The sequence below is a fragment of the Melanaphis sacchari genome, unplaced genomic scaffold (genome assembly GCF_002803265.2).
Source record: "Melanaphis sacchari strain LSU unplaced genomic scaffold, SCAv2.0 Contig178_pilon_pilon, whole genome shotgun sequence".
NCBI lineage: Eukaryota > Metazoa > Arthropoda > Insecta > Hemiptera > Aphididae > Melanaphis > Melanaphis sacchari.
The window spans coordinates 418,140-545,965 of record NW_020270843.1 but is presented as its reverse complement, the minus strand read 5'-3'; the positions used below and the strand labels follow the sequence as shown (position 1 = coordinate 545,965).

General features: G+C 26.3%; 11 protein-coding genes across 17 annotated transcripts in view; 7 read left to right on the top strand and 4 right to left on the bottom strand.

Moving 5' to 3' along the window:
• The window catches only part of LOC112592529 (T-complex protein 1 subunit delta), a 9,904-nt gene extending 6,103 nt beyond the window's left edge, over window positions 1–3,801 (bottom strand). For both annotated transcript variants that reach the window (XM_025336612.1, XM_025336611.1), the window contains exons 1-5: window positions 3,558–3,801; window positions 3,109–3,161; window positions 2,572–2,661; window positions 1,666–2,013; window positions 1,442–1,603 (exon numbers count right to left, since the gene is read on the bottom strand). In XM_025336612.1, coding sequence (XP_025192397.1) covers window positions 1,442–1,603; window positions 1,666–2,013; window positions 2,572–2,661; window positions 3,109–3,161; window positions 3,558–3,663 — 759 coding nt within the window. In that variant the 5' untranslated portion in view covers window positions 3,664–3,801. The remainder of the gene's footprint in view (window positions 1–1,441; window positions 1,604–1,665; window positions 2,014–2,571; window positions 2,662–3,108; window positions 3,162–3,557) is intronic.
• An 8,713-nt stretch (window positions 3,802–12,514) lies between these two features.
• On the top strand, window positions 12,515–21,177 carry LOC112592530 (proton-coupled amino acid transporter-like protein CG1139). 2 transcript variants are annotated; one of them, XM_025336614.1, is made up of 10 exons: window positions 12,515–12,829; window positions 12,946–13,023; window positions 16,917–17,008; window positions 17,317–17,469; window positions 18,116–18,266; window positions 18,350–18,556; window positions 18,615–18,890; window positions 18,974–19,155; window positions 20,385–20,557; window positions 20,813–21,177. In XM_025336614.1, exons 1-10 carry the CDS (start codon window positions 12,824–12,826, stop codon window positions 21,058–21,060), a joined length of 1,566 nt encoding a protein of 521 aa, XP_025192399.1. In that variant the 5' UTR covers window positions 12,515–12,823; the 3' UTR covers window positions 21,061–21,177. The 2 variants fall into 2 exon arrangements, with proteins under 2 accessions (XP_025192399.1, XP_025192400.1); XM_025336615.1 differs by lacking the exons at window positions 12,515–12,829; window positions 12,946–13,023 and adding an exon at window positions 16,601–16,619.
• Window positions 21,178–23,490: 2,313 nt separating this feature from the next.
• On the bottom strand, window positions 23,491–29,925 carry LOC112592541 (DET1 homolog). Of its 2 annotated transcripts, none has more exons than XM_025336632.1 (6): window positions 28,774–29,733; window positions 28,567–28,716; window positions 26,661–26,794; window positions 26,392–26,598; window positions 26,028–26,310; window positions 23,491–23,562 (listed from the first exon to the last, which is right to left on the bottom strand). In XM_025336632.1, the coding sequence occupies exons 1-5, from the start codon at window positions 29,731–29,733 to the stop codon at window positions 26,115–26,117; spliced, it is 1,647 nt and encodes a 548-aa protein (XP_025192417.1). In that variant the 3' UTR covers window positions 23,491–23,562; window positions 26,028–26,114. The 2 variants fall into 2 exon arrangements, with proteins under 2 accessions (XP_025192417.1, XP_025192416.1); XM_025336631.1 differs by lacking the exon at window positions 23,491–23,562 and adding an exon at window positions 24,553–24,682 and having other exon boundaries at window positions 28,774–29,925.
• Window positions 29,926–30,107: 182 nt separating this feature from the next.
• On the top strand, window positions 30,108–37,610 carry LOC112592505. The gene is made up of 14 exons (XM_025336578.1): window positions 30,108–30,549; window positions 30,680–30,743; window positions 30,842–30,895; window positions 32,268–34,793; window positions 34,863–35,041; window positions 35,107–35,175; window positions 35,256–35,475; window positions 35,549–35,707; window positions 35,771–35,923; window positions 36,194–36,364; window positions 36,428–36,587; window positions 36,855–37,123; window positions 37,208–37,344; window positions 37,433–37,610. Exons 4-14 carry the CDS (start codon window positions 32,280–32,282, stop codon window positions 37,590–37,592), a joined length of 4,191 nt encoding a protein of 1,396 aa, XP_025192363.1. The 5' UTR covers window positions 30,108–30,549; window positions 30,680–30,743; window positions 30,842–30,895; window positions 32,268–32,279; the 3' UTR covers window positions 37,593–37,610.
• Window positions 30,904–32,120, top strand: LOC112592506 (serine--tRNA ligase, mitochondrial). The gene has a single exon (XM_025336579.1). It carries the CDS (start codon window positions 30,928–30,930, stop codon window positions 32,080–32,082), a length of 1,155 nt encoding a protein of 384 aa, XP_025192364.1. The 5' UTR covers window positions 30,904–30,927; the 3' UTR covers window positions 32,083–32,120.
• A 1,824-nt stretch (window positions 37,611–39,434) lies between the features above and the next one.
• LOC112592538 (ketosamine-3-kinase-like) lies at window positions 39,435–41,199 on the top strand. The gene is made up of 6 exons (XM_025336625.1): window positions 39,435–39,903; window positions 39,990–40,292; window positions 40,359–40,436; window positions 40,504–40,636; window positions 40,845–41,019; window positions 41,101–41,199. Exons 1-6 carry the CDS (start codon window positions 39,760–39,762, stop codon window positions 41,168–41,170), a joined length of 903 nt encoding a protein of 300 aa, XP_025192410.1. The 5' UTR covers window positions 39,435–39,759; the 3' UTR covers window positions 41,171–41,199.
• A 7,483-nt stretch (window positions 41,200–48,682) lies between these two features.
• On the top strand, window positions 48,683–85,820 carry LOC112592540 (protein numb-like). Of its 3 annotated transcripts, none has more exons than XM_025336629.1 (9): window positions 48,683–49,161; window positions 82,619–82,798; window positions 83,308–83,379; window positions 83,448–83,525; window positions 83,586–83,726; window positions 83,788–84,013; window positions 84,154–84,432; window positions 84,499–84,666; window positions 85,144–85,820. In XM_025336629.1, exons 2-9 carry the CDS (start codon window positions 82,640–82,642, stop codon window positions 85,644–85,646), a joined length of 1,626 nt encoding a protein of 541 aa, XP_025192414.1. In that variant the 5' UTR covers window positions 48,683–49,161; window positions 82,619–82,639; the 3' UTR covers window positions 85,647–85,820. The 3 variants fall into 3 exon arrangements, with proteins under 3 accessions (XP_025192414.1, XP_025192415.1, XP_025192413.1); XM_025336630.1 differs by having other exon boundaries at window positions 48,683–49,177; XM_025336628.1 differs by lacking the exon at window positions 48,683–49,161 and adding an exon at window positions 61,170–61,735.
• Window positions 85,821–89,589: 3,769 nt separating this feature from the next.
• LOC112592533 (numb-like protein) lies at window positions 89,590–92,230 on the top strand. Its single transcript, XM_025336618.1, has 5 exons — window positions 89,590–89,867; window positions 90,604–90,741; window positions 90,868–91,029; window positions 91,823–91,963; window positions 92,049–92,230. The coding sequence occupies exons 2-5, from the start codon at window positions 90,631–90,633 to the stop codon at window positions 92,157–92,159; spliced, it is 525 nt and encodes a 174-aa protein (XP_025192403.1). The 5' UTR covers window positions 89,590–89,867; window positions 90,604–90,630; the 3' UTR covers window positions 92,160–92,230.
• A 2,627-nt stretch (window positions 92,231–94,857) lies between these two features.
• LOC112592507 (PAX3- and PAX7-binding protein 1) lies at window positions 94,858–101,001 on the top strand. Of its 2 annotated transcripts, none has more exons than XM_025336582.1 (15): window positions 94,858–95,215; window positions 95,282–95,448; window positions 95,516–95,660; window positions 96,120–96,225; window positions 96,294–96,448; window positions 96,531–96,810; window positions 96,870–97,059; window positions 97,612–97,729; window positions 97,788–97,973; window positions 98,077–98,276; window positions 99,892–100,042; window positions 100,109–100,304; window positions 100,361–100,565; window positions 100,630–100,754; window positions 100,848–101,001. In XM_025336582.1, the coding sequence occupies exons 1-15, from the start codon at window positions 95,035–95,037 to the stop codon at window positions 100,885–100,887; spliced, it is 2,445 nt and encodes an 814-aa protein (XP_025192367.1). In that variant the 5' UTR covers window positions 94,858–95,034; the 3' UTR covers window positions 100,888–101,001. The 2 variants fall into 2 exon arrangements, with proteins under 2 accessions (XP_025192367.1, XP_025192366.1); XM_025336581.1 differs by having other exon boundaries at window positions 95,035–95,215; window positions 97,612–97,732.
• A 10,204-nt stretch (window positions 101,002–111,205) lies between these two features.
• Window positions 111,206–118,221, bottom strand: LOC112592523 (dynein heavy chain 1, axonemal). The gene is given in 14 exon segments (XM_025336606.1): window positions 111,206–111,358; window positions 111,487–111,619; window positions 112,096–112,465; window positions 112,585–112,713; window positions 112,796–113,003; window positions 113,104–113,451; window positions 113,537–113,906; window positions 113,987–114,246; window positions 114,645–114,860; window positions 114,942–115,115; window positions 115,181–115,396; window positions 115,653–115,793; window positions 117,114–117,258; window positions 117,725–118,221. Coding segments are annotated over 14 exon segments (3,360 nt in total).
• Window positions 118,222–121,713: 3,492 nt separating this feature from the next.
• On the bottom strand, window positions 121,714–122,742 carry LOC112592522. Its single transcript, XM_025336605.1, has one exon. It carries the CDS (start codon window positions 122,740–122,742, stop codon window positions 121,714–121,716), a length of 1,029 nt encoding a protein of 342 aa, XP_025192390.1.
• Window positions 122,743–127,826: the final 5,084 nt, after the last annotated feature.

The window sequence follows — 127,826 nt, the reverse complement described above, 5'->3', positions numbered from 1 at the left end:
CATCAGATTAAATTTAAATTAGAATCATAATTTTCATATGTCCCTATCTAGCTTAATGTCATCATATGTCACAGATATCATTATTAAACCTTAAATATTCATTAGCTTCTTTTAGACATTAAATAACTAAATATTTAACTTTTTAATATTCAGATAAAAAGCACAAATCATTCGACAAGTGTCGTAATTAGGTGTCCTAAGGCTTGTATGTCATCAATAATGATATTTTGTTAACAGTATTATTTATACATCTTTTTAAATTATTTTAGACTTTCAGAAAGAATTTTATACTCAATCATCTGTAATATTTTTAATATTGATATAGTTATCTACTAATTAATAATACATACCTAATTTCTAAGAAGATATTCTGAGTTGTAATTTTAATAGAATAGGATAATAAATAATTTTCCAATAGCGATTTTAGTTATTTTGTTATTATTCAAGGTTAGTCACAATATCAATTAAAAATAATTAAAATTTCTATTTATTTTGTATACAACAAAATAATTCAAAACACTTCAGTTTTTTTTAAGTTTTTTAATTTTAAATTTTTTTTTATATATTTTCAATATTATGCATATTTATTAAAAGAGTAAGAATTAACAATAAATGTATGATATAAAATAAAATTAATAAATTATATTGTACATAATATGTTTTCATTAAAAATAGTTCTAACATATTGTACATCTTAAAAAGAAAAACAGATCACCTAGTTATTTAAAAATTTAATTAATTGACTTCATACAGTTTGTAATATTTACAAATATTGAAGTTTTAATTTCAAAACTTCACTCCCTGAATAAAAGTTGTGCTTATGTATTATTGATTATATGAAATTGTTATCAGAACTCAAATAAGGAATTGAATATTACATTTTCAAGCTTTAAAATTAAAGCCAAAGTTTATAGAAAACATAAAAGCTCAAAATTTTTTTTCATGTCTAGAAAACGCTTATTTAAATATTTAGTTATTACAAAATAAATAATGAGGAACTTGTTAGTATGTTCAGTGTTGACATAAAAAATATGCCTGACCACCTTTTATCATGGTGGCTACACCACTTTTTATAACTAAAAAAAAGAGTTAACAATAATTCACTCAAATAAAAATATTGATATATTGTTAAATTAATAAATTTTAAAATAATGAAAGTTGTTTAAAACCTAATCTAACTAAATTCTATTATAATTTAAGAAACAGTATAATATATTTTTATTTTATTAAACGGATCAAAAATAAAATTTTCTCAAATCAAAACTCAAAATAAATAAAATAGTTATTAAAAGTGTCAAATATATATTATACACTGTCTCATGTAAATATAGCAGTCCATTGATTTTTATTCTAATCATATTGTTCCACCACATAATCATGTATATGATGCAAAGGTATAAAATATAAACAGTTACGTTATTATGTATGATATGTTACTTACATCAGTTTTAGGAGGCGATATACAAAATTGGATAAGTCCTATTTTGGCCTTCTCAATTTTTCTTGGACCATTTACATTTGAAGATTTTTGTGTAAACACTAAACCATCAATTAATTTGGTATCTTCAACAGTTCCTCCTAATTTTTTGATAACTTTTATATCCTAAATAAAATAAACATATTAACAAAAAGTTAATTTATTTAAAAAATTATATCTATTTATACTTTGAGATCCACGTTTGTATCTTTTGCAGGATCTACAACTTTTAGAACTGCATCAACAGCTAAAGGAGCTAATAATGACGATTGTTGAGAAACCACCTTGGAATTTAAAGCAGTTGAAGCACTTTTAACTAAACTTTCTCTATCAGTTAAAAGTATTGGAGTAGCCATATTTTTAATTATCTCAATAGACTTAGTTGCAGCTTTTTGAAATCCATCTGAAATTCCAGTAGGATGAATACCTTTTTGTAAAAGTTTTTCAGAAGCTTCCAATAAAGCTCCAGCTATAACAACCACACTAGTTGTACCATCTCCTGCTTCAACATCTTGGGCATTAGACAATTCAACTAACTAAACATAAAAACTCAACAAATTAGTATAAAATACCAATACCTATTATTAATATTAAATACATACAAATTATATTTATATTTTTTTTAAACTTTTAATAAATTAATAAAAATTCTTAAAAATATGATAATTATTAGTACTATTAATAATTTAATAATCAAAATGTTAAAAAATATTTTATTAACCATAAAAGTTATTGATTAACAATAGAAAATTTGAAAATTCGTCAGTTTTAAATTGTTGATATTTTTTGATAAAAAAATAAAAAAATTATAGAAATTAGTTTATTTAAGTAATGTAAAAGACTATTTGAATTAAATTAGTGGAAAACTATATATACTAATAATACCAGTTTAACTTAACCTAATTAACCAAAAAATTTAAGTTATAACTTTTTAAGTAAACCATTTAATTTCAGTGAAAAAGTTAATCAGTTGAAGTGAAGTTTTATAAAGATGATTTCATTACCCATACTAGCTACCTAAATAATATAATAACAATAATAATATAAAAAATTTAAATGTATAGATACAATTTTTAACTAAAATACTTAATTACCATTTTTGCTGCTGGGTGTATAACATTCATTTGTTTCAGAATTGTAGCACCGTCATTTGTTATAGCTACTTCACCATTTGCCGATTGAATCTAAAGATAAAATAAAATTATAGAATTAAAAATATATTAAGTAAAAATTAAATTGAAACTTAAATAAAATTCTATTTATTAGATTGTACTTATTAGTTAATGATTATTCTTATATGATCATTTAACTTAAAAATAATATTGTAACAGTATGTGCATAAATGCATTATGTATATAGTATATACTCATGTGTAGTATACAAATTACAGTAATTGATAAAAACAATTGTTTTAATTTATACTATTCATTTACACAAGACCATAGGACCATAAGTAGACATTTTGATAGATAAGTATTATAAAAATAGAAGATGTACAGGTACTTTAATCAAATTAAAGTTTAAATGTTATAAAAAATATTTTATCAATATTTTAATTTGTAAAATTGTTAAATTGTTAATACTGTTTACTTAAATATAATTATTTAATTAAGTAGATAACATATATTTACCATTTTATCCATTCCTTTTGGACCCAAACTTGTACGGATAGCATCAGCGACAGCTAGAAACAAATATAACATATTCATCATTAACTAATAATATAGACACATTTTAAAATAAATAAATCTAACTATAGAGGTAGATCTCATAAATTTGAGTTTAAAAATTATAATACAAAAATAGTTTGTTCAATATCAACAAGACCTTAAAATCACATTAATTAAAATATTAAATTTTTAAATTTATAGATACAGTTACTATCTTAACTGAAATAACAAACTGAAAAATGGGTAATTGGAAAACATCAAAATCATCTTTTTTTTCTATTAATTAACATAAAAATAATTGTTTAAATACAATATTCAATATTTGAATTAGTGTATTATATAAAACTCAATTAGATATTTCGAAATAAACAAAACTAAATAATAATAATTGTTGTATATTTCGTTCAAACCTTTAGCGGCCGAGATGTTGCTTTTTCTTATTTCGGCTGGTTTACTTTTGTCTTTATAGGCGTTAGTCGCCTGTTTGGAATCACCAGATCCCGAAAACGCAACCATAGTGAAGTTTTAGAACGTTATTCAACGGATTAAAATGGATAAAAACTTAAGAATCGTGAGAATCTAAATATTTTGTCGGTATACTGAATAGACATATAAGTATATAGCAAATTGCATTAACAAAAAAGATTGAAGTAGATAATCATGAGTTACGAATGTACGATATTTTATGGTTACAGTCTTACTAATAATAATGAAGTTAGCTACGAAATAGTCTTATGTTAACAGGTCACTAGATGTCGCTGTAAAACCATAGTTTTTATTGTAGCTTTATATAATAGTCTTGTGGTTCTATAATCTATAGTGATAATAAACTAACAGAACCTTATCACTGTTATTGGCTAATGGGCAACGAGTAACGACTATTTTTCTAAGATTCTATCGAATACCGATGTCCGATTGTACATTTTGTTTTTCACTTTTCATTATTATTTTGTTAATCACTATATGAGAACCGAACTGTTTTCACATTGTTAAACCCTCATGCAGCATCATCTATTAAAACAAAGACACAATATATACAGCTTTGAATAATCAACAAGCGACCATAATCTGCTTTCCTCAGCGAATGCTGGTATGTATATGCAGGCCACAAATCCCCTAAGGCTGAACAATAACGTTACACGATTTTTGGAGGATTCACGGAACATGCCCCGAGTTTTTCTACTTACAATTTGTGGATGTTGACAACATTCATAAAACTGTGTCAGATTTCTTCACAGACTAGCCGAAGACAGTCATCTTAGACATCTTGTTCAACCATCCTTTTCACGGACTGACATCCGCCCGCCACTCTAGATGCATAATATTCTTGGCTAATCAGATATTGCCCTCAACAACTTGGCGAACTCTTTCTCTACAGATTATACCTAACCTAACTTGTTGTAACTGCCGTTAATTTACTTTTAAAATTAATACAATTTATAGGTATAATATTATGAAGAAAAAAAAAAAAAAATGTTTTTTAACCTAAGTCGTAGTTGTTATAGTAGCCCATAGCCATAATTACAAATCATAGCTCTGTTATAAAATATTTTATAACAAGTAACTATAACTATTATTATAGTTTATATTGTTTATAATATTAGATATAAAGCAAAAACGCCCTATATGACATACCACATACAAAATTATCACATAAAATATCATAACCCAACATCATCCTAGTTTGAAAGTAAAAACAAAATATTCTAAAATGTATTCCAAATATTGTTTATAATTAGTACTCGAAACTTATTGCATTAAAAATCATAAAAATGTCCAAACATTTTAATAAAAATCTGTAAAATCTTTAAAAAATTATATTTATATAGTTAGAAGTAATCATCGAGCCTTAAAGATTTTGAAAAATTAAAAACAATTTTTTTATTTTTACTGTTTATATTATTGTATATTAATTTACCTTGGAAATCACATTAAATAATAAAAGATTTTTTGATACTTTAGAACTTATAAGTATAACTGTTAGAAGTAAATATATTGTATACAGTATATTTTTGTACATTTAAACAAATGATTAAAATTTAAAAGAACACTTTATCACACGTGTGTCTCTGTCTTGCATACGTACAACATAGTAAAAACCATTTCACGCAGACAAGAACCACTCGGACTGTAATTCAAATTAAGCAATCAAATTTTCACACTATTCTAGAAAATTATAAAGATTAAATACCTGGGTATACACCTTAATTTCTGTCTGAATTGAAAACATCACGTCCTCTAAAAGAAATTATATTTTTAAGTTTTATAAGCTAGTTAGAAAATGCTTTTAACTAAAGACCTAGTAAACAAACATCTTCTATAGCCTATAGGTATAAATACAGTGATATAAATTGAATGACTTCGATCTTCTATTAATTTTCTTTACTTGTTGAGTTAATAAGGATGTGGACAAATAAGTTTCAATTTCCTTATTTTAATCTTCCAATTATGTAAACCTAGCATTAACATTTTTCAGGTAGGAATTTGAAATAAAAGTCAAATTGTTAAAATAATGAAACAAAACATGAACACATTAACAATTAAGTTAAAAATGTATTAAATAAATGAGCAATCTATTGTATTAAAACCATTTATAATTTGATCCTAAGAACTTAATTATAATATAAAAATTATTTTTTTTTGAAAACAAAAATAGTAATGAAAAATATTATAATTTATTATTTTGTGCAATGCAATTTAACCTCTTTGGTTTACATTAAACAACTGAATATAAAAGAGATAAGAAAATAACTATTTTTTATAGGTGATAGAAATTTAAAAAAATAATTGTGTAACTCATGATTTTTTTACCAAGATATTGCCGTCACAAAAGTAAAGACTTCACTATTAAATTTAGAATCTATCCTAAAATATGGAAAAATTAGAAATACTAGTATATTAATAAAAATTACAGAAAAAATAATATTAATAATCTTAAGTATTAGAAATTAAATTGAAGAAATGTTAAAAAATAGTCTTCTTTCTATTTAAATATGTATTGTTTAATGTAAAAACTTGATTGACTTTGTGATTTTTGACTTTTGTGAATATTGAAAAATCCTAAAATTTTAAATTGTAAGTGGCATTGAATTTTTAGAAATTGGAAAAATAGAAAATGGTTGAAAATGTTGAATATTTAAAACTTCGTGAATAAGTGATAATTGGATTTAAAGTTGAACCTAAAGTAACAACAATTAGAGAAAACAACTCTTTTATTTATTTATCATCATTCATAAATTAACAAAAAAAAAAAAAAAATGTTTAAATATATTATCAATTATACTATCTTTCAAATAGATTAGTAACTAATTTAAGAAGTAATACTTTTAAAAGATAATAAATGACTCATTGGGTATTTTAATATTTCATAAAAAATATTTAAATAATAGGTATTTACTAATTAGTAATTACTATCTAATTGTAATAACTTCAAAGCTATTTAAAACTTACTCTAATTTGTTATAACATTTATTAGAACTTAAAGAAAATACATTACAAAGTAGTTGAATTAATCTTATGTGGTAAATCTTGTATAGTAAATATATGCTTGTTCTAGATTGTTTTCTTTTGTATATGCTTCTGCCACACTGATTAACTCTTGTCCTGATTGGTAATATCTATAACAAAATCAAATTATTGTATTTCATATTATACTGTATTATATAGTTAATTTATTATATACAGATATACTGCAAAATTGTACTTTCTAGCTGCTATATTTGTGTTTAACTTGATTCTTCGATTTAATATCATCAATGTCTTTATCCTTTTTTTCTGGTGGTTCTATATCATTAATACCAATAAGATTATGACTCATATTTGATTTATATATTAGTATATTACAATCAAATTAAACTTTGTATGAAATGTTTAACTATCAAGAAATATATCAAACTGTATAAATATTAAATAATAAAAATGACGATATGAGATTTGAATACTAGTGCTAATATGGAGTATTTTTTAACATATAATTAAAACACAAATAACAACTTACTACGGATTAAGATGTTATAAATAATAATAATTTGTTTATAGAATAATTTTGAAATTAATTTATGCAGAAAATAATTATTGTAGAAGCCCTAACAAAATACCTAGATGAAAAAATATCAAATGATTTATAATATCATTTATTTTATATCATAATATTTTTTATTTAATACCTATTACAATAATATTTTAAATTATAACATTATACCATTTTTTATTTTATAAATTTTAAGAATATTAAAAAAAAAAATTGAATAGAATACAAAAATTTTTTAAGATATCAAATGTGTATAAATCATTAATTAACGAAAAAATAAAATATTAATTTATCATAATGTAAATATTGAAATATATAATAGATTTCAAGCGGCCTCACTGCTTTGTAATGGTTGTGTTCAATTACTTCAATTTGAGTATTAACCTAAATTGATGCATACGAAAAACGATTCTGATTCTGGGTCCAACTGCTTTAAGGATATATTTTTATAATTTATTTATATTACTAGGCAAGATTACAATATTGTTTATACCTATTAAGTATTATATAGTTATTTGGTTGGTTCGGTTTAATTATTAAAACATTATATTATTAATAATAATAATATTACCTATGTTATTATGTTAACATGTTAACATGTAAATATAGACTATAGTCAATACCATCTACGACGTAGGGTTTCGTTAATAGATTCATTGTTGTACAAATATTTTAAAATTACTTGACTTAATATTTAAAAAAATAACAATATGAGTATATAATATAATATTATTTTCATTGTTTTTAAATATTTTTTAGAAAAATGTTTAAGCCTTAGATTTAAAACTCAAAATTTTTTGAAAATTAATTTGAACTTCAAACGCAATTAAAAAAATATTGTTTTAATTTTCGATAAATGTATATTGCTATGAATAGTGAATACTATGATAAAAGTACCTATAACTTATAGGTTATGCTTATGACTTATGAGGAATACATTATGTTATATTTTCATACATTTTAACCAAGAAAAAAATATATACTAACGCATGTATATAAAGTAGAAAAAAAATCAAAAAAAATCATAAATAGAAAATTTAAATTAATTTTCCAATTAAAACAAAACAACAATATCGAATTTCTTAAAAACTGATATAAAGTAAATATTCCAGTGCTTTCGTAATTAATTTTTAATTTTACCAAATAATTTTTAAAAGTAATGAGAAATTTTCTTTTTCATCTACGCTAACAAAAATAATTTTTGTACTTTTTTTTACAATAGCATTATTTATAAATGTATATACCTAACTTTTATAAAAAATAAAAAATAATTCTAGATTTTCGATCAACATTTTGTTAATCCACGTGTGGATCCTACGTAAGCGTGTCAACAAGAGATAAAATTTTCAATTTTCATACAAAACATTTTTAATTATTATTTATGAAAAAAAAAACTAAAATTTTCAAATTTATATAAAGTTTAAATAGCCCAAAAAGTTAATAGTCAAAATTTAAATATGTAATGCTTTGTTAAACAATGCCTTTTTTTATTGTATTAAAAAACATAATTAAAATCTATATGTATGTTTATACAATAGGTCATTTTTAAAATAGATTAAATTTAGATAAATTACTGAGTAGAAGGTACTCGGTAGTACCACACTACCACCAGTACCATCTGACCAACAGGCTATACCTAAGCATGAAAATGTTATAGACATAGATAGGTTAGGTAGGTACTTATCAATAAAAATAAAAGATACTATTATAGCATGTACTTATGCATAATATAGTACTGTACTACTGTGTATAATGCATAGACCTAGTGTAAGGTCTATGGTATAATAAGGAAATATAGGTAGATCCCTAGTATGTTCTCAGTAGGTAATAAATAAACCAATCATATCCGATATGCCACTAAATCATGTTTTAATGTTTACCACTTTCTTGCCATTCAGCGATAATTTATTAAATGTTAAGTGATTGTTCATGAAACTCGGTATTAAATTTTAATATTGTACAAAACAGGACCCAAATAAGTAATAATTAAAATAATTAATAACATTATATGATGGTTTATATGTTGACGAATTAACTTTGAACACAGGATAATGATGTTTTTATTTGTTTATGATATAGGAAGCTGGATGACTTTTAAATGCATTGTTTATTATACACTATAACTTATAAAGTTATAAATATTATAATACAAATAAACCGTTAATTTTGTTGTTCACAAATTACTTTGGAGATTTTTCTTTTTAAAAATTATACATTTGAATCAAGGCCGTACGAAGAGAGGGAAGTTTAATTTCTCTCTTCCTGAATTTTTTTCTCATTATACAAACTTTGAAATTTAACATCATTTTTTTATTATTAATGTAATATTAATAATATAATACTATAACTCAAACCATTTCAATATAGGGCCATAGGAGCAGGTGTAGCGTGGTGTTTAGGCGCAGTCATTGAATAATGCTATAATATGATCATTATTGCCAAAGCATAATAATAAAAAAAAAAATACAATATAATATTAATACGGTATAGATTAAATTTCCTAATCAATATTAATCTTTTAACGAAATACAGGTAGAGATCTATGTAAAAGGGTCTTAAATAATAATAATCTTGAAATCTTTGTTACACTCATTCTAAAGTATATTATAATTTAATAATCGCATTTATTAAAATAACATAACTTTCTTTTCAAAAAAAAAAAATTAAAAACTATTTGTTAAACGCTATTGCTGAAGATAGACTAATCGATTTAGCATTATTTAGTTAGTGTACATAAAAATATTCACGTCGATTCTGAGAAAGTAATCAATCGTTTTCCTAAAGAAAAAAATAGAACTTTAGAATTTGTGCTGTAAAATTGAATTTTATTTTATGTATTATGCGTATTTAAATAATTATTTACAAACTTTATTAATGTAAATATGTGTTGGTGGTAGGTTATAGGTGCTTAATATAAATATATGATTAATTACTTTAAAGTTTAAACATTTAAAAATTGTTCGTTATTTTATACATCAACCGGTAATCATTTATTAAGATTTATATACTCCCTTAAAAAAAAAAAAAAATTGTTGGTAGGTCCTTGATAGTTGATTTTAATGTTTAAATTACTGCTAATAATAAATTTATGTTAAAGTCAAATGTGTTAAAGAAAAATTATAATAAAAATAATAAGTGTATTTAAGTGAAAAAAGTCTTATAATTATTCAATGTGCACTGGTCACCTTATTCACAACAGCATTAACAAAGAAGTCATTGCCAAGAGAAGAAAGGTAATGTAATGATTTATAATTGATCTAAAGGTGTATAGTCAATAACCTCTGATATATATAATACCCCTTCATTTCCAATATCCTTTTTAAATCATTACATAATATTATCTATTAGTTATTACTGCCTATATTACCTATATTCTATAATAAATAACATTAAACAATTAAGAAGATTTAAGATGTATCTATGTATAAGCTATAATATAGGTAGTATTTTTTTTTTTTAATAAAAATATAATAGAAAAAAATTGACAAACTACTCGACCCAGTCTTCCAATTTCAAGCTATTCTATAATACCAGCTCAAATCCGCCCAATTATAAAATTTTTCAAATGAATCAGGATAATTTTAATAATATAATTGATTTTGTGAAATATGTTTTACTTACCTAACAGTAATATAAATAAATATAATTTATTGAACAGAAAAAACAATTTGTTGTAACAATTTTATTTTGTTAAGCAGTTTTTGCTCATATTTAAATATATATTAAGTACATAAATATACATTAATACATTTGAAATTATTAGGTACTATTTACTAATATAAATACAATGTGAAGTTTCCGATCGTCTGGGAATTCTTTACAATTCACGCATTTCTAAAAACATTGATCTTGTTCAGTGGTGTATTTAGGCTTTTTTCATTGGGGGGGGGGGGGGATATGACTTTATAAATGAAGATATCAAAGATATCAATGAGAATAATGTACAACATATCATAATATTTTAATTCTTGCAAATTTAATCAATTATTGAAAAAAAAAAATATATACATATTAATAATTTTTTAAATATTATGACTATAAATATTTGTGTATACAGCTTATCCCAGATTTATTCCTTTGATCCTCCTCCCCCCCCACCCATAAATATGCCATTGGTCTTGTTGTGTATCTACCCTGTATTTGTACATCCACTTTCCAGTTTCGAATTCTTTAATTCTTAAAAGTTACTTTATTTGTATCGATCGAGGTCGGATATTGGAGTTTAGGGTGAAACAATTTTACAATTTTACAATTTTATTTGGTTGTTAACGTTTTTTCCAGGTTCTCGTAACGAGGTCACGAGGATAAACCGTTTGCATTGTCTGCTTTGTTAATTTTCTACTTTAAGTAATTATAAACTACCAATCCAAATTAAACTTGTACATAAATTCAAACATCTTGACATCTAACCACTGGAAGTAGCTGATAGCTTAGTCATAATTGTTGTCATAAATAGTTATTTAGTTGTTTTTTATAAACAATTTATGGGGTTTAAAGAGAAATTAGTCATTAAGCAATATATTTTTTTTTAGAAATAAAATTGATACGTTAAATCTGTAGCCTGTAAACAGATTATTCAATTATTGGTATATATTATAGTCATTCAATTTTGCTCGCGATTCGTTCAGAATACTATAATTTCGAAAGTTACTATTGTTGTTAATTTATAAATTTATTAATAGTAAAATATTTTATATTATTTTAACTAATATCAAAACACAACCGATAATAGGTTCTAGCATGTATGATGTAAGTTAAGTAGGTTACGAAACTTATATACCTATTATAACTAGTAACTTGTATGCGTATTATTTCATCATATATTATTAATTGCTACTCATATAATATAATAAATTAATACTTGTATGTTATTGTTTATTTTATATGTACAGAATATTTTAACATTATATAATAAATATTAAAACCTTAGCCTAACATGAATATTTTATTTACTCATATGTAATTAAAATGTATTCATGATTCGTGATATAAAATGTTCTGATTTGATAACTTCAATGAGTAATGACCTACATAACTAAATAAATATTAAAAAAAGTTATTATACAAAAGAAAGTATCTATTTACTATGAGAAGAGGCGTTTTATCATGTGTGTGGATTACACTTACATTTTAGAATACTGAATAGTTTTAATAATTCGCCATCAATCATAAAACACGATTTGTTTGTAGACATAAACATACGCAAGGAAAAATTCAATATCGAATATCGATTATTCTTTTTTTTCAATATAATGCAATAAATATTATTCATTTGAAAATAATATTATCATTTATTATGGATTTTTGCCAAACAGCTGAGTCTTTTTGCACGTATAGATAATAAATATGATGAGATAATGGAATTGGCAGCATAAACTATTTTCCATTTGGTAATACGGGAATGAGAGATAATTGGTGTCTAATACTGTCTATTGTGTGTGCGTTGTTGTAAATTGAGTAATATCTTTCAAGTTTTTTTTTTATCAGTATTCAGTACTCAATCATACTTTTGATCGTGCTGTATACTTTTACGAATACTGGCAATTAATTCGATAACTACGAAAATGTTAAAAATCACTGATGGAATAGAAAACATTAATAATTGAATTATTCCAACATTTTTTGAAACAATTTGATTCTATCAATATGACTGTAAGTACTATTACAATATGGTATTTGTTTATAATGACATTACATTACATTGACACATAAATATACATAATTATTGGTAACTAATTGGTTATTTACATTTGTATTATTGTATGTAGACTGAGATCAATGGAGACTTCAACATTAATGATGGACATATCAAAGTCCAAACAGCAAAACCAGGGCAAACAAGTTTTGTGAGTACCTAGTTAATGATTTTAAATTAATTATGAACTAATTATTATAGATTGTTATGAAAATTAATTGATAACCTAACCTACTATTATTACCTAAATTATAATTACAATCACCAAACAATTGAAGCAAAATGTTCATTTATAAGAATAAATATTTTCAATCTAAACATTAATCATTTGTGTATAATATATATTATATTTATTATAGGTACTATAAAACTTACAGTAAATTAATGTTCATAATACTGTATAATAATTCTAAAAACTCCTCGTATTTTCAAATGATCCTGGTATTGTAAATCAAAACTCGTTCACATTGCATGTTATTTTTTATAAATATTTAGTTTTTTCAGTTTATAACGATTACATTTTGACTAATAAGCAATATTAATTACACAAATTCTACAAACTGTATTATATGTTACCTAGTTAAAACACAGATAAGGGGATTATTATAGTAGTGGGATAAAGGTTAGGTTATTACCTTTATGTATGTAATAGGTAAAAAAAAAAAAAAAAGATTATGAAACAAATTTTAACAAATTATTTTATTAACTAATAAATTTGTGCTCTGTTCTTTTAATTAATATATTATCATTATTTTTTAACATAATCATAATATATCATTGATTATAAAACACGTTCTCATGGTTATATAAAATTTATTCACAATTTTATTTGTATAAAATAATTGCATTTAATTCCTGTTTGTCTTTTAAATTATTTCTAATGTGTAATAGTATTCATTTTTTTTTCAATATAATTTAGTTAGTACTATGGGATGTCAAAAATTAAAAAAATTGTAATACTTTTCTCAGTAACTAAGAAAATAACAAAATAGTGGGAAAACTGTTATATATATATATATATATATATACATATGTGAAATATCCATAGACTTTAGGTCTTGAAAATTTACTTAAAAACTTAATTAAATGTTTGTCTAAGTCAAAAAAATTAAAAATATAATGAGTACAAGGTTTGGCAGAATTTGTTCGTATAAATCAATATAAAATATCAAAAAAAACATAGGCATAATACTTTTTATAACATTTGAAGATCAAGTTTTGATAAAATTATATATTTAAACAAAAAATAAATAAATTGTATTGAGTTTGTATATTCAATTTAAAGATTGATAATATTACAATAAGTAATGGGCTGTAGGTATTCTATCATTTTTTTTTTTTTTTTTAATAATTGCTATTAAGTGTTTATGGTTATAATGTAATGCATTTTTTTCTCATTTAATTTTTTTTTCTGTTAACACTTAAGCTTTAATTAAGGTAATTAATATTTTTGCTTTTGTCAAATTAAATTTATATATTTTTAATCTTTAATTTATTCGACATATGTTCACATATATCACAAATTAAATTACACATTTCATAATCAGTATGTTTATCAATTATATTAAGGTCACAGGAATGAGAAGTTGAAAAATAATCATATTGATATTAATCAAAAGTTAATAGGTAGCTTAAATTTTTGTTTAAAAATGTATGATAATCATAGTTAGAATTGTAAATAAATTTTAAATATTAGAATTCAAAATTATTTAATTTATAGAAAACAAGATACATTTTTAGATTTTGTTGAGATTTAATAATTACAATGTAATTTTAATTTTTATAGTTCATTATAAAAATATTAAAAATTAAATTAAATAATACAACTAAATTATTTTACTTTATTATTATTTTACAGAGATATTTAAAAAAAAACAACTTAGTAAAGAGTTATATACTTGACAAGAAATATACGTAATTTATTAATTTTTATGCTGAACATAGACTCTGGTTACCTTACTAGTAATCTCATTTACAATCTAAAATGTATTGAATTAGTTTTAAAATTATATTAAATTGATTATAATAAGTATGAATATAAATATTTGATTCTTTTCATTATTTAAAATTTTAAATAGTTGACGGAATATATTCATAGTAGTTTGAATTTAATTATTAAATTAACAACTTTTTACAATACTTATTATTTTTACAGATAAATTTATTTAATCAGATATTTATTTATTTATTTTTTTTTTGAGTTTTGGTTAATAATTTTAAATTTTAATCAGTATTTTCAAGTTTTTTAAATTACTTTTATTAGTTATTTATTTTGTTACATATTAAACTTCTATGTAATATTAATGATCAAAAATTCATAAAAAATAAACTATATATTGTCATAAATCTTACTTATGCATATAAAACATAATTATGTTATAGATGTTTAAGTTTATCACATAAATTATTAAATTTAAATTTAGGATACATTGTTTTATAATTTATATTATATCACAATATAATAATACATCTCATCCAAATACATTTGATCTTAACAGAATAATTTGAAAATGTTAGGCTTTCTGATATTTGACATTGCTTATGACAAAAATTCAGCATATTACTTTAAAAACTATTATTTAACTGACAATGACATGGTAGTTATTATTCCAGCTACAATAAATATAATCTAACTAGGAGCTAAAACATTGTTATTAATAAAACAGGTAAATTAATACTAGAAATCTAGAAATCTGCATTTTTAAGACTTATTTTGAAAATAATAAAATTTAACAGTTATTCAAAGGAAAAAATTCTGAAAAATCGTTAGTTATTTTGATTTCATAGAATTTGTATAACACATGACTATTCTGCATTAATTTTTAATAAACAATTAAATTTCAATACCTATATTTCTTTGGAAAGTATAAAATGGATTAAATTACTTAAGTATGAAAAATATTTTAAAATTGTAAGAATGTAAAATAAACATTTTGCCATTTTATTCTACATTTATGAATCTAATTTCTATAAGTGAGCTATGCATTAGTGTAAAAAAACATTAAGGTTCTAGATTCTAATAATAATTTATCTGATTTATAAAACTGTGTCAACTTAGTAACTATAATACTTAAGATAAGAAAATATATAACAATTATTAATATATATAAAATTTAAAATTTGATGTAAAATTTTATTGTTTTAATAGTAAAATATACCTAGAAAGAAATAAAATTAATACAATGTAACTAAAGAAATATGTCATATTCCTATAACCTCTAAATTTAAGATTTAAATTTGCTTATATCATTAATTTTATATTTATGTTAACTAAAACTGACAGGCCATCAATTAATTGTACATTTTCTATTAGTTTTATTGTTTAATTTATACACATTTTTTGGTTGATATAAAATTTGAATTACATTAAGTTTTGCTAAAATCATTTATAAATTCTTATAGTTATGATTTGTATTATATATATATTTGTATGTGTGTTTATTGTTTATATATTAATTTTAATCTTTTTCATTGGGTAAACATTTATGTAAATTATTATTAATTTAAATATTATGTATTCATTATTAGTTTTTTCTGCATTATTCCCTTACGTCATATAGTATGTGATTATGATAACAAATAGGAGTAGGAATGTATAAACATTTATTTCATCAAGTACAAAAATATAATCTGTATTCAAATTACAACAGTCAAACTATTAACACTACTTCAATTTAATTTAAATCTTAAATTTATGATTTTAATATTTTAAAAATCTATATTTTTTTTTAATAATAAATATACAAAGTAAGTTAAGTTGGTTTTTATTGAGTTTTTTAAACATGGTTTAAGAATTAATCTAATCATATTTTTTATGAATTGGGGTGAATACACAAAATAAAATTATTATACTATTATAAATTAAAAAAAAAAAAAAAAAAAAAAATTATCACTTCACATAATTAAATATTTAGTCTTAAAAATCCATGCAAAGAATAATTTACTATTAATTTGTATATATTTTTTGATTTTTAAATTATTTTTTTAGAATACTTTTAAATTCAAAAATAGTATTTTATTAAATGCATATATATTACATTTTAGGCAAATTGTGATAAAATGACTATTAAAACTACTAGAGTTAATGAAGACAAACCACTATTAACTGGTACAGCTACACTCTACAACGAAAATGGGTAAGTTGAAATTAATATAGTATAATAAATATTAAATTTATTACAGACAGATTAAAAATTGCACTATTATTAAATTTATTGTAAAAAAAGGATATCTATCTTTTTAGATGTTTTTATTTATTTTAAAGGAAAACGATATTCTTTAAGTATAGTCTTACATACAAAATCCTTAACATACAATTAAACATTTTCAATTTTTAATTTTACAGAATAAAGTATATTAATTTAATTTATCATGTATGTAAAAAAAAAAAAATTAAATGACTAATTATTATTATTTAAAATAAATACCTTTATTGATATTACAGAAGTAATTTCCTCTCTTCAACTCCTAGAATATTACCTAATACAAACATTTCTAGTGGTCCAGTGAGTGAATCATTGGAAAAAAATAGCGTTAATAGTGGATTAACATCAGATTATAATCCATTACTAAACCGACAATTAGAAAACCCTACATCGTAAGTTTTTCAACATTTAATTTTATATTATTAATTTTTATGTGTAGTATAAATTTTTAAATTTTATGTTTATTATTTTTGACAAACAAAATATTCTTTTAAAATAAGTAATGAAAGAATGACTGGATGTTATGGTCTAAGGTATTTGTATTAAGTTATTTATCAAATGTAAACAATAAAATAAAAAATAATACACAATTTTTTATCTTTTAATCACGTGAACTAAGACTTGTAATTCACGTGTTATTTAATAATTTTACAATATTTTTGTGAAGGTTTGATATAAATTTCTTATCATAAAGTGTACAAGGTTTAATTATTTGAATAGGTAGAAAAAATTCCAATATGTACCCAAAAGTTATCAATAAATATTTATCTTAACTATTTATTGTTTATATTTGATAGGCTAATTAAGTTTATATTAATATGTGCCAATTATTATTTATCAAAAACAAATTATCTTAATTTTAAATCAAAATCACTAAATATAATATACATATTATATATAATTTGTATTATAATTTATTTTATCCTAAATTAACAATCAATATAATATTATTAGTACTAAAATTTATATTTTATTGCATTACATAAATGTATTTTGTTAGTTTGTTTTGAATATTAATTTTATTTTTATTTTACTTAGGAATTTTGATACCATGATACATTTATTAAAGGGAAATATTGGTACTGGAATTTTAGCTATGCCTGATGCGTTCAGAAATTCAGGATGGGTTGTAGGTTTAATATGTACTTCACTTTTGGGAGCTATTTGCACACATTGTATGCATATGTTGGTATGAATATATAAAACTAATTTTAATAGTTAATTATAATAAATTTTATTTATGGTAACAAGTTGATTGTCATTTATGTTTAGGTACGGTGTTCTCATGAGTTGTGTGTCAGAACACAAAGACCATCTCTTTCATTTCCTAATGTCGCAGAAATGGCTTTTGAATATGGCCCGCCCAAATTACAAAAATATTCATCAGTTGCCAGTAAATTTATTAATACTTTCTTAGTTATGACTCAACTGGGCTTTTGTTGCGTGTACTTTTTGTTTGTAGCCACTAATTTACAAGAAGTAAATAATTTAAAAAAAATTTAAAAACTGATTAACTAAAACTGTTAAATATTTTTAGGTGATAACTCATTACTTTTCTATAAAAATGTCTGTTCAGTCATATTTGCTTATATTATTGGTGCCAATGATATTTTTGAATTGTGTGAAGAGTCTAAAGTATCTAACTCCGGCATCTTTTTTAGCAACCATATTGACTGTGATTGGATTAGGAATTACTTTTTTCTACTTACTTCAAGGGCTTCCAAAGACATTAAATGTCAAAGCTTTTTCATCTTGGCAACAATTACCCCTTTATTTTGGAACTGCAGTATATGCATTTGAGGGCATTGGAATGGTATATTATATTTTTAAATCTACAAACAAGATAAATTTAACAGTACATTACACCTATATTTTATGTACTTATTTTATGAATAGGTTTTACCATTAGAAAATAATATGAAAAATCCTGAATCTTTTGGTGGAATGACTGGTGTTTTAAATACTGGAATGGTTATTGTAACCATCTTATATACATCAATTGGATTTTTTGGATATTTGCGATACGGAGAAGCTGTTAAATTAGGAAGTATTACATTGAATCTTCCTGCTGAAGATTTGTAAGTAAAACATAAATTCAAATTATTTTATAGTTTTCAAAAGTAAAATTATTACTTAAATTATTATAATAGTTATTTTCATTTATTAAGTAAATCATTACTTCAATGTTATGATGGATTAGAAAATAATCATCCTTATTCTAATTTCTACTTTAGTAATTTGTCAATCATATTTCAGAAATAAAATTTATTAGAATATTGTGAATATTTAGTTTTGTTAATAATAAATATTTAAAAGTCAATTAAACAATATTTATAGTAACTTAAAGGTTATTTACAATATTTATATAATTTCATGGTTTTTAAATATATTCATTGTACATAAAATTTAAATTTACAGTTTGTACTTATGAGCTAAGATATAATCAATTGTTAAAATGTAAAACATCATATACCTAGAATTATCTGTTTTAACATTTTAAACTTTGTGCTTTAATCAATGATAAACTAATGTAAAAATAGTAAACTCTTAAGATGTATAAATTTAAAATACTTAAACATATGAATTAAAAACAGTAAGGCTTAAGTAATCTTTTTTTGTACTTTGTCTAGTTAGAAATTTAAAGTTTTCTTTTTAGATTTACTAATTTTAATAATAGTACATTGACTGACAATAACGCAAGTACTTAAACTTATTTAATTGCTGTTCATATTACTGAAAATATAAAATGCATAAATAACTAACCTATATGTATACCTCATTATACTAATTAAAAAATATTGTTTAATGATCTTGATAAGACTATTGAACTATTTAGCATGTTGTAATAAGTATTTTAATCAGCACAAATTATAAAATAAAATACTACTTTTTTTGTATTTTATCAAAATAAGAAAATGTTGATAGTAAACAGATTAAAAATTTGTGGTTTTAAAATAAAAATATATTATTTAAAAAATAAAAAATAAAAATAAAATAGCACTATATTAACTTGTTTTAGCAAGTTCTTTTAATGTATGCTAGGTATACATTTCATATTTTAAATTTAAGTTATAATTTATGATAATATTTATCTTGTGATCTCATTTTTTGTTAATTAGTTATGCTATTGGGCTCATTTAGTCTATTTATATAATTATTTATTATTATTTTTTGTAGAATCTAAAACCCAGTTAACAAATATCATAAGAGTATTAAATGTTCAAATTATTTTTAAAGTTTTTAATACATTTAAAAAAAACATATAATAATTATTATTTTTAAAGATTTATTAATAAAAATGTTTCAGATTAGCTCAATGTGTCCGGGTAGCAATGGCATTTTCAATATTTTTGTCTTATGGTCTTCAATTCTATGTTCCAATTGGTATTATATGGCCTGCTTTAAAAGGATATTTCCACTCACAGTCTAGTCAACGTAATGCTGAATTGAGTATCAGAGTGTTTCTCGTCACACTAACATGTAAATATCATGTTTAATATACTTTTACTATAATTATGTTCATAATCTATACTCTGTATAATGAGAGAATACGCCAAGGCCAAACAAATCAATGCTTCTGCACATCCCCATATAACAGATTCATAGTGTAACCCGGGTGTCATACAGGGATACACAGAATCAATGTATTGTCTCACTTGACAAAGTTTATATAGTTTTAGTACAAATGTATTATTTACTAAATACTAAAAGCATTTTTTTTTTTGTGTATTATAGTTGCTTTAGCTGCTGCCATTCCAAACCTATCAGCAATCATTTCATTAGTTGGATCATTTAGCAGTTCAGCATTAGCTTTAATATTTCCACCTATTATTGAAATTATGACATTTTGGGATCATTGCTCTGGCAAAGAGTTTACGCTGATGTTGATTAAAGATATTATTATTATTATAATCGGTTTTCTTGGATTTGGTTTTGGATCGTATGCTAGTTTATGGAATATTATTGAACCCGTAAGCAGTTAATTTAGCATTGGGTATAAAAATGCTTCAAATATCCACCAGTATTTCAATTATTGATCTTGATAATTTATTGTCTTCCTAAATCAATTATAATTTTAATTTTTTTTTTTTAATTATATGAAGTAGGTAATTGTGTTTTTAAAGTATTTGTTAAAAAATCCAAAAATGATCATTATTTTCAAATTTTTTTTATTTGAAATGACAACTGTATAATATTAAACTTTATCTTTATGATAATTTATTTAACATCAAAGTTTGCTAGTATCAAAATGTATTTTAAATGGTATTAGTTATCATCTACTATTATATTTTTAAAACTTATTTTAAAATTAAGATTTCTGAAAATGTATCAACAATTGAGTTCATAGATACATTTTCAGTTCTTAAAATTGTTTACTTTGTTTTTATGCCTGTTTGGTTTTAGTTAAACTATTAAACTATTAAACCATTATAACTAAAATTTTTACCTTGAACGATATAATCTCACGTTTTTAACCACCTATGAATATGTGATTATTAGTTTTAATAACTATTGTTAAATGTTGATTTTTTTAAGACTAGGAAGAAATCATAAGAAATACATTCCTATGAATCCAAATATCTATTGCTTGATTATAATATGTTTTAATTAATATTAATACTGATATTTTATATAATTATTGAAATGTTATAATTTAACTGAATTTTTATTATTGTATTAATAAAAATAATAATATATAATATGATGAAATTTGAATCACTAATTCAGTAAACTATCAAAAATAAAGACAAAAAGAACAAATTAAACATTTAAATATCAAATATTTAGAGAACATAATTTTAACTAATGTAATGAATATTTTAAGATTTTAAGTTCAACAAATTGGAGATTATATTATTCAAATCTATGATAAATTAATGTATACTAAATAAGCTATGTGTATCTTATAATATAATTAACATAATATTTCATATTTTATTAATTTATTTATTGTTATATTCAACATTCTAGTGTTCAATACATTTTATTTTATATCTTCGTTACTCTGTCCTAAACTTTAAATATTTACCATAACATTATTAGTATAGCATATAATTTATTTTATTACTTATACTATTATGATACATTATATACAAATTATACGTATACATTATATACCTAGTTTATATTTAAGACTTACAAAAATATTATTATCATTAATATATTATTATGAATATTATTAAACTTTATTCAAAACAATTTTGTCTTTCATGTTAATTGTATTATTGGATAATAAGAAATTCATGACAATAAATTTGCAACTAAGACTTCTTTTACTTCATAATTTATTATTATTTTTATAATTTCAAAATAATAAATAACTGTTGGTTGAAAAATAATAAAACTTAAGACAATCAACAGTTATTACTTATTATAATCCAGGTTTTAATGATTGGTATCTAATGTCTACTTTTTGTTAAATACTCTTTTATACATTAAAGAGTTGGTGAATTTGTATTATAATTTAATTGCATAGATGCGATGAATCTATAATAATATAATATAAAAACAAAGTAGCGTAAAACAAATGGGTATCAAATGGTTAATAAACAATACGATATAAAATTTCCAATATTTTGGGATATATATCAAAAGTCTCTAACTCACATGTAATTAAAGTCACAACTACACATGAAATTTAAATTTATGGAAGTAAATGAATTTATTTCATGTGCATTTCTTTATTAATACGTGTGAAATTTTATTTTTAATGCATTTAGTATATTCCAATGGTTTCTAATTTCTACAAAGCTATTATTGATAATCATTTATTTATTTTAAACCTGAAACTTTTGCTTCACCCATAATGTATTTTTATAATAGTAGTGCTTTTGAAACAATTAGTTTTAAAATAGTAGGTACAAATATTTTTAGCTCTTATAGCAATTATTAACATTCCCAAATATTTTTTAATATTAAATTATAATGTAATATATTTAATAAATATTATATTTTAAGTAAATATCTGTGATTTACTAATTGATTACCTGTGAATAAAAAATCTGTGTTCAAATCCAAGAACTCAATATATAAATAGGCCTCAGAAAAAGTTTTATTTTATTTTTACAAGTAAAATCTAGTAAACAACTCACATAAATTATAATTTAAATGTATGATAGGTATAAGTATTAAATAATAATAATAAAAAAAAAAAATAAACATTCAGTCTTATCACAATTTGGTTTTAATGGCAACAGTTTTATTATAATAAATTGATAAATAAATTAATGTTAATAATAAAATGTAATACTGTCAATTCAAGTATAGAACATTTTAGAATATTTGTATCAATGCCATATAGTTATTTACAAATTGAATTACAATGTTTAAATAAGTTACATACCTAAAATATAATTTTTGTACAATAGTAAATTTTTATTTAAAGTTTTTTTGCAGTAAAATTATTAGATATTTTGTGTATCTTTTTTAAAAATTTATTTTGTTGCCATTTTCTTCATTTACTTGATATTTGTAGGATTCTTAATCTGAAAAATTTTGAATATTTTGTAAAATTTATTATTTAAAAAAACAAAACTTCATCAACTAATATAATATAATATGGCTCATACATAAATATAAATTATTGTTATGTTACACTTATAACTTTTTTACACCAAAAAAAACATATTTTAAAAGCAATTTCAAAATAAATATAAATAACATATATTTTTTGAAATTACTATTGAAGTAATTTATTTTACTAATATTATGATAGGTTAAAATTTAATTCTTGCTAAAAACATTGCATTTATTATATTATTATTATTATAATATATATTTATACAATATTATGAATATATAATTAAAACCTATATTAATTTTTGAAATAATACCATTTTACCATAAAACAATGTAAGTAGGTTTATGGTATAAACAGGAAAAAATAAAATAAATTCATGAATTAAATATCTTAAAATTAACCTATATATTTTGAAAATATTATTGTACATAGTAAAATTTATAACATATTATGTAGAAGTTTGAGTTTCCACAAATATTTTCAAATTATAAGAAAAAATAGTGAACATTGTTATTAATTATTTAAATATATGATTTCATCCAAATTTGGGTTCAAATGTCTAAAAAAACATACTTCTGTTTATATAATTTTTAGTTTCAGTTTAATATACCAATAATTAGTCATGTATTACATTTTCAAGGTTTTTAATCAAGCAAACATTTTTTTATTCACAATTTAAAAAAAAAATTATCAACAATTTTAATTTTTTATAAATAGCTTAAAAACTTTCAAAATATTTAAAAAATTATATTATGTATAAAATATTATAACAAATACTTGAAAATATCAAGTAACTGCAGTTATTTGTTTTTAAATTATAACTGTATTTATAAGTAACAAATATAAAAATTAAATATTTAAAGTAACAATTAAACAAAGTATATTACCACTTGAATAACTTAGATTTTGTTTGATTTACTGCGAGTTATCTCTCTTTTCTAACTTTTTTTCTGTATTTTTTTTTTATCTAAGTTCTCAACAATTCACTAGTTTTCTTAATGTTTTCTATTAGTTATTGACTTTATCTTTACATTTAAAAGAACACTTTAATCCCTTTGTTTTGACTTTTGCTGATGAATAAAAATCTAAAGCAATAAAATCACATAAAATTACATACAATTGTTATTAATATTAAAATCAAAATCATATTATAAATATAGTGGTGTTATGATTAAGCTTGTAAACTTTCTTGGTTTTAAGTTTTCCAAAATTGTCCAAATTTAGGTATACCACCATACTGGTTAGTACTTTTTTGTTTAGATTATAAATAAATTATAAAACAGTATTATATTTTAATAGATGATTAAAATTGACTGATTAAAATTATATAAAAAAAAAAAACCATGATAAATTCCTTTAGTTTAATCATTATAGAACTTAACCTTTTTATACTATAGAACAAAATTAAGTATAGTTATTTTATAATTTGTATTTATCAGGGTAATTATTTTTCTTTATTATTAGTGAATTGGATACTTTATTTATAATGTATAGTAAATTTGTCTTGTGCTACTATAAAATATGATGCTGTCCACACCTGTCTACCACCAGAAATGCAGCACTTAAATGATCTTAAAAAATAGCTAAATCTAACTAAAACTTTATTTATGGCATATTAACAGGCATACCATGCTAAAAATTTTCTGAAGAAATAAAAAACACAATTTTAAAATATATCTATTCACAGATTCAGGTAACAATCAAGGAAATAGTATATGAAATGTTGCAAAGAAATATTTTATTCGCTTATTATAAAATATTTTTTAAGGAAACAAATGGAAATTGTTAAGTAAGGTAAGAATTATCATGATTTATCATTGTTTTTACTCAAGTGTTTAAACCAATTAATATTCCTACCTAATTGAAATTAATATACAAGAATAAATTTAATTAGTAAAAAGATATAATTGAATTACAGAATAGTTACAATTTTTTTGGAAACTGGTAAAATTGAAGGCTTTCACTCCATTTATTTGATTTATTGTTAGCCATTCACGTCCTTGAAATATTTTAAATGTTTATTGTTTATTAATATAATGAATCAATAAAATATATAATTTTATGATAGTGATAAATAATAACTCTCACATGCTGACATATTTGATAAACTATTTGAATTTATATTTGATATGTATAATATTAAATTTTACATAATCAAATATTCCTAGATATTATTTTTTTTCTAAGTGAAAAACTGAATGACTGTGATTGAAATATGATATTTAGTGCATTTTTTTTATACATAGCGATTTGTATAACATAACTTATACAACCTCTCAACTTTCTACAGCAAAATTTTACAGTTAATAAAGTGTACAAAAATCACTGCATACATTATGATATGTACAATTTCAAACCTGGTACGTAACATATGCAAACTAAAATTATTCAAAATACAAAGAGATTTTCCACTCTTCTTGTTTTATTTACTTTTATAAATGAGCTCTGCTTATAAAATGTTGTATTATAAGATTCAAACGATCATCTTGTTGAATTGAAGTGATGTTCATATTTTCATTACTCAGGTAAATACACCTTTCGTATATGAAAATTAACAATATATTCCAAGTTATCTCTCTGTACACTAATAGCAAAAGGATCTGTAGGATGGAATGTAAATGCAACCAGTCTTCTACGGTCTTGCGTTGGTCTATGTCTTGATACACTGGTATATAGACAAAAACTTAATGTTCCCAATTCTCTTGAATAGAATCTTGTTAACATACAAACAAATAAATACTTAATTTGAACTATATAAATTAAGAGAAAAAAAGGGAAAATGATTTGATCTTACCTTATTGGATATTCACCAACAACTTTAGGTCTTTCCATTGGTGACACCCACTTTTCATCATAACTATAAAGTGAAGTATCTAAATATGGAGAGCAGGAAAATGATTGTGCTGCTATTGGCAATTGTCCTAATATTCGTTTGTTCGCCTCCATTGTACCACCAAATCTAGCATTTAGCATTGTATTTTTAAATTTTTCATGAGATTCCCTAAAATGTAACATTTTTATAAATATAAAGTAAATATATCGTTGAACAATAAATTAATATACCGTGAATGTATATTATTTGATGGTGAACAAGGCATAAATCCATCTGGGTTTAAATAGGGATTACGAAAAGTATCACAAAAATATTCATATCCATGTAATAAATCGCTAGATGTATTTTCATAAACATTTAATACCTAGATACAAAAATACAAATGAATTATCATTATGATTAGTTAATTGTATATAGGTAGTATTCAAAAGTAATTTGTTATGATATATATGTGGCATACTATGCATCCCAATATAGCTTGGGGGCATATATTACTTAAATAAAGAATGAACTGTCATTTAAGTTCAGAAATATTATCACAAGGAGGTTGAAAAATTAACAGCAAAGAAACATGTTATAGTAGCATTTTACTTATTTAAGTATCATAAATATTGAGAGAAATCAAACTACTGACATTGTTCTAGACAAAATATTGAAAACATTTGCTAATATGGGTAGAAAATTATATTTAACACTTTAAATCGTAAGTGCCCCTAACGGCTATATGAGTCATAATTGTAGCAGCCCAAAGATATGAACTCTAGTTGCACCACTATATAATAACAAATTGAATGTTTGGTTTTATGATTGATTGAAAACATAAATAATTTAATATAATATATTTGATATAGTGAGAGAATAGTAAGTGTGATTATTTTATTCAAAAACATAGATTTTATCAGTATACTAAAACTTTATCTAATCATATATACAATTTTTACACGGCTAATAGTTATTGTTAACTCAAAAAAAGCATTAATTTTTATTGTATATGATTGTTAATTTCATTCAGATTTAGTTTTTTTATGAACATATAAATATATTAATTGTTACTTAAAAACTAACACATTTATAATAATTAAAAATGATAATTATATCATACAGTAAATAAAGAGTAATGATGTAATCTTTTAGTAACTAACTGTTGAACTAGGTACTTAAAGCAACTTTTAAGAAAATTGCTCTAGATAAATTTTCAATAATTATTATTTTTTATAAAATGTTGTTTAAATAAAGTTTACTATATTATTATTTTAAACTATGATTTTAGAAATGCTCAAAATTTTATTTGTATGCAATTCTTAACATCCTGATTACTATGTTATGTAATAAAATTTATCACCAAATTAATTACAGTTATAATTTTTTAAAGTAAAATCGTTCAAAATTAGGTGGCTGAAAATTTAAATGTATTTTACAGAACAAATAAAGTATAGTAATCAATAAGGTGCGAAAGGTTATGAAATTGCATGTTATTTTCTATTCATCAAATTTAATGCTAACCTAGACACAAATTTGATTCACAATGTTCTCTTCTTCTTTCATGTCAGTCAGAGCATAATTCCATAAGATTAGTATCACTAATTTAAAGCCATGTTTGATGCAAATTGTCACAATTTGGGAATATTGTAGAAGTTGTATCATTGTTCAAATTTCATAGTATTTGAAGTTAGATAATCTATTGAATCAAATGACATAATTTTATTTTCATATTATATTAATAAGTACCTAATATATTAATATTATTTTCTAGTTAAAATATTATAATAATTGATATTAAGGAAGTGTGCAATGATCAAATATGTAATGTTAAGAATTGTTCCAATCAAACAATTAAAATATCTATATTGATATAAAGGTAAAATTGAAAAGTATGGTCTAAAAACACTAAAGTAGCTTAAAATATATATTTTCTAGTAAGAAAAAAAACTTTCCACCCCTAATATATACTACAGTAAGTATAATATTTTGTATTATAAATTTGTTTAAATTTTATTTAACATAATTCAATCAGTATATATTTATCACAAATTAAAATACGCATGTTTTATACTTATATTATTGATTAAGTATACTCAATACTTTAAACTATATTTAAAACTATAAGGTTATTACTCAAATCTAAATTAAATTTACCGTAGCTGTAGTCATATTGTAAATCATGAAAAATGATGCTTGAGTACTTGGTTCCTGAATTTTAGCTGTGACCACTTCTTCTGATGCATATCTGATAAGCATATTGTCTACATCTAATAACTGAATTTTCCACATTCGTAATGACATAAACTGCAAAACATTATCAATTATTTTGATATAATCTTAATTACATACTGTTTAGCTTACTTGATCATAAAATTGATAAAATCTCCTAAGAGGGTATTGTGTTCCAGCTTTTTCAGATTCACGTTCGGCTTTTTTATATAAAAACACCATTAGCTTGTTTTTTAATCCATTGGTAAAAGTTTCATTATGAGCTTTATAATCTTCTGCAATCATATCTGTGTGCACTGATGAAATGAATGCAAAATCGTTTTCAAAACAAAATCGACCGATTTTTTTTAACAAACAGAAACGGTTTTGGATAAGGTTGTAAACATGAATAATTTGATGTTGAATAGATAAAACAGCAAGTACATCTTTTAACAGGTAAACACCTTGGTTATGAGATAAAGATATTTTATCAGCCTTAAAATGTAAGCGGTGACTAACAGCTCCTTTTTTTATGTTAATTAAGTGTATAGTATAATTTTCTAAAGGCAATAATAAATTAGGACTCACGGATTCATTATTAGTGAAAACATCATCATAATCAAGAATAACATTATGAGGAATGGGTCCAACAGAACCCAAAATAGCATAGGAACTATTTTCGGTGAATAGACTACATTCTCTATTTAATTGTTCTCCTTCTGCTGCTACTAATATCCGAAACTTCAGTTGAAAAAGACTTTCAAATATTCGCTTACGAACAACATCACCATCATTGTTTTGACCAATACAATTTCCTTCATAATTTTTCAGCAACTTTGCTGCCATTGAACATCCTAAATAAGCATACACTTCAATATACAATTGGTCTTGAGAAAAAGCTATGAAATGGCGGCCATCAGGAGTGAATTTTCTTAAAAAGCATGGAGGCTTCTCAACGTTTATAACTGTACAATTAGGATATAAAACTTTGTATGTAGTTTTGACACAATTCATACGTGTTTTAATGCCGTTTATTTCCCGATCGTACAAAGCACGAAGTATAGTATTACGATTTACCTTTTTTTTACTAATAATTTCGTTTTCTGTATTCATTTTATTTATTCTATACGGACCCAAGTATTTTAAAAGGGATTTAAAACATCATGTTTGATTATGAATTTTTATAGGTACACGAACACTCAAAGAACAATATCGAATAAATAGTATGTAACAATGAATCATAACAATGAATCAAATCAGTACTTATAATTAATATTATAAAGAAAAAATTAACACAAATTATTAATTTATATTAACAAGTAAGTAAATTGTAAAGGTACTAAAAGTTTATTGTAGTAAAACTATATAATAAGTAATTAATAATTATATAATAATAATATTTACTTATGTCACTAAAAACACCAAAACGTAAGTAATAAATATCATAGGTACACTATACAGTAAACTACAGTACTTATGTGATAAGCATGTATAAAGATAATAATATCATGTCAGTGTATTTATTATGGTACAACGAGTGAGAACCAAGATAAATGAATAGTCCCATGGTATAAATTGATGATATGGTGGTGGTATTTACACAGAATATTCTGTAGTGTTTACTTATACTTTACTGAGAGTCTGAGACACATTTTTTCAACAAGTTTAGGAGGCAAGATCATATATCATTGACTAAAATAACGTTATTTTTTATTGTAATATTTAATATAAAAATATTATTTTATTCATTTTTTGTCGTCCAGTTGCACTGAAATCATGAACCAAGTACCGTGTACCAACACAGAAACTACTATATAGTTCAACTGTTCAACACGTGTGGTCCAATAAAGTTGTTACACACTTGTAATGGTTCATATTTGATAAGAAAAATTTACCAAAGTTTAAATGTTCAATTCGTAAAGCAAAGAAGTAAATAATATTAACGTCTATACTCTTAACTCTATATTATAATAAAAAATAATTTATGGGAATGATGATAAAAAAATATTTTGGTTTCATTATTCAATAATAAATAAATTAATAATATTATTTTTGATAGTTCAAAAATGTAACAAAATGAATCTCCAATATTTAAAGAATAATAGTTTCTAATAACTCAAACAGTAAGTGTGTTAACTTCTAATATTTAAAAAAAAAATACAATTACTACAGATCCAGATTTAGATGTTATTTATTATTGACATTTGTATTTATTTTATAGGACATTCTAATATATATTCATCAACGTATGTGTGGATTTGTCTATTGAATATAGGTGAGTAAATTTATGAGAAATCCCTAAATATTATGTTACGTTTTTTACAAAATATGTATTCAAAGAAAATGAATTTTCATAAGCAATTCATGAAGTTTTATTCTTCTTGGCAAAACAACTTATCAAGCTCTGTACAAACCTTCAAGAAAACTATGCCAAATTTGGAAAACAAATTTGAAAGCATTTCCAAAAAAACTCACCCTCATTTAGAACATATCCAAGGTGATTTTGAAGTAGTAAAATCTGTTGGTCAAAAACCAGTATTTAAATTCAAACCATTACCATTAAATATGTTGAGTAAGGTCAAATATTGTCTTAAAACTGATAATTTAACAAATTATTGTGGTGATCGCAGTTATTATTTTATTGGTCCATTAGCCAAAATTGAACATGCCCTTGTTCAGTACACATTAGTAAAATTAATAAAAAAAGGTTTCAAATTAGTTTCAGTTCCAGATATATTGCCAGATGAATTAATTGAAAGATGTGGAATGGATACAGCTGGAGAAAGAAATCAAGTTTACACACTTCATAATAATTATTATGGCAATAAATGGTGCTTATCTGGAACTTCTGAAATGGCTTTAGCTGGATCTTTAATGAATAAAAATTTATCTAAAGATAAACTCCCTCTAAAATTGTGTTCAGTTAGTCGTTGTTATAGAGCTGAAGTATCCAGCATTGCTGAGGAAAAAGGAATTTTTAGAGTGCACCAATTCACAAAAGTTGAAATGTTTGGAGCATGTTTACCTGAAGAATCAGAAAATATGGCTCTTTATTTTCGAAATATTCAAGAAGACTTATTACAACCATTTAATTTACATTATCGTGTATTAGATATGGCCAAACACGAACTTGGAACACAGGCATATCGTAAATATGATATTGAGGCATGGATGCCAGGTAATAATAAATATGGAGAGATTTCAAGTTGTAGTGACTGTACAAATTATCAATCTGAACGACTGGGTATTCATTCAAATGGAACTTTTTTACATACTGTAAATGGAACAGCATGTGCAGTTCCCAGATTAATTATTGCTCTTGCTGAAACTCATCAAACAGTTGATGGATCACTAACATTACCTGAGAAACTTAATGATTATGTAATAGAACAAAATTTATTTAAAAGTAGATTTAATTTTCCTAAGTTTACTCCTGTACAAGCACATCGATATAAAATGTAAAATGTATGTTTATGCATAATAATTAATACTAATGATATAACCATAAAGTTATTATTGTATAAATATTTTAGTTGTGCATATACTAAACAATGTAAATTAGTTATTTAAAAATATAAATTATAATTATATTTAAATCTATTTTTTTTTTTTTTTTATATTAATCTAATCAATATTGAATTTTACAGCTATTATAAAACATGGAAGAAATCACTATGATACGATCAATGTTGGATATATTAAATAGTAATCATTCTAAAAAAAAAAAAGCCATTATAGAAGCCTTGCCTATACTATTAGATACCTATGATGTATATGAAGAAATTGATGTTTATAACTTGATTATGACTAATGCAAAAAACTTGTGTTTTCAAGTTTTTGATCCTCAGTTGGAAAGTTTAGCATGGAAAGATTCAGATGTATCATTAGATGATTTAAAATCCTTGTTAGTTTATTTCATTAATATAATTGAAAAAAAAAATAGTGCTGATGTTATTCAGTTATTCCAATATAGTATAGAATTAACAAATACAGTTAATTTCAAAAATTGTTCCATTGAAAGAATAAGAAATATTGGATTTTGTATGCAGAACATATTTATGCCAGGTAATGGTAAAATGGACGATAACACACAACTTAATAATTTAAGAAATACATTAATAAATATACTCAATGAACCATACTTAAATAAAAATAAGTTAGATGCTGTAATAATGTTATTAAACAATATTGTGTCAACTAATTATATACCTATTTTATGGAAACATATTAAATCTATAATTAAAACTCATCCGAATCGTGTAATGAATTTACTATTCAACATGCAATCTTTATTCTTTGATTCTTCATGTATTGGTATTATTTTGAATGATGATGATTTTTGGAGTCTAACATGTAACTTATTGACTTGTGAAAATAATGTTATTAGAACTTATAATAATGTTATACTTAAATTATCATCTTCCCAATTATTAAGCGAAAAAGTCAATTACTTCCCAAATGAAAGTAAAGAACAGTATGTGAAAGTATGGAACAATTATATGGTTGTAATGGAAACTCTGGAAAATACTCAACAACATTTAACTTTACCAATTCTAAGTACTGCTAAAAACCTTGCATTAAACAAAACTGACGATGATTATGATAATTACAAATTACCTTTAAAATGGATTACAGCTATGTATTGTAAAATGTCTAAACACAGTTCCAAATATGTTGTATTAGCAAGTATAGACATCATCACAAATATGCCAATAATATCATTAAAAACTAATGAACAATTACTATTGTCATTTGTGAATTCATTGAACAACGTGTTTTTGTACAAAATGTCAAGTGAAATTTTTTTAAGTCAACCTCAATTGGAAATTATATTGTCATCGTGGTTTAAGAAACTTATGATGTCCAATGATGGTCAAGATGTATTTGACATATTTTTATTGTATCTGCCAACTATTAAATGGTCAATTGTACCTTTAACATATTTGACAAAATCATTAGCCAATATTTCACCAAATTGTCCACTAGGATTTAATATCATTAATCATGTACTTAAAATAAAGTCTGTCGTTGAAAAAATGCCAAATACTTATTTGAAAACGACTGTGTTATCATTTTTATTTACATTTACTTGTAAATTTACTGTTAACTTTAATATTGAATTTAGTTATAATTTATTTGATTGCATAACTGTATATCAAAATAAAACAAAATCTTGGAAATATATGATTAATTTATTTAAAAAAATAAACAATATTGAATATTTAAATTATTTAGACATGCAATTATCACAGCACATAAATGAAAAGAATAAAATGTATCCAACATCTATTGGATTATTAGTTTTATCAAATATTTTCAATAATTCTACTAATTCTTCAATTAGCATTAAAAAGTTGGATGAAATTTGTTGTAAAACAGTAGATATGTCAGATTTATTAGAATTTTTAGAATGCTTATTAGAAGTTGAAGATCACTTTGGCAGATATGACACTTCTGTTAGTCAAATATTGAGTATACATATTTGGCCAATTATAACACAATGGGTTGAAAAATGTTTTCAGACATTAGAAGAAAATCATTGTGATGATCAAATTATTTGTCGCTTTCTAGACAAAGTTTTATCCTCAAATCGAATAGTAAATAATTCAAACTCTATGAATATTTGGCTTAATAAGTGTTATTCTATTCTTACCAAACACTCTGGCAATTATTCTATTTTAGCAATTTATAGCTGGATTGGTAAATATGCAACAAAATATTCTTACGAAGATACATTAAAAAATGATTGGCTATCTTTCACTAAGTATTTTATTGATTCGGGATTTTTTTCCATTAAAAATCAAGGTTTTTATCGTACAAAAAAACCAGGAATGCATCAAATTCCTCAATTGGATATAATTAATACATTTTTCCAGCATTCTACAGTACCCAAAGAACAATTGTTAGGTATTCTTGAATGGTTAATGGATAAAACTTTGGAACGTCATGATTTATATTGGAGTATATATTTTTCAACTGCTAAATCATTTTTATGTAAATTTCCTATTCAAGAGTGTTCTCAGTTAATAATACAATTCATCCAAAATTGTTGGGACTTTCTAGTTGATTGTCGAGTATCTTGTTTTCCTAATACTACCAAAAGTTTTATTAAAATGGCTTTTCATTACAATTTATTACTAGAAGAAAAATATAAAATATTTGTTAAAAATGAGGTAAATAATTTATTAAATATATTAAACATATTATAATATCAGAGATAATAAAGATATTTTATTTTACAGATTATCCAAAATCTTTTAACTGAGAAATATCGTTATAAATTTAGTGTTTGTTTCTCATTACTTCTTCTTCAATTTTTAAAGGAAAATCAATCAATTAACATTTTAGAATTGAATTTTTTAATGTCTGAATTTTTTGCTAAATGTTTATTATTCAGTATTGATCGATATGGTGCTATCAAGTATGTTTTATAATTAATAATAATTAATATTATTGACACTTGTTTTAAATTATTCATTGTTTTAGAATTGAATGGGACACGCTTGAATATGTACGAACATTGAATGATTCATTTCCATTAATCAATGATATTTCGTAAGTTTTTTAACTAATCGTTACAAAATTATATATTATAATTTATAAGTGGTTTATATTATTATTATTATTATTTTCAGAATTGAGTGTTTGCCTGATGATAAATATTTACGTTTTAATATAATTAAATATTTGTACAAACTAAATTCCAGTATGTTATGGAAAAATGTTTTAAGTATAACTATTAAAACAGAGTTATCTTTAAAAGATAGAAAATTTTTTCATAATTCAAAAGCATACCGCATAAAACAACGAGTAGTACAAATTTTGCTTATTATTGCTTGTGACAAAGAACATGAGGTATTAATTAATTATTCAAAAATATATAATAACAATTAATAATTTATTTATTTTTTTAAATTTTATTTTTTAGTCATTCATATTCAATGAAAATATTTATAAATGGTCATTATCAAGTTTAAAAGAAGTTTCACACATATACAGTGTCGCATATCAATTAATATGGTTATTGGTTTTAATAATGTATAATAGATGTCAATGTTTTTTTGACTTTTGGAATGACTTCAAAAATGTAATTATATATATTATAAGAAAAATAAAGTACCTATGATTAATATTTGAATACTATATGTAGGCTCAAGAAAATCATAACTATATGTGCAGCTTTATATCCATAGTTTATCACTTACACAAAATAAAGAATAGCAAACAATTTGAAATTGAAGCTAAAAAGAATCTTTTACCTTTATGCTTTTCAAATGGCTATAAAATACGATTTTATGCTCAGGTAAATATATTATAAAACCATTTATAATTTAAATATATATAATTTTTATTATGTAGAAATTATGTTTATTAATTCACAAAATAAAGGTTTATCTAATTATTGTTCTTTTTATTGTATTATAAAATAGTTTTGTAGTTGTATATTGAAGTAGTGGATAGAGATTTTATCTATACTTGATCTATCCACTCTAACTTTGTTACATAAAATTTAGTTAACTTTAAGTTATTAAGTTAGTATTTATATTAATCTTACTATTATTTTGTGTTTTAGTCAATAATGTTCAGATTATGTTCTAATAATCCTGAGGAAAACGAATGGTCATTATTATGTGAATCAGTAGGAAATATAATAAATCAAAATGAACAAACTAAAAAGTATGAAAATCCATTTGATGATTTTTTCTATCAAGAATTAGATATGATAAATTGTTTGTCTTTGAAAGTTAGTAAGCTTTGTTTTATTCTTTATTAATTAATATAAAATTAATGAACTTTTGGTGTTTAGAATATATGTATAGAAGTACCTAGATTATTAAATATAGTTCATGAAGAATGTTTCCCAATGAAATGGTTAAATGATTTCTCTGAGACCATGAAAGTCAATGATAAATATGATTTATCACTCTGTGCAGTCTCATCTTTTATTGAGAAAAATACTTCCCCAGGTGTGTACAAGTTATACATTTCTGTTTTTTGATAAAAGTTTTTAACAATGAAAAATGTAGTAATTAAACTAATCAAATGATGTTCAGTTTAAACTATAAATATATTTAAATTTGTTTTCTTTGATTTGAGAAGAACCAAATTGAAGGTTCATCAATTTTTAAAAAAACCGATAATCTTTGATATTTTAGTGATTGAATGTTTTTGGGTTTTTTGTTTCAAAATATATATTTATATTAAATTTTTATAAGCTATTTATTATTTTTTAGCATCATCGAATGAAATTATTGTCTTAGACAATGCTCAAAATGCTCAAAGGAAGTATATTCCATCTCAACCATTAGATGAATATACATCTAAATCAATGTTAATAGTTGTTGCATCTTTGATAGATAAAGTAACTAATTTAGGTGGTTTAGCTAGAACTTGCCAAGTATTTGGAGCCTCCACTTTAGTTGTTGATAATTTGTCATGTATAGAAAAAAAAGAATTTACAGCATTAAGTATGACTGCAGAAAAACATCAATACATTATTGAGGTATTTTGAAAAAATAAATAATTTATAATATTGTAAATATTATTATAATTGTATTAATTTAAAAAATATATATACTTATATTAGGTTAGAGTTAAAAACCTAAAATCATATTTACAAAAAAAGAAAATTGAAGGATATCAGGTTGTGGCTGCGGAACAAACAGTAGACAGTATTAAATTGCATGATATCAAATTGCCATTTAAATGTGTTCTACTTCTAGGGTAAGTACTTTTTAATTTTGTGGTCATTTTTTTATATAATTTTATAATTTTTGAAATATCATAAACATATTTTTAATTTTATTTCTAGCAATGAAACCTCTGGTATTCCACATGATTTGTTAAGCACCATGGACATATGTGTTGAAATAGAGCAATTGGGTATTGTTAGATCATTAAATGTGCACGTTGCTGGTTCATTATTTATTTGGGAATACACCAAACAACATTGTTTAAAATTGTCTAACTGATATTATTATTTCATCAAGAAATTGATCATCATAAAAATAATTAATAAATAAATATTTACATTTGAAGATTTTGTTCATTTTTTTTTTTCAATTATTTTAAAAATTACTAGGAATTTAAATTAAGTTTAGTACTATCGGTTATCACGACTACTTTTCTTTACATGGTGTAATTTAAAAAATGGATTCAATATTATTAAAACTATTATAAAATTAATATTAAAAATTAATAATTTACTCTAGAAGAAAAATGTTTAGCTATACAATTTAAAATGCCTATAAATGGATTATCGTGCTTTTGACACCACATGATTTCAACTAAATAACTGTTTGGTAATAAATTAATTAATATATTGTTAATACTTTTTGTAGTGTAGTACAGTGTAGTTTGTTAAATGTATAATTCATTAAGTTTTACAAGTAAAATTTTTAATTTTATTCCTAGTTTTTTAAAGTTTTTGTACATTTTTTAATAATTTTTATTTTATTTTACATTTTTTATATTACATAAACAAAGATATCTGTGATAACCGATAAGTACCTTCAATATAAAAATCAATTTTTTATCAGAAACACACTTGATGTTGAAAATCAATGTATTTTTATTATTTTATAAGTTGACAACTGACACAAAAATCATATTTGAAATCAACACATATATTCATCGCTCAACTTAAAATTTATAAAATTATTAGATATAAGATTTATTAGTAAAATCTATGTAGGTACAAAAAGATCAATAATTGTAGCACGGTCATTGGTCAGGCTGCAGTAGCAATATTATTATACAAGTATAAATAAATTGGTCTAAGCCTTAAGCCTAAGTTGTAAAAACAAAAATTAGAGAAAATAAAATTTAGATTCTAAGCAATGTGAGGAATATATGGATTTAAAAAAAAAAAAAAATGTAATATCAAGGTAACTGATTGAAATGGTGAGGTCTTAGATTAGGTATATACTAATATACTATCATCTATCACATTGTATTATACGATCTAAAGGTGAAGTCCGACATTTATCTATTTTATTTTATAATTATTAGTTACATGTTTATGTTTATTGACTTTAGCCTTATAGATGTATGTATTTAAGATCACATTCCTCACGATAAATCTAATTTTTTAATCTATTATAACTTGTAACAAATGACAATTCCCTTGTAAAAGGAAAACTATATTATAGTAAGTTCCCATTTATATATGTGTGTGTGTTTGTTAAAAATGTTAGTAAAATAGAAATGTATTTTAGTTCGTGGTCTACGTTATAGTCTATACTATGACTTAAATAGATCTATTTAGTTAGAGTAGGTACCTACCACAGTACCTAACTCCACAATCCCTACATCGTGAAAAATACTATAGTTGGGAGCAGAGCATATTTTAAGAATTCTTTACTAAGTTGCACTATCACAATCTCTATAAGTCATAAGAACTAGTTCAAACACTTACCTCGCATAGCTATGATTTTTATATAAGGGGGGCAAGGGGGCAGTTGATAATCTTTTTTATTTTTTGCTCTTACCATTTAATAGTAAAACTTATCATAACCACCCATGTCGGGTATCTTTTATGTTTTCTACTTGTGACATGAAGTACGAGGCACATTCATTAATCTCTAGGTGACACTTGTGCCACCTACTTTATGTGTTAAAATATGCTATGGTTGGGAGTTAGCGACCACGGAGTACATGATATATACCTATCAACTTACGTATAGTCGTAACTCGTTCAGGCCTATAGCACGGAATGACTGAATTAACATCAAACACATCGACATTAAAAACCAAGTGTTCATGATTATTGATTAATAAATGTATATATATTATATAAACTTTCTAAGTCTATGAGATGACATATTGATATTATTCGTGTTAAGTGTTAACTGTTAAAAATCATGTTGAAAAAATAAGAATAATCACGATAAGATTATTTTTATCTTTTATCAAAATTCTATCAGTTACTTGAGAGCTTCAGACGAGAGTGACGAGACTCAGTCTCGAGCGTGGTCGGGTGGACTTATAAAGAAATATATTATTTTGTTTATGGTCTCGTGTCTATAGTGTCTATATAGTATATAATATATTCTGTTGTTCGGTTTCAACTTTAATCTGTGACTTTATCATTTTTATTTATCTATTTACTGATTTCTAACAAAATTTAAATATATTAAAATGGAAAATGCATTAGAAAATATTTTTAACACCAGCATAAAAAAGTTGGATATACGTATAAATGAAGGCTGCATTAATAATAGTTCAGTTTATCAAACAGAAGATAATAAATTATTATTTGTGAAAGATAATTCAAAACCAGGGGTATATTTTTTTAGTATCTATTTTTAATTTATACTTTGAAAAACTTTTTTTCCTTCTATTTCTAATAAATATATTATTAATTACAGTCAGATAAGATGTTCAATGGTGAATTAGAAGGCCTTAAAGCAATATGTAGTACAAATACTATTTCAGCTCCTTATCCTATTGCCACTGGCTGTACAAATAGTGGTCAACATTTTATTGTTATGGACTATTGGAAAATGAGTTCTTTAAATATGAAATGTACATCAGAATTAGGCAGTCAATTAGCAGAAATGCATTTGTTTAATTTAAAAGAGGGTCAACCACATATAAACAAATTTGGCTTTCATGTTGAAACGTGTTGTGGATTTTTACCTCAAAATAATACATGGACTGATGATTGGATTGTATAAAAATTAATATTTTTATTTTGTTTATAAATGTGTTTAATACTATGTAGACATACTTTTCAGACATTCTACACGGAAAATCGTTTAAATTATCAATTACAGTTGCTACAATCAAAGTCAGGAAACAATTTAAAAAAAAAAGTAACTTTTAAGAATTATAAACATATTATTTTAAATTAATAGTACTAACTTATATTCTTTTAAATAGAAAGTCATTGAAAATTATTGGCCTCAACTGAAACATAGAATTCCCAAATTCTTTGAAGGAATAGAAATTAAGCCTTCATTACTTCACGGGGACTTATGGCCAGGAAATACTGCTCAATCAAATTCAAAACCAGGTTAAAAATTTAATAATCGGTAACCATATACCTATACTCTGGCTCATAAGAGAAGATTATCAAGTTTCTACCACATACATTCTTAGACTTGTCACTTCCATCAATACGTGTATGCATAAATCTTTTCTTGTGGAATGGAATGTAGTACCTACCTACTAATTTAATGAATGTCTACACACTACATTACTAATATGATGAATGTTTATAGTTATTTTTGATCCTGCTACATTTTATGGGCATCATGAATATGATATTGCTTCTATTTCATTATTTGGAGGTATTTCTGAAGATTTTTATACAGCATATTTTAAAAAAATACCAAAATCTAATGGGTTTGAAAATAGAAAGTTATTATATCATTTGTTCCATTATTTAAATCATTGGTATGAATATATAATATATTATTAATTATTAAATGTTATGAATAAATCAATATTTTTCTATAATTTATTATTTTTGTTTAGGAATCATTTTGGAGGAAGTTATGTTGACTTAACAATAGACACTTTTGAATCATTACTTAATTTTTATTAGTTATTAATAGTTTGATATTTTTATAAAGTCTTGTGAAATATATTTTTTTATAAAACAATAATCAATTAATAATAATTAAATAAATTAAAACACATTACATATGAAAATATTTTAGAAAGCATATTCTATTTCCTTGTATTTTATAACATTTTTAAGAAAAAAATAATGTGTTAAATATTTTTAATGTTATTATTGTTATTTAAGATTATTATTTTAATTTTATTATTGGTATTATATTAATGTATAAGAAAAAAAAACCACAGGCCATTATCAAATAATTTTGAAAAAAGGTCAGCAATAAGAGTTATTTAAAACAAGTTGAGCTCAGAAATCAGAATAATTTTCTTAAACTAATGATCTATTATTACTTTTAAACTCAATATTACAATAAAACACTTTAGCTGAGGTTATTGAATATTGATACAATAATATAAAGGCAATATTTAGCTATAACCTATTCATCATGTTATATTAATATTTTTAATAAAGTGACATCATGAGTTATAATAAATATAGTTTTATCATATATTTTAAAATATCTATCAATATAAGTCATATACAAAATATCTTTACTCCCCACCTTTTTTCTTTAATGATGCAATCATTCAAAATTAAATTTTTTTGAATTTTTAAGTATATGTAAAGACTATTTGTGTTTTCAAATCATTGACATTTTTTGTACTACTTAAGGAATGTCCTGTGGAGATAATTCTGATTTTAAAATAAGAATATATATTTTTATAAATATTTTAATATCTGAAACTATGAAACTACTCATTTGAATTTTGAATAAGATCCATCAAAATTTTCAAATCAATTATTCATTAAATACCTTACAGAAAAAAAGAGAGTTTTCTTTTTTTTTGAAAAAACAGAAGTTTGTATCACCAAAAATTCAAATTTATAAATTTGTTTATAATCTAGTCTGAAGATATTTAAAAATTCCAATTATCATGGTTAAAATAAAAAATGTAATCATCCTTTGTTTAATACTTTTAAATATTTTATCAGATTACTTATTATTTAGAACATGTAAATTATTTTTAAACATACTGATTCAATTTTCAGCGATTATTGGGAGTGTTAATAATTTGTAAATGTTAGTCAATAGCATTGAAAATTATATTTAATTGAAATTTCTGACTGTACCAAATGAATTTTTTTTATATTTTTATTATTTGGTATTTTATTTACTTGTATCACATTTAATAATGCAATTTGTAAGCTATTTTTATAAGTTGTAATATACTGCTAATTAATGATTTATAATCTAATATATTGTTATAAATTAATTTAAACATATATTTTTAGTATGTAGGTATGATGCTAAATTTGTTAGTGTTAATATTTTTAATAATTTAGCATTGAAGCATACCATATTTAAAAATAATAATTTATAGATTGATGGATAGTTTCACAAAAGTGAATCACAAATTTCAAACTTTTAACTCTCGGTAAGTGCATGCATAAACGTAATACAACTTACTTTTTTTAAATTTGCAATTTTTTTTTTTTTTTAAGTAATATTTTTATGAAATGTTTTTTTTTTAATCACAAAATTAGCAAATTTTTATTTTTTCATAACATTGAAATTTAATATTTACAAATAATCTGTTTTCGACGAAATTTTAACTAGCTTTAACTTATGCAAGAAAATCAAAATAATATCATTGATATTGTTATACTACTAATAAAATACATAAATAAACAATATTTTTTTTTTCGTAATTTAAGAGAAGACTAAATAAATGCTGCCACAATTGAATTTTTAAAGCCCTTGGAACACTAAATCAGAAACTTTGAAGAATTTATAAGGTAATTAAAATTAATAATCGCAAATAAATTTATCTTAATTTCTAGTTCAAAATGTGTACATTTTATTATTTTCATTTTCATTTTTAATTTCAAAAATATGAATTAAGAAAATACGAATAAAATACGAAAACAAATAATTATTATACCATAATATATAAATAAAAAAATAAATTACAAAGTAATATCCTACCTTATTAGAATACTATGAAATATCTTTAAAATTAGAGCGGACACACCTCCGAACTCAATTATTTTTCGTAATTTCGTATACAATAATGTTTCATTATTAAATTCAAATTTAATATCTATATCCATTACAGTGACCTAGAAAGTTAACGATGAGGTATCTACTCTCAAAATCTACTATACAGCAGTCAGCAGATTAGAGACTTCCTATTTTGTTTTTGTTTCATTTTTAAAATTATACACCAAAGAAGAAAATATCTATAGAAATGAGATACTATATATATTATATATAGATTCAATTTTCAATTAGCAAACGTCAAAAGATCTAAGATATCAACATATTTATGTATCGAATACTATATACCTAGGCTATCCAGCCTATGTGGTAAATGATAAGTATAACTATACAGCAATAGAGTGGCAACTCATCAATTTGCAATTGTTGTAAATATACTCAATTATCTGAAATAAATATAAATTGCGTTAGCACAATTTTTGAAAGTTTGGTTTGTCATCAATCATCATAAATCAAAGTTCGTAATATCACATATTATTATTCACTGGTTTTTATAAAGCTTCTTTACACAAATTTACTATAATTTCTGCAGAGTGAGTTCAACATGTTTATTTTTACGAACATTATCGTTTTAATAGTACGCGAAGAGGTAGATTATAAGTTAAAATGTAGCTTATTATGTGGGCAAATATATTTTTATTTTATTAGAAAAACTTACGATCCATATTTCAAACACACAATAAGTAAATATAGGATAGTATAATATATCATAAATCATAATAACAAATACCTAGAGAAAAAATACATGGCTATAGAAGCCATCCATTGATTGAACCCTTTAATACAAATTCCGTTTATTTAATCATATATTTTAAAAGTTAATGTAAGAGGTTACGGTATCAACATCTTTTGAGGCGACTTAGAAGGTTACCAGAACGAGTGAGTGAAGATAGATAAAAGACCAGAGGGTTTGGCTAGTGTTCACGTTGTGAATGAGACCTGGACCTATTGTAGTAGATATCGGCTATGAATAAAAAAAAAATAGCTGATGAATAATATTACAGTATACATATTTAAATCTTTATGTAAATAAGTCATTGTTATCGGGACTGGGGAGTTGAGGTTATGATTAAAGGAAATACGAGATGGGCTGGAAAACTTGAATTATGTGAGTTTAACTAATTTAGCATATCCTTAGATTTGCATACTGTAAAGCTAAATGGGTCTCAGTAAAGATTTGTATTGTGTAAATTTCGTGTGATTGATAGTTTAGATCTAAATATAGAACACCACAGTTGATTGTGATTATTGAGTATTTTAGGTTTTAATTTAAGGCAAGGATTCAAGTAAATCGTTTGTCTAATTTCCAAGTAGGTATTTGATTTGAGATGTAGCAGTTGTCTCTTCCCTTTAAAGTTGAGATTTCAAACGAAAAGTTAAAAGTGCTATTAATACGAATCAAATAAATGGAAACTTTAATCGTAAAAGTACAAAACCCCAGAAGTAGTAGGCTCACTCACCATTAGTATGCAGTGCCACCGTACCGGCATTCATATTAAGTTATAATTTACATAATTGTATGTTTTTTATAATTATTATGCAGTGTCTTAGTATAATTTAATATACACAGGATAATTAAAACAAATGAATGTTTCAAATCAGGTGTTTAGTATTTCTTTACAGACCGAAATATTAATCAAAAAACACTTGTGACTTTTTAAGATGATATTGATAAATTGGTAGGAAGGTACTAAAAAAAAAATAAATAGTTTAACGAAAACATAATAATACTTACTTCTCATTAATCTTATTATTTAATATATATCCATATTATGAACAACGTTTAAAACTTAAAGTATTATTTATTTATTATTGTTTTACACGGAATTTCCACGTGCATCTACTCAATAAGATTCATTATCTAGGATTTAAAATTAGTAGGTATATTAAATCGGGTCGTATATTTATTATTTATTCGTACCAATCTTACCTATATACGAGTAACATAGAAATGTTTTAAGAAGTGAAACCACCGAAGACTCCTAGATTTGTTTTAAGAATATTCTGACTCTAGGTAAATGTGTACACATAATATTGATAATTTCTGTTTGCTATAAAACTACTTTTTTATTATGAGTATAATAAAAAATAATTATTACAGTATTATATTTACTAATATTTATTTAAAAAATAGGTACCTAGTTATATGATAAATTAATGTCATTAATATCAATATGGGATAGTGTTAAGTAGATAAGTGTTATTAAAGTTTTCTTTATTGCATACATATAAATAGTGTATCTATACTACCATTACTACCTATAGGTATCAACATAGCAAAATATTTTTGTCAATAGAGTAAGTACTAATCTGTGGCGACTCGTGCGTTATTGCAATGATGCGCAGGTACAAGCGCACCACATGTCATTTTATCAGAATAATATTTTTTATTGTTTTTAAAATCTATTATCTAATCGTTACAAATTTTTTATTATGAATATTGGGCGTTATTATTAAAAAAAAAAATTATTCAAAAATATTTTAGAACTACCTATTATTATGTCGTAAACATAATAATTATTGCCCCTAAATTAAAAAGAGTTATATAATATGCACACACCAATCAGTGCACAATACTGTGACAACACACCTATATAAAATATGTATGATTAGGACTCGACTTTACATACAAAACTAATTAACTAAACATTTTAATTTAAATTATAATTAAGTTATTTTAAATGATTTACATAATATTAAGATATATTCATTCAAAACAGTAAAAACATGTTACATCATAGTCAATGTTTGTTAATTATTATTTTGTGGACTATCTATTTTTAACATTACGAGCTACCACTAATACTAATAACTAATAAGGTACAATAATTAAAGATTAAAGATATTTTATGAATATAAAGACTAAAAATAGATATTTATTCTATTTTAGATATTTCGTATCATGAAGATTGTAGGCCAATAAGAATATAATAGATTATCTATAAGTCTATCGTGCATGTATTATAAATTATAATAATCATTTTTTCAGTAACCGTTTAACACTAATAAGCTATTATTAAATTTATTTTTTAATTTTCTAATAGATTATCCATACTCTATAGACCGTAGGTAGTTCTTAGAAATATTATTATTCGTTACGCTAATAAAATAATAAATAATATTATAGTATGATATTTAATAATTTATAATTGATGAAAACAATGTTTCAAAATTAAAAAAATATTTTTAAATGTTTATTATTCAGTTTACATTGTTTGTTTTTTTATAAATATTATATACCTACTTGGGTAGTTGGGTCTTGGGTACTTAGTATTTATGTAACGCCGTAATGGTTATTATAAATTGATTTTACATTTATCTTTTTAATTAAACATATAGATACATAACATTTTGAAGGTCTCGAAAATTTCCTAAATTTTTAAAGTGATTTTCCCAAATGTCAATTTATATATGTACGGTACGTCGGTATATTGGAGGTAAAACGATAGTATCTAATAATTATTTCGATTGTCGAAAGTGTTATTTATTTTATTATATGGGTAATATATGACTGGTGTAATCAGTAGTATAATATGTTATTCTTGTTTAGTTTTAAATTATTTATATAAATCTATTAAAATAATATGATGTTTAAAATATAAAAAACATATTATTTCATCTATAACAGCGGTTCCCAACCTGGGGGTAATTACCCCCTAGTGGGTAAAAACACGATTTTTTGGAGGGTAAAAGTTAAACTATTTATTTGTATTTTAAGTACTTATTATTCATTTACTCATGTGTATTATGACTATAAATGAAATTGTAATAATATAATATTTTTGTTAATAGTGTTAATAGTTTTGAGAACTCTTATTTTCTTTGTTTGCAAAAATTAAATAAATTATAATTATCATCATAATATATATTTTGTTTTTTTTTTACTCAACTTTTTTTTTTTTGGTCGGGGGTATTTGTGAATATCTAACCTGACTTTTGGGTAATAGTCTCAAAAAGGTTGGGAACCGCTGATCTATAATATAACTGAAGTTTAAAAGCTTTTTCTGAAAAAATTGATAATTTCCAATTTCCATACCTGAGATTGTTTTGGATTTATTTTATTAAGATTAGTTCATTAGGCTTTTTATCGGTCATTGTTCATTTATCGAATTAAAAAATTTTCACATACATGTGAAAATAATAAGGCGCGTATGATGAAATTATTACCGCCTTTCATGATAAAAATATTACCATTGGTAAAGCTTTAAACATTTTGGATTTTTAAAGCATAATACTCGTATTTAACAGTTCAATAACTATAGCTATAGCCTATAGGTACCTCTACTATAGTTGTTTCCGGGTACTGTAAATTTTGCGTTGTTCGGTCTATACTAGAATATGGAATGGTAGTATGGAATTATTATTTGGCTTAGAATAATTTAAAGCTCGAGAGTGTCCAAAATAAGTTCTTTTCTTAATGTCTTGTACTGCAACCCAAATTTTTCAGATAAATCCCTATAGACATAATTATTACTCCTTCGTATTATACGATGTACCTACGTTATTACAACATGTTAACGTGAGTCGTGAACTTTATGACTTTTCTCCTCAAATGCACCTGATCTTTACTCCAACATTAGCGTTCGCGTTCTTATTTTTCTTAGGAAATCATTCTATTTTTCGTATATAGATACCATCTACTCTATCTCTTATGGACATAAACACTTTTTACAAATCATAGAATGCAAAGTCGTTTAAATAATCACTTTTTTTGATTTTGATTGGTGTCAATGTTATCCCTATTATAACTTTCAAGCCCGTGATATTATGTTAGTATAGTAAAAATAGAAGTATAATTCTATTTATACGAATGTTGTTTTTCTTTTGAACACAATATATTTATACATAATTTTTCGCTCTAATAATAATTATTGTCATCTGCAGTTTCTACATAAAATTAGTTAAATGACATATGTGTAGTAATGTGTTTGATGTTGGTGATGATTCGGTAATAGACGTCGGCATATCGTTTGGTCAATGTTTCCATTCCTGTGCCGCGAATGACGACATCGACGACGCTCTGTCAAGCGCGCTGCACCAACTGGAGGCGCCGCCTTGTCCACCGTAACTTTGAGGCGCACTGTTCAAATATCGAGCGTCCCAGCGGCGGCGGCTGTGCCTTTGCCTGCGCGCATAGCTGTGGCCAGTCCGCCCAAGGTCGCGGCGTCTGCGCCGGTATGGCCCAAGTTTCGCGCTCGTCGCCGTCCGTACATACGCGCGCCACGCACGTTGGCCACGACCGCGAGAGAGCGATCGAGCGACTGGGCGACGGCGGCGGCGGCGGCAGGAGACTTTGGCGTGAGCCACCGTAGGCCGCTACAGCGTGACGGGTAGGGAGTGGCGGCGTCGGTATAGTACATAGTATTATAATAGTAGGTGGTGGCGGCGGCGGCGACGGCGGTGAAGTTACGATAACGCCGCGTACTCTCAATTAGTAGAACACGAGCTCGCGTACTCGGTGGCTCGCAAAGTCACTACAGTCTCAAGTCGTGCGATATCGTTATAGGTTTTTAGTACATGTTGTATATTGTTTATATTTAATATAATATTATTTGCGGGTAGCACCGACGGTAATGCCCGAAAGCGAGTGTTCCAATTTCGTTTCGTCTGAATAATATGTAATAACACATTTTTCGTCCGCGGCCGGTTGTAGCTTATCATTTTGATATTTTATGATTCGTTTTTACGAAACACACTCAAACTAAAAGAATAGTATAATACTATACAATATTACTATATATATATATATCCCGCAGTATTTATTAACATCCGATATCAGTATATAATGCATTCAGTCATATAAAATAGTCGATTTCATATCCAAGTGAGAAAATGAAAAACTCGCCGAAAAGCGAGATTGTGCGAATCCAACAAATCGCCCGTGGACAAACACATCACACCGCCGGAAATTCGTGTAAGTCGACTGCCTGGTCCGTGAGTTATTATATACTGCACAATTATAGATAATATTCATAATTTGTATACAATATTGACGAGCTTTGAACTTAACGTGGTGATGTTACACGCCCTGTACCTATCGTGTGTCGAAAACGGCCAAATAATTTAAACGGTCGTTCTTCGACTTGATCGCGTTATTAAGAACACTAAAAATTACGTTCCCGAAAAACTATACATTCTGTATATATGTACACGGATACATATACTCTGAGAAAGTTATAATTCTGGCTGTTTATTCGAGTAAATAATTTACCACCTGCTAAATAAAATTAGAATTTTGGTTCTTTTTAATTTTGGCTTTTTACTATACCATATACCTTTGATGCATTGATCGTCTATAAAAAGGTTTAAGGTTTATATCATGCTATAATAAAATGGAAGTAATCTTAAAGTACTTGACCCCAACGTGTAAAAACATTATGAGCAAATTTATTATTAAAGGCCTGTTCTAATAATATTTCAATAGGTATATAGGTTAGAGTTAAAGTGACATTTTTAATAGACTTTTCAATACACTAAAGTGTAATTGTGTAATTCAATAAAAGAATAAGTTAGGTAATCTTTTCATTGTAAGTATTAAGTTCTAAGTACTAATTGTGTTAACAAATTGATTGTTGTTTCGGTTACGAATAATTAATAATGACAATTCATGGTTAGTAATTTTTAACAATCTAATTATTTGAAAATCCAAAATGAATTGCTTATAGGGTGTCTTTAGAAATTATTTAAAATTTAGATGAATAACGTGAACGATGAACAGAGTCTAGAAAGTTTTGAAAAGGGAAAATTGTTATTCATTTTTTCATACTTATATTATATAGAATACAATTAAATAGAACGTTTCCAAATTGTCATGACAAATACATTATAAAATAATTTATGTGTAGAACGCATATAGAAAAAGGTATCAATACCTGGTACAGGAATAATTACAACATATTGTTCTAATGTGATTTAAATAAAGAATTAAATCTTATTTTTTTTTAGTTAGATTTTATTTTTTTGTTATTATACTTATATGTATGTATACAATAGACAATTAGTTATGAATGTTATGATACTAATACAAAATATATCTATATATTGAAATAAATAAATTATGAATCGTAATTTTAATAAAAAAAGTTTTTTTTTGAACAAATATTGAAAGCCGAAATGTATTTATTAATTTTAAGTATATTATGCTGGTACCCATAAACGGTATCAGAGTTATGAGGAAAATACATTTTTTAATATTAGATTAATAGTTATAAAATATACAAACGATTACCTAATGATAGTCATCTGTTTTAATAATTTTAGCTATTAGTAATAGGTCTTATGCGCATGTAATATATTTTTTATTTTTAAAAACCGGATCATCCACTCACACTGAAATAAACGACCATTGAACAATTTCATAATTTATAATATGATTTGTTTATTAAGTATAATATGCATGTTGTAACAGTAATTTGGCCACAGTTTTTATTTTTTTTTAATATGACATAAATTAACCAATTTTATGTACAAAATTACATTGAAACAACAGTTTAAGTTGATGATAATATATTTAAATAAACACAACATAAAAATACTAAAGACGACGATGAACTAATTGTCAATATAACTTGTAAATTAATTACTAATAAATACGATTTAATAATTGACTTATTTAATAACCTTATTTTATTAGATATTTTGTTTTTTTATATTATTTGTTAAATTTATCTATCGATAATATCTCTTATCAATCACTATTCGCTATACTAAAGTGGGCATGTAAAAAATTTTAATTACGAGTTTTTATACAAAAGTATTATACATTTATTGATAAGCTATTACATATTTATTTAATGTATTAATATTTTTGAATATTTATTTTTATATATTAATTATTTTTGTGGCTTTTAAATAGTACCTAACTTAAAAGTAGAATTAAGTTTATTTTACTGCTATTCTTTTCTTCATATATTAAAATTTCCACAATTTAAATGAAATGTGGATTGTTTATGAATTTCTTGGTTGAAAAAATTTATAAATTTTAATTTAACTCAATTTTCAATGTAAAATCCTCTAATTAATATTCGTCATAAATATGGATATTAATTATTTAGCATTTCAGGTCTTATTATATATTATGTATAGTATTATTATTATTATTTAATATTTTAGTTATCTACTATTATAAATTATAATTTATAGTGTTTTAATTTTTAATACCTATCACGATTTTGCTCATGTTTTGTAGATAGCTTATAGTTGTATTTAAATGAACTCTATTTGAATTGTTTATTGTTAGTTGGTAAAAAACAACAGTATAGGTATCTATAGCATCATAGTAGTATAGCATGATAAAAATTGAACAGTTAAAAATTTGTAACACTTGAATAAACACGTGATTATTTTCAAGAGTTGCTTATACATTATTATATACGCTATTATAGGTACCGGTACTGGCGGTACCTATACCTACTTTTTAATATTTGTATATTTATTAAACTTAATTTTTTTTAGTTAGTTAAAGTAATATATATAAACTATAAATTTATAATATAAATAAATATACCTTATTAAATTGTTTTTTATTAATTATTTTAACACAATATTATGAGTGTATTATGTTTTGTTTTGAGTTATTATATATTAAATTATAAACAATATAAGCATAAAACTATTAAGTAAATATTTACAATTTTCAGTAATAAAATAAATCTTTATACATTAAAATTATCGGATAATAACTTTAGCAGTTGTAATTTGTAAATTCATAAAAAAAAATATATACATAAATACACTACGAATATTTACAATAATAATATTTACTTATTATTCAACAGTTGAACAGTTATTAAAACCAAGACGTTATACATTATACTTAAAAATGTTGTTGTATATTAACTGTAGTATACACTAATACATTTATAATATTAATAAATAATAATATATTATATATTTACTATAGTAAATAATATATGTTATTAGATACATCTTATAATAATAATAATAATAATCGATATTGTCTACAAACTGTAAGTAATATAATATAATAATACAATTTAGTATAAGCTATAAGCCTTTAAAATTAAATTTGTAAGTGTAATGTTTATTAATGAATCATATATTAATATAAATGTAATTGTAGAAACGTAAATATTATAATAATTGATTTTTTACGCAAATGATACTGATTAAAAAATAAAAATGTATTTAAGAGCAATTTATTATTTAATTTTAATTTATTTATTAGGTAAATAGCTCAAATTCTTGCCTATAATTTGATCCATATCAAAAATAATTCCGTACTTGCATTTATTAACTAAAAAAAAAAAAAAAAAACATTTACAATACGAAGGACTGAGATAGGCATTTTGGTAACAGCAAATTAGCAGCAACCACACAAGAATCAGAATCGATAATTTTTTAATCAACACGTCCCTTCAAGTCATTCTTTAAGTACTAGTAGGTAGTATTAATCAAACCATTATTACACAGTACACACTATTTAATATTGTATGATTTTATAATGGCGCCAACACCCATCATATTACCCATATTGTGTAGTACGTAGGTCGTATAGTTTAAACGGTAGGTACTCAATCATTTGTTTATTAACAAATAAATTGAAAAAGTCATAAATATAATTGAATTGTATCCCTATACAAAAAAATTAAACTATAAATTATAGTTATGTCAAACTAAGAATGAGTTTAAACGTATATTATATTCGATTATTGGTTTGATTTATTAATTTAAAGTTTTAATATATTATAATAAATAAAAATTAGTTCAATATCAATTTAATAAAGAATTTAGCGATCTCAAATCATTAAAAAAATAAAAATGAATTTTATACATATTGTTATCTGATAACTATAGCTTTAATAGGTACATTAAAATACTGCAATATGCATATTGTCTGTAAAAGAAGATTTCAATGAGTTTGTTTAATATTCTGTATCTACTCAAATTAAACATTATCTTCATATCACCCTTCTATTGAAAATATGATCAAGCAATATTTTCCTTAAAAAAGTACAATTATTTATTCTAAATGTGGACTATTAATACCGAGTGCGCGAGATGATTGTACTCTTATTACAATTAATTTTGTGCAGATTTATTTTATGATTTATCAGACCATAAACGTCTATGCTCTGTTATAGGATATCAATGTAATAAATATTCAAGTAACAAGCTATAAAATATTATGTATTATAAAGATTAAATAATAATAAATCCACGTTTTGATGTTTTGCTTAATATATTACAGCATTATGGTCATATATTATGTACATGAGTATTCGTTACTCATGTATTGTGCATACACTCATATATAATGGTTAATATTAAATATACAGAAGGCTGTGTTTGTGAACTTAATTAAAGACTGAAAAATAAATAAATATTTATCCACACCTACAATGTTGGAAATAAAAATATTCATTTCCATGCTTTGTTTTGAATCTCAGTTCAAGAAATAGTCCTAAGAAAAATGTGAAACGCGTTATATTCTGGTCAAGGCCGTTGTTTGTATATCGTTTTTAATATTTATAGTTATATTGTATAGTGTATATACTTATACCTATATAGTATATTTTAGTTTATAATATGCGTGTGATAGTAAACCGTGTATGAAGCAATAAACAATATTTGAAAATAAATATCCCCTCTCTCATTGTGTTAGTTTTAAATTAGATTGATTTTCTCGATATAGGTATTGACATTTTGGATTACATCCATTAGATGAAATGTGTATGCGGTTGCGTGAAAGTGAATATTTTATGTTGTCCAACTGTTCAAGTAATGGCACATAATATAATTGTCATTTATGATATTACCTAATTTAACAATTCCATATTAAATTAACAACTTCAGAATTTAAACAAAAGATGTTTTTAAATAATTTAGTTTAAACTTTATAGCCATATAATTAATATTTTTTATCGGTTTAAAAATATGAAATACCTATGATAAAAAAAAAAATCTTTACGTTAAATTTTTGATTTTTAAATGATATTGCTTTATTCATTGTGAATTTGCGTACCTAATGACTAATTGTTTTTACAGTGGAATAAATAATAATTAAGCCGGTCACAATTTAAGGTTGCGAACTGCGGTGAAAGACAATATAATTTTACCGCCACCGCTGCAGTGTGTACCACCGACCTTTATAGAATTTTAATTATAATACCAATACGTGCCTAATGTATTTTGATTCAAAGTATTTAACAGGGCGCCGTTTAAGGGGATTAACCCCCCCCCCCCCCCTATATATCCTTAAAATGATTTGAATTTTGATTTATAATTTATATAGATTACGTTTTTTACCCCCTTCCACTATTTAAATATTTTTCTGAAATCGCGACTGCTTGAGTCTAATATTATAATTTTTTCATTTTAACCTTCATGCTAGGTAAATAATATAGTTAATATATGACTAAAATGAGTTACGCTTCAAATCTTTGTAGTATACTTAACCGAGTAACGATAACAATAAAAACACGTGCAACCGCAAGGCTTAGTTTGGTTTTAAAACTCTGAATAATATTTTCTGATAATAAAACGGTATTGTTGTAGAGATACCTAAATATAACATGAATTTTTACGTAATATTTTTAGTAGAAATTATAAAGACTATGGAGAGTAAGGTTTAATTACTTTAATCAGTATCAATTAAGTTTTTATCATTATTATTTAAAAAGATAAGTGTTTATTAGTACGAAAATTAGTGCACTATACGTAAATTATTTTGAATATTATATCTTCTTTAGTAGTAGAACATACCTAAAGACCTTGAATTAGAAATAAAAACGGTACTTCTACAATAATATAGTTTTAGTTTTTGCCATTCGCTTTATTATAAAAGCACTGACCCGTGCAATAACAGTAAAATGGACTGTTAGTGGAAAAACACAGTAAGTAATAGGTAGCCGGTAGGTATAGTAATTTTTGATCATTATAAGAAAAATTACAGTTGTTAGCTTTAGCAGTATATACATTTTAATTTTTCATATTCTTATATATTATTGTTCTCTTGTACAATATTATCTTGTTCTTGTATTTTATATGGATAGTATTGATATGTAGTAGGTAATAATGCCCATTGCCCATACGTAGTGGTCCCGGGTTCAACCCTCCTCCCCCCGCCAGAACAAAAAAAACATGTATCTAAGGCATAGATTCTATGCACCAACACGTCGTAGAAGCTTTTAATTAAAATATTTTTTATAAAATATAATAAATACATAACCAGTATGTGTGTACAGAGTTTTTGATAAACAAATTATAAAAATATTGTCCACAAATCCACAAAAACTATAATAGTAGAGTGTCGGCGACCACTGACCGATGTTTACACGTAGTCGATCGGGCGGAAATTCGTTACGGCGACACGATAACAAAAAGGCCGAAATATTGAAGGTGTTAAATCAATATTTTATTACGGGTTTTCTGATAATTGAACGATATAGACAGACTGTCTATATAATTGTCTAAGACAGTTGGGTTATTTTGGTGTGGAGTATCTATAATCTTTTTAATTTAGGAATACGGTTAGCTATGTTTTCAATATATTTAAAAAAAAAATTACACCAACAGGGGTAATTGAAGAACTGGTGAAAAAGAAAATACGTTTAACTTTTTTAATTTAAAATTTAAAATGAAGAAAAATGTTAACTAAAAGATGATATTGTATTAATTATTTTATTTGACAAATTATTGTACTAATATTCCAATAGATGTAATTAAACTAAAATTGTGACATTTTTTTTCAATTATAAAATAATATTGTTTGTATTCATTTTATCTCTTTATTCCTTGTTTAAAATAAGTAGGACTGGAATTTAGATGCTCTAAAAAATCTCAAAAATGCACTATAAAAATGTACTTAAATTTTATTCATTACAGCTTAAAAATTCGAAAAAAGTTTAAAAATGATACAACAGAAGTATATTTTTAATTTTTAATAGTATTGTACGTTGTTATGTGTTTAATGAATGATTTCCCGTTTTTTCTTAATTATTAGTGTAAAGGCCTATCTATGATAAAATATTTACTATCGACGATAAATTGTTGTGTTATATAGTTTATTGTTTGTAGCGTTGGTAGTTCGTCGAAAGTCTCTTGTTAATTACAACAATTTTCATTCATTTTATGAATAAATTGTGAAAAATATTCTAAAAACTAAGAAAATGCTCTACAATCGTCAAAAATTCCCTATAAATGCATTTAAGATTGATTCAATCAAAAAATTAAAAAAGATGCAAAAAAAAAAAAAATTACTAATCTAAAATAAAATAATCAGTATCACCCAAAACATATTTTATACTTACAGCTACGAATCAACGTTTTGAAACAACAGAAAAAAAGATACCTTTGCATCAAAATCCCAGCCCTAAAAATAAGTTTTATCATATGATTTTTAAAAATTTTAACTCCCCCTTGCCTACAAGAAATGATTGAAAATACGCCACTGTCTATACGAAGTGTGGTTATTTAAAAACGAGATTTTCGTTATAAACGTTATTTATTTTGAAAATTATAATAATTTTCCCCTTCTATGTTCTTCATTCACTTAATTATACATGGTTTTATACGATTCTTCCATTGTTTAAAGCAGTGTTGCAGCTCATCAGGTATCAAACTCTTAAGCAAGTCCACCGCTTTGGTCTTCACTTCTTTAACGGATTGAAAATGAGTCTCCTTCAACGTAGTTTTTATTTTTAGTAATAAATAGAAGTCGCAAGGTGTTAAATCTAGCGAATTTGGAGGATGCTCGAGTACTAGAATAATGTCAAAGCAAATGTTTTATCAATTGCCTCTTTGGTTTTAACTGAGATGTTTTGGTGCCATTTTTGTATAGACTTTGTTCATGTGTAAATTTTTGTATACAATTTGTTGAACTATTTTTTTTTGTCTGCCTTCAATACTGAAACGTCAATCGTTTTGGATATTTTTTCATTTTTTTTTTATGTTCTCATCAGTTTTTGATATGTAAAGAAGACTAGGATGATTATTACCTTCCACCTCTTCTAATCCATCTTTAAACCTCTTATGCCACTCAAAAACTCGAGTACGTGACATAGTATCCTTCTCATACATCTCGGTAAACATGTTGAGGTATTCTGTAGGACAATTTTTTAATTTAACAAGAAATTTTAAATTGATAAGCTGTTTGACTTTTAAATTAGGCATCATTTCGGCAGTTTTGTAAGATATTGTTCACTTTAAACAACGCGTGAATCCGAACTAATTAATTCAAAGAGATTAAAATGGAGTTATTTGATGTATTGTCTTGTTTAGTTGAGAACTATGTAGTATGTACCTATGTCACAATTATCCAGCAATAAGAGTTCATTATGCTCTAAACAGAAAATAATCCCGTTTTATTATAGTAACATCTCGTATCTTAAATAAAATATATTTTTTAAGCTTAATACTTTTTTAGTTTATAAAGGGTATTTTAAAAAGTTACTGCAATATTTATAGTATTAAGTGTAGAAATTCGTCAAAAAATATTCAAAAAAATAAATTGGGATTATGTCATGTGAAAAAAATAGGGATGATAAAACGCATTTACATACATATTATGACTATATATTCATGTTTTTTATAAATATTTAATTTAAATAATAATATATATATTCTAAATATAATATAGGACTTAAAAATTTCAAACAGTTTCAGAAGTAGCAACATTTATATGTTTATACATAAACTCTTTCGCTTCTGCTTTGCAAATTATTTAAACCTACTGATCCATGACATTGACTCTGATAACATCCCAGGAAATCCTCTGAGATTAAAAAAACTGGTGTTAAGATTTATCAACATAAAAAATATTTATAGGTATCACGTCAAAAGTATAATAAAAAGATTATCCAACAATAATTTTTGGGTAATCTTTTTTATCTATTATTTTGTGTCTAAATAACTTACTACCAACGTATATATTGTCACATAATATCATTATTTTAAATAGATTTAAACTTTTTTTTATAGATTTTATTTATTTTAATAATGAGTGAATTATGAGCATTTTTAGATATTAATATATTATGTACTCAAAACTCGTTTAAAAATTAAAATACTGTAAAAATCCTTAACCTAACTAGAGAACACAGATAATGTTTGTACCTTAAAATTTAATAATAGGATTATTTCACCTTAATACTGATACAATTTTTCTCCTAGGCTAGACTACTTTTGTATTTAAAATAAAAGGTAACATAATATAAATTAAAACTAATAAAGATTACAAAATATTTATTTACTATATAGGTACTTTGCTTTTAAAGTTCAAATATTAGAAATTTAGGCTTTAATTTGATAAATGATTTTATTTTCATTTTTGATGCAGATACTGAAGAATAATAAATATCAATATGTTATACTTGACTAATTTAAAATTTTACCTGAGAATTGATAATTTAGATAAAATTATAAAAGTAATTATTTTTTTTTATAGTTTTCAATTATTCTTTTGAAAAGAATAATTTAAATAGCATATATTATATTTTACTACCAATTTATATTTTTATTTCTAATCTAAAATAATTGTTATAGGATAATATTAATTTAAATTAAAAATTGTAAGACGAATAACTGAATAGAAATTTAAAGTGAATTATAGAGTTTAATATAAATGTGCCATAATATGATATAAACGTCATATCTACGCAATCTCGTAAAATATTTCCTATTTTAGGCACAAAGACAAAATGCATTTTAAAGTTATTGATTTTTCCTAACAAGATCAAATCGATTTTTATAAAAAGACAAACATAATTAATTGAAATTCAATGTTTTATAACATACAAAAATTTTTAAATATACAATATTAATATATAATCTATATGTATATGTTTATTTATTATCGAGTGCACAAAGTGGGCGCGTATAACAATTTAAAAACTTATTCATTTGAATCCTATTTTTATTGAAAAATAAATCTTGTTAGAAACACATATTGTTATTTGTTAGAACTGAATTTTTATTGCATCATATAACATTGGAATCGTAATTTGTTTGAAATATAATATTATGTCACCATGTCGAAAACAAATGCGCTCGAAAATCTAATTCATGTGGAAAATATTGTGTTGGAAACATATATTATGTAAATGTGTTTTAAGAAGTTGAAACTGCGTAGTCTGTTATGTACTGAACAATATTTTGTAGAAATCAAATTTATTCAGAAACTTATTTTTTATGAAGAATATTTCATTGGTAATTTATATTATTAGGTTAGTGTACGGTTCGAAATGAATAGTTTTCTGATTATGTATGCTTCTGGATAATTTGAGCCAATAATAGTATTCCGTCAAAATATGTTTCTATTAAATATGATTCCAAATCATATTTTCCACCGGTTTAATTTACAAAGGCATACCTACGCTTATATATACCAATAAATACGCTTTTCAAATAAAAAAAGTTTTCGAATAACTACGTTATCAACAAAATATATTTTCAAATAAATAATTTTCAAATGTTTACGTTACAGCCAATTAGTTTCCCGCATAATAAACGGTTTCGAGAGAATTTCAATGACAAGGGCAATATTATGTTGAAAAATACTTTTAAAATACTAATTTAATTATGGTACCTATATTGACATTACAAAAAAAATAAAAAAATAGTGACAGTTGATGAGAGATATTAAAACGATATTGTTATAAATTATTATATTTATATGCAGTTGCATAACTGGATAAAAAACAAAGTGTGAAATAATTTATTCACCAAAATCTATACCACAACCTAATTATTTTATTTTTAGATTAGTCTTGAAACTCATTTTATGGCTTGGAAACAAATCAAGAGTACCCACATATGACATATCATTAAATAATATCAAGCACATAAGTTCATTAAAAAAAAGGTGCTATAATACTTCACTAATACTTGTTGCCGATAATCCTGTAATCATAATAATTCATGAAATAATATTATTGAGTTATTTTTGTTGCCTAGATATTTGATAGTATGGTAAACGTTAAAATCAAGACATATTATATACAACGCGAGAAACGTCAAATTAATTTCCTCGAGTATAATGTTATGCGATAATTTGCAGGAAAAAATATTGTTACCAGCTATATCGTAAATGCACGAGTTAAACGAATTGTATTCTTTCTTCACTTTAGAAGATTTCAAGATTTCTATATTGTTGGCATATCTGGAAGGGCAAAATGACGATACCTTTGCTCCAAACCGCTAGAATTTCAAGGGAGACAAGTTACCCCCTTTCTTTAACTATTACACAACTGTCATTACTCGCTACATGTGAATGACACAAGTGTGGATATCTACTGTATCGAATATTATCACGTGTGATCGGCGTTCCGTATACATGACGTGTATAATAGGTACGTTTTCAAAGTAGTTTCTATACAGTCGATAGGTCGTTTCCTATAAGTGTCTATCTTAAAAATGTCGTTCAGGACTTGGGAGAGCGCCAACGCAGTACGATTAATATCGGTCAATGGTCGGAAAAAGTCGGTTGTATAGAGTACTACACCCCTCTGATTTGCGCGCGTACGGAAATCCGTTGAAATCGCCGGCGTTGCCGCCGCCGTCATTGGTCGGTTACACGTCCGTGGCGGGTGTAAAAACGGTCGGACGGTCAGACCGCGTCGTGGTCGTCGTCGTGTGCGTGGAGGAGGTTAGAGCGCGCGCTGCACGGACGACGATACACGGTGGTTGTCTCGGAGGGGTTTTGGTGGGGGTTCGCGCGTCGAGGAGTGGTATACGGCCGTCGGTGGAGGACCGCGAGAGCGTACGCGTAACGATGCGATGTGAATCACGTGTGCGTGTGTGTGTGTGTGTTGGCGTGTGAACGCCGCCTTGCCGGTTCCCACCGCGTGCGCGTGGAAACCGGTTACTCGCCACCGTCGCCGCACCGTTGGGGTGCACGGCCGGGCGGTGGACGTGTGGAGGGGGTTCTCCGGGAATGTACGTTACGAAATTTTCTACGGCGTCGACGACAGTCGCACGGGCCCGTTTGTAACCGTCGTTCGTCAGTCGCCGTCGCCGTCGCCGTCGTAGGCGCGCGTCCTCGTATCACGCCGCCGAGTTTCTTTCCCACACCCCTTCCCCGTTCGCCGTCAACGTCGCTGATAATAATAAGAAAATAACGCGAGTCCACGGCAAAATTCCGCGGTTTCACTGTCTTGTGCGCGCGCGTCGTCGGTCAACACGGTATCACCTGTTTAATTGATATAACATAATATAATATCTATCTCCCGTCGACGAATTATAAATATTCGTTTCAGTTCGGGGTTTGTGTCGTCTTTTATCCGCAAATGTCGTCTGACGTGTTCAAATCGTGATTAGTTTCGGTGGCGAGTCGCGCGTGTTTTTGTGTCTGTGCGCGCGTGTGTGTGATGCCGTTGTCGTTCAAAAAAATCTTCTCGCGAAAACTGCTGTTCAGCCCAAAAGTCATGGGTAACGCGGCGTCGCATCACGAACCGTTGGACCGGGTCGCCGGTCACGCGGGCTCGACGTTCCGGCGTTCGGCCAGTTGTCGGCACAGCAAATCTTCCAAGGTACGACGATCGTCCGCGACGACGGACAACGCATTGTAATAGTACTAATAGTATTAACGACGTCCCAGTAAAACCCGTCCGTTATGAGGGACGCGCGGGCTAATCGCCGTCCCGAGTAACGACGACTGCGACGACGACGACGACGACGTCGTCGTTGTCGATGTCACCCGCGGGCGACGGTAAATCGAAAATCCGCGTTTGTCGTCGTCGTCACTACAATATAGTCTCGTCCGCACGACCGTGTAAAATATAATTAGTTATTAGGTTTTATTACTATATTATTGTGCTATGATATGCGCACACACGCGTATACCGGTTGGGCGCGACCTTGTGCTCCGTAGTCCGCCGTGCAATAATACTATTATGCTAATAATATAAATTATTATTCCCGTGTAGTTAATGTACCTGCGCTATAATATTATTGTGTTCACGTTTCGAGAATACACCCGACGCACATTGTTTGTATTATGTATGTATGATATTGCGTAGCCTGCGGTGGGTGGGCGTTTTACCGATAAAAAATACGGATATTGCAAAGATTTATTTTATCGCGCGATCCGCGACGAGCGACAACTGAAATAAATCGGCTACGACTCGGCAGGTTGTGCACAACACGTTTCGCGTTACGACGTCGATCACTTCAATCAATGGTTTTTGTGTGTTGTGTGGTAGGGTAGGTGGGTGGGTGGAGGAGAGAGAGATAGTTGACTGGTTATAAAGTTACAACCAACATAAAATTATTTATTTTTATTTGTTGATAAGTATTTCAGCTCGAATAGTTGGTTAATTTATTAATTACAATAAATTGACAAAATACTGAAGAATTCGTTTTACGATTAGTTTTTTCCAATTGATTCTATAAAAACAATACCTTCGTTGAGTTAAAATCATATTCAAATTCAAATTTAATTATCTTTGTGTTATGTACCTATACATCTACCTACAATGGTTTTAAATTTAAACCAAAAAATTTGTATTTTATTTTACACAAAGATTTAATTGCCCAAACTACAGCCACTGCATATTATTAAGTAATAGTTAGACACACGTTTAAAAAAACTAAAAGTTTAACAACCGAAAATAAATAATTGATTTATTTTAAACAGAGTTAAGTTTATTTTATTTTATAAAAAATGTAGGCAAGTATTATGTAAGTACTTTGTAAAATATTAATGGTAGTTGTGCAATAATTTTCCTTTTCTTTCAAACTACCTTAAAATCCGTTTCTCGCGTGATGTCGAAACATTTTTGGGACCATGTGAACTTTGATAGTCAATAGCGTGTTCAGTGAAGAGAATACTACACGTTATATACATAATATTGTTATATTATGTTAGTTCGTTTCGTTTCTATGTTTTGCTTTATTTTACGTAATTGTGTGCGTTTCTCGAGGTTCCTTTTGTTATTCAATTTTGTTTTTTGTTTTTGTATGAGTTTATAATGTTTTTAATAGTTACAATTTATAACAATTAACATTGCCAGATGCGGTTCTAGGACTACATTTTCTTACAGGCAAAAGTAGATTTATAATTAGGTATTAACTATGAATAATATTCCTTATCCCCCCCCTCTTCCCCACGATATTTTTTAATAAAATATTTATACTTATGGCTTCCATAAATACCTTAAATATTAGCAATAGGTACATCATAACATATAGCTTTATTTTTATTTTTATAAGAGTTACACAATCTATACTAAAAGCACAATAAGCGTATTTGCAGAAAGAAAGAAAACACAGGATAGTACGGGGGTAAGAAGTCACCCACTAGCAACACTTGGCATGAGCACGGATTATGTTAATCTATGACTTAGTAGAGAATAAGAGTGAGGTGAACAGCGAGGAATAGATCGTTGGAAGTTATAAGATATTAGGAGGTCCCTGCTCCATCTCCTAACATGTAGCTTAAAATATTTATAATATTAATTATAATAGGTAGGTAATAAAGATTTTAAATAAAAGAAAAATAGAGAAATCTTTTGATACAAAACAGCTTTAAAAGCTCTGAAAATTTTTTTGTTGTTCAAAAATGTCCTTCCAAACAAATTTCTTGCAACTTCAATTTTTATTTGTGAGTCAATCATAGTTGTAACACTGCCTTGCATTTTAGAATTATTCCATTCTTTAAATTAAGCCAATGTTAATTTGTGTGTGTCACATTTATCATGTAATTTAATCATACTGCCTATAAGTTTCCAGTCTGAATAGCCATGAATTGTTAGATTACCAGCATTAAGATTACAGAGTTGACTTGGTTGCAAAAATGTTCACAATAATAACAAAAAATTTGATCAAATTGTATGGAGTACTTAATTTATGGATACTGTTTATACCAAGTACTATTAAAGTACCGTTTATTTTTACCCACGGATTTGTAAGGATAAACAATATTTGATTGTATAGAAGGTTGATCATAGTTTAAATCTAAGTTTAATATTTTTAAAGATTTTACCGATTGTCTAGTCGGTTCTAGGTTAAAAGCAATATTACTATTTACACTGGTATTTTTACTAGCTGAAGATTCATTCGTATGTACTGGTGAAGATTTTGATGTGTCTTCTTTAACTGTTTTTTTAGTCTTATGTTTGGAAAATAGAATTAAAAATGTCTTCATTATACCCGTCATTATATTAAATTATTAGGAACTAAATTCACAATTCATAATGAGAAAAAAAACAATACAATAGTTATATATTCATACAATTTGTTATCGTGTTATGCCGGCTATTATGAAAATAGCTAAGGTTCCGGACGTTAAGTGACGTTTGCTCCTGCCAAATTATGAACTAAGATAGTACTATCTTAGTTTATATACCAATCTCTAATCGTTCTATCAATGCTAGAACAGCATTGCCAGGCTCTTGTAGCAACATTGTCACAAAGACAATAGGTATACGAGCAATATATTAGTAAGTTTGTCATCGATGTAATGATAATAATATAATTTTAAATTATCATCATAGTTTATCAAATGATAAAATATCTTGTTTTTGTATAAAAATTACATTTTTAAAATAAGGGGCACCAGAAATTTTGGTAGGCTAGCTGCTCATACGCTAGAACCATCACTGATACTAGGGTCTTCAACGACGTGAATATCGATTGATGTTTTTTTGTTCATTTAATCACTTCTATAAGTACCTTCGAATACTTGGAACAATTAAGTGCAGTCTTCTGCCCAGACAAGTGACGTTCAACTATTAACCTATACAAATATTAATGTACAAAATAATACCATTACTTAGGTATTTCCAAAATATTTAAATTTCCACGTATTAACTACAAAATATTTTTATGTTTGTAGTTGTTTCAAAATATTGGTATACCTATATTCAACACATATAGATTTAATATAGTGATAGAATAATCTTTTTAATTTGTAATATTGGTGGTCTATACAAAGGCAATATGATTTTACTATTGTGGCCTTATGATAAAAATGTTGAGCATCACTGGTGTAGGCTTTATAAAGACTAGTAAGTCTGTCTGGATACCTCGAATAGTCTTGATACTTAGTGTAACGTGGAATTTTAATGTATTCTATAGAATATATTGTAAAGTTTAACCGTAGGATTTTTGGACTTTTGTTCTATTTTTTAATAAAAACATAGTATTGTCTTTTGAATTTCTTAAACGAATACATTTAAATTGAAATACTAGAATACCCCTTGATGTTATATTATTTGCGTAGTGAAATTTAGCCTCTATGTATTATTATACATGTTAAAATGTATAATATTTACTGCCAGTTCATTTACTTATCACGTATCATGTTTAGATATAGGTATAATGTTATTACTTGATTTTAATCGAATTTAAGTGATATGTCATAAAGTCAATATCGGTAAATAGGTGACATTTGTTTGTTTTATTTTTTTTATCGCGATTAGTGACTAAGTCTTTAAGTATGTCGTCTTAAATGTTAAGAAGATTCTAATATGCTTTAATAAACTATAAGACCAGTTATAGTGGTTATGAATAAAAATTATCGCTAGTTCAGAAATCAGAGCTAATAAAATGTTTAAAACTGCGTAGTATATACTATAATTCATATAACGTAAACAATTAATTAAAAATTAAAAATCTCATTATTTAGCATTGTACTAAAGAATGTTCCACAACCATGGCGTTTGAATTTTGTCAAATGGTAGGGACTCTGGAAACTACAACATAGCCCCACCATCATAAAAAAATTAGACATGCACACTATGCATATATTATTGTAATGGTGACTTTTTAAGGTAGTAGAAATGTTTACACGAATATGTCGCTTATAAAATATGTACGATTGATAACAAACATGTACACTTCAAACGGTGATAATTATTATATTTGATTATACATATGCAAGTTTCATGTACAATGCGACATATAGATGTATATAGGTAAACATAATATGAAAATTAATAAATTCTTAATTGAGAACGTCAAATTATCAATTCATCTTGCATATATTTTTATAGATATTTTTTAAATAATAAAAAGAAAATCAAAAAGTAGACAAAATGTATTTTCCGCAATAAAACTACAGTGTACAGTATAGCGTATAATTGACTTTAAACTGTAAAAATGAATCTTTTCCACGTCCATGAATTGTTTTTCGAAAATGAGATACGTGTAGATCAAATAAATATAATATATATTAGTAATAGTATAAATATCAAGTGTTAATAAAGTTGTTGTTTTTAAATTTGCTTAAAATAATATTTTGCGACAATGCGTTCGAATCAAATAATAACGATGTATTCGTCTAAGTATACGAAAACTCACAGGATATCCGCCGTTTTTATTTCACGTTTCCGATTCGTTAATCTAAAACAGCTTGAGATCGCGGTGTGCAAGAAAACAGCGTATTGCTATATGGGTACCTACAACTACTGTCTTACTTCCCCCTTTCACTCATACGACGACAATGGATAATATAAGGGTGAGTGAGTATTCCCCTCGTAATATATGTATGATGTATGTATTAGATATATTATGTATAAAATGTATAGGGGTGAGTGTACGAAATCCGTCGCCGTTTGTGTCCGTCTCCTATACTATGTATATTATTGGATTCCTATATTATTATTATTATTATAACAGGTAGATCATTGATCGCAGTCTCGTATTCGTCTCTGAGATCGTATAGGTACAAATGTAGGTATATGTACACTGGTCTTGATGTATGTCGTCACTGCAGTCTTTTGTGTTCCACGTTTTAGAGTTGCACCTATATTGCTATATAAGCGCACGTCTATTAACACACGGGCGCGCGCACCATTCAACCCCTATTGCATAATTCACGCGGTTCACGTCCTGTCTCATATGTAGCGTCTCTGACAGAAAACGTCTCGACATCCGTTAACGTTTCCGTGCAAACAGCCTCCTCGTATGCCTATAGGCAGGCCAACAAATGTTTTTCTACACACATCTTCGTTACACGTTTCCGGTTGATTTGACAAAAAAACAACTGTTCGTCTTACTGGCGTTACTGCCATTGTGTTGATCGCTGATCAGTTTTGCAGTTAATTTAATAATTATCCAACGATAAATCTATCTATACGTCTACATAGTATTATTATAATATATAGATGAACTGTGCTTGCTAGCAAATGGTATAGAAAAAAAACTAGACGGCGATCTATCGCCGTAGTTAAAAAATATTATTCTTTGTCGACAGATTTTTATCACATCTCATCTCTCTCTCTCTTTTTTATTCCGGTCCATCGGCGTCGCCGGTCTTTCTGCAATCGCGTCTCAACGCGAAGCTAATATTCTCGTTTTATTATTATATATACATATATATTTTATTATTTATTCTCCGAGAATGTTTCTCCGCCGGTTGACCTTGCGCGCGGGGGCTTTCACGAGGTCGTTCACATGGGGGGAACGGCTGACTGTGATGATGCGGTCGTACACGTAGGTACCATATTATTTATGCGTAGGTACACGTATACGAGAAAATCGATTTTCGTGTTTTTCTATTTCAGGCAGCGGGTCCGTATGGCAGGTCTGCACGAAAAAAAATTTTTACACAACCCTAATGATCACGAGGGGGGATACTATTTTTAAAACACGCCACCGGTGCTGCAGTTTGTTGTGTCGGAGCAGCTGTGCGACGAGTGAGCATCGTTGTAAGAGCATCTGGTCGCTGCGTCGATATATTTAATAATAATAATAATGCCGTGTGTTTATGGTATATTATATAGTCGTGGTGTAGGCGTAGTATAGAAGCCTGTAGCTGTCGAGGTTTGTCGTAACCGCCTGCTTTCGTTCAGTTTATACGCACACGATAGTTTGTTCGAGTTTATCTATATACTGACGAAATAACGTAGATACTCGTACCTGATACCTAGATATTATATAATAATATTGTATACGCATGTAGCGCGTTAGAATGTTTAATGTCGTCGTCGTCGTCGTAGTCTGAGGCATAGGCGGTACACCTTGTTTCGATGGTTACTTGATCGTCGTGTTAGGAAGCGTTCACGCCCGGCGATTGGTCATCGCGAATAACCGTGTTCACTTCGATTGAATTTGATGTTATTATTATTATAAACGTACGCCATCGACTAGCGTTTACGATCTAAAATATGTATACACGAGTACATAATATGACAAAATAATCAAAAATTATATATATTATTATCAATATCAATATTGCTGGTGTGGGGAGGTATTTCATGGACAATAGTAAAATATTATAATAGGTAATAGGTATTTAATTTGTGAACATTTTACACGAATTAAAAAATATTATGAACAACATACTAATGTAGTGATGTGTAGACTTTCGAATATTAAATACCTAATGAATTTCTTATATTTAATAAATCCACGTTCGTATACTAAATGTACGATGACGTATAATAATTGAGTTTAAATATGGTAAATAAACAATTATTTTATGTACTAAACTACTAAATTTAAATAGTGTAATATGTGTTGGGTACTTGTTAATTTGAAGTCTTCAGAGATCCATTAACCATCTTAGCCTCTGAATCAACTGTCCCTAAATTGTTATTAAAAAAAAAAAAAAAAATGTTTTTTTTATTGTTATATTATAATATGTAATATTGTAGTTATTTTATTATATATATATAAATTAAATAGATTAAATGAAGTTCAATTAATGAAATGTTAGGATACATTTTATTTATCTAAATGATTATTTATGTTATTAATTTCACAAAATACCCTATGGGAATTTTTAATTTTAATTGAATTTTAGTTTTTCGGTTTTCTGTATTGTAGGTTAGGTAAAAGTTATAATAAAGAAATAAAGAATACCTATAGTTTTTTTTCGATAAATATTCTTTTGTTTAATATTTGTTTTATGATATAATTTATTTATTTATACTTCGATAAAATTGTAATACGATGTAATATAAATAGGTACTATCAGTTTTATTTTGTTTTAGCAATGTAAAAAAAAATAAAATATTAATTAGTATAATATTTTTATGTCATACATTATTATCTAATATCTTATACGCTCTACATTATTTAGTATTCTATCTAGACTAATAATGAAAATCTTATAACTGTTAAAAGTTTGTCATTAGGTTATTGGCGGTCTAGAAAATTTGGAAAAACATTTTCGAGAGCCAGTAAAAACTTAAATATGAGTTAATAATTATTGTATTATTGTAACTATTATAGTAAACAGCGATAAAAAATGAACACCATCATAATCTCCAAATAAATCATAAAATAGATCAAATATATTATATTGTGCGGAAAACCAGCATTATAAAAATATTATTGGCGGTCTAGTTATTTTCTCTCCCTGGGCCGCCTATTGCTGACCCCTGCTCTAGCATTTACAATTTTTTTATATAGGTAGTTCATTTATTATATATGTGTTAACAATGTAAAATCAAAATTTTATTTGAAGTATAATAAAGAATTTAAATCTTAAATTTTATGTTGTTTATTAAAGATTTTTAAGTTTTTTTTGCTTGTTGAAGTATTAAATACGCATTATTATCCAGATTTTTAGTATTTTTCCTTAATTATTCTGTAAAAAAATTTGCATATTTATGTGTTTTTCGAGAGATTAAGACACTAAGCCTAGTTATGACGTAAATCAACTGAAAATAGCCATGAATAATTTATCTATTCGTGTTTTCTGTTTATTATTTATTTTGACTAGATGTACAATTTACATCTATGTACGTATTAAAATATATTTTTGTATTAAAAATGTAAAAAATGTATGATTTATAGGTATGTATGATATATTTCTTTGAATCAAAATCTTAATTGATATTGTCATTTAAAATAATCATTATCAGTCGTTTTATTTTAAATAAAAATTAAATATTATAATATCATTTGACGAATTTCGGAAAACAATTACTCAAATTTCAAATTGTTTTGTCATTCTGACAACGCGTTACAATATTATTAATATTTTTCATACCTATTCATATATTTTACATATAACAACACTGGTTATAGAAACTCACACTTATGACTCATTAAATTGGGAGAGATTGGTCATAACTAGATAAGTCATAGCCCATTATTGCTAACTGTTTATGATGGCTAACACACCTGATGAATTTGTGTAAATCACAGTTATAAATAATTGTTTAACAAGTTATTGGAACTATAGTCCGTTTCAAATAATTTTGTAGTAAATTTATTGTTTATACAACATAATTTTTGTATTTGTAATTTAAATTCTTCACATTATTTTATTATTTTATAGTGTGTATATCAATTCAATATCACTAAAAATATAGGTATATACTGAGTCACAACTGGTTTATGTTCAATGATTCATTAAACGCATTCAGTTTTTAGTAGTTGAGTATATTATTCTTTATAAAGCGAATACTATTTAGTTATAGGCATCAAATATCGGACATACCTGTCCAATGAATTGTCCAGTGCTGTACGTTTAATGTGTATTTAAAAAATAAAAAATATAAACACTTTTTTATCGTTTTTATTGTTAAGGTTTACTTATTTTTTGGTACACCACCTGTTTAATAAGTAATATATATGTACCATGTGTATAATATTATATGAACATTAAAAATTTAAATATTAAAGAAGATAATATTTTCAAATCATCAGCTAACCTATTTATATACCATATTTATATTAATATTGTGAATAGTAATAATATGTTGTCACAACTCACAATGCGTCACTTGTCATTGTCGCATAACAGTCGTTGACATAAATTATAATAATGTCTATAGTACATAATTTTTATACTTAGTAAACGTTATATTTTACATAGCCAAGTCAAAATACAGATGATCGACTTAATTATAGTATGTTTCATACTTTTATACTGTATATTATGATGTTTAATAGTTATCGTTATTTGAATGAATATATATATATAATTGTATTATATAATTAATTTTTTTTCAATGATAATTAGTAATATTATAATTAATTGATTATTCCGCGATTACTCTAAGTATAATACTTTTATAGCTTATACTTATCTATATATTATATCCTTACGTAAAATTATTAAAATTCAATTCAATTGTCGCTTTAATTACAGACGTTGTAGTAGTTTTAATCTCGTTTTAACGTTAAGCTAATTATACCTACCTGAAAAATTTATTACAAATGTTGGAGAGCAGAATTTTATTTAAACCATGAATTATAACAATTAATAATTGATTATGTTTAATTATTAATTATGTATTAATTATAATTTATATCAGTATCTAATACCTATACATTATAATTAAATTCAATGAGCACTGCCAGATTTAAATCAATATTGTCATACATTTTAATAGATAATTATATTTAGTGTTAGTAATATATATTTTATTCCATCGACTGTATTATGTATTGCAGGCACTAAACGCATAATACAAAAAAATAAACATTATTTTGTAATTTGATTTATCGTGTTTATTTGTTCTTAAAAATTGTAACTGAGTATAAAAGATAATTAATAATACGTATATTCGTGTACCTATAGATACCTTATTCGAGGTTATAATTTGAAAGAATACTAGCCGCCAGTAGTTGACAACATATGATACACAATTAAAGATATTATTAGAGGGGGGGCTTAAAAATTATACATATCGTTTTATCACGTATATAATGTATGTATATGATACACAAATGTTCGTGTGATTAAATTTATTTTGGTTGTATAATTTTTCACACGCCATTCATACGGCAGGTAGCGTTTCTGTCCCGTGTCCTGAAGACACCGATATATTATATAAACGTATTATAATGGTTCTTTTTTGTTGTCGGCGAACCCCCCTCTTATGGGAATACGAACAGATGCATTTCTAATATTTTGAGATAGCTAAGGGTCCAAACCAAAAAGGACATTTTTCTGGTATTTTCACACAGTTTTTTTGCTAACTGTGTCACTGCCCGTTGCGTGTGAATTATTAAAAAATAAAAAACTAATATAATTTTTCTTATGTAGAAGTGTAGAACTATTCAATTATCTACCTATAGTACCTATAGACTATCGTAACGTTTTATTATCGCAATAATATCAAATATTATTTAAATGTTCGATCACGTAAAAAAACTATAAGAATAATGATCATTTTTAATATACAGATATAGGTACTACTATAATAATGTACAGAAACCTGTCGATTTTGTCTTAGCTCACGTTTATTGTCATGTATAAATGTATAAACAGGATGTCCGGATAGGTAGACAATACACACACACACATTTTAACACTAAGCGTAAAATGTTTTATTTACCATAATTCATGAATTCATAATTTATTTTATTCACGAAAAACACATTATGTATTACAGGTATCAAACAAATAGGTAGGTATTGTGTAATATAATATTTAGATCCAATACATTGTTCTATTGCAATCTAGTCGATTTGTTTACGTACACGAAGACCGCATTAATCCTTTTTTGAAAATCATCGTTCGACCAAATACATTAAACTCGCTGCATTTACAATATGTTAACCAGATGTTACTATTTTCCCGTTTCAAACACTAATATAATATACAGTACACGTCTTATTTAACAGCAGTGCTGTTAAGTGCGTATTATATAAATTGTCTGTATATAACGTTTCGCCTTTTCCGTGCATATTATTTTGTAAATTATCGATTGAGTGTATTAAAAGTGTACTATAGACTGGGATTTTGGCACTAATCCTTCGTAACATCGGCCAACGTATACAATAAAAGCTATATAATATATATGTATATATAATAAGAATGTATAATATAGGAAGCGTAAATTGCATATGCAGTCGTCTGCAGCAGTGCTGCCGCACGCGTACGCGACACGTGTTTAATACTCTTTAATACTCTTTCGTCTGCCTACGCGGAGATAGCTCGTGGGAACTATAAGTAGTGGTATATGAGTTTAAAAAATAAAAAAATGCCCTTATCGCAACTGCCGTTGTTATTATTATCATTGTAATGGAACTGTTCGTTTCAGAGAGAATAAAAAAAAAATCGTTCAACTAAAGCTAGAAAATGATCGTCACCCTTGCACACGGTTCCAATATCTTCTTTTCGTTGTTGCAATGATTTTATGAAAGCTTGCTAATAATTATATATTTTATTATGTATTGCTCGCTTGCCATGATAGTATTATATATATATATATATATATATATTCAGACAAGTTACGCTACCATTTGTGCATCGCGTAGTATATACTATAATATAGAATCGGTGAAAGTATAGCACGTTGTTCGTGTTTTAAACTGACGTAGCAGACTTTTAGAGAGAAAAAAAATATACAATATAAGAAATTAATGTGTTTGTCTATACAATATGTGTGTGAATAAATTATGCGTTTAAACGTTTTATAATGTCACTGTCAAATCTTATCTACTATAGAAATAAAACCTACATGTGGTAATATAATATAATGCATATTATAATTTTTATTAATTTATATGTTTATAATATAATACTCTGTATATATAAATATAATATATAATATTATGCAGTTATGAGATTGCTAAAACGTGTTTGTTACCATCTCAATGTTATAATGTACGTAATGTTTACGATCTATATTATATTTATGCCTGCAGTGGATGTGGTCTGTCCGTGTATAATATACGTAATGAAATATTTAAAACAGATTCATTCGATATGAATATGAGACATGAGTAAAGTTTGAACACACCCGGATGTGGTAAAATGATGGTGTACGCAATACACCCGAAGCTCGATAAATATTTCGCTATGGGTACTAATAATATAAGGAGAAGAAAAACTGTTTTTACTAGTTACACTGTTTCTCGGTTGATTTCTATTGTTTTTAAAATAACATAATATAGAAAAAAAAACCGTTACAAATAATTTTTGTCCATCAAAATAGTATGACAAATATTATAATTTAAAGGCTTTAATATACGTGTGTACTATTATAATAAGTGATACTTGAAAGTTATACTTCCGCTGCAGTTTGTGTATAGAATATGGGTACCTACTTGATTGCAAGTAGTTGTGTATGATCTTTGGACACACTTGTCCTCATCAAATACGACAATAATGCAATAATATTGAATGGGAAATTGGTAAACGGGATAAATTTGCAGGTCAAGTACATTTTTGACAAATTTACATGCTGAAAAAATAATAAAATAGTATTTTACTTTATGTGTTTAATTATTTTGTATTTAAAAAATACATCACTATAATCAGTATAATCTTAATTAAATAGTAAAAAAAAAAAAAAATGTTTTTTTCATAATATAACTAACTTTTTTTTCCTTATAAAAAGGGAAAATTCTTAAAGAGAATTCTAAATTTAAAAATAATATTATAAATACGTTTGTAAAATTAGTATATTATATTTTCATTGTATCCAATCAAATAAATTAATTAAAATTAAACCAGTTGGTAAAAATCTGTAAAAATTATTGCTAAAAAATACTCACTTGACCATATTTAGAAATGGGTATGCTCGGATTAATATACATTATAACATTTTGAAATATGTTCTTAAAAATTTGTGTTTGTATACCAAAAATCGCAAATTGCCGTGTAAAATTCGTTTTCTAAAAAATTGATGTTGTTTTAATTTTAAATTAATATGAAACAAGTTAAAGTAATGTTTAATACCTAATATATTTAATATATAATTGCAGTCTCAAAAAAGTTATCGTAAAATATAGAAAAAATAATAATTTTTGGGTAAATAGGTAGTTTGAATTTATCGTTTTGCTTTCTACTGAATTTGTAATCTTTTTTAATAGTTTTTTTTCTTCTATTTTCAAAACTGTGTGTTGTATTTTCTTAAGTTACAAAATTTTTAATTTATATTGAAAGTATGGTCTCGGATACAATTTTTACCTGCTGGTCTAATTTGTACTTGTAGTTTAATTTATTAACTAAAGCATTAGATATTATTCAAAACGTATTGTCCGACCTGGTATCTAAAATAGGTAATTAAATTCAAGATATCTTTTGTGATTTGTAATTAAACTACCGACTTTATAATATTGGAAAATTAATATTTTATAGCTCCATGTATACTAAATGATTCATTTAATATAAGACACTATTATTTTAAAGATACTATCGTTTTTGAATTTATTTTTGTTACATCATTTTAAGCTGTTAAAAAATGCTGTACAATATGTAATTTTTGTTCTTTATTCTAAAGCAGAATATTTTATCCATTATTTCGATTAATAAAAAATCAAACTTTAGATGAATAGTTTACTAATTATAAGTATTAAAACTTAAAAGGTTAGATAAGTGGTGTGAACGTATGATATGCTATAAAATGTTGATCCACTATTCCACTACTCCGTTCATCTAAATTTTAAATACTTATTACTAATAAACTATACTTATCTTAAATTTGATTTTGGTACATCTAAATATTTTTAATAATCTGTTTCAGAATATGAAATTTAAAATGTTTGCTTTCGTTTAATATAGGCCCCTTTGCCGATAATACAACAATCTACAGTTAAAACTAAATCTCGTAACACAGAAGAAATAACAGTTAATTTACAAATGCTTTTAAATATTTTATAATCTTTGTATAATAATTTAAAAATATCAATAAAACCTTTAAAAATGTAAAAAAATTTAAACATCTTGTTAGTAATTTATGTAGTAACTACTCTACCGTCGCTAAATAGCAACTATGTACCCTATTCCTTGGAAGGCTACTATCAAACGTCCTGTTAGAAAGACCTGGCGGTCGCGTAAATTTTTATCTAACCCCTAAAAACCTTATAAAAGTCTAGCTATGCTGTTTCCTATTCTAAATAAAAATCTTTGTTACAGAAAAAATGTTTCCTTATTATATGTTAGTAAATATTATACCCTCTGCTTACATATGCTTATGATATTTGGGAAAATTATTCACTCACCTACGTAAGTGAGTTGCAAATATTTTAAAATATAAACTTAAGAATAATAATAAATGCTTCATACTTTTTAAGTAAAACTTTATAAAAATCTTAAAATTTCCTAAAATCCAAGATTACATTAAAATTTTGGCTGAAAGTTTTTTCGTGTTTATTCAAAAGTCGACTACTGGTACAATATACTATAAACATATCAATATAAGACCATTATGAGAACGTCCTTACGAACTCTTGGTTTAATTATTTAAACTTTATTAAACTATTAATACCTACTTACTTTAATTACTTAGTCGCTACTTCATTACAATTATTATTTATTTTATTCGTCGTATTTAGTAAGACGAAATATGTTCATATTTTATCATCCCTATTCTCTACTTAACACAAATTCGTATTTATAAACAAATCGATTAGGAAATGAGGAGAGGAAAATCTCCTACCCAAAATACTCCACTAACGTATTTATATATGCTGTATATAATATACTTCTATGTAAAATAACATTCGAAAATATTTGCGCTCTGCTGAGCGTGAACGCGGAAGCGATCCGCCTAAAGGGTTTATCCCACGGTCATCGTCGTTTCGCACTGATCTCTTCTATTGGCGGCAACTGCTGCTGTGCACCGTGTGCCATAGTACTGTATAACCTGATGATATTAAAAAAAAGGACGATATCGTCACGGTGACGACGTCGTCGGTCAACGCACCATAACTATATATATGTGCAGTATCATATCATATACAGTATACACAGTTATAAAATACCATACTATTATAATATAATTCATATCGAATTGCTTTAGGAGGCCGCTGCGAGGGGGTGCATGATGCGTGTTGTATGTATAATAAATACTTTTATGTGCGCGCCGCCGCCAGTCATTCGTTTGATTTTTTGTCAAGCCTACTACACTCGTCTACGGAATAGACAATAAAGGTACGGATAATATTAGAACACATGAACATAAGTGATGGTTAGAAAAAGAACGATTTAATTTTTTGGAAAAAAAAAACTTCCACTATATAACTAAATAAAAAAATAAAAAATAATGTGCAATTAAAACAAAACAATATATCTAAAATTAATATTTGTGAAATAAATTTTTATTTCGCTTACGAATGAAATAGTCAAAATTAAGAGGATTGAGTAATGTAAGAAAACCAGTCATTGTTCAATCACATAGCTAATATATCACATCGAAATGGAAGTAGTAATTATAAAACCGGTGAAAAAGAATTTTTAATTAATGTTATAATCGTTATATTTATTTATAAACGAATTAAATATTAATTTTACTTAAGTTATTATAAATATTAACTCTAAGCACGTTATTTTTTATGAATTTAATTTTAATAAGAACTAAATTTTAGTTTGACTTTTTTCATAAAACATGAAAACTAACTGTTTCTTTGGATTTTTTTCTACATCCGACACGAGTATTGCGTGTATTGTCGTCATTATACGGTGGCGAACCCACTCTATGTTCGCGACCAGCTTATATACATAGGACGTGATCCCACGGACTGGTCGGGGTGGTAGTGGATCATCACGGTGGGTAGGCTACACGCTCCAGTTACGCTGTCCCTGCAATTGAATCGACTAATAACGATTCGGTGTATTGTTTGATCCGCTCTTTTATTTTTATCAGTAAATAGAAAAAGGGACTATTTCTTCTGTTGAAGAATATACCACACGCTTTTAAATTATTTGTAAAATCAGTTTGACCCGTAGAAGACCACTCGGACTACATTCATGCGTAGTTGAGATGTTAAGAAACAAATTGCGTGCACAATACGAAAGAAAATACATTTGCCGTGACGTAGCTGTAGCATTTAAATTTATTTTATCAGTATAAAAAAAATAAATATAATTATGTAAATTTCGTTGCGCAGCGGTAAGAAAAGTTACTGTCCAAATAATATTACTAAACATGAACGTTTAATGAATCAAAATAACTGGTAAGATATATCACTCCTTAGTCCCTTGCTACTTTATATGAAACAGTTGCGGGAAAATCTAGGTATCGAGATGGCAAGAACAGTTTATTATTATGGATAGCCGTAATACTGACAACAGTAGTTTTGGACGTGGCAGAGGTGTGAAAACATATAGTAGTTTTGGGTCTTGCGAGAGTCGGGTAGATAATTTCAGTCTTTGCGAAATGTTGCTCGTCACTTGAATAGATCATCCCCAACTTTACCTTAAAATATTCTATTTTTATATTATTGGTATCAATAAAATATAAACGCTACGACACAGCAAATATTGTCTGTTTTATTATCTATACATTTGGTATGCTAACTATGATTGTGTATAAATAATATGAGTGGTTTTTTTTTCACGGAACCGTTTTTTCTGTTTAATCTTGGAATTCGCAAAAACCAACAAGTATTAAAATAAGAGCACTTGTGAGTTATTTTAAATAAGTATTATATAACCGAAATTTAAATTTAAAATTGCCTGGATCAAATCCTTCGAAAACCTATGTGCTTCTATTATTCTTAAACGCGTTAAGTGGGTGACTTGAACTTTTTTATTCTATTTGACGAAAAATCAAGTCCAACTGTCTTATAAATATGGAAGACTTACTCTGATGTAATATATTTGAAAAAACTATATAAATATATATATTATTCTCTGTAAGAATTATTAATCATTAATTATTTTAACTTGAGCTCAAAATTTTTAGGAGCTATAAAAGGCAAAGTATGTACGAAAAAATTTGCAAAATATGTATTAAAATGATGTTAAATAGGCAAAAAAAAATTTTCTGAATTCCAAAAAAAAAAAAAATACATCGGATATTAATAAATTAATAAAATAATAATACACATAAAAACTGTTAATAACTGATTGACATTTTGAAATATCGAGCTAAAAATATTTTTCCAGTATTTTTGAAATTACGGTAAATACCTTCATTGAAAATTTTGAGTTTTATATTCAATATTAAATAAAATATATCTACAGGTTGAGAAAGAAAAAAAATCAAATTTTTTAGAAAAATATGAAATATGCATAATATGTGTATAAAATCAATGAAATATGCACTTTTTTTTTAGCTAAAATTAATAAAATATGCATTTTCAATTTTCAATTTTTAATTTCTCCATTGTACAGTTTAGATTTCTAACTTGGTCTGCTTTAAATTGAGAGCATACAGAACAATATGCAATTCCTACAACTTTTGAGCCCTTATTATTACGAATAAGGATTTAAATTGTACCAAGTTAAACATTTTATTGGTCTATGATGCATCATGCATGTCTATAATTTTAAATATATGCACATTACTGTAGCAGTGGTGGTAATGCGATTTTTATTCCTTTATTCTTATTCACCTTGAACTATCTTTTTTAGGACGTACAATTACACATATTATTAACGTAGGATAATTTTTTTACTCTTAGTTTTTGAACGAACAATGCCGATTGTCCACAGGTTGTTATCGCGGGTGCAAGCTCATTATTTTTGTTTTTATATTGTTTATTATAAAATTCTGTCAAGATAACATTTATTTATCGGTTATAGCTATAATTTTATTATTAATATTAACTTAGAACTCAAACCCGTCTTGTCGACAAACATTAAATGCTACAACGTACTCGTGTATAATATAATATGATATATGCACATTTTAAATTAACTATTTCTTTTACTTGATTGTAATTTTGGATCCTGTTGTCTGCTTTGTTTTATATGTTTACATGTAATCAATTATTATCGCCTTTAAACTAAAGGTATACATGTATCAAGTATATTAATATTATTGTGCAATTAAGCTTCTCAACACTCAAGTGTTGATAAACATTTAATGATTTAATTGCGCTTTCAAGAACATAATCATATTCAAGCCGATGAATGATACGTATTTATCCTTGTATTTATCTATTATGCTGTCATGACATTCGTTTTAACTTATAATACATATTATTATATGCATTATTCGGACGAAAACGTAATTTTATCGTTTCGTGATAGATTAAAATAAAAAATCACGAATAACGACTTAGGAGTTGGCGTTTTATATTTAATATTTATTAATATAATATTATAGCATAATTATGAAAAATGCTCTTGTTCCGTAATAATCCAGATCTAAAGACGTTTTGTGAACCGTTCCTTGAGCAGTGGAGGCACGATTAGTGATAAAAAAGAACAGTAACATTAATTTAATCATCGAATAACAATATTTTGACTGGTAGTATATTCGTTAATTTGTGATATCATTATGCCAATATGCACTTGACACTGTGTATAATGCGTGGTGTAGAATTATAATTTATAATACATAGATGTAAAGGGTATATTCTTGAGTCGTTGTCTAAAGATGATTACGTCATGAGCCCTCACCTATAGCATTACAAAATCACGGTGAACAACACTTATCTTCTTTTTTTCGAGCATCGAGCAATTTATATACAGTATATATCATCAAAATTAATTTATTGGTAACATACGAAGTGCTTTATAGATTTATGAAAAATGTAATACAAGATTATATCCACAATCAACATCATAAAAAATATCTTCCCAATTCGTATGGTAGAGCTTTGGTTTTATACGATTAATGTCACATTTTATAGTTTGCTTCTTATAAATTATGATAATAATTTTGCCATTTGGGACAGCAATGAGCAATGATAATACTATAGTAGTTAAATAAAAATAATACGGTGTTTTTTATTCATTCCTAGATTATTAGATATATAACAACAAATAGCAATATAGTATAGTTTGGTAATAATTGAAAAAAATATTACCATTAAAACGACGATTGTGTGCTATATAGTCTGTTGGTACACCAATGAATTTTTCGTATGATATAATATGCTTCACAGCTGCAGCAGATTCGCGTGTGGTTTTAAATATAGACTATCAAAGCAAAAACGTAAGGCGAGTGGTGACATTTGTGTATTTAGATATTCACGGTTTAAATTTTTGCTTAAATTCGTATTTTAATCGTTTTAACTAAAAAAAAAGTTTCGAAGTGCAAACATTTCTATGTATACATTAATAATATTTACTCTCGTGCGTGATGTAAAGGTTTTATGCTTATATTTTTATTTATCAGCTTGTTACTCGTATCATTGCGTTAGTATCATTAAAAGTTTGATCTCAAGAATAAGATGCTTTAAGTATTGTTTATCAATATATATATATATATATATATATATATATACATATATTATACTATACAGCCAATACTGGGCAAATGATAGCAAATGATTAACCGATAATTAAAATTTTTAAGGTTTAATAATTAAAGATTTTAAGTATCTATAGTTATAAATTCATGAATTTTATTAAATGTACAATATCGAGTCATTGAATTTGTTACTACATAACATTTATAAGTCGATATAGTATTATAATAATTATTTAAAATCGTTTAAACTTAATTAAAATAAAACTGAATCAAATTAATCATGGTGTACCTATAATTAATTTTACCAACTAGTTATTTTCTCCGTGTAGTCAATTTTTTTATTTCAATCATCAATATTACGTCATCTTAATTATTAATTCTTAAGTGTTGACACCTTCAATAAATGTATATTGTATACAACTAATGCATTTTTATTAATGGATATAATCCTTTTACATTTTAATCAACACTTAATAAATGTATAAATAAATAGTGTTTTTGCCACAATTCATTTATACATCATCGTTGGAGAGTGATTACAATAACAATAAAACATAAAATGTGACGTCTATAAAAAGTAGAAAAATTATTTGTTCAAAACCATTTTTTTTTTTTTGAAAAATATTTCATTGGTAACACATGTTGGTATTGTATTTGTACTAAATCACATTACTTTGGAATTATAATCCGTTTGAAATATATTATATCGAAAACGTAATTTTATGGAAAATATTCTGTTACGGGAACATGTATAATATTGAAACTATAGTATACGAAACAATATTTTGTTGGAATTTTGAAAATTTAAGTAAATTATTAGGTAACGTTATGCGGTTTCAAACAAATATGTTTTGGAGCTAATACTAATTATTCCGCCAAAATATGTTTCAATTAAATATGATTATAAAACAGTATTTGTAATGGTTTATTTCCAAACTAATTAATTTTAGAATAAATATTTTACCAACAAAATATAATTCCAAATCAATACAGTTCAAGGAAATACAATTCAGAAAAATATTTTTCAAATATCTATGTTTCGACTAATTATTTTCCTACAAAACATTGCCCTCCTTGTATAATGTATAATTATGTTGTGTTAAACAAGTGTCATAAATATTAATCCAGCCGCTTGAAAACCATGGAGGCGATTTTATGTTATTAATTATTTTATTACTCGACCATATAAAATACATGTGTTGTTCATTCGATTATTCAACTCCTTTGTTAACAGTAATATTGATTAAGATAAAAAAATGTTATAATTAATAACACAATAAAATAGATCGCCATCAAGAATTGTCCTTGTGTATTTGATAACTATATGTATATAGTAACCAACTTCATTATGAAAAAAGTGAAATGTACCAATAAATAATAATCTAACTAACTTTTTCTTTTTAATTTTTTTAGAGTGGTCGATCGCCGTCAAAAATGGACCGATTACGGCGGAGTTTTCGAGACAGTTTCAGACGCCGTAAAGATCTAGGCAATAACGCTGGATCGCCGGGCCATCATTCTAATCCTAAGCCCCATTTGTGGGCCATGGACGAGGCTGAAGTTCGGGCTGGGATATGTTCCTTCCATGTTAAGGTAAACTGCAATTTAAATTGTTTACGATTTAGACTAAAAAGAATTGCTATCGTCAAAGCTATCAAATTTTAATTTTTTTGTCTTGAATATTATATAGATGTAAATAGCATAAATATTAGAATAATAAACTTGATACATATAATTTAATATAGATAATAAAATAATAGATCAAACTTATAGAGCTAATTATAAATTACGGAGTTAGAGAAATTAAATTTGGATTATCTGTAGGAGAAAATAATGTGTTCTGGAGACGAGTGTGGAATAAACTTCCTTGTGGAGGTAGGATTAATGATTATTATAATGTAATTACAATGTACAGTATTTACTTACACATATTTAGATACCTTGCAATTATCAATACTGAATAAATTTAAAAGAAATTAATTAAAAACCTTAATTAAATAAAATTGTTTCAAATCGTTTTTATATTAGTTAATAATTTAAATAGCAATTATAGTTTGAAAACACTTAGTAATTGTTTAAGTAATATATTTTTGTATTTACAGTATCTGGGCTGTGTCGAAGTCTTTGAATCGAGAGGAATGGAAGTATGCGAAGAAGCTTTAAAAACACTTAGAGTAATGTCTTGACCTATTTATTAACTTAAAACAAAGATTTTTAATTTTTTTTTAATATATATATATAGGCGTCACGCCGTAGACCAGTAAGAGCTATATTTTACATATCAGGAGATGGATTGCGTGTTGTAGAAGAAGAAACTAAAGTACATTATTATTGAAATTTTATAAAATTGTTGTTATACTTACAAATTGTTAACTTTCAGGGTTTGATAGTTGATCAAACAATTGAAAAAGTTTCGTTCTGTGCCCCAGATCGAAGTCATGAAAAAGGATTTTCTTACATATGCAGAGACGGACTGACTCGTCGATGGATGTGTCACGGTTTTGTAGCTCTAAAAGAATCGGTAAATGTAAAAATAAAGGGATTTTGTTTGTACAATTAAAATAATTATGAAATTTTAATAGGGCGACCGATTAAGTCATGCTGTTGGATGTGCTTTTCAAGAATGCCTGATAAGAAAAAATAAACGAGAAGAAGATTGTTCTGTTACAATGAACTATGATCCAAAAACATCTGTTTTTACAAGAACTGGCAGTTTTAGAACTCAATCATTAACTGAACAACAGTCTGAACCTAATATTCCGCTCAATGCACCCCCACAACCTCCTCCTTTTCTTCAGTCAAATAAAGGTATGTATGTTATTTCGTAACTTAATGCATAAAATTATTTTTAGGTATTTATCAATTAGCAAAATTTAATTTAAAAACAAGTTTAGTAAATATTATTATCAGTGTAAAAATAAGATCGTAATAATTTATATTTATTCTAGATATACCAACAACAGTAAAACCATTGCAACAAAATCCTACAACACCAAAAGTCAGCACCAATGCAATCGAAAGACCACATGCTACATTGTCGATGTTACAGCGACAAGGATCATTTCGCGGATTTACACAACTGAATCAAGCATCTCCATTTAAAAGACAATTGTCCCTTAGAATATCTGAATTACCTTCTAATTTGGAGAGAACAAGATCGATGAGTCTACAACCAACAGCAAATACTCGTACATCTTCTAATAAACTTTTACAAATGAATACTCCAGGTACAGAGTTAAAGTCAGAAATATGAATAGCAGAATAATATATAACAATATTTTTATTTATTTCAGTGAGTCCTATACTTGAAGCTTCTCCTCGAAGTGAAAAACCAATGTCTACAACAGATCAAGTAACAGCTATGTGTCAACAAATGTCATTAGAATTGGCATTTCTTACAAATAGTACAACCAATGACGATTTTCCTGAGAAATTTAAATCAAATGATTTAAAAAGTATAGGTAAACTAATTTTTAATCTTTATACATACGTATTATATTAATATAACTTATAAAATTAATACACCATATCAAAGTTTGTTATCTTTGTTTCTCACATGATGTATAACAAAATAAAAAATATATTTACATAAATGATTAGATGAATTTTTAATGCTGGACACCTATAATTCTGTAATTGAAAAAGTAATTTTTCTGTTATCATCATAGTCTTTTCTTTTTTTCTTTTTTTTTTGAACTCATACATATATTTAAATCTAAATTTTGTATGTTACTGTAATGTGTTTAAATACTTAGTATTTTGCAAAAAATCTTTAAGAAATGCCTTTGAAAACGTTATAAGTAATATAGTTCTAAAAGTCATTTCCCAAAAATAATTAATAACTCATTTTTGCTATAATTTTGTGCAGGAGACCAAACTGAATAGCATGGTCTCTTAAAAATTTATAATATATAATTTATTATGTGTATGTATTTTAGAAAACAATTCAAAACAAGGGCCAATTACTGGAAGTGAAGCATTTCTTGCTAGTATATCAAAAAAAGCCACATTATCATCAGAAACCCAAAGCAACCCCTCCACTCCAAAACCAGAGTGTCGTATTAGTCCACAAGACGAAGGTTTTGATTCAGGTTCCAGTTTATGGAATGTTAACAACAAAGCAGTAACACCACCAACTCCACCTGCTACTCCACCCTCAACACTACCCAGGCCAGAACAGTGGTTAGGTCAAGTGGCAGCAGTTACGTTACAGTCAATGGATTCTCAGGTCACGCCTAAAAGAAATCCACATTTAGCAACACACAGTCGTGCGTTTTCTTTAGACACAGCTGAGGATGCTTATCGCACATTTAATAATATTTCAGCCAATCCGTTTGATCCTAATTATATAGCCCCTAAACAAAACACAAATCCGTTTTTAAGTAGCCCAATATCAAGTAACCAAAATAAAACTGTGAAAACTTTTGAAGTTCAAATGTGATTAATTCTTAAAATTATCATCATTGAATAAAAAAAGTAAAAACATAATTATAGAAAGGGAATATGCGATTACCATAATATTATATATGTTTGGATTTATGATTGTGCAATTAGTGTTCAAAATTAATATTAACAAAACTTTGTATTGATACTTTTTGATTTAGTATACTATATACTATCTTTGAAAAAAAAAAAATCAAAATTTGACTTGATCAAACAAAATAGTTTGTTTCCAGTACTAATTACCTTCATTTTTTTAATAACCTAAGTATTATCAAGTGCATTTATAATAATAGTTTGTATTTTATGTTTAAATAGTATCTTTATAAAAATCTGCAAAAAAAAGTATTAACTCAACATAATTTTTAGTTTGAAATTGTACTTAAATAAAATTTATTTAATAATGAGTTATATAGTTATCATAGTTATCAAAAAATATGATGAAACTATAATTGCATAAGCTATTATTAATATTTTTTTTTATATATATATTTTTTTTTTTTTTTTTGTAATTAAACATAAAACATAAACTTAATATTCATGCACAGTGAATTTAAATTAAATTATTAAATAATGTTTATATGTTCATTTGCAATCTATACATATCAATATTTTTCTAACGTTAAAAAATTAGTATATTATATTTTATGTTGATATAAATATCAACAGTTAAGGGTACCTACTAACGAATTTGAACTTATCGCACACATATAGCTAATGGAGAACAGTTTGCTACTATATAATGTTATTATTTAATAACAACTAATTGAATCAAATAGTTATATTAAATAATTTAAACTAAATATATGACTTATATTTACTTTTAGTTATAAAAAAATTACACATATTTCGATTTTTTAAAACCATCAATAAAAAATATTTATTTATATTTTCACAATATAAAACCAAATAGGTATTAAAATTATAAAATTTTATTGAATGAACTTCTAATTATGTACAAACAAACTCTCAATTAGTAAACAAACAGTATAAATTCTGAAATGAGTCCTAAGTATTTGACAATTTTTTTTTTAATCTAAGTATTATTTAACAATTATCATTAACCATAAGCTTAAATGTACATAACGTATATTTTTCAAAGATCAAAATGTTGATTTATGTATTCTTCTATATACCTGTTAGATTGAAAATTATACACCTTGCATTCATTTTATTTCTTTATTGGCACAAGACTGTATTACTGTCATCCTTACAGTTATCTAAGTAATAATAGTTAAGTCATTTACCTCCCTCATTTTTATATATTATATATATATATGTTACTTCTTTACTTTCGCTTTCAGTTTAACAAGTCAAACACTCACAGTTATAAGACAACTTAAAATTATATTATGATTTAAAAAAAAAAGACGCTTATAGCCGCGTACTGAATAGAGATTGCGTGTTCTGTGATATCTGTGTATTCAATAGACTGCATATTTTTTTTTCTATTGATACACGACAATGTTTATTATTACTATTATTATCATTATTATTATTATTATTATTTTTATTATTATTATATTATTATATTATTATTAATATTGTATATACTATACGCAAGTATCTGTGGTAACATTATATTATAATATTAACTGTATTACTCCCATAGAAAATACGGGAATTAAATACTAATGTAAAAAATACTAACTTACCTATATATTATAATTTTAAAGATATAATAACAGTAGTATCAATATTGATGAATATAATTATACTTTACATTATTGATATATATATATATGTATATGTGTATTACTTGTTAGTATTTTAATTTGTATTATATTTTCTTAAAATTAAAAATTATTTTTAAAAACAATTATTATTATGTATAGTTTATTATAAACAAATATTATAACACATAGTATTAATCATTAGACATTATAATTGATCTAACTGGTTATTTGTTATGCCTGAGAGAAACTATACTTGTAAAAATAAAAAAATTATAAAATAGCTAACATTTAGTTAAAACTCAATTTTTAAAAAAAATTTGTCGTACCTATTAACTATTAATTAGTACATACTCTAATCAATTATCATGCACCACCTTAATATGTTATTGGTATACGATTCATTTATTGTTGTTATTATTTAGAATATCCAATTGGGAAGGATTGGTGTTTGTATTATGGGATATATGTATATCATTAACTATTTAAATATATATATATATATATCAGTGAACATTATTATGTTATATATACTTATACAATTGTATATAGATGTAATATGTTGTTTATGTTTTTGTCAGAAAATAGTAATATGTACGAAAGAGCTTAGACATATATTAAGTATTGAAATTACAGTATTGTTTTTAAATGGCTTAGTGCAATTAAAAATAATTCTCGTTTTTCAACCATAATTTTATGAAAACGACTAATGATAAATATGTAAGACATATGGATTTTATACAATTATTGTGATTTTAGTAGCCTCTAAAAAGTATAACAATATTATGTTATTATTTTATTATTACCTATGTATATATTATAATATATCATATTATATGTATACAAGGTGTCCTATATAGATTTACTAGTTGTAAGTATTTGGATTAATACAAATTCTATTATCCGACCATTTCAAATTAGTAAATCTTCATAGGGCACTGAATAATATGCTAATGGCTTCGTTATGACCAAATTAGAATTAATGTACCTATTACTTTCTATTGTACTTAAAAGTTAAAACAAATTGAAATATGTTTGTAAAACCCTTATCTTTTTGTTTATATTTTGTAGTATAAACATATTATTAGAAAACTTAGACAATATCTTAGATACTTAAGAACCTCTGTACTTAATTATTGTTGTCGTATTATATATAAATAAAAAAAATATTGATTGTTTTTATATCAAGCGTATGAAAGGTATTTAATTATTATTTATCAGTTATCACCAATAATTTTGCCTCGGACTTAAAATATTATATTATTTTTTTACCCATTTAATTCATGGTTTTTTTAATAATGTAAGTAAATGTCTTACATAATAATATCCATCACAATTGTCTAATCTATTTAATGATCAGTAATCAATCACAAGCTAAGAAAATTCTTATTTAAGTATAATAAAAAATTTAAAAATGTGTAGAATTACTTGTCCTTGTATCGAGATTGTCAGCACACAATGAGTGCTTTGTATTTTAATTCATAAATACTTCATGTCTTCATAGTTCATAGTTAGAATTAAAATTATTCAACGTGCTGTCTCTATCAATTTATTCGTGGTAGTAAAAGTGATTATTTGTGTCAAGTAAGAATATTTTTATTTAATTCATTAGTCTACTAATTTTTTTTTCTAGTTATTTTTTAATACCTGCTAATAGAATTGATCTAGATTAGATTTAATCGGTTCATACAATTTTGGTATTGCCCTGAATCAACGTTTAATTTAATTCCATACTTATATAACTTCCAAATAGTAGATAGTTTTGTACTTATTTAAACGATAAATAACTAAGTCAATTATTTTCTTATAATTTAAAAACATTCGTTGGGATTTTTAACTTTTACGTATATTATAAAGAATTTAACTATACACAATGTCATTTTCAATTTATTTATAGATAATATATATTCTGTGTTAATCAAACTATACTTTTTATGGTGATTTAGTGGTTTTGTGTTCGTTGTAGACTGAGCTACAGCAAGTGGTGCGCCACACTTTACATCATTACAGTTGTCAGTGTTGTCACAGACCACAGTCTATATTATTTGGTAATAGATACTAAATTATAATATAATAAACAAACATAAAACGACATTTTTATTTCTTTATGAAAATGCTGACCAAGTTAAAATCATACTTGAGTCTTAGACCAAGACTTAAACAGCTATATTGCCTACACCTAGACGATTTACGATGGTATCGCATTAGTATATTACTCGAGTAGGAGAAAACCGGTTACGCGTGATTTCTCTTTGAAATCTAAAACTGATCTTCTATTTTTTCACGATCTCGGTCAACGACGTCAACGTCAGTCTACCACTCCGTTTGACTATTTCATTCGTTCAAACATCAACGAATCTTCATTCCTCGCCTTATTTCCGAATACGTTCGTTGATCGCCATTCGCCATCCATATTTTATCATTTAAAGCCATTTAAACTTACTTTTTATTTTATTTCGCCAATACACTCAAGTGGACAACGTTACACCACAGTACCTGATGCTACACGTCGACTGCTGTAATTGACGAAGCTACAAAACTATAAAAAAGTAAATAAAACAACTTGTAACTGTTTTTTATTATTCCAATGTCAATATACACATCTGGCCATGCGTAGGTATTTATATGATATTCATATTATTATAATATAAATAATAATGTGTAGAATCACTGTTCACTATATAGGACCTATTAGTCACTATAATAATATAGGTAGACCGCGTGATGTCCAGTGGGCCAGCGAACCGTTCAATAGAATTTCGAAAATTATATTACTTATAATTTATAAATAATAACCTTAGGTACGGTTTCTAAAATGTCAAATAAATTGTACGATCGTATACACTATATACAACCTCGACCCATGTTACATGCATACTTAAAAAGTAAAAACCATTTAACTATGCATCAAAGCCAGAAGAGGTTTTTAATTATCTATTGAATTTAATATTAAAATTTTAAATTATACGAATTCGGAATTACTGGGATTTCCAATCATCGTCATATCCCCCCCCCATACCTACCTAGTCATACGTTACATTATTTGGCTTATAGGTACCACCACGACCACAGGTCATTATAGTACCTGCTGTTGGAAGAAGGTATTGAATGTGATATTTTAGATCTTTAAAATTTTTTTGTATAATTCTACCTACATCCTCTAAGTCCAACCATTTATGTCTTATAATATGCCTTAAATGAATTACTAAAATTAATAAAAATAATCAATATTTTTAATTTAACTCAATATCTTTTGTTTGTGTAACCGCCACTTTTGACATGTAGTCAACAGTATATTGTGCAAACTGCAAAATGATTAATTGTAGTAGAAGAAATTGTGAGCGTGTTGTAAATGGTATAATTAATCGATGGCCACAAGACGAAATTAGTATACTGGATGGAAATTGTTCTTTTAACATTGATGTAAGTAATAATTACTTCATTAAATACCTACTAATAATTAGGTATTGTTTTGTATTTATTAAGTGTAAAATAATGAAAATATAAAAAAAAATCAAAGATAACACATTTTTACCTGTTACTTTTTAGTATTTGGGGTATGTTGAAGTATTGGAACCCACAAATTCAAACAAATGTTGTGAGTCATTCGCTAAACTGTATCAGGAATATAAAACTGGAATTTGTCACCCAAGTCCTGCAATTTTATGGATTACAGGATATGAATTAAGAATTGTTGACAAAAGATCAAAGGTTATAAACTTCTATAATGTTTTTGGATTTTAATTATATCTATGTTAAAAACAAAAACAATAATAGATATAATAGTATGTATATAAACTTATAAGTTGAACTATTATAATTTATAAGCATAGGTGGAAATTTAGTTGAATTTCATGGGAGGTTTGATTTTTTTAAAGTATAGCTTACCTTAAATAATCAAATATTTATTTAATTTTTTTGCAAAAGCATACTCCCCTGTCATTGTTTTAAATGTTTTGTTTTTTTAATCATAAAGTTAACTACATAATATGTAAAATAAAATTAATGTGGAATGAGTACCTACTACCTAAATCCTAATGAATAAATAATTTAAGTTAGATATTAATTAATAATAATCTGGTATAATTTTTCTTTAAATTATAACAGCTAAAATTTAAAAATGTGGTTTTATTGAAAATTTTATTGAATACTAATTACTAATAGATGAATAGAATGTTTTTACTTGTCAAACTCAACATTCTTTAGTGGCTTAGGATTAATTTTTGTCAGTTGCTCTACTGAAATAGACTCATCTATACCTACAGTTATTACTTATTAGCAAGAGATACATTTAAGTAATAAATAAATAGTTAATTATTAGTTTAACCAATATAGTGAATATAAGATTATATCATTAGTATTTATTATGTAAACAAAGTTCAACTATAGAATTCTTACTTAAATAAGAGCACTATTATATACTCTAAATCTAATTATTGAAATATTCAACATTTTTTATGCGATTAATGATCATATTTTAAACAAGAAGATATATGTTTTTTAGAATTTAATTCTGGCTCAAATTATTGAAAATGTAATATTTTGTTCATCGGCCACAGACTATTCGGACCAGTTATTCTATACTAGCAGAGACTTTTACAATAATCAATGGTTGTGTCATTTGATTGTTGTTACAGAAGTTTCAGTATGTATTTTCTCTACTATTATACTAGTATAAACTATAAATTAATAGTATGACCTATAACATTAATAATTCAAATTTTAAATAGAGTGATCGACTGTGCAAGGCAGTGGGATTTGCATTTCGAGTATGTCTTAGGCGGAAAACCATACGAGAAGGACCCACAACAAATACAAATAGCATCAGATCTATAGGTTAAATAAACTAAAGTGTACATGTACATAATGTCTTGATGCGTTGTAAAAAATATACATTATTAAAAATGTTTTACTGGGATGGTAGTGTTCCATTATTGTTTTTAACAAAATATATTTTACCTATGTTTTAATCATTAAACATTTTTATGTAAAAAATATTAATGAAAATTATAATATTGCCAAATATTGAACTAGGGTTATAGTGACTGTACTTAAGGCAAATAAAGTTTGAATGGACTAAAAATTAGCAAGGTTCATTATAATAATCCCATGTAGTAATGTAAAAATAGAGTAAATATATATTAGATTTATATATATATATATATATATTTAATCATTTATTATTAGAATATATTATTTAGTATACATATATTGTGCACGCTCTAGTTTATTCTTCTCATGTACCTATGTTTATAGTGTTTATACATGTAAGTAAATATACATGTAAAGTTTTAATTATACAACCTAGTCGTTTATAATACTGATAATTTATTAGGTTTGTAGGTAATAATAATTATTAATTAATTAAAATTAATGGCCTGGACTGTGGTGCGGTGATTGGCTTCAGTCACTAATGTTCCGAAATCAAACATCGGTCGGCGTCGCTAGCTTTCAGATAATTGACCATCCGAGTTCTTAGTGACGAATCCATACACACACACACACACACACGTGTTTCAAACCTTACAATTATAAAATTATACTCTTTCGTGTGATAATATTTTCTTAAACTCGTAATTATTCCCATTTTTTATGATTTCCAAATTTTTTTATAAAGTACTAACTAAATATAATTTGCTGCCACGAGTATCAGTGGTAGGTATCACAAGCCATGAACGATGAACAAAGTTAATGGTTGAAGAATTTTTATCACTCAAAATGGTGATAAAATAGGTACTATATAAAAAAAAAGCTAGACAAGTAAGTACTGCTCAGGTGTTCATTAAAACAATGAAACGTGTCGACTGATTCATTTTTATGGACGTGCTAAATTTGAATCCATTATTTTTATTTTATCACTGTAGGTACTTATACGAAAAATGATTCTGAATCATTAACTTTATAATATTATGTATTAGGTTGTTCTAAACGAACACGACTGTCTGTTAGCCTTTATCTTTAAAGATATTTTGTGAATTAGTTATTAAATTTATTTATTTATTTTTAATATTAGGTACGCTAGGTTAATTTAATGTTTATTGAAAATATTGCATTTATTATATTATTATTTCATACTTATTTAGTATGATAATAATTTTTTATTATATTATATCAACTTATGTAAATCAAAATCTAATAACTAATAAATAACATTTTTCTATTAGTAGGTACCTTACAATAGTAAAAATAGATTTATACTATTATACTCTATGAAATTTATAGTAAAAATAAATGACATCTTAAGATAAATCAAAAATGTTGTTGCATATTTTCATATAGTAAAATTCTTAATGAAATACGTAAGTTTTAAATTTTCACGAAAAATAATTTAATATTAGGTTATGAAAAAATAATTAATTTCCCAGATAGGAGTAAAATGTTCTTAGAATCTTTGTAGAATATTTCATAATTATTTAGATTTTATAGCTTTGGTAGGTATAAACTACTTTTGAAAATTTTTACATTATATATTCAAAACTTAAGTATAAAAGAAAAAGTTTTTATGAATTTTTATTTATAAATATCTTTAAGGGATATCGTATTAAATTGTAACCCAAGGAATTTTATCAACATTTAAAGAAAAAAAAAAATTGAAAATTTGTCATGCTTATAAATAGCTTCAAGTGTTAAAAAATTTTGAAAATTTAATTTTATAAAGAAAATGATAATATAAGCATTTAGTGAATATTTTAAAACCCTACGCATAAATTTACATTGAATTTTTAAATAGGTATTAGGAAAAAAAAATTTTTTATGAATTTTTAACTACGAAATAATTTGTGCATTCTTGAAATTTTGACGAAATCAAAATTCAAAATTCTAGCTTTAAACGCTTATAAAAAAAAACTATTGTAACTAGATTTTTAATTAAAATATTAACAATTAATGAAAAACTTTTTATTAAAATCTCAAACATTTCTAATCATTGACTAATTTATAATTTAAATTCTAAAGAAAAATAATAAATAAATTGAAAATGTCCATACTCTTGTCCCTTAGATAGCTTAAAAAGGAATCAAAATATTTAAAAAAAACTATATCATAAATAATAGAAAATGATAATATAAATATTTGTTGAATATTTACAATATGGTTAGATATTCGTTCTCAAGTTACACATAAAAAAACAAAATTAATTTTGTTTATTTATTTTTGTTTTTCATGATAAAAAAAGCACTGGGAATTTTTACTTAAAACTTCCTCTTTCCCTCCCAAAGTACCAATTAGATTAAATTAACTTCCAAAAACCACCCACAATATTGGAAATTGAAGCATTTTTACTGCCTTGTAACTTGATGATCAACAAAAAAACATCATTGGTACAACCAATATAGTCATGAAATAAATGATATTAAATTTATTGTGTTTTATGTATTCATCGTTTTGTTCAAAATTTTAACTTCAAATCTAAGAGCTAGCATGTAATTCTAAAATATTTTGAGGGAATTTTTTTTTTGTGAACTGGTCATTCTTAATATTGATTATATTATCAACAATCACTTGAACTGTAATTTGTATTTTGTAATTTGTATAATACTTAACATTAACACTATAAATTGAGTATAATACTATAATACAAATTCCAATGCATGTACCTATTAGCATTTTCTGAATAATAGTAAACTAATATCAATTATTTTATTGTCTATGTGATTATAATCCGTTAATTGTTACCTATAACGTAATTATTTTAATTTTATTAAAGCGTTGTTATAAATGGCAATGCAATTTAGGAAGCCTAAACGGAACCTTCGTGTTAGGGACATAGACGGTTTTCACGAAAATGAAAATGAAGAAAAAGTGGATGTGGATACAGTACTGAAACTACCAAAACCACAAAAAGAAAAGACAACAAAGAAAGTTAACACTTTAAGTTTTGGTGATGAGTTGAATGAATGTGAGTATTTTTAATTAATTATTAAATATTATTATTGATTATTGTGTAATAATTGTATTTCTTAAGGTGACGATGGCGAAGAATTCAAAGTTAAAAAATCATCATATAGTAAAAAAATTAAAAAACAAATGAATAAAGAAAAAATGGGTCGAGATAAAGTAGAAAATGGCAAAAAATCAAAAAATATTGCTGATACAATGAAACCTATTGTTGTTAAACAAACAAACTTTAATGTAATTCATTGTTAAATTATTCTGTTTCATGATTTTTTTTTTGAATTTTAATATTTAATATGTTTAGTCTGAACCTGTTGAAAAAGAAATAATGCTTACAGGCCGAGCTGCTGAAATGGCCGGCTATGTATCATCAGATGAAGAACCTGATTCATATAGCTCATCATCTCATCGATTTTCTAATCCTGATCAAGTTAAAATATTATTAAAAAGTAAGAATTAATAACTAAAATTATAAACTGTTTAGTTGTGGGTTATTACAATTTTTAAGCACAAATATTACAAAATCTAAGGTTAAAAAAAAAAGTAATTAAGATTAAACATAAACCCTGGTCACTTGTTTTATGGCGTATTTATTTTTTTAAATATAAAAGCAATGTAAGTATTAAATTTAAAAAAAAAATTCTTTGTGGATTTGAAATAAACGTTTAAAACTACATTTATTGAGATTTTTTAAATATTTTTTGCAGGTTGTTTTTAATTTTTTGTTATGCTTAAAGAAACTACTATGAAAATTATAAATTACTTCTTTGTAATATTATTTAGATAAATTAACAAGTAGATTGTATTGGAATCATTAAAAAAGAGGAATAATCAGACTAAGAAAAACAGAAATTTAATTAAAAATTATATTTTATTCTTAATGAGTTAAATAATAAATTTACTTCCAGAGGGACAAATTCCTGATGCAGCGTTAATTCATGCTGCTCGAAAACGAAGACAACAAGCTCGTGATTTGGGAGAAGATTTTATACCAATATCATCACAATCTCATGGGTATTTTTATAAAGTACTAATAATATGAATATAAATTATATAAATTAAAAAATAAATAAATGTTCTAGTGAATCAAAAGTAGATAATGAACAAACGACTAATCGACGTTTAACACGAGAAGAAGATGAATTAGAAGATAGTGATGATGATGGTATTATTGTTATGTCTGGAATTGTTAGTCAAGCTGAGGATCGGAAAAAAAACTTACATATTACGATGGCTGGTAATAAAAATATTTAATTAAATTAATATTATTTAAGTATAATTTAGATTTTAGATAATCTAAAATGGTAAATTAATTTTAGATCACACTAACAATACTGAGTTTGAAGATCCTGATGAACTTGATGAAGATAATGATTGGGAAACTCAACAAATAAGAAAAGCAGTAACAGGCTCACAGTTAGCTGCTGCACAACAGGAATCTGCCGGCATGGCTGCTTTTTACAATAATATGGTTATACAGGAACAAGCTATGATGCCAATATTAATGAATCAAAAACCTCGATTCTCTGATTCATATGCGCCACAAGGATTGATGTCTACAATGAATCCAGATGATATCATAAATAAAACCAAAGAAATGTAATTAATCTTTTATAACAAGTTTATAGTTTCATATCTTATCTGTACTTTAATTTTAGATTAAATGAGTTGAAAGAAAATCGGAATCCGGATCAAAAATATTTTGAAGATATGATAAACGAAATACCAGAGATTAAGAATAGAGTTGAAATGTTAAAAATTAATGTTCCAGAGTTGGATGATTGTTTTCAGTTTTATCAAGATTTGCGTGGGTACGTCACTGATCTGGTAGAATGTCTTGATGAAAAGGTAGGCGTGTTTTCTAATTTTAGCGATGTTATTCAGTAGACAGACTTCTGTAAAAGAAATAATTGGATCATTTTTGCTCTAACAAAAAATTTTAATATTAACATTTTCCATTATAATGTTTATGACTATATTATGTAGATGTGAATTTACAATTTATATTATTTAATATTTTCTTATAATGACAAAATACTGCTAATATTTAAATAATTTTACATTTTTGTATTTTGTGAAAAGTATGATTATAATAAGAACTTCGAAGTCTCAAATAACATAAATAATAGTATTGTAAATTGTTGGTAATATTTTTAACATTTATAGAGATATCAAAACAATTATTGATTTTAATATTATGTTACTGTCTAAATAAGGTGTTAAAAGAATGTTTATAAAAGTTATTCTATAACTTTATTATTTTCATATTTATCTAATCTTCTTGATAAATTATAATTTTATAAATTCTTAAAACAATAATGTTATTTGTTAATTTCTTATTTACTTTTCATTATTTGTATTATGTATTCTTGCCAACCTAATTCAAATTGTTTTTAATAGATTCCTATACTTGTGGGATTAGAACAACGTATATCTAAGATGTATGAAAAGAGACGTACAGATTTGGTAGCCAGACGTAGACAAGATGTTCGTGATCAAGCTGAAGAATCTTCAACTAGTAGTAATTATTAATAAATACTATTTATTTAGATTTGTAAATTCAAACTTTCAAATAGAATTAGGAACTTCAACAACACATACAAGATCTGAAGAACAGCAAAGAAGAGCTGCAGAGCGTGAAGGTCGTCGTATCAGACGTATGAGAATGAGAGAGATAAAAGCTATAAGTAAACATGCAGATGGAATGTCTAGTGATGAAGAAGTTCCTGAAACAGATGCGTCAGCATTTAGAAATCAATTAGGTATAAATAATTTTATAAATTATACTCGATTCCTTAATTTTAACAAATATTAATTAAATTTGGAGTTAATTGAATATTATGTGTATATTTTTTTTATGTTTAGAGCTTATTAAAAGTGACTCGAACATGTTATTGGATGATGTTCTTGAAGAATTTGCTTCAGTTGATTTAGTGTTAAAACACATGTTAGAATGGAAAAACAAGTATTTGGATAGCTATATAGAAGCATATGTTAATGTGTGTTTACCTAAGTTAGTGGGACCTTTTGTTCGTTTAGAAATGCTTACATGGAATCCATTAGAAGTAATATACATTCATTTTAAAACTAATTGCAATTATATAGTAAAATATTAATCTAATTCAAGTATTTGCATTACTTTACTATCAACAAATGTGGCAGGTACAAAATATTGTTTAAATAACAAGATAAGTCATATATTAAATCATCTGCAAAAATAAACTTGACAAAAATAATAAAATTTGCATTAAATTTAAATGTATTAATATGTGTTATCAATGAAATAATATATTCGTTCATTACCTTGTCTTGAATCTATAGTTGATTATCGGAATTTCTCAGTAATCAATGTATTGATTTTACAGTTTGATTTTTTTTTTATGTATACCTAATAAGTGGTTTATAAAATGCTTAGATCTTTTATAGCAAAATTGATCTAGTTTGTACCTTGGAGAGATTAAAATTCAAATTTTCCAATATTTTTTTTTTAAAATTAGAAAAATTGCAAATTTTTTGCTAGACCGGTTTTTGTTTAAATTGATTTCTTTATTTTGTTATGAATTATAATTAAAAAATTAATAACTGCATATACTTGAAATTTTTACCAAATGTATATATATAATTTTCTAAGCATGGTGTAATTTTTTAAGTTTTTTTAATCTTAAATCTATTTATAAACATAGGGAAATTTTTTTGTTTTTATCTCACATAAGTTGCTATTATATCTGTTTAAAATCATTAAAAATACATTGACATAACTTTTTTTCATATGAATTTTAAATGCAATTTTCCATAAAATCTTTTATATTTTATAGTTAAAATTTAAAAATTTATAAAATATTCCTCATAAGTATTTTATACTAGAACTAAAAAATCTAAAAATATACAAACCCAGTTATTTTTTATAGATATTTGAACAAAATTACATATTTTTATTATGAATAACAATATTCATTATTTTAGTATAAATCAAAAACATTTTTAATGGGAACTTAAATCTTTTACATATATTATGTATATTATTATAAAATTTATCATGCATTACAACATATTTTTAATTTATTTTAAAATACTTACTCTATAATTCTATTTTTATTGTTTTATGATATTTATAGAAATATTTTATTATATTATGAGTTATATTAGTTGTTATAATATGGTATAACTGCATATTATTTTAATAATTAAAAACTAATAATATATAGAATGTAATATTTTTGGAAAAAATCATTTAAACCTACTGTAATATTAAAAGTAAAATTAATTTCATTGATAGCTATAAAAAAAAATAAATATACTATAAAATATACTTAGTGATATAAGCTGACACATGTATAGACTGTCCTCGTTCAGAATTATTTTTTATATACAATAATATATTATTGAATTTAAATTTAACATATCCATAATAGTGATTCACTTGACATCTTAAATATAGCAGGCGGTACCCATTTTATATAATTTTATTTTTAATTTAAAATTAAATGAAAATTATTTCTTTAAATAAATTAAATAAATTTAGATAAAATTATGAAGTTCCATTTAATATCAATTTTACTATATTATATTTACTTTAAAATATATTATTTATTGATTTTATAATGATTGTAAATATTTTGTTTATAAATTAAGCCATTTATTTTAATGACTGTATTTAAATTTAATGTGTAATTTTTATAGGATGATCTGAAGCTTGAAGATATGTTTTGGTATAAAAGTATGCAAAAGTATACAATGAAAGGAAATAATAGTATTGATCAGTTGACAAAAGATGTTGATCTAGAACTCATCCCCAAAGTAATAGAAAAAGTCGTGCTCATTAAAATTGATCGTATGTATACTTATAAACAAAATATGTTAACAAAAAAAATGAAATATATTCCTTTTTAATTTATAGAAATGGTTACGAGTCAGTGGGATCCGTTGTCTTCAAAACAAACAAAACATATCTGTAACATTGTTAAGCATATACTGGACATGTATCCCACTATTGATCCAGATAGTAAATTATTGATGATGTTATTGAACAATTTAGTGGACAGAATACGAGATGCTGTTGATTATGATGTGTTTATACCAATATCTTCTAGACAGTGAGTTAATTTAAACATTTATAAAATAAATGTATTAAAAATAATTTTAATTTCAGAGTAATGAATACTGGTCGTATGAATGTATTTTTTCAAAGACAGTTTAACATGGCTGTAAAATTATTGGGAAATATTTTGAGTTGGCATCGAATTATCGAAGATGTTGTATTAATTGATTTAGCTATAAATCAAATACTTAATAGATATTTGCTAACATCTATTCGAACATTACAGCCACTAGAAGCTATTTTAAAAATAACAATGGTACATTTTTATTAACTGTATAGATAAATTGCATAAAAATCATTAAAAAAATGTATGTTTATAGATTGCTCGTACACTACCTACTTCATGGTTGTCGTATGGAAACACTACCCCTAAAGAATTAACACCATTTTTAAATCAGTCAAAATTAGTTTCAATGGAAATAGATAAATCACATCCTCAGGCAAAGTACGTTGAAATATTTGTAATTTGCAAATTTAATGTTTTAATTTATTTTAATTTTTAAAATTTAACAATTTTATTTGTTTGTTTTTCAATTAGACTTGCGCTGGATAAACTCAACGAAGTCCTCAGACTATGACATTTCATTCTGATTTATACCATCAATATATTATTTTTAATTTACTAGTGAAGTTTAATTATTAAAATGATCTATATTTCATTATAATATTTATATGTACTTAGACAAGTGTAAATTGTTACACCTTGTAACATATTTATTTATACTATTAATAAAAATGATTTTCTTCTATTAAAATTGTTATTTTTTATAGCCAACTTATTAGAATCTAAAATTTAATTTTTGCCTATTGTTTATAATTTTATTTATATTTAATGTAAAACATAAAGAAATAATGCATTAAACAGAGCTTACAGGTTAAAATTAATTTTGTTAATTCTCAATAGTTTCTCAGAAGGTAGAAATTACAGTATTATGTGAAATGTATATTTTGTTTTACATTTCACATAATACTGTAAATTTAATTTTCTTCCCTACATTGTAATCAGTGTTATCTGTACATAACATAATTTGTTAACAGCTTACCCTTACATTATAGTCTATTTTTAAACTCAAAATTTTTATCCAAGTTTGCCATAATTGCTTAGCTTATTTGTTATCTTATCAATTATGATTTACGATCAAAATTAAACATCTTAGAAAATAGTTATGCTAAGTATATTAATCATAAATATTATCTTTAGGTATATAGATCTTATTAATACAGGTTATATTGCAAATCTTCCCATGTGGTATACTGGTATATACTTACATATTGTGATGATAAAAACATTAATTGAGTAAACTTTATTCTTAAAGTTATTCTTCAAAGAAAATTAACATAATTCAAAAACAAATTATTTCTTCACAAGAAGTAAAAACATATTGTTTTCATTTTTTAAACTATTTTTACATCAGGGGTGTCTAACCTTTTATGAAGACAGGTCACATCATATGGGTAAATGTTGTTATGGGCCACATACTTTTTAATAATAATACATACAGTATTTGTTGATAAATGACACGGGATTAATACCATGAACATATCTCCAATAATAAAGTATTTTATCAAAATCGAATGATCACCTGTATAATTAATGTGTGCCCGTACTATTGCTTTGGACCCAGTAAAGATAAAACACTATTAAAGTTTATTTGATGTTTAATATTTTTTAGTTTTATATTCTTACAATAATTTTTTTTCTCGTTATATTAATATATTATATACAATTAATTAATGGGTTTTAAATTATTGAAGTGAGGGCCGTATCAACATCTACCACGGGCCGTGGATTTGTAGTAAATCCAAAACTATAATTTTTTAAATATAACGTAGCATAATAAATTATATCTAGTATAATTTATAATGAGCTATTACAGTTAATAATATGAAAGATTTTAAAAGCCTAAATGTAGATCAAAGGTGAAAACAACAAGTTGTTTTTTTATCATAATTAGTAGGACCCGCATAAATACGGATAGAGCACTTACTAATTTTTAGAAGATGGTCAGCACTGTTCAATAGCACACCACGCTTACGATTGCGTTTTTTTGAAGTAATTGTGTTTTAAATGTAATAATAAATTATTTAACGTTAATACTCGTACTAGTGAGTATTAATTTCTTTACCTATCTTTCTCAACAACCACACATTTCAAGACTGACGAAGACGTGCTTCGTCGTTTAAATAATTAATCGTATTGTGCTCAATGTGTCATTCACGGCGATCACTATAGGTTGGTCACCCCTGTTTTACACTTATTGGATTAAAAAATATTAAATAATATTATACAAACATTAACAATTAAAAATTAACAATTGAAACATACATTTTTACGTCGTACCTTACGAATTGCACAATCACACACAAAAAATAAATTGGGAGGTACCTAATTACGGGCACCTCTAGTCAATGTCGCCGAACATGTACTTTATGGGGCGGTTCGCCGTTGTATTTAACTATGGTAATGATCGGTGGGTGATGGATGGTTGGGTAAGTTGACACTCTAGTTTGTAAATCTAAGGAATATACAAATTCTGCGACAGCCGATCAGTACCATTGATTTTACAATATATTCAGTATTACAGTGTATTCCAAGATCATTGTCAGTATTGACTATAGACAGTAAGATACTGTTAGATATCAACTAGTAAAATATTATAAAATAATAAAGCTACTCTTAGGAATAATATATATGTGATAATAATTATTTCTATTTTAATTCTTTATTAGTTATTTTTTTAGATACTATTGTGATACAACTAATGACAGGCTATATTTTTGAATACTCTGACTTTTAATGAAAAACACATATTGACAAAAATAGAGAAAAAAGAAACAAAAATTCTAAAAATGTAGGTTTAACAATAATACTATACGTAGTAGCCTATGCCCTATAATATTGATTTTTTATATATATCAGTGTGTTAGAGGTTGAGGTTTGAATGTATTATGAAGTGATAAATTAGAAATATATAATCATTAATCTGATAATCATAAGAGAGTAAGAGACAGTTACTTGTGAATGGGTGAAAATATACCTATGGGGATATGTAAGAAATAATAATTATTTACTAATTAGTACTTAATAGGAGTGATAAAATGCGAGTGAAGCGAACGGCTTTGTGATGTGTGTATTTTCAATATAATTATGTGAATGTGATCGGTCATTATTTTACTTTAAGTTAGTGGGTGGTGATGGTAACTAATTTTTATATTTTGCCCCATTAAAAGAAATACAAGTCGGTGCCACTGCCTCTAGTCAAATGCATTTTAAGAAACGAAAAAAAAATTAATCAACATAATAAAAGTATTAAAATTGCTAATAAACTTGTTTATAATGTAGGTACTAGAAAAAAAGTTTAAGAGGTTATCCATGACTCATGAGTAAATTCATTTTGTCGTGTTCTGACAAATCGACATATTTAATTTTGATATGTAGCTATTGACTAATTGACTTAATGTGTATACAGTTAAATTCGTTTTTAACGATCTTCAAGGGATCTAGAAAATCTGATCGTTATAAACCGAATTTCATTATACCCGGATTGGCCGGATTACAAAAAGTAACTTGATTTAAAAAAAAAAATGATTTATTAAACACATTTTTTACTGTATAATTTTATTTAAGATTACATATTTTAACATTAAAGGTTCCTATTTATAAATTTTAATGAAAGTACATACATGCACAGTATATACTACATATATGTTTACGATTTGCTTGATAAATAATCTGTTATAGCGATTCGTTTATAATTTGAATAAGATTTTTTAACAAAATTAGAAATATTTTTTAATGCCATTGACACTTCTGGCGAATTTATATCGTTGTTTACCGAAACAAAAGTTCGTACCTGATCAATATAAAAATACACTTCCAAAATTGACGGTACTTTAAACAAGCATGCAGTATGCCGATACGCGTTACAGATAAAATTATCGAATTATCACTTCGAACGAAATCAAATTTACTACCTACTTGTGCATGTAAACCCATTTTAATTTCAAAATAACGTCGCTTTATCCGGATTATCGTTGTATACGGCTTAAAGTACTACACATAAGATATTATAAAACCGACCAAAAACATTGTTTGGAATCGTTTTACCCGGATATCGTTATGTACGGCATCGTAATAAGCGAATTCGACTGTAACGACTTTATCAAACTTATCGCCATCGACGGTAATGCAACTAAAATAAAATCAACCCGTTCGCGACAGCTGTGTGCAGCGGCCGCGGACGGCGTGATAGCACGCGGTGCGAACAGCAGGTACGCGCACACGAGTATATTATAGTGTCTGGTACGCCGTCGCACCGGGTAAATGCCGGCGCGAGTTGTACCGGCGACGTTGCGACGTTTGCTGCGGCCCTTCTCCGGAGGATGGTAGTTCTGGGACAGCATTAATCGCAAGTAGCACACTGCTGCGCTGGACACTGTTCCCGTGCGGTACGAGAACAGCCCTGGTGCGTGATCTGGGTGGGACGTGGTGGCCGCCGAGAAACATAATTGCGCTACACGGAACGCGCGGCCACCGTCGATGATCGCCATCGCGGCGGTGACCAGACATCGGCTATAGCCGTCACCGGTGCCGGTCGGCTGGCTGTCGTACTGGGGGGCGCGGTCACTCACTCGCTCGTCACCGGCCGCGTCTCATCGCCTCAAGTGACACGGTTGTCGGCCGTCCTCGATCGTCTGCAACACATCGGCGGCCACATGGCGCGCACGGCGTGCCGTCCGTGTGCCGTAAACGCCTGTCCCGGCGCCGGACATAGGTACGTACGGTTGTCGTCGTTTACTATTGTCGCCATCGGAGGACAACAGTTCATACCGCGAATACTCACTGTAAGACGCACAACGGACGATGACGAACGCACACCGTCCGCTGACATTCACTAAAGGCGATCGCTGCGTGTTACGGAAATTTACGAATATTGTCGGTCGATTTGACACGGACGCATTACCGCACCGTTCGACCGCGGTTACGTTTCCCGCCATCGAGTCGGCTTACTGGTTTTCCTAAATTGGTGCGACTGTATGAGTTCGCGAATTTGTCGACGCCGCCGCTGCGTCGTAACCAGGTCCAGATTAAAGAGTTGGTCACCAGTAGGCTAGGGTTGATATGTCGCCTTTACGAAGAATCAGGAGAGGGGGTAGGAGGAGGACAGTAGAAAACGTATCAACATCGAATTTTTTTTGTTTAAGATAAAACGATTTTTATACTTGATAAATTAATATACAAGAGCATTTAAAATTTTAAAATTTATGATTGAACTGCGATCATTATTCATTAAAAAATGTTGGTTTTGTTTTACTCTATACTTTTAAATGAAAAAAGTTTTTTTTCCTTGATTTTAACGTTGCAAAAGACTCCACTATTTCATCGAAAGAAATATTTTTCATGAATTCTCTTTCAATAAACAAAAGTGCAAGGGCCTTCGTTTTAACCTATCTCTATGGTAAAACCAGAAATACCCTACATGGGCTACGATAAAACACAATTATTACGACCTTGATGTGCCTAATAGAACGTTATCGCAAATATTTAATTTTCAATTATGTTTATTGTTTTTCCTCATATTCCATATGAGATTAATAATGAAAATTTAATAATATTATGTACTGGATTCTTATACGTTGGGATAGTTAAAAAAATAATTTTACCTTTAACTGAAGTATATATTATGCAAACGTTTTTCATTCATAATAAAAATTATTTTGTGGCACCCCTCTTTAATATCGGCCGATTGGCGCCAAAAGTTGTAACCTACTCAGCCTATTGATTTAATCAGGCCTTGGTCGTAACTGACGCGGTTGACCATTACGTTGGGACTCATTGCTTTTGCTTTCCGACGTTTGGACTTTGCGGACCTTTCTCCGCACGTCCACCGTCGACGCACGTGCGTTGTCAATGTTGTCATATTTTACGTTTTTCTTGGTTGTTTGATCACAACATATAGATAGGTACACGTGTTTTTCGTTAAACGCAATCGTCAGCGTGATCGCTGCGTGTGGTGAGTCTTGACGCCCCGTTCGACGTCTTGTTCGTACTGTTACCTACTAAGTAACGTTCATTTTGTTGCGCTAGGTACCAGTTAGGAGTACTATGTATACCTTGCGTATTTACGATGTCAGCCATCCGTTCCAATCTACCTATTTAATTTTTTATACTATACTTGGTCACCAAAGATGTCGCCTAGCGCTTATTATTGGGATCAGGTGTTCAATGGGTTGATATAATACCGCATGTTCACCATTTTAGGGAACATCGAATTTCTCGGCAGGATTGAATTGGAATAAATCGAATTTATTTTTTACAAGCCAGTGATACGAGTATATAAATATATTTATATATTATGTATATATTTTGTAGATAAATTTCAAAATTTTTATCATTTCAGTATGCGCATGCGCAATATTTTTTTTTTCAATAGCAACACCTATTTCAAACACCATATTCGGATAGGCCTAATTTTTTTAAGTAATTTTGCAGCTATTCAAAAAAAAATAAATATTTTTATTATGCATGCACATACCGATATGATAAAAATTTTGAAATTAATCTACAAATGTATATTTGAAGACCTTGGGGCAATAACCAGACATGTCCTTTTTTTATTTTTATTCAGGAAACAAAAAAAACTTTATAAATTAAAAAAAAAAAAATTAGAATTTTTATAAAAATGGTATATCTAAGTTTTAGGGTACATACAACTTATGCACTTATAGATAATGCTTAACTTTTAATAATAATTATAGGAAGCAATAAAAACTTGTTTGGACATATCTTATTGTTGCACTGTAATGCAATATTATTTGGACATATCTTGTTGTTGCACCGTAATGTTAAATATGGTATGGACATATCTTGTTGTTGCACCGTTATTAATTATCATACATATACTCATTTCATTAATTAAATTTAAATTCACTCTTATTAATTAATAATAACATAAACATTAAATAACAATTAACATTTAACAATAACAACAAAGAATATAATATTAAGTATAATATTTTAATTTATTGATTTTCATTCTCTGTAATCATTAATTTATTGATAAACACGTTGTTTTACAGTGCTACCAGTATTTGGGGCAACAACCAGACTTGTCCGGACATATCTTGTTGTTGCCCCAAAAAAAACAACAAGACAAGTCCATTTATATTATAACTCCATATATAACAGTCGGACATATCCGATTGTTACACCATATGATTCAGATTTTTTTTTCCTATTTTATTACGTGAAAATGTGATTTTGACCAAAATATGGACATGTCTCGTTGTTGCCCCAAGGTCTTCATTTATAAATCACTAGTTTGTAAAAAAAATTCGATTTATTCAAATTTAATCTGGTTGAGAAATTCAATGTTCCCTAAATTGGTGAACACACAGTATATATTTATTTTTTACGTTATTAATTATTTTGTATTTTGTTCATGTTAATGAACCATTATAATATGTTCGTATATTTTGTATTATTCATTTTGTATTATTATACTAATTAATCGTCGATTGCATTTTTAAATATATTATTAAAAACAAAAAAATGTACACCACTGACACGCCATGCATTGGTGACCGACTGAGGCGATATCAAGCTTTCAACTTCGGCATGGACCTGGTGCATCCGTCCACTACACGTCTACACATATCCAGTAATGCGAAGCCTCACGGTGGGAGGATGTTCGAACGCGGATACGTTTCCCGCTATCTAGTCGGCTTACCGGTTCCCCTAAATTGATGCGACTGTAAAAGTTCGCGAAGTTGTCAACGCCACCCGCTCCGTCGTAGCCGACGCGGTTGACCGTTACGTTGGATTCATTGCTTTTGATCTCCGACGTTCGGACTTTGCGGAACTTTCTTCACACGTCCGCCGTGGTGAAGAGTATTGACGCTCGGCTCGAAGTCTTGTTCGAGCGATTTGTCGTATCGTCGACTTCCAAAATCCGTCGTGCAAACCACGTATTTTCAAGTGCGTCAACAATAGTGTGTCGCGAGGGAAAGCCGTGCTACCTCGTTGACGCATAGGTACTCGAACGCGTATAATCGCGTTGTTCCGCCGTAGAATTTATTATACACATCGCCGTCATCTGTCGGTTCGCAAACGGCCGCCGTTGTCGCGTGTGCCACCTCCGCCATAGACGTGATCGTCATTAGGCGCGTTCGTCTCAAGCTGTTGTCGCCTCGCCGGCGTGGAGGATTGGAGTTGCGGCTCAGTCTCATTTTACTGCGATCGTCGATCATCGTGTTACCATCGCAGTCGAGGTATTTGGTAACTTGTAATTTTGTAATTTTGTGTTGTAAGCGTCCTCATACGGGTGGAGCGTATGTTTTGCTATTATTAATATTTTTTATACCTTCGTGTTCGCTTCGGGCGCCTATTATTATTATTATTATTATTTATGTGTAACCATATTTTCATTTATACCATGTTATAACTTGGTGCGCATGGCGCTGTAAATTATTTTTTATTGTTTATACCAACCGGTGGGTAACCCTACGTCCCAACACCTCGCAAATCGCGGCCGACAACCGCTAAATTCGTAGCAGCGGTCGCGGCGCAACAACTATATAATATTATAGGAACGCAGTTTACTGGCAGCGTGTGTGTCTATGTGTTTACTATATGACGTGTACTGAGGTTTTAATTTGATTTAATTTTGAGGTTTTTTGTTCGAAACATATAACCATTAATTATTATTAACAAATTAAACACACGAATTGAAAGATTTACATTTTATATTTCGCGCAAAAATATTTTAAGAAGTAATGTATAATATTTTTTATTTTTTGAATTACATATTTCAATTCATAATATACTGACGTGATGCGATTTTTTTTTTTTGGATATAAGTTACATCTGCGGAAGTTCTTTCTACTCGACCAATTTGCGCATGTACCTATTGCTCTTTTCATTGTTTATATTTTTGTTTTTATTGTTTTATTGTTTGATGTTTCAATCTTATAAACAATTGTCAATAATAATAAGCACACAAATAAATATAATTTTAATTAATTAATTGATTTTTTAATTCAACTTTTTTCACATATTTCACATTTACTATAATGATTTATACAATCTATTTCACCATCCTGGTATTTAGTAGGTTTATATAGTTAAATCAATTTTATAATGTAGAAATGTATTATGATGTAAAATATCTGTGCATGGGATTTATTGTCTCCACTAAAATCAATGTAATATTTTTGTAAATTTGTATGGTACACTACAATTTCTGATAGTGTCACTAAAAAATGTTGATTAATATGTCCTTGAAAATTATTTATTGCCATGTGTATCAAATGTTCTACATTCAGTGAATATGAAATATTATTATTTTTATTTTTATACATATTGATTATCGAATGCTAAAAAGTTAAATGAATATAAACGCGTAGAGAATCATAATTTAAAAATAAATAATTGTAACGAATGGTTATAAATAATTATTTTTATGTAAAAGTTATTTAACAAAAAAATCAAGATAGATTTATAAAATTTATCACATTAGTGTGTAAATATACAAACTTCAGTATCTTCGGCCTCTTCATGATGTGAACATAGCTGTAAAAGTAGAGTCAAATTCATCGTTCATCTCAAATATCTAAAAAATTATTGAAATTCTTACATATGCATAATAACACATGTTGAATTATTTTTAAATGTACTGATCGGCCATCACAGATCACGACCAGATAACTATATTTCTATGTTATTTTAATCATACAGTTAACAATTTACTATTTTCTAAATTTTAATAATAAAAACAATGCATAATAAAATCGTTTTTTTCAAATACTATAAATTTTTCTTACCGTATACTGTTTAGCATCTAGATGAGTTTTTTTTGAAAATTCTGCTATATTTAAATCAAAATACGAACAGTTATAGTTTCTGAGTTAATATTATAGGGTAGGTATGTATTCTTATATTAAAAAAAAATAGTCCTTAAAATGAATTTAGAAAACTGTAAAATATGTATTATGTCCTAATAATCCTTCATCTGGACTTTGACTAATAAAAAATCAATTAATAAGAATTTGTTTGTACTTCAGATTCTTCAATGTTTTTGTACTGTCTTTTTTTCGTTTCAAGTTAAGTTAGGATCATTACTGAAAAATATTTTTACTACTTAAATTTAGACTTTTAAGTAATTATAACAATTACATAGAGTGTACCTGTGTATTTTTAATTTTCTCCTTAATAGTTAAACAAGCATTCCTCATAAGTCAAATATTTAATTTTATATTCAAATATATAATTTGTTAATAATCCAGTAGTATAGAAAGTTGGTAGGTTACTTGCTGATAAAATTATACCATAATTTAAAGTTTTTAAAATTTAGTAATACAATTTTTTTTGAAATTAAAGTTAAAAGAGGGTCCACTAAAATTATGATGTCCTGGGACCCAATCGATTCTTGGTGAGTCTCTCATTAGTGAGAATATGTTTTAAAAAAAATGTATTTATGCTCACATAGCGCGATAGTGTAATTATTGAACTCTAATTATTTCTGAATCGAGAATAAAATTACTGCAGTCAATGAGCAGTGGTGGTTGTGAGGGTGCAGCCCCCCCCTCGAAGTATTAAGAAAAAATAAGATATTATTGGGCTAAGTTTTTTTATCAAATGACCATATTTTTTTTTTAGGTAACAACTAATGTGCATAAATCGATCAAATTGATGCGTACAAGTATTTGAATAACGGGTTGTGGTTGACGGCAAATAACAATGGGTAGATATTTAAAATAATAAAAATATACGATAATACTGATAACTGATAACAATGTGATAATTGATAACAATGTGATAGATAATAACTGAAAACTGATAATGAGTGCTGTTGGCGGCAGCAAGGAGTAGGGAGTAGGTCTAGATTTTCGAATCAGCTATTTTATCCTATTATTGAAAAACCGTGTGTCCATGTGTTTTATTTGCTGAGCCACTGGAGATAATTCAATTGCTTTTTGAACTTTATTAATTTGAATGTTACTCTTGATTAATTGCTCCAATAATCGTTTATCTGAACCAATCTTCATAACCTAAATTGTTTTTATACAATATTTTTGTATGTAAATTTAAATGACTAAAATATAAATCTAAAAAAATATCTTCTGTATTATAAAGTTAACGTGATCATAAATTATTATGCATTTATTTATAAACTCACCCAAGGCTTATTTAATGCAATTTTCATTATTCGTTTCCATATTCGTTCAAAAATGAATAATTTCTTATTTTGCTCTGGTAATTGATCCCTAACCATTGGATTGTCAAATATGGATTTTAAATACAACCATGTCCTAATAATTTTATTTAAATGTATTTGTTAAAATTAATACGAACAATTTTAAGTAATCTATAATTATAAGTATATTTAAATAGATATTATTAGATGTCTAGAATTTTAGATAGTATTATTTAGGTACCTACCAAGCTTTTATAATACGTTATTGTTGCAGTAAAAACATAAGAATGGATATTATTTCAAGTCAAATTTAAATATTATGAATATTTAAGTATAATTTAATACCTACGATAAAAATTCAATATTGATAAAACTAACATGAATAATCTTAAACACATTGTTATAAATACAATTATGACAAGATAAAAAAATATACATATTATTGACTAATGTTAATAAATTATTTAAGATATTTTTTTTATTCATAAGTACTTCACAATTTACTTAAATTAAATTTATTTATATAGCTCTATGTTTTGAGAATAACGTAAATACTAAAAAATATATATTTAAATTAAGTAGGTATTATACTTTTGAAATTCGCTCCATTCTTTAATAAAATCTTTTGAAAGTTTTAATTCTTCTTCCCATTTAGCTAATGGCTCTTCAAATATTCCTTTAAACGAACTTAATGATAGCTGTCGAGTAACTAAAATATGATCATCGAGCATTTGTAATTCTTTATCTGATATTGTTGATATATACATGTCTTTATCATTATAAGGCAACAATTGTAACTTAACACTAGGCCATTCATCCATCATTTTATTTAAAGCTACTTCAATTGTATATTCTTTTGAAGCATTATCTGATATTTGTTTTATCTCTTCTACATGGTTATGAACCCCCATTGCCAAACATTTTTTAAAAGTCAGCAATGGTGATAATATAATTTTTATTCCTAAAACAATTTTTACTCCTTTATTTAATATTTTTAATGTATATGTATAAGATACTATAATAGGTATAGGTACTAATAATATTGTACCAATATTACGATAATAATTAATAATTATTCACCAGTTCTATTAGTAAATATATCCCAATGCCTTTGCTTCATCCCTTGAGTTAGTATATAACTCAATAAATGTACCATTGGTACGTATTCTTCAATTTGTGTTTTTATTTCATTGGCTACACTTAAAGTACCTATACTCATTAATAAAAAGCAAAAAAATATTTAAAACAATTTATAATTAAAAAATAACTTAGGTCCATTTATTATTGTTACCAGGTACTTCAGCGAATTGTTCAACAGATTTTGTGACAATATTTAATAAATTGTTTAACGAAGGTTCTATTGTAGATTTTTCAATGTTTATTAACGGATTTTGCATCCAAGCATTTTTTAATTTAAAAAACTCTGAAGCACTTTGCCATAATATTTTATATGGTTTAAATTCATTCACTAAATACTCGATGTTTTCAAAGGGAGTTACCTAATTATACAACTTTAATATAGATTATTGCTTATTTAGTTAACTATTGGTTTTGATAAATAATAATAAAACAACATTTGTTGTACTTAATTGTCCTTACCGTATGACCAAAGAGTTTTTGTCTTAGGTTTAAAGTTTGACCAGTTAATTGAAGTTCTTTAATAAGTTTCCAATTTTTGTTTACTTCAACGGTAATTTCATTAACTTTTGATAAATCATTTTCAATAGTTAATTTTAAAATAACACTACTTAAGTATTCTACATTATCTTGTAATAACAATTCATCTTCGATTTGAATCTTTTCAAATTGTTCAATATTTATTTCTATATTTTCCAAAGCCTCTTTTACTCTTAATTGAATCTTATAAGGCCAAATTTGGGAGTTGAATTTTAATTTCATTTGTTCATCTTCTACTATCCACAAAAATTTATCTAACATTTCCATTTCCTGTAAATAATAAATAAATTAATAATAAAATTATAGTACCTATCTAAAATGGTGTTATTTTATAAGTAATTTAATATTATGTTACCTTTAATAATCGTCTTACGATTTCAGACTGATCGCTAATTAAAATTGGCAAAGTATCTATCCATTCTTTTATTTCAAACACTTGTTCTACTGTTGTTGGAACTTCAATAAGCCTCTGATACATCTTTTTGTATTCTGTGCAGCATATTTCTATTTTCTCAGTCGTTAAACTAGCATGTGTTTTCATAATTAAATCAGCTAATCCAATCCGTTTCACTATTAATATATTTTTCAACGATTCAATATTTATGAAAAATAGACCAATAGTAATAGTTTCAGGAAATGTCTTTTCTAGGTTTAACTTCATTTTTATTTGCATTGATATTTCTTCTTCTATTTCAATTAGTGATGGATTACCATCAAAGAATTTTCTTTTAAATATAATAGTATGTATAGCGTATGTTATTTAGTTGTATTAGATAATAAAATTAATAAATTTCTTTATACTTACTTTACATATGAATCGACATCTGTATTATATAAATGTGAATGAATTTGAAATTCTTTGCAGTATGCTTTTAATGGAATAATAGCTAAGCGAATACTGTTTTCAATAATAGCTTGTAGTTCAATAATTTTGGGGTCAATTAGCCCTATTGATATTAAACAAAGATTTTCGAAATGTTTCAAGTTCTTGAGAACAAAGGGATGAATGGCTGGTATAGTGTGACTTTCAAGTATCATATTTTTTAATAAACTTACAATAACAAACTGTGGAATTTATAAATATATCTATTATGTCCTACTAATATTATCTATACATTCAACTGCACATTGATATTTTGTTACTTATTTCATTTAGGTTAATAATAAAAAATATTTTCTTATATAAATATCTTTTTATAATTGAATATATAATAAAAATTAAAATATATAGATACTATAATTATTACTGTTTTTATTTTTTTATTCTATAAATAATATAGGTACCAATTGTTTATTTTTCCCTTGTCCTAAAAATATTATAAAATACAAAGGTACACTTAGTATTTTAAAATTATCAATTGCCTTGTTAAATTAAAAAAAAAATATATCTACTGTGTGAAATAATGTAAACTTTTTTTTAAATTAAAATGTATTTGTTTACAGTATTTATACAAGTAACATACCTCAAATTTATCTGGATCAGTAGAGTAATATGCACCATTTTTATTCATATTGAGTTTTAAAGAAAATAACGGAGGTGCATGTTCTTCAAATGGTGTTTTATTTAAATTACTACCCCAAACAAAATCATCATTAATACCTTTCATTGGAATACAAGGCTGCTCGATTAGTCTAGCATAACTTTTTATTGAATTTAACACCATTTGTTTAAGACGTTCCTATAATGATATAATTTTACTATGTTATAAAGTGAAGTGATATAGGTAAATAACCTACTATAAAAATATATAATTACGTACTTCCATCATATGAGTAATAAGCGTCATTAATCTTTGTAACTTATTGATTGATGGTTCATAAGTTTCAATTTTATTTATTGAAATGTTAAACCAACCTGTTTTTATATTTACTAAAGCTGCACGACATTTAGAAGCTATTTCTTTTATCCACAAGTTTTTAAGTACATTAAATGTCTAATTACATGTAATTTAATAAAATATTTAATATTTTGCTAAAACAATAATCATAAAAAAATTACTTCAGACATATTTTTTAACTGTGTTTTTTTAAATTCATCTAGTGTTACATTGAATTCAAAATCAGTGAATAATAATTGTGTATTTTTTATTAAAGTAATTTCTATATTGGAGTCACAGAGAGATTTATACACTTCAGGTAATTGTAATAGACTTCTTCTATTGAATTCTTCACTGATATTTAAAAATTTTTTTTTTTTTATCCATTAAAGTAGATTGTTCTGTTAAATATTTTAAAATAATAAATACATAGTCATGTTTGTTTTATTTATAAAATACTTAGGTTCAATTACAGCATAAAATGGAGTATTAGATTTACAAACGTAAATGACAATAATTTAAACAAAATAAAAATATTAGAATATAACATAGAATAATAATAAAAAAAAAAAAAAAGCTAAAAATAAAATAAGTATAAGATAATTATATAATAATGTAATTATTACAATACATACCAAATATAGTACTAGCTATATCAAGCTTTCTTGTGAACAGTTCAAAATCAAAATTTGGTATTTTTAGAGTATTATGATGGTCTTTAGATAAAGATTTTAATAATTGAAGCCTAAAAGACAGGCATGATTCTTGATAAATGTTATTAATTTGTTCAATCACCTATACAAATATAATTGAGATAATAAAAATAAAAATAATTGTAATAGTAAATTATGGCGTACTATTTCACATTTTTAGGTGAGCAAAAAAATACTAGAAGTATAGACAGTAAAAGTCTAATATATTTCGTTGTATATATTGTAATATACGTAAATATGTACATAGAAGGAAAATTAAAAATTTGTTATTTTTTTTTTAAACGAGTTATGTAAATTATTATATTTTCTAACTTTTTAAGATGTTTTGAATTATAGGTACTTTTAATTTATTTTTTTTATCTTTGGATATTATTGGTCATATTTTATTTCGATGTCATACAAAAATGTGTTTCAATTTTCATATTTATCGACTATTATTTATTAACGCATTTGAATAGCTTTTAATTTAAAATTAATTTTTTCATGTATATTTGAAGTTTATAAATATGGATGAAATTACATATTTAAATGATGAATATGTTCTTTATTTCATTTTAACTCTAAAATATTATCCACAGAAATTTAAAACTTTTACATGTATTTTACTGCACACAATGCAATTTTCAAAATATGTTGGTTAATTTTAAAATATTATCAATTTATATAATAATGAACACATTCATACTGTTTTACGAAAATGTGGTATGAATCAAAAGTTAATAACATTAATGTAATACAATTTAAATTATATGTATTATTATAATAATTTAAATATTAATATTAAATAAATGTTATGTTTTTGACAACAATTCAATTGACATACCGTATTAATTTTAATAAACTTTTGATGAATAATGTTTTTAGTGAAGAAGCTGATAGACAATAATCTATACTCAGAATCTTTTTTTGTATAAAATGGTTTGTATTATTCGTGAACTAGTTAACACGGATCAATCGATTGTTTTTTGTGTATCTATGTAATTTTTTTATATATTTTTTTGAACTAATTTTATGAAATTTAAGGAAATATTAAAATTAATACCTATTTATATGTTAATAAACTCTTAAAAATACTATTTTTATATATTGGTAATAAATTAAATGTCGTAAGTCATATCCATTGTTTGTTATAGTATTATTTAAACACGTGAAATGTATTTTTTGGAGTTCCCTTTAATTATAATTAGTTATTGCGTTTAATCGAAAAAATGATTCAGGTGCGGAATTATATTATGCGCATGTTTATAATATGTTTATTATAATCATAGGTATACTAAATTATTTAGCTATTAAGCTAATCGTATCTTTGAGAAGCCATCATAAATTTTTGAAACTTTTCGAGGCTTAAGTTCTTAAAACCCGTAATAATGATTTTTTTTTTATATAATATTATAATTCTTACGATATTTTTATCTGGAATCATTTTTTTGATTTTTTGGTTGTTAAATACTAGGTACAATATTTTTTTGATTATATCATTTGGTAATTTGTCAGAACTAGACTTGGAACGTTTATCAATTAAAACTTTATTAATATACATAGACCACCTAGAAAAATAATATTATCACAATTGCTTGCCATATTTATTATCGGAAATAAACAATTAATATTTATTATCATATAGTGTAACAAAAGTATCCATAAAATAAAACAAGTGTTAGATTGGTATTTTTGTTCTTATTTAAAATTGTTTTATAGTTTAATGATCATATTTTTAAAACTTAAAAGCAACATGAGTATTTTTTATAGTTATAATTAAATATCATCGCTTATAAAAATTGTTAATATCGTAGAATATTCTGTTAAATAAAGGTTACGTTAGGTTTACAAAAGATTTTATGATTGGCAAACTGGAAGTCTATAAAAATTTATAGATATGTAATTTAAAAAATTCATCTTCATTCAATATTCGTATTTATCAAATATATAATATTATACACTTCCAAAATTTTTCACAATGGACACCTTTAAATTGTAATCGTACAAAACAGACAAATAAATGAAGTATCTTACTTATAAATATCTTCACAATAATTTCGTCTTGAAATCGCATAATCGATTCTCTTAACGAATTCTCTAGGATCTTCTCCTTTAAAGTGTATTTGTATTCTAGGTATTTCGGGATAAACTTTGGTGAAATTATTAATTGATACAATAACTGAATACATTTTCAATTTTGAATTATAATCTATTACATTTGCATTCATCCAATCATAATTTTTAGAAAATTCTTCATTTGAATTAGTAGGCAAGTAAACAATTGCAGGTACTGGTGATTTAACTCCATTATTATCTTTTTTTACCCATTCATCAGCATCTCGACAATCGAATTCGGTATTATCGTAATACCATAACGGCGTAAAATGTTCATTATTCGTTAATATTATATCAGAATCAACGGATATGGGCATTAATTCACTATCTCCGATGTCATATTCTGTTAATAATTGAGGAATTGAAAATGTTGCATATAACTTTTTCAAACGTTCAAGATTAATGGCTTTCAACATATTGCCAGAAAGTTTATCGTATTGGTTTGTATGTATATTCATTTTATGTTTTGCTACTCAGTTTCTGGCGTCAGTAGTTGTTGGTTTGGTTAGTGGTATTAAAACTATAATCTTATTCTATTTGAACTTCTTTGAACACTAGTAAAAACTGAAAACCACATCAAAATTAATTTAGCTTTTGAGTTTATCGAGAAAAAATAAAACATTCGCAGTCGTTAAAAATATCTTAGTATACTATTGTATACTAAAGAGTATTGATACAACATTACCTATATTTGATACAATAAACTTTTTTCTCAGTCTCTCGGAATTCGTTATTAGTACCATGAGTTGACTGAAGTAATTATTAATTTATAAACTAAATAAATACTTACAAAATAAAATTGGAAATGTTTATATTATAATTTATAATATTGTTTTAATTTGCTATTATAAGCATAACAACTAAATGAAGAAATACATAAAATTAAAAACAAAGAATTAGTATAATATTTATGATATAAAATTCTTTGAGCCAGATAATAGATATTTACAATTTTTTTTATAGGTACTTAATAGAAATTTGTAAGTATTTGTATTTAAAAAAGAGTTAAGACGATTAAATGACCATCGTCAATCAATAAGATTTTTTTCAGTAGATTAAAAGTATTAATAGCTTTTAAGTATTGTTCGAACGCGGATACATATCCCGCCATCGATTCGGCTAACCGGTTCCCCTAAATTGGTACGACTGTAAAAGTTCGCGAAGTTGTCAACGCCACCCGCTCCGTCATAGCCGACGCAGTTGACCGTCAAGTTGGATTCATCGCTTTTGATCTCCGACGTTCGGACTTTGCGGACCTTTCTTCACACGTCCGCCGCCGTCTCGCGTGCGTTGTATATATTTTATATTTTATTAAATAAAATAAAATATAATATAATATAATTAATTGTTATTTTATTTTTATATATATTTTATTTTTTATATTTATATATTATATTTTGGTTTTGGTCTTCGGTTTCAGCCATTTTTAGTAAAAAACAAATTGGTAAACAAAAAGTAATTGCCTAAAAAGCACGGCGTGTTGAACGGATTCCCAATGAGCGCGGAAGTCCTTGCGTTTAAGCGTGCATCACGAAAATGATGGCGTTCAACTCGAAAGGACATACGTTATTGCAAGCTTTTTCGTGCAACTCGTGGTGCGCTATGATGCATGCATCAAACGCACAAAAAAGCGCACTAGTATAAACATACCTTTACGTTTTTCTTGGTCGCGCGACACGTCGAACGCAATCGTCAGCGTGATCGCTGCGTGTGGTGAAGAGTCTTGACGCTCGGCTCGAAGTCTTGTTCGAGCGATTTGTCGTATCGTCGACTTCCAAAATCCGTCGTGCAAACCACGTGTTTTTAAGTGCGTCAACAATAGTGTGTCGAGAGGGAAAGCCGTGCTACCTCGTTGACGCATAGGTACTCGAACGCGTATAATCGCGTTGTTCCGCCGTAGAATTTATTATACACATCGCCGTCATCTGTCGGTTCGCAAACGGCCGCCGTTGTCGCGTGTGCCACCTCCGCCATAGACGTGATCGTCATTAGGCGTGTTCGTCTCAAGCCGTTGTCGCCTCGCCGGCGTGGAGGATTGGTGTTGCGGCTCAGTCTCATTTTGCTGCGATCGTCGATCGTCGTGTTACCATCGCAGTCGAGGTATTTGGTAACTTGTAATTTTGTATTTTTGTGTTGTAAGCGTCCTCATACGGGTGGAGCGTACCTATGTTTTGCTATTATTAATATTTTTTATACTATCGTGTTCGCTTCGGGCGCCCATCATTATTATAATTATTTATGTGTAACCATATTTTCATTTATACCATGTTATAACTTGGTGCGCATGGCGCTGTAAATTATTTTTTATTGTTTATACCAACCGGTGGGTAACCTTACGTCCCAACACTTCGCGAATCACGGCCGACAACCATCAAATTCGTAGCAGCAGTCGCGACTCAATAAGCACTGTATATTTTGTACAATAATTTTTGCAGAAATACTCTTATATAATATGATTATGTGTCTGTATATTGTATCGATCATTAACATAAATATATTTTATAAGCTATTTTATAATAGTACTACACTGTTTACACTACTACTATAAATTATAATAGTATAAAATCTACTGCAAGTACTTATTTTGGCTATTTTTCTAATATAATGTATAAATCATAATTTTAAAGTATTTTAACTGAGTAATACTTGATAGCCCGTTAAGCCGTTGAGGTTTAAGTAATGTTGATATATTATTATTTTCATATTAAAACATAATTTGGTTCACTTTAATATATTTAAAATACTGGTTTGAGTCTATAATTTAATTACTAATACCCAAATATACATAGATAATAATTGTTTAATTTTAGACGAGTAATTTATTTATTTTATTAGTTTAACGGATGGAAAGCCTAATTACAGTATTTATCCCAATTTTATCACAAATGAGATTCTGCAGGAAGATTATTCTATGTCATGAGCAAAGCGACGATCAGTAAGGGATAGGATATTCGAGTAATGAAGTACTGGGTCGTATTCATGAAGAGGATGGATAGTATTTAATTTGAACCCAGCAAAGTTTAAAATTTTACGCTGGACACGTTTTATTTACTAGCGATATACTATAAAGTGAAAATTATCCTTACAACACAACCATATTCAGGGATAGACTTGACAAAGTTACGGTATAACGCCTTTAAAAACCTAGATAATTTAAATTTTATAATAATTAAATTTATAAAACTTAACACCTTATATTATAAGGCTTATAATATAAACCTTGAAAGTGATATAATCAAAATGAACTTTTAAGCATACTGAAGCAACAAAGATGAAGTCTATAGATCATAAATATAATTATTTGTGAAGTCGAGGACGATAGGTAATATTAATCTTATAAAATAATTTACGAGGTGAACGGCTTCTAGTAAAAGACATAGATTTACATTTATATAGGCTAAGAGATATCCTTATATTTTTCACTATGTTATCATTTAACAAACTCCTCCTGTAAATGTACACAATTATTCTGGGTATCAGTTTTGAGAAAAATTTAAATATCATCAGTAAAGAATGGATTTAAATTTTGTATAAAAATAAAAATATTTAAAAACATATTTGTTTATTTTTTACTTAATAAGTATGTATATTTATGACATTTAAATATTTAAATTGAAAATTTAATCGAAACATTTAAGTGCTACAATAAATACAAATAGTAATAACAATAATAATAAAAAACATCTATTATTTTTCATAATGTTAAATTGGTTTATAAGTTTTAATTTTTCATTAGCTCAGCAGTCTAATGATTTATCCGCAAAACATATATGTAGAATAATGTTGAAAAATTAATTTTGAAAATAAGTAAATAAAATACATTGTTTGTATTAATATGTTTGTATCAATTTTTAGTAAAAAGAGTTTCAAAAATATACTCGCAGAATTGTTTTTAAAAAAATATTAATTTATATTACATCAAAAAGTCTTAGCACTCTGATCGAACTTTCATTGAATTGAGGTATATTGATTTCGTGATAAAATTCCAGTTTAAATTGTTCTTTTTCCCATAAACAACGGTGCTTAGGCGCTGACGGCAACATACAGTCTAACCGTCCATCACCTGGTCCCTCGGCGCATGTCATACCGTCACAAGGACAGCCGTTAGCCCACGCGTACTGTAAGCACTCCTGATTCTGCGAGTGAAAGGAACCGCTGAACGTGAGTTCATTCCACTGACAACCATTTTGATGTGCATACATCAGACACTTGACGAATCCACCCGCTGCGGATGCGGAGCACGTCCACTCGTCCCACGCACATCCGTTTTGATGGGCGTATTTGAGACACTCGAGATGTCCTCGATACGCGGCAATGGTGCAGGTCCAATCATCCCAGGGGACCCCGTGCTCGTGCAGGTACTGTAGACAATCTAGGTGCCCGTGCTTCGCCGACTCGGCGCAAATCAGATATTCGTACGGACACTCGTTTTCAATTGCATAATGGAGACAATTAATATGACCGGACATGGCGGCGAACGTGGCGGTCGACGAGTCCCAGGGGCAACCGTTTTCGTGCGCGTAAATGAGGCAGTCCAGGCGCCCGGCGAAGGCAGCGGATGCGGTCGTGGACACGTCCCAAGGGCAACCGTTGTCGTGCGCGTAAATGAGACAGTCCAGGCGTCCGGCGACGATCGCGGACGTGGTCGTCGATTCGTCCCAGGGGCAACCAATCTCGCGGGCCATCTTTAAACAGTTAATGTGCCCGTGGAACGCGGCTATGTTACACGTGTTTTTAAATTTCAAATCACCAGTGATGGCCTGCACTTTGTCGTACATATTCCTCCTGTCGTTCAACGGTTTGAAATTACCGTTGTCCGTGTTCAGCTTGAGGAGTTCCAACAGCAGACGACAACACGACTGCAGATCTACGAAACCAACGGGCAGCGTGTAGTGCGCGTCGCGCTGGATCTGGTTATACGCGTGGTATGCCGACATCATCAAACTGGGTACCGTATAATTTTTGTTGTTTTCCATCGTCATCACCGTGTATATCGAACCTTCTATGTCCTGCAAATAAAAGAACACGTAAGACAATAACCAACGTGTAAATAATTATTGAATCTACTGCAATCACAAGTGGAGACGATCGTGTTTTCGAGTGTCAATCAGTAGACACCATTAGTTATTTAGGCAATTGTTTTGACGTAATAATTAGTAACTAGAAACTAGAAATATTAAAAATCACGAGCAAGATATCTATTGATATTACCTACTTTTACCATATTTACTAAAAAAATCTGATGTAATTCGGTCAAAATGGATTCATGAGCTCAGTTAACAATTCTATGCAACAGTACCTAACACATTAAAAATCAAAAGGAGAGACAATGGTATTTAAAAGGGATTATATAATAACTATTGAAATGTTAGCTATCGTACAAGATCTTAATTTAGCTATAAAATATATTGATTTATATTATTATACTAAGTATTAGTACATTTTAATATAGGTGATATATTCGTATTTTATTTGATCAAATAAATTCATTAATTTATGGGTTGGCAAAATGTTAAAATTAAAAAGAACACATTTTTTATATAAAACATAATGACTATAAAAAATAAATAATTTTCTTAAGTTAGGTAATATTTATAAAACGTTATTGAGATTTTTTTTTTAAGCCTTTCTACTGATGGTTAAATAGCACAGTTAGGTAATCAATCATGGAATAAAGTTATAAATTATAACTTATAATTTATAATAAAAATAATATTTTTAATTAAATTTGTTTTTTAAAATTGTTTTTTCTTAAAACAATTATTGAATAAATTGTATACATTCATTAACTATTTAGTTGGAATATTTTTTTTATTTAGTGTGGCATGAGGTGGTTTACCAGTGATCCAGATAATATTTGAATGGTAAAATTAATTAATTGACTTAGATTATTTCCAATAGTTGAGATCAAAATGGTCAAAAAAATAAATGTTAATAAATATTATATTATTTTGCCCTCAACTCGGAAAAATAAAATTCAATACAAATAATTGAAATAGAAAAAAAAATACTATTTTAAAAGCAAAATGTGATAAGAAGTCTTTTTCCAGCACTAAATAAATATGAAAAAAATAAAAGCTGTGACTAGCCAAACTATAGGTTTGAAGTTTTTTAGAAATATTATTAATACAGTTATACTTTTTGAAGGAGCTACTAATACAAACTCGAATAGTAGCATAGTTGAAACTAATGTATATTATTGTATTTTGTGTGACTGAAATATAAAATACTAACTTTGGTGTTGAGTGTATTTTTTGTAGCAATAAATACCACTAACGATATGTTGTAAAAAATATTAATGATGATCTCACAGTAATAATATGCTATTTATTTGTCAAAAACGTGAAAGTGCTGTATTTAAAAACTGAATATCGCTTCATAATTTTATTTTGTTTTCTTGGTTTTAACTATTTACATTTAAATTACTTTTGTTATTTTTTATAATTAATTTTTAATTTAGTTCTGTTTCAGACAAAAATGATTTTGTGCTACTAGATATAAAAAAATGAACAATGCCTACTAACATATTTCGTGAGATATTACCTGTGTAATTGTTGCACACATGTACATAAATACATTATTCAATGAAAGAATTCACCAATTCTGCGCATCACCACGTGTCGTCATCTCACCGTAGTCGACCGGTCTCGGTGGCTGTGTATCGAGTGGAAACGCACAGAAGAATCGATTAATGTCGAGCCGCAACGCTTTCCCTCGCTGGACAAAGTATTTAAAATATACGTACACAAACACCTAAGTTAGTTTTACATTGCAGTTAAGAAATATTCTAAATAATTAATTTACTCAAGAAAACTTACCTTCTATAATTAAAGTTTGTTTAGAAGAGTTCTTTGTCGAGACCGCTGGGTAATCCTGCTTCGTTACAACTACACGACCGACTTGAGCGAATGATTTTGATTTTGAAACGTAGTAAAATGGATGGATTTAAAACCGTATGCAATGTCGGATTTAAGTAATTATACTTTCAACCACAATGTTGATGAAGGATTAAAAAGAACCACTATGATTTTGGTATAGCTGAAATAATATTATAGTAGGGACAACATGCTAGTACAACGGCTAGAGAAATAATGACACTGTTTAGGTTAGAGGACTGTGGACTGAGGACTAACTACCTGTGGATTGTGTTCCATGAGTTGCCGCCACGCTCAAAACGACGGTCTTGGCAAAACGGATATAGATTAGGTATTGACTATTATTATTTTTTACGTTACAAAAAACGTAGTATGTGTACAATTGACCCTCCGTCATTATTGTATAGGTACACGGGCCATGCATAGTATTAGTCCCCCGCCAATTTTTTTCTTATACAAGACGTTTTATTGAATACTTTTCTTTGCAGGTTACTTATAAACATAATATAAATATACATAGTGTATCATCAAACGAGCATAATTTTCCTTCCTATACGATAATATGAGATATAAATTTTGATAGATTATAAATTATAATAATTTAGACTAACCATTACACACATTGAACACCACGTATTAAAATTTTTGATTCTTTTTATGTGATGACACATGGGCGTCGTTTCATGTTTTTTCGGATGTGCGAGTAGGTTTCAAGCAGACCATTATGAAATTTCACCTAGCCATATAAAAATAGATATGTGTATACGTACATAAGTACATTATTCTGCTTTTAATTATTTCCATAAATCATGGACTAAATCATTGAATCAATATAAAATAGTAAAATCAATTTAAAAATTAAAATATAATAAATAATTATTTATTTTAATAGTGAAAAATAGTAATTCATGTATAAAAAGCTAGAAGAAGAAATGCAACAGCAAAAAATAAAAAAAGTACTTAATATTGACATTTATAAATTGTCGTTTTTTATACGTAAAATTATAATTAAACTAAGTTTTACTTATTTTATAATTTGACAAAGTAGTATGCATGTGGATTTTATAATATTATCAGTTATTATAATAAATAGATAATCTATTAGTCATAGCAATTACCATGCGGTGTAAAATGCGATAAAAACAGTAAAAAAATAAATAATTTTTGGACAATAACCTGTCATCCGGTTTACTCAATTAATTGATAGCATTATATTTGTTTATAACCAATGTAATTTATAGTTGTTATCATTATGACTGTATACCAATGTTGATAAATGTCAATATAACAATTAAAATACAATTTAAGATTTAATTTTGAGCATTATCTCAGCAGAGCACAGGCCAATTCGAACTATTTTAAAAGTAAGTAGTGCAACCACACGTCCTGATCCTCAAATGACGCCCCTGGGTATACACTTAGATTATTTGTATATGTGCGATGTATTTATTTATGTACATTGTACACATAAACGTTTCACGCACAGATAATACGTATTATGTAAAACGATTTTATTGCCAAACATAAAATAACATTGTGATTTGTGAAACGATTAATATATATAGTTTCGTATGTAATATTTTATCGATTCGGAACTCCAGATGACAATGATTTACAGTTGGGAGGAAATAGTAAGCCGAAATATTTCGATTGTTACGCGCTTTGGTTAAGGCAATAATATATATATATATTTTTTTAACATTGGAGACATTATTGAACGCACACATCTATTATATGCTTACCTGTATGGTTTTATACGTACTTCCTCGTTTATGAAATGGCAATAAGAAATGTGTTTTAAGAAATACGGTGGATTTTGCACGTGTATAACCGAACGGAAATACCACATAAGAAAATATTTTATTGTTTTTTATGATATTCATTCATACATACATCGTAATAATATTGTGAATAACAGACGCGTTTAAGTTGAAAAACTAATTTTTGTACCCTCTACGAGTGCACAATATTTTATAGGGACGATATAATACCTATCACCATCGTCGGTGACCCAACCGATAGATAATTTAATAATATTGTGTAAACGACTGATTGTTGGTACGCGTCGACGTACAGCGGTCGTAGGCTAAACTACCGACGAGGAGTGATAAAGCATAGCGACGTCCTCGACGGTCTGAATAGAAAACGCGCGTTTGGGGCGATTACGACATTGACGGCGTTCGGATTATTCCGCTCACCGAACAGTGGACGGGGCGTCGGCCACCGCGTAATCGGCGAACCGATCGTATTCTCGTTCGTGGCCAACGAACAGTGGCCGCGGTCTGGGTGGGGAAGCGCGCGGTGCAGACAGCAGGTATTGTACACGTGCACATAGTGGTCGGACGCTGTCACCGGGCTGGAATCCGATTGGGCACGATCGACCTTTTTTACAAGTCGATTGAGCGCGGTTGCAATCCAACAATAGGGACATTAGGGACCCAAATACCTCGAAGGGCAACACGACTGAGCACGAATATGATGCGACGTTGCCACTTTGTACCGGAGAACATTAAATAAAATACTTTTGAACATGAATATTTATGAATAAAAATCTGTAATCGGTTTTTAATCACATACATATTATTTTACTAGGGCCCGGCACGTGATGGAATTTCATTTTTTTTTCTTTTACTCTGTGTTGCTCGTCTTTATAGAAATTTGATTCATGGATTAAAGAATTTAATGGTACAATTTTTGTTTTGAATTTCTTGCATTTTCGTGGAATATCATGTCTTACGGTCATTTTTTAGTATTTTTGGTACGTTTTATTCATTTCTGTACTTTTTTTTTTTTTTTTACATAGATTTGCATTTTTCTTGTTAAAATTTACACTTTATTATAATATATTCAATCTTGATTAGCTTGTCGATTATCGACGTTCATATTTTTATCGTTAACGTTTTTATTTCATTTTATGCTTTTTTTCGTGTATTTGTTTTATATGTTTTTAGATCAATAAGTCCCGGGCCCTAATTTATTATATATTAAGACAGGGTTTTCTGGGTCAGTTAGTTAAGTGTACCACTCATACACGAAAAAAGTAAAAAGTAAAATTTCTTTCCCCAAATACTTATTTCCAACTTTCAATAAGTATTTAAGTAGATTGTCAGCATTTTTAAATTCAGAGTACTCCTAATAAGCCCATT

What these genes read in the sequence shown, in the direction of transcription:
- LOC112592540 (XM_025336628.1), top strand. Translation starts at nt 61,574, where the DNA reads ATGCCGTTGTCGTTCAAAAAAATCTTCTCGCGAAAACTGCTGTTCAGC. An exon ending in TATGTTCCTTCCATGTTAAG is followed by an intron (nt 82,799 to 83,307) that starts GTAAACTGCAAT and finishes TTGTATTTACAG; the next exon opens with TATCTGGGCTGTGTCGAAGT. An exon ending in AAGCTTTAAAAACACTTAGA is followed by an intron (nt 83,380 to 83,447) that starts GTAATGTCTTGA and finishes ATATATATATAG; the next exon opens with GCGTCACGCCGTAGACCAGT.
- LOC112592541 (XM_025336631.1), bottom strand. Translation starts at nt 29,733, where the DNA reads ATGAATACAGAAAACGAAATTATTAGTAAAAAAAAGGTAAATCGTAAT. An exon ending in TTTATCAATTTTATGATCAA is followed by an intron (nt 28,717 to 28,773) that starts GTAAGCTAAACA and finishes AATGTTTTGCAG; the next exon opens with TTTATGTCATTACGAATGTG. An exon ending in TCAAATAATATACATTCACG is followed by an intron (nt 26,599 to 26,660) that starts GTATATTAATTT and finishes GTTACATTTTAG; the next exon opens with GGAATCTCATGAAAAATTTA.
- LOC112592530 (XM_025336614.1), top strand. An exon ending in CAATTAGAAAACCCTACATC is followed by an intron (nt 17,470 to 18,115) that starts GTAAGTTTTTCA and finishes TATTTTACTTAG; the next exon opens with GAATTTTGATACCATGATAC. An exon ending in CATTTGAGGGCATTGGAATG is followed by an intron (nt 18,891 to 18,973) that starts GTATATTATATT and finishes TTTTATGAATAG; the next exon opens with GTTTTACCATTAGAAAATAA.
- LOC112592538 (XM_025336625.1), top strand. Translation starts at nt 39,760, where the DNA reads ATGGAAAATGCATTAGAAAATATTTTTAACACCAGCATAAAAAAGTTG. An exon ending in GAAACAATTTAAAAAAAAAA is followed by an intron (nt 40,437 to 40,503) that starts GTAACTTTTAAG and finishes TCTTTTAAATAG; the next exon opens with AAAGTCATTGAAAATTATTG. An exon ending in TTCCATTATTTAAATCATTG is followed by an intron (nt 41,020 to 41,100) that starts GTATGAATATAT and finishes ATTTTTGTTTAG; the next exon opens with GAATCATTTTGGAGGAAGTT.
- LOC112592507 (XM_025336581.1), top strand. Translation starts at nt 95,035, where the DNA reads ATGGCAATGCAATTTAGGAAGCCTAAACGGAACCTTCGTGTTAGGGAC. An exon ending in TGGTGATGAGTTGAATGAAT is followed by an intron (nt 95,216 to 95,281) that starts GTGAGTATTTTT and finishes GTATTTCTTAAG; the next exon opens with GTGACGATGGCGAAGAATTC. An exon ending in TTAAACAAACAAACTTTAAT is followed by an intron (nt 95,449 to 95,515) that starts GTAATTCATTGT and finishes TAATATGTTTAG; the next exon opens with TCTGAACCTGTTGAAAAAGA.
- LOC112592506 (XM_025336579.1), top strand. Translation starts at nt 30,928, where the DNA reads ATGTTACGTTTTTTACAAAATATGTATTCAAAGAAAATGAATTTTCAT.
- LOC112592533 (XM_025336618.1), top strand. Translation starts at nt 90,631, where the DNA reads ATGATTAATTGTAGTAGAAGAAATTGTGAGCGTGTTGTAAATGGTATA. An exon ending in ATTGTTCTTTTAACATTGAT is followed by an intron (nt 90,742 to 90,867) that starts GTAAGTAATAAT and finishes GTTACTTTTTAG; the next exon opens with TATTTGGGGTATGTTGAAGT. An exon ending in TTGTTGACAAAAGATCAAAG is followed by an intron (nt 91,030 to 91,822) that starts GTTATAAACTTC and finishes TATGTTTTTTAG; the next exon opens with AATTTAATTCTGGCTCAAAT.
- LOC112592505 (XM_025336578.1), top strand. Translation starts at nt 32,280, where the DNA reads ATGGAAGAAATCACTATGATACGATCAATGTTGGATATATTAAATAGT. An exon ending in GATCGATATGGTGCTATCAA is followed by an intron (nt 35,042 to 35,106) that starts GTATGTTTTATA and finishes TCATTGTTTTAG; the next exon opens with AATTGAATGGGACACGCTTG. An exon ending in AAATACGATTTTATGCTCAG is followed by an intron (nt 35,924 to 36,193) that starts GTAAATATATTA and finishes TTTGTGTTTTAG; the next exon opens with TCAATAATGTTCAGATTATG.
- LOC112592522 (XM_025336605.1), bottom strand. Translation starts at nt 122,742, where the DNA reads ATGTCGGCATACCACGCGTATAACCAGATCCAGCGCGACGCGCACTAC.